The sequence below is a fragment of the Elaeis guineensis genome, chromosome 6 (genome assembly GCF_000442705.2).
Source record: "Elaeis guineensis isolate ETL-2024a chromosome 6, EG11, whole genome shotgun sequence".
NCBI classification, from domain to species: Eukaryota; Viridiplantae; Streptophyta; class Magnoliopsida; order Arecales; family Arecaceae; genus Elaeis; species Elaeis guineensis.
In genome coordinates this window covers 3,488,736-3,620,126 of record NC_025998.2, presented here as the reverse complement: position 1 = coordinate 3,620,126, position 131,391 = coordinate 3,488,736, and the positions used below count along the sequence as shown (strand labels likewise).

At 39.9% G+C, this 131,391-nt stretch overlaps 7 protein-coding genes and 1 pseudogene across 7 annotated transcripts; 3 read left to right on the top strand and 5 right to left on the bottom strand.

The window, feature by feature from the left end:
- Window positions 1-1,514: 1,514 nt before the first annotated feature.
- LOC105047609 (uncharacterized protein At4g00950) lies at window positions 1,515-3,406 on the bottom strand. The gene is made up of 2 exons (XM_010926606.4): window positions 2,636-3,406; window positions 1,515-1,856 (listed from the first exon to the last, which is right to left on the bottom strand). Exons 1-2 carry the CDS (start codon window positions 3,299-3,301, stop codon window positions 1,797-1,799), a joined length of 726 nt encoding a protein of 241 aa, XP_010924908.1. The 5' UTR covers window positions 3,302-3,406; the 3' UTR covers window positions 1,515-1,796.
- A 2,655-nt stretch (window positions 3,407-6,061) lies between these two features.
- Window positions 6,062-9,501, bottom strand: LOC105047610 (uncharacterized). Its single transcript, XM_010926607.4, has 3 exons — window positions 8,164-9,501; window positions 6,702-7,867; window positions 6,062-6,601 (listed from the first exon to the last, which is right to left on the bottom strand). The coding sequence occupies exons 1-3, from the start codon at window positions 9,353-9,355 to the stop codon at window positions 6,266-6,268; spliced, it is 2,694 nt and encodes an 897-aa protein (XP_010924909.2). The 5' UTR covers window positions 9,356-9,501; the 3' UTR covers window positions 6,062-6,265.
- A 21,661-nt stretch (window positions 9,502-31,162) lies between these two features.
- LOC105047611 (small ribosomal subunit protein bS6c) lies at window positions 31,163-34,609 on the bottom strand. The gene is made up of 2 exons (XM_010926608.4): window positions 34,180-34,609; window positions 31,163-31,654 (listed from the first exon to the last, which is right to left on the bottom strand). The coding sequence occupies exons 1-2, from the start codon at window positions 34,552-34,554 to the stop codon at window positions 31,415-31,417; spliced, it is 615 nt and encodes a 204-aa protein (XP_010924910.1). The 5' UTR covers window positions 34,555-34,609; the 3' UTR covers window positions 31,163-31,414.
- A 6,754-nt stretch (window positions 34,610-41,363) lies between these two features.
- LOC105047612 (PP2A regulatory subunit TAP46) lies at window positions 41,364-54,979 on the top strand. The gene is made up of 9 exons (XM_010926610.4): window positions 41,364-41,609; window positions 41,788-41,910; window positions 44,588-44,674; window positions 45,407-45,511; window positions 48,160-48,321; window positions 50,230-50,265; window positions 50,385-50,456; window positions 51,726-52,006; window positions 54,562-54,979. The coding sequence occupies exons 1-9, from the start codon at window positions 41,514-41,516 to the stop codon at window positions 54,797-54,799; spliced, it is 1,200 nt and encodes a 399-aa protein (XP_010924912.2). The 5' UTR covers window positions 41,364-41,513; the 3' UTR covers window positions 54,800-54,979.
- Window positions 54,980-55,963: 984 nt separating this feature from the next.
- On the bottom strand, window positions 55,964-60,346 carry LOC105047613 (auxin response factor 11-like; annotated as a pseudogene).
- An 18,742-nt stretch (window positions 60,347-79,088) lies between these two features.
- LOC105047614 (DCD domain-containing protein NRP-B) lies at window positions 79,089-82,458 on the top strand. Its single transcript, XM_010926612.4, is given in 6 exon segments — window positions 79,089-79,351; window positions 79,354-79,932; window positions 80,170-80,270; window positions 80,368-80,451; window positions 81,815-81,925; window positions 82,009-82,458. Coding segments are annotated over 6 exon segments (957 nt in total). The 5' UTR covers window positions 79,089-79,311; the 3' UTR covers window positions 82,051-82,458.
- Window positions 82,459-94,813: 12,355 nt separating this feature from the next.
- LOC105047615 (transcription factor MTB1-like) lies at window positions 94,814-97,410 on the top strand. The gene has a single exon (XM_010926613.4). It carries the CDS (start codon window positions 95,193-95,195, stop codon window positions 97,056-97,058), a length of 1,866 nt encoding a protein of 621 aa, XP_010924915.1. The 5' UTR covers window positions 94,814-95,192; the 3' UTR covers window positions 97,059-97,410.
- A 15,462-nt stretch (window positions 97,411-112,872) lies between these two features.
- LOC105047617 (RNA polymerase II transcriptional coactivator KELP) lies at window positions 112,873-119,092 on the bottom strand. The gene is made up of 3 exons (XM_010926614.3): window positions 118,688-119,092; window positions 118,480-118,585; window positions 112,873-113,287 (listed from the first exon to the last, which is right to left on the bottom strand). Exons 1-3 carry the CDS (start codon window positions 119,003-119,005, stop codon window positions 113,196-113,198), a joined length of 516 nt encoding a protein of 171 aa, XP_010924916.1. The 5' UTR covers window positions 119,006-119,092; the 3' UTR covers window positions 112,873-113,195.
- Window positions 119,093-131,391: the final 12,299 nt, after the last annotated feature.

The window sequence follows — 131,391 nt, the reverse complement described above, 5'->3', positions numbered from 1 at the left end:
GATACGTCCTATTCCATGAAAAAATTGAAATAGCTTCATCCTACCAGATTTAAAGTCTTAACTAACACCATATCAGCATGACTAAAATATATGCATAAAATATAAAGTGTAGATCCTTTAGCATGCACTATTCAATACGGTTTGCAGCACATACCATCCATCGTACGATAAATGGTTGCGTGCAATCGTAGATTGTACAATGCACACCGCATACGGTTGTATATAGCCATCCATCGTGTGATGGATGGTGTATATTATACCATATCATATAGTATATTATGTGTACAGCACAGGATCCATATTCTAAAATATAGATGGACAGTGTGTGTGATGTATTGTATCGTATGATGAATCATGTATATAGCAAAATATCCGCATTTGGAGATACAGCAATCATCTCTGCACGTTTGTGTTCATCATGACCATAGAATTATTATTATTTTTTTATTTAGAAAGTGACAAGCTCAATAATGTTACTGTAAGAAAAAAAATTAATGATGCAACGATAGTTTTAAATATCTGGAGTGATTATGAATGATCAACAAACAAGTAGGCCATATTGTATTACAATAATGATAAGCGATTCGTTTATTGGTTTGCATATTGAGGGGACTTGAATCATCGGATGAATCTTTCCGTTGCATGTAATTCCAAGGAGCTGAAGCTTATAAATTGATTGCACGAACTCGGGGAAGATAAAGGATCTGTGATTTACTGACAGCCAGATTCTGGTTCCTTTCTTGGTCCAGAGGCTCACCTGTGTTGCATGTTGTCTAATGGCTTTGCCTCAGCATTTTCAACATCCAAAGCTGGCTGAGTTGAGAGAGAGAGAGAGAGAGCGCGCCCTCTAAATCTACGGATTAATATATTCATTGTAACGGCTATACTACATCATATTCGTTATAAATATAAATTTATTTTTTTGACGGTAAATAATAAGCACTAACATCAGCATATTTTATATGACACCAATATTAATTGTTAACGGCGTTAACTGATATTGGTGATTAAATATGCTGATATTAATATCTATTTTTGTTGACGAAAAAAAAAAATTATTAATTTATGATAAATATGTTGTGGTATAACTGTTACAAAGAATATTTATTCTAAATCTACATGTCATAAGTTACAATTCAATTTATTTTTATTTTTATTTTTTTGGGTTATGAGTTTATTTTTATCTCAATGCACTGGCTACCAAATAGAAAGGGGATGAGTTGCAAGATTATTTCATTATGACTTGAAAATCACGAGGTCAGAATATGGTAGAGCCTTTTCATATACAAAATATTGAAATAAATAGATATAAAAATTAAAATAATCATATTTTTCAATATATTTAGTACATAACAAGAATCGAAATATATTTTGAATATTAAAAAAATATATAGATAAAATTTTAAAAAATTAAAATATTTTTTATTTTTTAAAATAAAAATAAAATTAAAATTTTTTCTAACTAAATAGTTAGAACGAGTGTTGTTCATTCTCATTTTCAAGCCAAAGTTCAATTCTCTCCAACAGAATATGCTTCTGATTCTCTTAAAATTTCATAATTGGGGGAGTCTATGTAAATCATCTTTTTACACTAACAGCAGAAACACTCAAACTTTTTGGTGGGATTTTACAAGCTCCCGTTTCTCCTCTGCATAAAACTAACCAAGGTTACATAAGATGGTCCAACCACACATGGGATAAAACATTTTGCCCAAACCAACGTAGGGTCAGAAATCACCGTCCACCAACAGATCGTACGAGCGTCACATCATGCAGGTACCCCACAGTTCATGACCTTAGAGCGCTCGTTCCTTCCTCCACGGTACAAATTGCTTCAGGCTCCCATAAATGCCGGCCTGCATTACCAAAACAAAATCATAACCATCAAATGAGCAACGCCCTCACCTAAAAGACACGAAAGGACATACGTTAGCTACGTGTCAGACAGCTAGTAGTCACCACCAAGCACCGAGTCCCCCGACGATTAGTGATGAATGCCGAGTGCCCGGTGCGCTAGGTTAGAGGGCATACATGTACCGCCCAATGGAGAAGTCAAAGAACTTCTTTGACGAAGGGAACGGGCCGTATGTGAAGTTTTAAGCGGTTCGATCGAGAATGAACGGCTATTTGACCGGGTCCGCGGACTTCCTGTGGTTATATTTTGTTGTCGTCACATCTTGTCGAATGTCACGTCAGAGGTCAATTATTGTTTGGTATGTAGCTGAGCGAGATGAGAAATTTCCGGCCTCTGCCGTTCAAGAGTGACGAAGGGGATGTGTGGAATTACAGAACGCGTTGTGGATAAATTTCCAAGCCGTGCCGTGTCCCGAACAATACTTCAAACGAAGGTGCCAAAAAAAAACAAACAAACAAACAAACAAACAAAGCGTAGGAATCGGAATGACATGTTTTCGCTTAAAAACTCATGTAAGAAATTCACAAATTTATCAACCAAATGTGTGCAAATTATTCGGAAAGCAAAAAAACCAGAGTAGATTCCAAGTAGATAGCTACAAAAAAATGAACGGAACATGGAAATAATAACTAACCAATCATGTTTTGTGCCAATATTACTGGAGATAATAATTATTAGAAGGAAAGGGAAAGATATGAGAGTCAGGGATGGAAGACATACCCACAGGTGAGAGGTAGCATGAGAGGAGACACTTGCCAGGCTCTTGGTCCTCCTAAACCTTGTAATTCTGACCTTCCTGTCATGTTTAGCTTCCTCCTCCTCCTCCTCCTCCTCCTCTTCCTCATTGCCAACCCCATCTCCAACGCTGGAGCCAGCAGAAGACTGAGATGAAGACGAAAGAGAAGGGGAAATGATAAAACCCTTCAAACCCCTAAAACTCATCTCCCAATTCCTATCCCTTCTCACCTTCCTCCCTCTTCCCCTCCTCCAAAACCACACCCCTCTCTCCTTACTCTTAACCGGATTCTCTCCGAAGGAGAAAGAGGAGCAGGTGGCGGCCCGGCCCAAACTATATGGCCCGTCGTGGACGGCGGCGATGGAGGACAAGTTGTTGCTCCTCATCTCCTCCACCACCATCCTCGGCGGGAGGTCCAAGCCCCGGTGCCATCCGTGGCTTGGACTCGGCCTGGAATCGCGAAGGCCGGGCTCTTTCCTGGGCTTCCCGGGGGCCTCCTCCCATGAAAAAGGGACGGAGACGGGGACACGAAGGGGCGGAGTTGCCATCCCGGCCGGCCTTCGCCGTTGGCTTGGAAGAGAGTAGAGGGAGAGCTTTGGGGGCGTGGAGCTGGGGTCCGTGTCGACGAACTTGGGTCTCACCATCGCCATGAGTGCCTCTATGGAAGCAAGTCTTGGAGTCACGGTGGGGGCGTTAGGTGTCTAAATACGGGGGGGAGGGTTAAAAAAAAGGAAGGGGGGGAGTACGTCTTGGGTTGCGCATGGACGCTCCACTTCTGTTATGAGTGATCTCATTATATTGGGGTGAATTAAATTTTTGTCACGAGAAAGAGCCGGGCCACGTACCTTTCAGTTTTTTTTTTTTGCTTCGTAAATTACCAAAATGCCCTGGGTCGCTTGAAGTATTGAACTGCCCTTTTGGTCTCCATCCTTATCTTGTTGTGTGACTATGTCATGGTCATTGAGTCGTTCATCCATAAAGCATGCTCTCCAGTCCTCTCCTGTCACAACAGTCCTTGGCATTGCTATCATGTAGTTGATGGTTGCAGGGGAAGGGAAATCATTACAGAAATTTTTATTGTTTGCAATGCCATTAGCTTAATTAAGTTATTCAAAAAAATAAAAAATGTTGGTCTAATTGATATTTGACTTGTTCTTCAGGAATCAGGATCCATAAACATTCTATGTTTTCCATTTGCATCAATCGCATTCTTCACGCATATTTATGCAGCACAAGTCAATATGATGCAGGTTGTTCAGATGATTTTATACGCTTCCTTTGCTTGTGACAACCAATACACTCTTATTTTTAACTAAGACGATATCAAATTAAATATGCTAGCCTTGTCTGAAAGAAAATAAAAATCCAGATGCTTTCATTTTAAATAAAAGCAGGCTCATTTGTGGCCTTGATTCCTCTCTGCTAGCTAGCTTCCATGGGCAAACCGCATTTTGCATGGTTGTCTTTTCAAGGGATCCAATTAATTCTGCGTAAATATCAATACTTGGCGAAGTCTCTTTATATTCCTTGGTTGAAGCAGTATTGTTGATCAAAAAAAAATTATGGCCGTGAAGTAATATGAGACATATGCCTCACATTTAATTTGAGTATCTAGTTTAGATGGCATGTAAAGGATTTCCTGCTACACTTGTATATAGGGTCACAACGGCATTCTTTTCTTCTATAGTAACGGTTCACATATATGTTGAATACTTGAATTTAAGAATCCGATTCCATCTGACATTATCTCTTTGGCAATTGGCGCACCAAATGGCATGAAGGGATCGGTGCTTTAAACTATTGCCACACTCTGTTTCACACCAATCACATCTATCATGCCAATATTCTCATCCTATGTAGCATGACAACTGTGAGGAGAAAAAATTTGGCATCAGAGTTAGGGCCCGTAAAATTATTCTTTAATTTTTAAAATAGTTTTCCTTCCATGCTAGATGAGCACTTGCACGAACAGGATTTACATGTGCATAGTTGGCATCCATCATTCGCTTGCGCATCGAAATTCATATGCATCGATCTTGATTCGTAAGTCCAGAACTCAACACGCAAGAATCCTATATGTGAGTCTACAAGGCCGAACATTTTTCTCACTGTTCTCTATTTTAGCTGCTAGCTTTGATCCGGAAGGAGGAGGTTAGCTTATCCATTCACAATGACAACGCCCATTCCCCAACCCATTCCATTGAGAGAATGCAGTCAAAGTCCGACTTCTTATAGTTGTCGTCAAATGCAATTCGAGCATATATACTGTATAAAGGACTCCTCTTCTTCCTATCATACAACAAAAAAAATTTGTCGCCACTGTCACATGATAAATTGATCCCACCAACCAACACAGTAACCCCCCACTTCTTTGCCTTGGCCTTGATATCCAGTGTCGTACAAACCCACTATGGAATCTGAGAAAATAGAGCAAAAGGAACAAGCTGATAGATATTGTACAAATGTAAATGATTTGAGAGAAAAAAGTGTGGCTTGAATGAATGGTGACAGAGTAAAATTCAGTCATTTGTTATCATTAAGGAACGACAGATGGGCAGAACAGGGAAAGAACTGAGGCATCTACTTCCTATGAATCACTTATCAACTAAATTTCATTCATTAGAACAGAAAAAATGAGAAGCTGGATGCAGCTTTAGTATCACATGCAGTCCATTCAGTTTGCCAACACTTTTCATAACATCAAACGGAAAAGTGACAAGATTCCTAAGCACTGTGAGAGTGAGAGCAATGCAGGCAGAAGTCTTAAAGCATTTGGAGAGCAGTGATTTGCATGATTAAGTATCAAAGCGAATGGAGATGACTAAAGAATGGTTTAGAAAGTAGATAATCAGATGAACTCTTTTGACAGGGTTGCAAATGGTCTGGAGCACTCTGCTGCTGCTTTAGAAAACATGGTGTGCAGGATACGTCATAACGACATAACCGGCGTCCTATTCTCTACTTTCAAAGTTCTGTCACTTTTAGTGTTGCTATCAGGGGTACAATTTAAACTGGATATACCATCCAGCAGGAACAAGATTGTCGATCATTATTGGACAAGTTAACATCAGCTTATCACTTTGTTGCTCAGAATTATGCATGTTCAATAACTCTCAGTTGTAAATCCGGGCCTACACAAATCAGCTGCGAAGGATATTTGCAACTCGAGAACCTGCAATCGAATAAAATTCAGCTATCCAACAAAAAGCCCTTCAGATGCCACTAAACAAAGAGCCTCTATAAGATGATGGTTTCTGTTGACTTCCCCAATTTCCATGGAGATATGTTGAGAGATGATGAAACCTTGCTATGAAAACTTCTTGATATTATCTAGTTTCTGCTGCCCATGTATATTATGGAAATATCTATTAGAGTATCAGAATATGGACTTGTGCACAGGAGAACCAGAATAATGAGAAAGGAAACACTTTATTCACAGGAGTAACTTTCATTACAAGCTCTGGTAGTGAAAACGAAACAAAGCATTCCCAAATCTATTCCAAAAAATAAAGGAAAAGAAAAGAAAAACACTTTCAGTTTATCTATATTTCCTATGATTCACATTGTGAAGACCGCCTTGTTTACAAGGAAAACAATTAAATCTTATTTCATTTTCACCTGTGAAGAATGCCATCAGAAGCTAGCGTCCCCTCAATATCTCCAATAATTCGAGCTAGTCGAACCTCCAGACCTCTCTGTATTTCCCTAAAGAGAGTTCTTACATTATCTGCAAACAGCCTTTTATTGAACCCTACAGACTCACCAAGTTCGCAATCACCAGCAAAGCCAGAAGCAACCCTGGATTGTATCTCCAGCAACTTCTGGCCTGTGGCCACCATATACCTTTGCAGCTGAAAGGTTTCTTCCAGAAAGCGCTTGAGTGCTTCAGTTTGTTCCTTTGTCCTGCCAGTTTGGGAATCCCGGCTGCTTCCAGATCGGTAGTTCTCGTGCTGAGGTAATAGGAGAAAAGAGAAGAAAAGGTCGGTCGCATCTTAAGTTATCAGCAAAAACCAAAAGATAAATAGACATTAACCGGAAGTGGATTCTTACCATTCTCTGGCACAGGTCGTCTGTCTTCTCTTCAAGAGACTGATACCGTTTCACTTGTTTATGTAGCGAAGACATCATTATCATGAATCCCTTATCTTGCTGCCTGTTCTCATCAGCTCTGTCATTCGAAGCATCATCCTTAGTCGTCAGCTGTTTCATTGATTGAGATTCAGCCAGCTTTTCGATCACGAGCAGTTGCTGCTTCATCCTTTTGATCTTGTAAGAAACTCCAAGAGCATGAACGTCCATTCTCCAAGAAGAATCCTTCTTTACAATTGATGACCCAATTGATGACAACTTATCATCAACGTTAGCACCTTCTTGGATGCTATTCATTGAGTGAACATTACCTGGGTCCATGCTAACTTCTTTCTCTTCTTCGATCTCTTCTTCGGGAGAGTGGGATGTCAGGATGATGCTCTCTGCTTTGTCCCTCGATATATTCGCCTCTCCTTCAGGTTCTTCTGAAGGTGTTTCACTAATACAGACAATCGTATTTCCCTCAAAATTTTTATCGGCTGGTGGTGCCACATTAGTTGGACTAATTGCTGTGGTATCAATAGCTGCATTCTCTTTGTATATAAATGGTCCGTTTTTGTGTGATTCCAGCTGCATCAGTTTTGTTTCTTCATTGACATTCCGACCATCCATCTCTCGAGCGATGTTCTCTGCCTTCTGGGTGTCTCTAACTATGCTGGACTTTGACTCTTGTTCTTTCTTCTTTTGTTTCCTCTTTGTGATCTTCACTTCTGACCAAGGAACCTGGGAATCACAAGCCTCGGAACTGGAAGAACTCTTTTTCATGTAGTCAGAACTGGGAGAAAAAATTGAGTTGTTCTTTTGGCAGTGTTGGACATGGTATCTGATTTGCTCTTTCAACAACTTCAGCTCCTTTTCCTTGTCCAACAACAGGGCTTCCAATTTTAAGTTCTCTTCTTTGAAGTGGGATAGGTTCCCATCGAGTCCTTCTATGTGAGACTGAAGCCGCTTCGACTCGAGCTCCATGCTTAGAAGCTGCCATCGAAAAGCTTCTAGTTTCTCATCTTTGACTCTCAATTGCTCTGTGAATGCCTCTATCTCTGCATGATGCCTTTGCTCCAGGATGGTTGCATACTTCTCGGTCTCCAAGCGAACCCAATCTTGCAGTCGTTCAAAGTCATCGCTGACTGTTTCATAGCAGGAAAAGATAAGCAGCTTAGAAAAGGCTGTTAGTTGTTCAGAGATACTCCTTCTGATGGAAATTGTTCAGAAATACTCAAAAGAGATGCAGATCTTTCTTCAGTGCTTTCCTATTATCAACATTAAAACAAGAAATGGGGGAACTTACACCTGCCTTGTGGAAATTTCAGATTGTGGTGGTCATTGATTTTGATTCACAATATACCCATGATGCATCTATAAAGAGCTTCAAAGCATTTATATATAAGAAATGAAAAAGCACCAGGGGACCAAAAAAAATTACCAGGCTCATCGCTCCCATCGGTCGAGTCCCGGTCCAAACATTCAATTGTTGTGATGATGCTTTCTCCCTTAGCGGAGGAAGATTCATGCTCTTTCCTATTCTCAGCTTCCAAGAACTCTGAAAGCTGAGTCCTGGAGCAGTATCCACTGCTCTCTATCTGCAATTCTGCTCTTCGGCTCTGAGAACAGCCTATGTCCAAAGAGTGTGCCGCCCTCGATCCCTTCCTATGCCGCGACTCCCACATGTTCTTCCACCTCTCCATCTCCAACTCGGCCTGTTTCTTCTTTGCCTTCGATATCTTTACCTCCTTCAGCATCATCTGTTTCGCCGCCGTGTCGAGCTTGGATTTCCTCAACATGGCCGACAGGATCTTATCCTTCTGCTCGGCATCCTTCTGAAGCTTCACAATCTCTCCAGAAAGATTCTCGACCATCGCAACCGCTTCCTCCTTCCGGTCGAAGACTTCCTCCAGCTCCTGCTTCGCCGCCTCGGCTTGCCGGAGGGCACGAGCCATCTCCGCTTCGAGTTGGCGCTGGTTGGAGACGAGCTCCACGAACGCCGTCTTATGCGTCCAAAGCTCCGCCGAGCGCTCCTGTGCCTCCTTCTTCGTCCTCTCTTCCAATTCCTGCATCGCTTCCTCAGCCAATCGCAGCTTCTCCTCCAACTCTCTCCTCTTCCTCGCTCCTTCCTCCAAGGCTTCATCCTTCGTTCGCATCGCAGACTCGTCCTCCTCGACTCTCCTCCTCAAGTCCAGTATGACCTCTTCATTCCTCGCCTTCAGGATCCGCATCTCGTTGACGAGGGCTTGGATCTGACGCATGAGGCTCTTCCTTCCTACGATCCAGCTCTGTTCGTGGGCGGCGAAGATGCTCGCAACCTTCTCATTGGCCTTGGCATCCTCAGTTCTCCTCTGTTTCAGCTCATCAACCTCCAGTTCAGCCTTCTTCAGCTTCTCCTCCAGTGCTTCTTCCCTTGTTTGAACTCTCTCTACGAGCAACCCCAGGAGCTGCGCGCTCCCTCGAAGCATCAATTCGCCCAGGCGGCACCGTTGGGCGTGCTCCACATCGAGCCTCCTCCTCGTCCTCGACATGAGATGGAGAGCGACGAAAGCGCACGAAACGCCGAAATACGTTGGATAGGCGCCATCATGCATCATTTGTTGGAGCGAAGCAGAAGCCTCTCTCTCGCCCATTATTCCTCTCGATTACGGGGTAGATCACAAAGGGAAGCAGCAGGACTTATGAGACTGTGGAATGGGAGGTGATCATGCTGCTTGCTGCCAACCAGAACAACCAAATGGCTATTGGTGGGCGGCAATCCAACTTTCCCATTATGAGAGAACGGGGGGGGGGGGGGGGGGGGATGGATATCTGCTACCCCTAAGAGGTGGATGCCAATGGCATGAGATTGGCACGTGCGGATGGGTGAGGAATCGGTTGGAATAGAGATACCATGTGTCAGAAAAGCAGCAGAAAAAAATTTATGGAACAGATGCCCTGGTTTTCAGAGAAAATGCTGAAAGAGCGCCTACTTTTCTACTTCTACCCATCCGTTTCCGGTCATGGTAACGGAAAGGAGCAGCTTTCACCAGCGATGAAGGACACAGACCAGGACCAGAGTTTAGTTTGTCTTCTTCCAAAGTTCGACAGATTAGTCGCATAAGATCCTACTCTTTATTGGGGACTAAAAGAAAAGGGCAAAATTAAAGAGCCAGGATATTAAATAGTTTCCACCAATTCTTGGTTTTGAGGCTGGTGTGCATCCCAGTCTTGTGCTCATGTGATGAGCAGCGAGCTTTTTTACCTTATGGTTCTAAAGTTTGAAGAAAAGGAAATCTTCTGTGTTTGTTATCCTGGTGGTTTGCGACGGTTTCCGTTCTAATTTGAGCTTTTTCAGTTGACCCAGGGCGCATTTGTCATGACCCATATCGCAGGATTACTTTTTCTAAATAAAAATCATTCTTTGGGTGTCTCGTATGTTAAAAGTATCATTAATATGTTAAAAAGGGAGAAGGAAACCCTTTTTGTGGATTATGTGTTTTGTCAAGAATCTCTTGATGCTTCTTTCTCCCCCAAGGAACCATGCTCGAAAATTTTTATTATAAAGTAAAATTTGTACATATCTAACAATCAAGTTTTGACTTTGATCTTATGAATGTGTTTGCATTGCGCATTGATTTAATCAAAATTATTCTTGTAATAATATTAAAATGCCATGGAATTCGTTTAAGCATACTTGGTGACATCATAGAATGCTAAGATACAGCTTGCATTAAATTACACACTTGACAAATTAATCCAATGACATCACAGGATGATTCACTTTCAAATGAGGAGGATAAAAGGGACCTTTACGAAGAAATCAGATAGATGTAGTTGAACCAATCAAGCATATGAGAGGAAAAGCAAGTCTAGAAGCCATAAAAAATAGACACCTCATGGAGGATGGCGACATCTAAGACAATAATTGTTGCCAAGTCCTAAAGGCTACATCAGCATCATCTTTTAAATGAATAATTGTCACTTTTGCTATTGTTATATTTACTGTTCAAGCTTCCTCAGCTTGTTCAAAAGTCTAATCATGAAGCAATATCCTAATGGATGAATGACTACTATATCTTCCTCTAGATAACTCATCTCTACGTGCTCTTCAAAAATAGTTAAAGTCGTCTAGGCCCCATCTCTCCTCATCATCACAACAACCAATCCAAGGAAAAGGAGGCTTTCTCCATCCTCCTCTCTCAATCACTCAACCCTTCTTTGGAGACCTGTAAAGTGGGGAGTTGCCTAAGAAAAGCACAACATCCAGACCATTATACAGCTTTCAATACAATGAGGATGGAGCCCCATGCCCCAAGCCCTTATAATTTACCACTCCCCAACTCTTGAAGTATGTGAACAGAGCAATCTGAGGTTCCAAGGAAAAAGAGAGAGAGGCCACATGGAAAGCTCTCTCTTCCTAACTTTTTGACACTCATTGTCCCTTTAGGTGATCACGCAACTATAATCATGAACCTTAGTGATCACTCTTGCTAGGACTAGCCTAAAGGATGTGATTTGGTCATTAAATTAGTTTATCATTGCTGTGGTCTCTCAATTTTGTGTTATCCTATGGGTAAGTGGTGGCTTCGATCTTCTTAGGACCATGGGCAACAGTGGTGATTTGGATATAATCTAGTTTAATTAACATTAAGAAGTCCTTCAACTTTTCCTTCTTGCTGTCTTCCCGAGGAACTTGTTTGCCCCTAACCCAACCAAATAGATTGGCCCATGAGAACAAGGATCGAAGAGGTTTCTCATCATTTGATTATTTCCAACCCAGTGGCGTGGAGATCGCATTGTTTCCATGGAATCATAGCATTCTAAGTTGAGTTAGTTTGCTTCTCGAAGGGAGGCCACCCTACCTTGAAAACTAGTTCTTACAGCTCCTTATGTTTCATCGATCTTCCATTTTTGAAGAATAATAATGAAAGCACCACATCAAATAGAGCGTTGCATAGATTTAACACTTGGACACACAATATCATCCAGATTTGAACCTTGATCTAACTTGGCTAGCTGCAGCCGAGTCTGCCATGTTTATCGTTAAGCAAGAAGAAATAACCCAACTTACCAATTTTTTGCAAACCTCGAAGATAATAAAATAACTTTGCTTCGAAAACCTAGAAGATAATAACATAACTTGAAGACTTCATATGCATGCATGGACAAGAGGTGAGAGAGCTTCAATGTATAACTAGAACCACTTAGATGCTTGCCACCTAGCATCATCTTGACCGGTGGTGTACTTTATGTTGTACACACAGAGGGTAAGAGGACAAGATGTTTCAGGGTCAACCCTTCGGCTTCTAGATGAAGTTCAAATTATAAAAGCAAGGTATAATGCACGTTAACTGGTGCACAGGAGAAGCACATCAAGAGAAGCACAGGAAGTGTGGAATAGACTAAGGAAGAAGGAGAATGATTGGAAAACAATACATTCCCAACTAATTCATAAGAAGGCGAGCATCATATCAACATCAGGATGGGTGGTTCTATGGAGTCAAGCCAGAAAGGGAGTGAGAGTTCTACCAGGAGAGGAAAGGAGTGTTCTTGGAATCATAGGGAGGATGACACGGATCGTGACCATTAGCATAAGCACCTCAGGATTGTTCTTGATGACCTGCGACTCACGCTGGAATACAGAGCAAAAGGGAGACATGGTCAATTTGGTACATAAAGCTAGATATTGAACGATTGTAGACAGTTTCCAACCGTAATGAAGGCATTAAATACGTGTTTCAGGCTACCATGCTTGGAAGGCCAAATCCTAATAATTTTAGGATGAGGAGCTCAAGGTTTTAAAAGAGGAAAGAGTGCCCAATGCCTGGTGTCCTACATGAGACGTGACTGGAAGTCTGCAAGTAGTGAGAAGTGGATCGATACTTTTACTCTGCTTCGAGGGTTGGGAGAGCACAAGTCATGTATGTTGAAAGAATGTGCTCAAAAATGTAGGACAAGGACATTACTAGAGACAGGCTTGTGGAGAGCACAACTTATGGTCTCCACCCTTAAAAGGATGTAGCGCCTCGCTAGATGGACTAGATCGGCTCAAGTAGATCTACACTCGATTTGGAGTCATCATTGAAAAAATAAAGATCCAACATCAATAATCTGAACTAGTAGATGCAATCCGCTATCTCTAAATTACTTGTATATTAAAAATTATATGAATTGAAGTTTTCTCGCATGTGCATCAAATGGTTCAGATAATATATTTTGTTTTCATATATTTAAATTGTCTAAATTCTGACCACTCAATATATAGATTAGAGATCTCTAAATCACATAAATTTTTTATATATAAATAGTTTAAAAATAATAAATTACATCCAATGGCTCAGATCAACAATATAGAATCCTCATCATCTAATCATGATCTAACCAGATCAAAATGAAAATCTTCTTAACTGGATCCTAATATACTTTTTTTTTTTTTTTTAATGTGTGTATGCATATATACATATATGCACACACATATATACATAAATGCAAATGTATAGCCTCGAATTTAAACTAGAATCAGCCAGGATGGGTCACACCCCTACTCAAATGCAACCCCAAAATTTTTTGGTCTTTAGGCCTAAGTTTTTTTCAAATCCTTACCTAAGCTCAATCCTAACTTGAATAGGCTTGTTTGGACTGAATTGGCTTGATTAATCAAAAATTCATTATCTGGTAGGTTCAAAATGCTCGTCATGACCTGAGAAACTCCTACCAAAAAGAGGATCCTAATAACAAACTTAGGTCGTGTTCAAGTTTTTGCATCAACTTCACTTTAGATTGGGCCAAAGCCAAGCCATACACCGGAGCCCTATCTAAAATTTATTTGGATCTTAGTTTTAGATCCAAGCTTAATTTGAATGGTCTCGAACTTGGTCGAAGGCAAGAGTCCATTTCCAACCCTGCCTAGAACAAATGTAGATAACTTATAGCTAGATCGGATGGAATTATTGGTTTTTATCCAATTTAGCTACGTTGGTGAATGTGCAAGAGAAAATTGGTACAACTCTGCTAATTATGCGAAGGAAGACTGCTAATTTAGCTACAAGGAAGACTTCACCCGGACTCCTACGAGAGCCGGGTTCCGCCTACAAAGAAGACTTCGTCCGGACTCCTACGAGAGCCGGGTTTCGCCTACAAGGAAGATTTCGCCCGGACTCCTACGGGAGCCGAGTTCCGCCTACAAGGAAGACCTCACCCGGACTCCTACGGGAGCCGGGTTCCGCCTACAAGGAAACCTCACCCGGACTCCTACGGGAGCCGGGTTCCGCCTACAAGGAAGACCTCACCCGGACTCCTACGGGAGCCGGGTTCCGCCTACAAGGAAGACTCCACCCGGACTCCTACGGGAGCCGGGTTCCGCCTACAAGGAAGACCCCCCCCCCCCCCCCCCCCCCGGACTCCTACGGGAGTCGGGTTCCGCCTACAAGGAAGACTCCACCCGGACTCCTACGGGAGCCGGGTTCCGCCTACAAGGAAGACTCCACCCGGACTCCTACGGGAACTGGGTTCCGCCTACAAGGAAGACCTCACCCGGACTCCTACGGGAGCCGGGTTCCGCCTACAAGAAAGACTTCACCCGGACTCCTACGGGAGCCGGGTTCCGCCTACAAGGAAGACTCCACCCGGACTCCTACGGGAACCGGGTTCCGCCTACAAGGAAGACTTCACCTGGACTCCTACGGGAGCCGGGCTCCATCCACGACTTCTACAGCGGGGGTTAATGGTGGCGAAATCCGGCCGCCTAACAAGATCGGATGAAGGAAAAAAGCCCCCCCCCCGACGTCTACATCAAACAAGTCAAACGACAAGAAAGGTTCAGCAGACAACAATATCAGTGCAACGCATGGACGAGGTAACACAAAATACTCCTTTTTCTCATTTCCGATATACACAATACAAGGCCAGGACGGCCGAGGAAAGAAGGACAAAACGACAAAAAGGAAGTAACTATATGATAAGACAGAAAGACAAAAGAGCTCTAAGGAGGCCCTGCTCCCTCCGACCTAGAGTTATCTACTCCATCCCTCAACCAGGACTGCCTCAAATTCTCTATTTCTCCTTCTAGCTCTTCCCTCTTCTGCAGCGCGTCCTGGACCGTCCGACGGAGTCGCTGGCTCTCAGCCTCCGCCTCTCGACGCCTCTTCCTCAAAACTTCGGACTCCGCCTCCGCGACGGCCCGCCGCTCAAGTGCCAGTTGGATCTTCACTTGCTGCAGCTCGGCTGTCTTCTCCCCGAGGGAGACAGAGATCCCCTCAACAGTGCCCCTCAGGGCTTGAAGCTCTTCAGAATCTTGGGCGGAAGTAAGCTGCGCCCTATTAGCCAGCTGCCTCTGGAGACGAACGACTTCGTCAGCCGCCGTCCGGAATCTTCCTTTATACTCTTCCACTTGCCGGCGCCAGCTGGCCCGCTGCACGTCGTGGCTCATCTCGGCGTCTTGAAGTTGCTTTTGAAGGTCGGAGACCTTCTGCGACCACTTCTATCCATCATCAACCCGGGCCAAGAGCCGGGATGAGTTTCCTTCCAGCTGGCCTATCTTCCTCTTCGCAGCTGACAGTTCCACCTTAAGGGCACTGATCCTGGCTTCTTGAGCCCAAATTCGGTCGCTGGTGCTCTTCTTGCATTCCTCGAGCTCCTTTGTGAAGTTCGCCTTCCTCCGGCTGTAATCCATGATCGCCTTCACATAGAGACTCCGAAAGTGGGCGGCCTCAGCGGCGGCTTCAGAATGGCCTTCTCTTGATTTGCGGAGCTCGCCTTCCGTCTTCTTTAACCTCTTCGTCAGGTGAAGGACCTCCTTTTTCAACCGCTGGATTGTCGATTTCAGCGGGACCCCCAGGGGCAAGGGGAGTGCTTCAGCAGGGCACTGCCATCGGAAGGTGAAAGCATCAAAGAACGGCTCATTGCAAGGAGAAAAGCAGAAAGAAGGAGGAGGGGGAAGGAGAAGCCATCCACAACAAGAAATTTGACTTTATTGATTGAATAATTTTGAAGACAAACAGAAAGGAAATATGGCAATAAAATAAGGGCACAAGATCAGAGGTCTCAGACCTCAGGGGTGGGAGGTGGAGAACTCGGCGCGAGGGGTGCGACCGCGGTGGCGGCGGACGAGGGGCCGGCCTCGTCTTCAGACTCCTCGAGAAAGCCGAGGTCGAGTTTGGAGAATTTGCTGGCCACCTTCTCTTGACAGAGCTCGAACCCCTTGGTGAACGCCTCCTGGCCGAACTGGACATTCAGGTCCCTCATCTCCGCGGAGGCCTTGAATTCCTCCACCGCAAGGGCCCTGGCCTCCGAGACCAGAACCGGAGTTTGCTCGACCAAATGGGCGACCTCGGCCTCCGCCTTCCTCGCCGACTCCTCCAAGATCCGTCTCTCCTCTTCCCGGGCTTGCCTCTCTCTTTCCAGGGCCTCCTGGAGGGCGACTACTTCGGCCGTCTTCGCTTGGAGGCGGGCAACCTCGGCTTGACAGCGTTCCTCCGCTTGAAGGAGGTCCCTTCTCATGCGGCTCGTCGCCTCGACATAGGCGAAGAGCTGGTGCCCAATCTGCAAGGACGGATAGAGAATTACGACAAAGGCCGAGTGACCGTGTAAATAAATATCCGCTGACCTCGAGGAAGGACCCCAAAGAGTCCCAAGCCCGCTGCTCAGAATCGACGCGGTCGATCCTCTCCACGACGTCGGACAGGATGCAGCCGTCGAGCAGCCGCCTGATCAGGTGCCTATCATTGAAGGGATTCTCCGATCCCTCCTCGGAACAGACGAACTCGTCTACAGCAGCTCGGTGGCTACTCGTCCTGCGAGCCACCGATTTCCTCCTCTTCCCCGCGGCGGGCGCCTCCGTGGGGCGAACCCCCAGAGCGGGGGCCCCAGTCGGCGAGCTCCTCGAGGAGGCCCGGGGAGTCACTGGCTCGGCATCTGAAGGAATGTCGATGGCCGGGGCCGTCTGGACGGGCGCAGCCAAGCTCGTCTCCTCCGTCCTGGCCCTCTTCGCCGATCCGGAGGCCGCCGCGCCCTTTCTCTTCTGAGCTCTCATGCCCCTGGCGAGCATCCGCGCTGCTTCGACGTCCATTGCTAAAAAAAAAAAAATGATGAGAGAAGAAAAAGGGAGAAGGAAGGAGAAAAAAGGGAAAAAAAAGCAACACCGATCAATCAAGAGTCAAAAAAAAAAAAAGAAAAAGAAAGAAAGAAAAAGAAGAGAGTGGGAAGGAAAAAGAGGTAAAGAGAAGAAGAAGAGGAAGGCAAGAAAAGAAAAGATAAGATGAATACTCGCTGGATCCTGAGGGTTCAGGCCGATGTTGAAAAGAAGCTGCTCCCTCAGAAGATTAGGAAGGGAAGGAGTGGGATAAGTTAGAAGCTTCTGGGCGGCCTGGAGGTCGTCCTCCCCTAGGCTGGGAGCCCGGTGGACGGAATCCCTCAGAGAACCCCAAGGGGGCAGGCCCAGTTCCAGGGTCAGGCAGTGGACGAAGAGGTATTTCTCCTTCCAATTGTGAATCGAAGAAGGGGCGCCCTTCAGCAACCCCTTCTTACCAAACTGGGGGGAGAAGTACCACCAGTCCTTCGCCGAAGGATGGCGTTTGAAGGTATAAAAATACCTAAACAAGGAGAGGGACGGCTGAACCTCGACTATGTGGCAGAGGGAGAGAAACCCTATCAAAAACCTAAAGGAATTCGGGGCCACAGAAGCGAGAGAAATGTCCAAGAAGCGGAAGAAGGCAGCGACAAAGGCAGGAAGCGGAAGCCGGAGTCCGACACGGAATGCGTCCTGATACAAACAGAAGCGACCGGGAGGAGGAGTGCTGGCCCGGTCAGAGGGGCCAGGTAGCTCCAGGTCGTACTCCGGAGGAACCCCATACTGAACCCTTATCAGAAGGAGTTCCTCCGAAGTCGACGAGCATGGAATAACGCCCGGTGCAAAAATCGGACGAGGCCCAGCCCCGGACGCGGGTTCGTCCGCAGAGACAGGGACCTGGGGGTTAAAGCAGAAGAACTCTCGGAACTGCCGGGAGCAGAAGAGCCAGAGGATATTTTGAGTAGTTTCGAAGGGAGGATCTAAAGGACCCTAAAAAGACGGACCGAAAGGGGAACGAGAGGCCGAAGGCTAACTCGGAGGGACACACAAAAGTAACGATGAGAGGAGAAGCCCCTAGGCGGTGAGAGGAAGGTTGGCACTAACCTATATTACTCTGAGGGACCTGGGGGACGAGAAACGGGAAGCGCCTACGGCTCGAGAAGACGATCACTAAAGCAGGGCTCTCGAAGAAAAGACAGACACCAGCGAAAACTCAGGAATGAAGCAGGACGCCTAAAGGAGGGAGGACGGGTTTAAATAGACCCTGGGATCCGGTGCCATAATGATCGTGAATCCCCCAGGCCAGTCCGCATCCGACACGTGTCCCACTCCCCCTGGCAGACGGCTAAAAGCGGCTGACGGTTGGCAGGATCATAATTGCGCCGTACCTAGGCCAGAGTACCTGCGGGATTTTCGAAGCGTCCCCTCGTACCGCTCCAATTCGAAAAGACTCCGGCACGCGCACACTTAATGCCAAAATATTCGGAGGTGGCAGTGCGCAGGATTCGAAGGGACGGTTTCGGCTGTGCCCATCTCTCTCTCTGTACTTCCTTTGTTTGAAAGTCAAACTCGGAAGTAGGGGGACTGGTGTTGGGTATAAAATATCCACAGCCAAAATCCTCAACGGAATCGACTACGAACAGGACAGCTCCGCCCGGACTCCTACGGGAGCCGGGCTCCGCCGCCGACATCGACTACAGGACAGCTCCGCCCGGACTCCTACGGGAGCCGGGCTCCACCGCCAACATCGACTACAGGACAGCTCCGTCCGGACTCCAACGGGAGCCGGGCTCCGCCACCGACATCGACTACAGGACAGCTCCGCCCGGACTCCTACGGGAGCCAGGCTCCGTCCTCAGCGTCGACCGCTGGTAAGTCTCGTCCGGACTCCTACGGGAGCCAGACTTCGCCTTTGACTTTAATTGCAGGAAGGCTCCGTCCGGACTCCTACGGGAGTCGGGCTTTGTCCTCAGCCTCCGTTCGGACTCCTACAGGAGCCGGACTCTGCCAACAACGTCAACTGCAAGCGGACTCCTACGGGAGTCGGACCTCTCCTTCGACTCAAATCACAGGAGGACTTCGTCCGGGCTCCTATGAGAGCCGGACTCCGTCCTCAACTTCGACGGCTACAGACAGACTATGTCCGGACTCCGTCCGGACCCCCACGGGAGCCGGGCTCCACCCACGACCCCAATCGCAAGGAGGACTCCGCCCGGATCCATACGAGGGCCGAACTCCAACCGCTGCCGAGCTTCAGCCAGCAGATCTGCACTCCCAGGCCACAATCACGGCCACGATCCTGCTCCACTCTCTGCGGCGGATCCCGCGCCCACGTGGCTCCATTACTGCCTGACAGGCCACGATAAACGGCCGCGATCCTGCTCCACCTCCTGCAGCAGATATCGCACGATTCTCCCATCCGCTGACAAGACGCCGCAGCATCTGCATCCCACTTCCCACGACAGATTCCACGTGGCACGCCCCAGTGATGGCCACGGCTCCGCTCCACTACTCTTCGTAGTAGATTCCTCCTGACTAAGGGCGGCCCACTACCTGGCGGTTACAAACGTCGCCATCAATCCGTTACCTCCCCTGCCTATAAAAGGGGGACCCAGATACGTTATTCTATAAGCTCATTTTTTTATCTCAAAACTCTGCTAAATTCTCCGTTCGAGCACTCCATTCTTGTTGAGGCAGAGAACTGACTTGAGCGTCGGAGGGTCTTGTCGGAGCAACCCCACCTCCGGTTTAGATTTCCTTTGCAGGTCCCGGCGGCGACCGCGACTTTTCCGACTCCAGCTTCTCCGGCGCAAGCAGATTTTTGTACCAACAGGATTGGCGCTAGAGGAAGGGGCTGAACCTTCGCAGCACCCTTGTTCTTAAAGGAGTGTTCAACGGAGCCGTCTCCGACCGTCTCTCCGTCACCCACTCCTCATCTTCCCCCGCGAGATCGACACTCGATGCCTCCGCGCAAGGCGTCCACCCGGCGGTCCACGGCCTCCGCGGCCAGATCTCAGGCTCCGGCCTCCCCTCCAATTTCTCAGCCTCCTCCTCCTCCCCCCCCGACAGCGGCGGTCGGCGCGGAGCAATTTGACTTACTGGCACAGCAGGTCAGAGGCCTCGTCGAAGCCGTACAAGCAATGCAGCAGCAGCAACCGCAGGCGTCGGTGCATCCGGAAGGGGCATCTCCGGAATGCCAGAACCCGACGGCGGGGCGGGCCACCTGGGCCAGCCGCCCCATCCTTCCCGGAAAAATAAATCCGAGGGTAGAGAGCCCTCAATCGGATCACGACTCCACCCCTGGAAGATCTCTGCCCCCGTTCTACCAAAGGACCCTCGAGACTCGAAGTCGAGAGGATTTCCTGGACCGGAGGCTCCAGGAGATGAACCGGCGGATTGAAGAACTCCGCCACGCGCCCCTCGCTTATGGTGAGGATATTTGCACTGACCCTCCCTTCTCCCAAATGATCATGCAGGAACCGATCCCGCCAAACTTCAAGCTTCCCCAGTTCGAAAGCTACGACGGGACTTCGGACCCGGTTGATCATCTGGAGATCTTCCGGATGATGATGCTGCTTCACGGCGCTTCTGACACCATCTTATGCCGGGCTTTTCCATCTACTTTGAAGGGAGCAGCGAGGAACTGGTGCTCGGCTTTGAAGCCGGGTACCATCTTTTCCTTCGATCAAATGAGCCACCAATTTGTGGCCCATTTTGTCAGCAGCCGGCGTCCCCGGAAGGGTTCGGAGTCCCTCATCAACATCAAGCAGAGGGAAGGGGAGTCCATACGGGCCTACGTCAACCGCTTTAACATCGCGGCGTTGGAGGTCCGGAACTTGGACCAGTCAGTTGCCATGGCCGCCCTGAAAAGTGGCCTTCAGAAGAATGATCTTTTGTACTCCCTGGAGAAGAAGTACCCCAGAGATTTTGCCGATTTACTGGCTCGGGCTGAAGGATACGCCCGAGCGGAAGAAGCCTTCAAAATGAAGGACGAAGAGACTGCAAGGGAGCGTCAAGCGGGAGATTCGAGTAAGCCCGTAGTTGAGAAAAAGGCCAAAGGAAGCCCGGCCGCATTCCCGATCCCCTCCTGGACGTAAGCGCGCCCATACTCCACCCCGGGCACGCAGGCAGAGAAGCCCGGACCGCGGGGTTCGGCGGGGCTCCCCACCAGGGAGATTTTGCAGCTACGCCCCCCTCAACGCCTCGAAGGCCCAGGTATTAATGGAGGTCAGGGAGCAGCTCCCTAGGCCGGAGAGGATGCGCACACATCCCGGGAAGCGCAACCCCAACAAGTTCTGCCTCTACCGCCGTGACCACGGCCACGACACCGAAGAATGCATCCAGCTCCAGGACGAGATCGAGGAGCTCATCCGGCGAAGTCGACTCGATAGATTCATCCGCCGCAGGCCTGAGGGTAGAGGAGACCGGCCAAGAGCCCTCCCACAGCCTGAACCGCAGAAAAGGGAGGAGCAACCCGAGGACCGGCCTCCCATCGGGACCATCGATTCCATCACCGGAGGGCCTCAAGGAGGAGCGAAAAAACTGTAAATGTATCACTTACGATTTCACCTTGAATCTACTTTTCTTTCTACCTAACGTGCCCTTCCCACCTGGTGTGGATGTATTATGACTGGATATGATCCCTCCAAAAACACAGCCATGTCAGGAACAGGAGGAGAACCTCGTCCTGACATGAGCAAAGTCAAAGGCCCGGTTCTTTTAGACCGGATGGGGGGAGAGGCCTTACAACGCCCTAATGTGCCCCCACAGCCATGTCAGGAACAGGAGGAGAACCTCGTCCTGACATGAGCAATGTCGAAGGCCCGGTTCTTTTAGACCGGATGGGGGGAGAGGCCTTACAACGCCCTAATGCGCCTCCACAGCCCTGTCAGGAACAGGAGGAGAACCTCGCCCTGACATAAGCAAAGTCAAAGGCCCGGTTCTTTTAGACCGGATGGGGGGAGAGGCCTTACAACGCCCTAATGTGCCCCCACAGCCATGTCAGGAACAGGAGGAGAACCTCGTCCTGACATGAGCAAAGTCGAAGGCCCGGTTCTTTTAGATCGGATGGGGGGAGAGGCCTTACAACGTCCTAATGTGCCCCCACAGCCATGTCAGGAACAGGAGGAGAACCTCGTCCTGACATGAGCAAAGTCGAAGGCCCGGTTCTTATAGACCGGATGGGGGGAGAGGCCTGGCAGCGCCCTAACGCGCCCCCGCAATCAGGTTGGTAACGAGAGGAGAACCTCACACCGACTCGAGCAAAATGGAAGGCCCGGACTCCTACGGGAGCCGGGTTCCGCCTACAAGGAAGACTTCACCCGGACTCCTACGGGAGCTGGGTTCCGCCTACAAGGAAGACTTCGCCCGGACTCCTACAGGAGCCGGGTTCCGCCTACAAGGAAGACTTCGCCCGGACTCCTACGGGAGCCGGATTCCGCCTACAAGGAAGACTTCGCCCGGACTCCTACGGGAGCCGGGTTCCGCCTGCAAGGAAGACCTCACCCGGACTCCTACGGGAGCCGGGTTCCGCCTGCAAGGAAGACCTCACCCGGACTCCTACGGGAGCCGGGTTCCGCCTGCAAGGAAGACCTCACCCGGACTCCTACGGGAGCCGGGTTCCGCCTGCAAGGAAGACCTCACCCGGACTCCTACGGAAACCGGGTTCCGCCTGCAAGGAAAGACCTCAGGCCCCACCCGGACTCCTACGGGAGCCGGGTTCCGCCTACAAGGAAGACTCCACCCGGACTCCTACGGGAGCCGGGTTCCGCCTACAAGGAAGACTCCACTCGGACTCCTACGGGAGCCGGGTTCCGCCTACAAGGAAGATTTCACCCGGACTCCTACGGGAGCCGGGTTCCGCCTACAAGGAAGACTTCACCCGGACTCCTACGGGAGCCGGGTTTCGCCTACAAGGAAGACCTCACCCGGACTCCTACGGGAGCCGGGTTTCGCCTACAAGGAAGACCTCACCCGGACTCCTACGGGAGCCGGGTTCCGCCTACAAGGAAGACCTCACCCGGACTCTTACGGGAGCCGGATTCCGCCTACAAGGAAGACTCCACCCGGACTCCTACGGGAACCGGGTTCCGCCTACAAGGAAGACCTCACCCGGACTCCTACGGGAACCGGGTTCTGCCTACAAGGAAGACCTCACCCGGACTCCTACGGGAGCCGGGTTCCGCCTACAAGGAAGACTTCACCTGGACTCCTACGGGAGCCGGATTCCGCCTACAAGGAAGACTCCACCCGGACTCCTACAGAAACCGGGTTCCGCCTACAAGGAAGACTTCACCTGGACTCCTACGGGAGCCGGGCTCCATCCACGACTTCTGCAGCGGGGGTTAATGGTGGCGAAATCCGGCCGCCTAACAAGATCAGACGAAGGAAAAAAGCCCCCCCCCGACGTCTACATCAAACAAGTCAAACGATAAGAAAGGTTCAGCAGACAACAATATCAGTGCAAGGCATGGATAAGGTAACACAAAACACTCCTTTTTCTCATTTCCGATATACACAATACAAGGTCAGGACGGCCGAGGAAAGAAGGACAAAACAACAAAAAGGAAGTAACTACATGATAAGACAGAAAGACAAAAGAGCTCTAAGGAGGCCCTGCTCCCTCCGACCTAGAGTTATCTACTCCATCCCTCAATCAGGACTGCCTCAAATTCTCTATTTCTCCTTCTAGCTCTTCCCTCTTCTGCAGCGCGTCCTGGACCGTCCGACGGAGTCGTTGGCTCTCAGCCTCCGCCTCTCGACGCCTCTTCCTCAAAATTTCGGACTCCACCTCCGCGTCCGCGACGGCCCGCCGCTCAAGTACCAGTTGGATCTTCACTTGCTGCAGCTCGGCTATCTTCTCTCCGAGGGAGACAGAGATCCCCTCAACAGTGCCCCTCAGGGCTTGAAGCTCTTCAGAATCTTGGGCGGAAGTAAGCTGCGCCCTATTAGCCAGCTGCCTCTGGAGACGAACGACTTCGTCAGCCGCCGTCCGGAATCTCCCTTTATACTCTTCCACTTGCCGACGCCAGCTGGCCCGCTGCACGTCGTGGCTCATCTCGACGTCTTGAAGCTGCTTTTGAAGGTCGGAGACCTTCTGCGACCACTTCTGTCCATCATCAACCCGGGCCAAGAGCCGGAATGAGTTTCCTTCCAGCTGGCCGATCTTCCTCTTCGCAGCTGACAGTTCCACCTTAAGGGCGCTGATAATGGCTTCTTGAGCCCAAATTCGATCGCTGGTGCTCTTCTTGCATTCCTCGAGCTCCTTTGTGAAGTTCGCCTTCCTCCGGCTGTAATCCATGATCGCCTTCACATGGAGACTCCGAAAGTGGGCGGCCTCAGCGGCGGCTTCAGAATGGCCTTCTCTTGATTTGCGGAGCTCGCCTTCCATCTTCTTTAACCTCTTCGTCAGGTGAAGGACCTCCTTTTTCAACCGCTGGATTATCGATTTCAGTGAGACCCCCAAGGGCAAGGGGAGTGCTTCAGCAGGGCACTGCCATCGGAAGGTGATAGCATCAAAGAACGGCTCATTGCAAGGAGAAAAGCAGAAAGAAGGAGGAGGGGGAAGGAGAAGCCATCCACAACAAGAAATTTGACTTTATTGATTGAATAATTTTGAAGACAAACAGAAAGGAAATATGGCGACAAAATAAGGGCACAAGGTCAGAGGTCTCAGACCTCAGGGGCGGGAGGTGGAGAACTCGGCGCGAGGGGTGCGACCGCGGTGGCGGCGGACGAGGGGCCGGCCTCGTCTTCAGACTCCTCGAGAAAGCCGAGGTCGAGTTCGGGGAATTTGCTGGCCACCTTCTCTTGGCAGAGCTCGAACCCCTTGGTGAACGTCTCCTGGCCGAACTGGACATTCAGGTCCCTCATCTCCGCGGAGGCCTTGAATTCCTCCACCGCAAGGGCCCTGGCCTTCGAGACCAGAACCGGAGTTTGCTCGACCAAATGGGCGACCTCGGCCTCCGCCTTCCTCGCCGACTCCTCCAAGATCCGTCTCTCCTCTTCCCGGGCTTGCCTCTCTCTTTCCAGGGCCTCCTGGTGGGCGACTACTTCGGCCGTCTTCGCTTGGAGGCGGGCAACCTCGGCTTGGCAGCGTTCCTCCGCTTGAAGGAGGTCCCTTCTCATGCGGCTCGTCGCCTCGACATAGACGAAGAGCTGGTGCCCAATCTGCAAGGACGGATAGAGAATTACGACAAAGGTCGAGTGACCGTGTAAATAAATATCCGCTTACCTCGAGGAAGGACCCCAAAGAGTCTCAAGCCCGCTGCTCAGGATCGATGCGGTCGATCCTCTCCACGACGTCGGACAGGATGCAGCCGTCGAGCAGCCGCCTGATCAGGTCCCTATCGTTGAAGGGATTCTCCGATCCCTCCTCGGAACAGACGGACTCGTCTACAGCAGCTCGGTGGCTACTCGCCCTGCGAGCCACCGATTTTCTCCTCTTCCCCACGGCGGGCGCCTCCGTGAGGCGAACCCCCGGAGCGGGGGCCCCAGTCGGCGAGCTCCTCGAGGAGGCCCGGGGAGCCACTGGCTCGGCATCTGAAGGAATGTCGATGGCCGGGGCCGCCTGGACGGGCGCAGCCAAGCTCGTCTCCTCCGTCCTGGCCCTCTTCGTCGATCCGGAGGCCGCCGCGCCCTTTCTCTTCTGAGCTCTCATGCCCCTGGCGAGCATCCGCGCTGCTTCGACGTCCATTGCTAAAAAAAAAAAAATGATGAGAGAAGAAAAGAGAGAAGGAAGGAGAAAAAAGGAAAAAAGAAGCAACACCGATCAATCAAGAGTCAAAAAAAAAAAAAGAAAAAGAAAGAAAGAAAAAGAAGAGAGTGGGAAGGAAAAAGAGGTAAAGAGAAGAAGAAGAGGAATGCAAGAAAAGAAAAGATAAGATGAATACTCGCTGGATCCTGAGGGATCAGGCCGATGTTGAAAAGAAGCTGCTCCCTCAGAAGATTAGGAAGGGAAGGAGCGGGATAAGTTAGAAGCTTCTGGGCGGCCTGGGGGTCGTCCTCCCCCAGGCTGGGAGCCCGGCGGATGGAATCCCTCAGAGAACCCCAAGGGGGCAGGCCCAGTTCCAGGGTCAGGCAGTGGACGAAGAGGTATTTCTCCTTCCAATTGTGAATCGAAGAAGGGACGCCCTTCAGCAACCCCTTCTTACCAAACTGGGGGGAGAAGTACCACCAGTCCTTCGTCGAAGGATGGCGTTTGAAGGTATAAAAATGCCTAAACAAGGAGAGGGACGGCTGAACCTCGACTATGTGGCAGAGGGAGAGAAACCCTATCAAAAACCTAAAAGAATTCGGGGCCACGGAAGCGAGAGAAATGTCCAAGAAGCGGAAGAAGGCAGCGACAAAGGCAGGAAGCGGAAGCCGGAGTCCGGCACGGAACGCTTCCTGATACAAACAGAAGCGACCGGGAGGAGGAGTGCTGGCCCGGTCAGAGGGGTCAGGTAGCTCCAGGTCGTACTCCGGAGGAACCCCATACTGAACCCTTATCAGAAGGAGTTCCTCCGAAGTCGACGAGCATGGAATAACGCCCGGTGCGAAAATCGGGCGAGGCCCAGCCCCGGACGCGGGTTCGTCCGCAGAGACAGGGACCTGGGGGTTAAAGCAGAAGAACTCTCGGAACTGCCGGGAGCAGAAGAGCCAGAGGACATTTTGAGTAGTTTCGAAGGGAGGATCTAAAGGACCCTAAAAAGACGGACCGAAAGGGGAACCAGAGGCCGAAGGCTAACTCAGAGGGACACACAAAAGTAACGATGAGAGGAGAAGCCCCTAGGCAGTGAGAAGAAGGTTGGCACTAACCTATATTACTCTGAGGGACCTGGGGGACGAGAAACGGGAAGCGCCTACGGCTCGAGAAGACGATCACTAAAGCAGGGCTCTCGAAGAAAAGACAGACACCAGCGAAAACTCAGGAATGAAGCAGGACGCCTAAAGGAGGGAGGACGGGTTTAAATAGACCCTGGGATCCGGCGCCATAATGATCGTGAATCCCCCAGGCCAGTCCGCATTCGACACGTGTCCCACTCCCCCTGGCAGACGGCTAAAAGCGGCTGACGGTTGGCAGGATCATAATTGCACCATACCTAGGCCAGAGTACCTGCGGGATTTTCGAAGCGTCCCCTCGTACCGCTCCAATTCGAAAAGACTCCGACACGCGCACACTTAATGCCAAAATATCCGGAGGCGGCAGTGCGCAGGATTCGAAGGGACGGTTTCGGCTGTGCCCATCTCTCTCTCTGTACTTCCTTTGTTTGAAAGTTAAACTCGAAAGTAGGGGGACTGGTGTTGGGTATAAAATACCCACAGCCGAAATCCTCAACGGAATCAACTACGAACAGGACAGCTCCGTCCGGACTCCTACGGGAGCCGGGCTCCGCCGCCGATATCGACTACAGGACAGCTCCGCCCGGACTTCTACGGGAGCCGGGCTCCACCGCCGACATCGACTACAGGACAGCTCCGCCCGGACTCCTACGGGAGCCAGGCTCCGTCCTCAGCGTCGACCGCTAGTAAGTCTCGTCCGGACTCCTACGGGAGCCAGACTTCGCCTTTGACTTTAAATGCAAGAAGGCTCCGCCCGGACTCCTACGGGAGTCGGGCTTTGTCCTCAGCCTCCGTCCGGACTCCTACAGGAGCCGGACTCTGCCAACAACGTCAACTGCAAGCGGACTCCTACGGGAGCCGGACCTCTCCTTCGACTCAAATCACAGGAGGACTTCGTCCGGGCTCCTATGAGAGCCGGACTCCGTCCTCAACTTCGACGGCTACAGACAGACTATGTCCGGACTCCGTCCGGACCCCCACGGGAGCCGGGCTCCACCCACGACCCCAATCGCAAGGAGGACTCCGCCCGGATCCATACGAGGGCCGAACTCCAACCGCTGCCAAGCTTCAGCCGGCAGATCTGCACTCCCAGGCCACAATCACGGCCACGATCCTGCTCCACTCTCTGCGGCGGATCCCGCGCCCACGCGGCTCCATTACTGTCTGACAGGCCACGATAAACGGCCGCGATCCTGCTCCACCTCCTGCAGCAGATATCGCACGATTCTCCCATCCGCTGACAAGACGCCGTAGCATCTGCATCCCACTTTCCACGGCAGATTCCACGTGGCACGCCCCAGTGATGGCCACGGCTCCGCTCCACTACTCTTCGCAGTAGATTCCTCCTGACTAAGGGCGGCCCACTACCTGGCGGTTACAAACGTCACCATCAATCCGTTACCTCCCCCGCCTATAAAAGGGGGACCCAGATACGTTATTCTATAAGCTCATTTTCTTATCTCAAAACTCTGCTAAATTCTCCGTTCGAGCACTCCATTCTTGTTGAGGCAGAGAACTGACTTGAGCGTCGGAGGGTCTTGCCGGAGCAACCCCACCTCCGGTTTAGACTTCCTTTGCAGGTCCCGGCGGCGATCGCGACTTCCCCGACTCCAGCTTCTCCGGCGCAAGCAGATTTTTGTACCAACAGAATTATTGATACTGTTCATTTTTGTTCCAACTTGATATATATGTTCGGACCTTCAAAATATATGAATTCTCATTGATTGGGTGTTCAATTTGGATAGCTTGTGATTTTTTTAATATAAAAATGTAAAGTCCGATTTCTTTTTCTTTGTTAAAGAGAAGGACTCTCGGTGTACCATATTTGATGCGAAGTTTGAGTCAAGCCGTCGAAGATGTGGGCAATTAGACCACCTTAGTTTTGGTGAGAACCAGTCTTCGTTTAAAGAAAGAAAAAGGCTAAATTGCTGCCCACCCATGCATTACGCCCAGTTATCTATTCCGAGGGCCATTGCTTTGATGAGGCCTCGAGAATGACACCGACCAGCTATGTTCGCGGGTCTCCCATCGACATGAGTGCAAGGGCACATTATCTAAAAGAGGATTGTGTATTGTCGCTGAAAGAAACTCTACTCTCCTGTTCAGGATGGAAACTTGAAAGAGGACACCAGACAGTGCTCGGATGCTCCACTGTTTAAAAGGTTGACGTCCATCTTAATAATGTTTTCCCAACCAGGGTAGAAAAAAAAGAAGAAGAAAAACGATCAGCGACAATAAAACCATACATTTTATTATGGAATGCAACAACACCAAGTGCTCATTTTGGAATTGGATAATCAAGGGGCCCACAGAGCATCTCAGCATGCTGCACAAAGCCCTTGGACTGCCGTGCCCTACGTGTTCGCTCAAATAGTTTGAGCCCATACACATAGCATGCAGCTTTGGGTACGTGCCCTGATGATTAGACTTAAACGACATGCATGCAGCCATGCACATGAAGCAGAATAAGTGTATCATGCATGTTCAATCTGCAGGGGACCAATAATCGGACCATCCAATTTGAGATCCAAATGAATCGGAGGACTTCCACTGGCTAGCAGATCAAATGATGCAACATGCTTGGCATGCACCTACTACCCTTCGCTTGGGGACCACAAGAAGCATCTCTTCTTGAGAACTCTCTTTCTGAACCTTCAGTTGCCTGCAACCATGCAAAAGAGATGGGAATCTAAACCGAGTTATGGAAGAAACAAATGGCAACAATGCTCTCCAAATCTAAACCAACCCGCATTAATTAATGCAGCAGACAAAGGCTCATGTGGGTGAATAGGGAAGGACGATCGCTGACCCTACCCCACCGCACCCGACCAAACCCAATGGAGGTCTAGGCCATGGCTTATCAGAGCTACGGGTCCAAAAAAGAAATGGTCCAAATGTTATGATGCAACCGCCAGAACAGGCAGACACACGTATTCTGGACCACCCAGCACTACCACCCTGTTCACCTCGATGGTTGGTCATTGTTGGTCCTGTTTGTTTGCTTTTCAGTAGGTTTGAAGCCCCACTTAACATCTTGCATGCGGGAGCCCTGTGGAATGATCCATACATTTATGCATAGTTTGTACCTGACCATGTGCACTGTTGCACAGACCATGTTAACCTATTGTCCGAGACAACTCCAAGCAAGAATAATTAAGTTGTGATAAAACCATATCAAAGTTTTTAAAGGAAAAAAAAAAAAAAAAGAAGAGGACCATGCCCCACGAATCATTATGATGATTCTACTTCTGCAGCTTGTACAAAGTCAGAAAACCAAGGGAAGCTGCTGCAATTAAATAAGCGCCAAGTTGCCTCATGGAGCTCAGCCTAGCTGACAGGGACCTCTGCTACAGGAAGTTTCAGGAGTTGAAATTGAAGAAGAGTATGAGATGCTGGTAAAGACAGGTATAACTATTGCTCGAGGTGAAGCCTATAAATGGTGGCCAGCTTATTCTAACCTGATACTGATGACAAGCACGTCGGACCTAATGACCAAAAATTGCAAGGCGAGAGTCATAAATGTCCTACATGCTGCCCGGCTCACCAAAGCAGTCATATTTCCAGCTTTCAGATGCTCAAATAAAAAGATCATTTGGGTATTCATAAAAAAGCAACCGAGCTTTTTTAACATAACTGACACCAATATTTTAGTTTCGTTGCTTTAATGATGCCTAACGTTGATAGAGGCATTTTAAATTATTCTCTAATATGCAAATGGGTCAGGCCCAGGCTGAAAAGTTAGTAGATTGAGGAACAGAAAATGGGGACGCGGGCCGGGCCATTTGCCTCGCTAATTCTAGGCTCCACCTCCAGCTGAACATCTCCGATTTGAAATATAATTTGGCAACTAAAAGAAAGTAATCGAGAAGGGGAGCGGAGAGAGAAGGGAGTGAAGTGGTGGCAACAGGCTTTGCTGCAAAGGAAATAGAAGCTTAGATAAGAGAACAAGATAGCAGCCACTCAATAATTTTCCACCTGAACGCTGCTTCAGCCAACGCGCACGGATTTCCTGGATAATTAGTACCAATAATAAATACTGATGGTTGGATTACAACAAACTGAAAAAAGCAACCGAAAAATAACACTTCTCACAAGGCCTTCTAGAAACTATTGCACCATCTTGAAATTCAAAAAACGACGCTCTCCTATCTATAGCAACATTGCACCGCAAGAAAATTAGAAGTACTACTCGTACTTTGTTTCTTCTCACAGCTAAACTTTATGCAAAATTTCAAAATTGGAAACCGATCAGGGATTCACAAAGAAAACCAAAGACTTTTTTAAAAAAACTAAAAACCACCTTATCATGTTTCCTCTCACAGCATCACAAAAGAAGTGATGTTTACTATTTGCCTGGCGCATGAACATTTTTCCAGCACAACCGCTTAAAAAAAAAAAAAGAAAAGAAAAATTCTAAATTTAAGATTTGCTCCAATTGGCAGCTACCAAACTTGTCCTGCAACCGCACTATTACTTGTTAAGCACAAGGCAAGCAGCAACTTTCCAAATGACGGCAATATGAAGGAACAGAACCGACGCCATTAACACCAATCCACAACAATAGCACGGCTGCCTGAGCATGACAGTTCGGCATACTCATTGAAGAAATCATATAGTCCTAATAAACTCTAAATTGTTTGACCCAGCCGACAAATATGTACAAATATCACTACAGCCGAAGGATGCACATAAAAGGTTGGTGCATTAGCTCCAGACTTCATTGGCATTAGTCAAAATTTTGAAAAGAAACATGGCTTACATCGGTACAACATATTAACCCTTTTTCTTTTTCTTTCCATTTTCCCTCATGTGAAAATAGATTCTAATTTTTCCGTTTGCGTATCTTGAAGGTTGATGACCGGATGACATCATCATCAGCCTTGAGCCGGGACTCCAGCACAGCCATGGATTCTGGTTTGGTGAAATAAGTGAAGAGGAGGTATATGCCATCTAAGTATGTGTTGCTCTCTCCCGCCTTGTTCTTTTTCTTTATGCTGTACGCAAGTGGGATCACTCCGCGATTAAATACCTCCACATACATGCCACCCCCTGCAACAAGCAACTGCAACATATACCATGGAAAAAGCAAATTGACATGACTGAACCACTTACAAAATTGATTCATATCACATTTCAAGAATGGTGAGGTGAAGGCAGAATAAATTCTTGCAAAAAACAAATTTAATAGTGTTATACTGCCATCACAAAGTTAGCAGGCTTTATAGGAACAAGCATTAGGAAATGCCAAGACTATTTAGTTTCAACTATAAAATCTCATAATCATCTGATGGCAAGGTTTGGAGAATGCTTTCTTTGGGCTCGACGACCGCAATGGCAAAGACATGTATGATTGAACATTTGAGATTTATTCATAACTACATCAGCGGTCAAATGAAGTCAGGCAAACAACACAGCTATTGATATTCCAAAAGCAACCAGCAAAACATGGAGAATGATAATTTGAAACCACTCAAACTCGCTGGAACCTTCATTTTGAACTACATCCAAAAAACTAGTGTTGCTGCCAAGGTTTTAAGTGCCAGTTTTGGTACCAGTACTAGCATCCAAATCAGTGCTCTGTAGGTATCGTGCAGGTTTTGGTATCGACACTCAGTAGAATGGGCTTACTGGATATTGGTCCGCTTCCGGTACGGACTGGTATGGTTTGTACTCAAAACCATGGTTGTTAGCTTCTGTTCAGTATACAGGGACCTTTTCTTTGGTTAAAAGTCATTGCAAAGTTCACTCCTTCAGATTTCATCCTGACAACAAGCTACCTTGTTTATGAAGCTAACCAAAAGAAGCACTGCATTTTTGAGGTCAGCCATGCCATCACAAATGAAGTCTTTATACATCAATAAACTACTCCCTCAAACATGATAACAGAAAGGATTTGTTGTAAATGCTGCTTACCAAATGTACAGTCGACCATCATGTAAATGCATGATGGTTTTTATGTAATACCTGCTGTCATCATGTAATGTCCTTACAAATCTTTCATTTTCTACATCAAAAAGTGATTTGCCCTCCATTTGCACAAAATTGCTTGTCATGCAAGGCTTGCAAATTGGTAAGCCGTAGTTGCTAAAGAGAAAATTATTTGGATTGATCCGAGGATTGAAGTGGCACACCCAGGCACGTGATGCTGAGGTTTTACTGAATATTTTGATTGATAGGTACAATGGATCTCCTTGAACAACATAGGCAAAATTCCTTGGATATGCACTTGAGGGAGAAACTAAACACCTCACCATAACATGTTGAATAAATCCTTGCTTAAATCTAGCACCAGAGAAATAGTAACACATGATGATCGTTGGTAGGAGAAAGGATGTGTTCAGAAAACTTAATGTCTTGTCTCTAGTATTCTTTTATATAAAAGAAAGGGCTTGGAACCAAACTCGAGGAGCAAAACAGGTTAGACTTCGGAAGGATGTTCGATTAATAAAATGGAAAATTAGAAAGATAACTTGATGGTGAGTGGATGGACTCTGTTCAATATGTTAAGTGGAAAAGCTCCCAGGGTGGATGTATCTGTAATTAATCCATCTCTTTCCACAATTCCAAAAATGTTTGGCGACAAGTTAATGATTGTGCATGTATACTCACAGTAATGCAAGCAACATTATGGTCTTGCATACGGTTTCTTGACTGTGAACATTTCAATCCAATGCTCTCCTAATTTCTTGTTCAATAAATCTTGGATATGTGTGCTTTCTAATTCCTTAATGTCCCTTCTTTTCACCAAAATGAATTACCTTGCTTTTGATACATGTGATCCATACTCTCATTGACTCACTCTATGATCTAAGTTCTAAGTACCCTTGCAAACTTATCCTTGCATAATTGCTTGATTCCTTAATCTTCCTACCTTTCAATGAGACTGAATTACTATTTCAACTCTTCCAAATTCCTAGGTTCTAACGTAGCAAGCTTGGATCTGATCCAAAAAGACTATCCAAAAAGGTATTATTTGGATTCCTTGGCTCTCTGTAAGGATCCAAGATCTGCCTAGTGCCTAGGCAATGTGGGACCGAACACACACCCACAGTCCTCACATATAGATATACTTTCATGTTTTCTGTAAATTTAGTAGGATTACACACACCCCTCTCCAAGCCTTGTAACTTGTTAATATTGAGTCACACTCAAAATTCAAGAAGAATTTGTCGATCATCTTCAGGGTCCCAGAACCTAAGTACACACACACACAAACACAAACAAAATTCAAGAAGTATTCGTCAATCATCTTCAGGGTCCCAGAACCTAAATAGTGCAATGTCACTTCGAAAACCCTGATCAAGATCAAATTAACAAATAGTTTGACTGCATGCTGTAGTTCTATCACTAGCCCACGTCCTCCATTAACGCCTTCAAAAAGCAAATACAGGAGCACATTTAGCAACGCAAAATTAACTGGAAATATCGTGACATTGCTTCGAAAATAAAAAGCAAAAACATTCACATATAGCAATACTAGAATGAGTTTGCAGAAGAAGCCAGAGGAAATTTTTTTTTTTCCAAAAAAAGATTGATCTTATTCTGAATTGGTTATAAAGTCGATAGACAAGATACATGAGTGATTACCTCCTCGTATCTCTGGATGAGGGCGAGGCGCTCGTCCTCGGTCATATCTGGCCGGAGCACGGCCATGGTCTCATACTGGCGAAGGCCCGGCGGGCACTGTGGCTCTTCCTTGTCCTCCAGCGCCATGGCAGCGGCGGCAGCCGAGGGGCCGGAGGGCCCATCCCCCTCCTCATCTCCCCCTTCCTCGAAGAAAGAGCCCGAGAAATCTAGGGTTTGTGCTCGGATGAAGAGCGGCCGCGGGGGGTTCCGGCCAGCCGAACGGAACCGGAGGGATCGAAGGCCGGAGGTCAAAGAAAGGGAATGGAACCCTAGGGACGAAGGGCGGAGGGCAGGGGGAGAGGCGGCGAGGGCGAGAGTGGAAGTTAAAGAAGCCATGGACAATTCGTGAGAGAGAGATGGGGAAGTGACAGATAGGAGCAGATAAGGGTGGGAGAAGGCGAAGCTTGTTACGCTGCTCCGCGGGATTTTAATTTCACCTGCCGCGTTTGTGATCCGCCCATGGCACAAGGCCCAGTAGGGCTGGAAACGGGCTTGGCCTTGGGCTGGCCCGAAGCTCATTAGGCCGGACGGACTTCAGATCAGACTACAAGCTAGGACCCAAAGATTTCGGATTGGATTCGGACTTAAAAATAAAATCTATTTATTTTAAAATTTATTTTTATTTTTTGAACTGAATTTGAATTTGAAAATTTTTTATGCATCATGCACAGTGGACGAACATACACACAGCACATGGACAAAAAAATTTTTTTTTGCACTTCTGTCCGACCCTATACGTGGTGCGTATGTTCCGCATGTGATGCACAAAGAATTTCTCTTTGAATATATCATTCTTCTAACCCATGCCCAAGAAAAGACCAACACTTAAAACTTCGGCCCGAATCCAACCCACAAAATTTTTGTTCATGTACTTTTTTTTTTTTTTTTTCCCTTAATCTTCCTGCATAACTTAGTAAGCCGCTTGCTTATATACTAAGATTGGGGAAAATATCCTTTCCTCTTAAATATGTTAATATATTTTTGTTTATTAAAATCATTCGTCTATGTGATCATTTGCTATTTATCTTTAATCGGGTTCAAGCCGACTCATTTTTTAGTCCAAATGGATCATTTGCTATATATCTTTAATCGGGTACAAATCAGCTCATTTTTTAATCCAAATGGGCCAATCCAGTTCGGCCCAGGCTCGTACGTGAGTTTTTCAAAAATTTTCAAGCCGGAATCTAAAAATATCTCGGTCCAAACACGAATAGGATGTAGTCCTGCCCAATCGGGTCCATTTCTAGCCCTACACAAGAGTAAACTCTTTTTTCTTTCCTAAGTATAACACTAAACCTTTATCTAACAAGCAGCATTAGAGTACATTGATTTTGCATTGGATTGGCAGCTCTCATTGTTCCACTAATCAATATTGCCTGTAACAAAAATAATAAATAAAATTTTATTTAATTTATATTTGTAATTGTTGTTAGAGAACACGTGCCAAAAATGGATGTACAATGAAATTTACATGGTCCAATCAATACCTAAGTTATGTTTGATAGAAAATTCTTGTGACCAGACCAACTTGACCTTCGCTGTCGATGCAAGACCTAAATCTAATCCTGCCCTGCTCCCTCTACACATCTCATCCTATTAATAAAATTTAAAATATAACTTTTATGTTTTAGAAGGTTAATTAGAGGTTTCATTTTTTCGGGTTTGCCTATAGTATACCTGATCAAAGTATTCATCACATATAGTGGAAATATAGAAATAAAGATAAACAATTTTTTCTTTGGCTCGAATTTTTTTTTAAAAAAATTGATGTTATAACTTCAGTTGAAAACCTAAATTCCTTTCTAAATGGGATGCCCATTGGTTGTGATGGCTAATCGGCAATAGAGGGTTGATATTGTAGTTCTGTGGTTCTGGCATGGTAAGGGGTGCTAATATTAGAACTACAAAACTGAAATATCAAGTCATATTCTAATTGATTTTAAAATAAATTGTCACCTTTTATCAAGAGAAACAACTGCATTCACAGATCATACAATTCAAGCAAAAAATGATCATATAATAAAATTAAAAATAATTAAAAAACACTGTCCTGGTTAAATAATAATAAATAATGTTGCAAACCCATGGATCTTGGAAACCATATCACTGGGTGCGTGATGCTAGATTTTATCGGTGTATCAATAAATGAAGCAGTTTTCATATACTGGGTTGGGTGGCCCCTCTTAAAATGACTGTGTGAGGTCATCTTCGTCACCGGTCTTTCGCATTCTTTCGTGGGAGAATTTTTTGGCGACTTCTCTCTTTTAGTGCTCGAATGGATTTCTTATCCATAATTGATTACTAAAGATTATAATTAGAATCAAGTTAAAAAATTCCAAAAAATTGAACTGTAGTTTTGCTGCGTTACTATAGGTTGAATTAGATCCGAGCACAAAAGAAATTCTCACTGGCGTATCACTCAACCTGAGCGTAGAAAGGGATTACATGATAATAAGGAATTCCAATGTCGAGATTTAGGTAGCTGATATCAATAGAAAATTTCAGCAATGAATCTTGCTTGTGATTTTTTACATCAAAGAAAGCTTCTGGAGAATTTAAAATCACAAATATATACTACGATTATGTTTTTTTTTTTTTTTTTTTCCCCGGTAAAGACCGCAATTATGTATGTTGAGTGAATGGAGTCGGCGCAATGGCAATATCAAAAACAAAATGGCATATTTCAATATGCTACTGTTTCTTTATCCTCTCCTTCCAAAACGTGTTTCCACAAGCTATTTGTACCATTGATCCATTTGGCCCAACCAATGGTCCAGTAGAAGTGATAACGAGATCTGATCCAATCAAATATGGACCGGACCAGATACAAGATACATCAGAAAGTCTATCGATCTGAATTTATTCTATTTATGTCTGAGTCCAAATCCCATGAAATTCGTTAATTGGACCAAGACAAGCAAAGTCAAACTATTTTAGGCTCATATTTGTAAGAATCCAGAAAGCTACTAGAGTGGACCAACCTAAATTTTCTCCTTATGTGATTTTGGTTGGTCTACTCTAAAGATTTTTTGGATATTTATAAAAAGCGATCTAGTTCATCTTGATTTAGTTGATTGTTTTGACCCAACCTATCAATTGCATAGAATTTTGAGATGAGCGGTCTTAACAAACCCTAAATAAATAATCTAACCTGGCATATAAATTATGATGGATTAAATCAAGCCTTACAAATTAACTATTAGTATATAAGTCTAGAATCAACCGAGTCTCTATTCTAAGAAAAAATTATTAGATGGCATGGGTCATCATGGACTCGTTTGGTTGGCGAGAAGTGGATGGGAAAAAAACACCTCTTAAAAAGTGGACAGCCTCTTATTTGGTTAGAGTTTTAAAAAAAGAAAGAATAAAAAAATTCTTCCTATGAGAAGTCATCTCTTACATTTTATAGGAACTGAAAATCCACGGAGGAGATGGATTTTAGCACTTTCTATGTAAGGGAAGTTGTGCTATTTTATTCTTTCCCAAAATATTCCTTTAGATCAATGATTAAAATTTTATAAAATATCAATGGTTGATTAGATAAAATACTGAATAGTGATATAATATTATATTAATATTATCCTAATATTTATATGAATATAATATTAATATTATAATATTTATTATATTTTATATTCATACTAATATAATATTTTTATTAATATTAATATAATATTTCTATTAATATTAGTATAATATTTATATTAATATAATATTATATATATATATCTATATTAATAAATTTATTATATTAAAATATTAATATTATATTAATATATATTAGTATTATATTAATACAATAAATTAGTATAGTTTTAATTATATTATATTGATATTAATATTTATATAAAGTTTAGGAGTGAAAAAATATGATCTTATATTTATTAAGAATATAATAAATATTTTACATAATTTTTTCAGAAAAATGGATATTCGACTAAACATAAGCTATTTTACAATAAGTCATTTTCTTACGGCCAATCAAACTTGACAAAATTCTATTCTAAAAAAATAAATTTTTTAATTTTTTTTAAATAATTTTTTTTTTATAAATCAAATAAGTCCTATGAAACTAACATAAAATTATCCTAACATATATTGCTATTATATATAAAAAATAATTAAATTCATTTAAGATCCACGGTGGATCTGATGGTCCTGATCCATCTGATTATTTCTAGCGCTTTCCGTTCTTTCCTGGTCTCATTGTGGGGCTTATTATTTGTCACGCCCCCGACCCGAAATTTTGAATCGAGGGTCATGGCAACTGCCGCATATTCATAGAAAACTCTTCCCATAAGCATGCAAGGCATCTTATCATACTATCCTAAAATAACAGCGGAATAATTAGTCAACAATTTAAATCTAAAATATAACGACCTAAATTTTTTTCTTTAATATCTCAATAAATTCAACAACGATTCAAAGGCTTTGCATCAAATTCAATAAGCCTTTCAACCTAAAATAAAAGTATGAAGATTCTGCTTTTGATCACTCTTCCATTCATATCTTGTATCATCTTAATTCTTCAACATCTGTAAAAACAGTAAAATAGGAAGTAATGAGCTAGACAGCCCAGTAAGCAATGATCACTTCTCAAAAGATTTCATCAGGTATTTAAGTAAATAATCATTTATAGAAAAATAAGCATATAGAGTTCATCAATTCGAAATCAATTTTTAATTATGTAATATATTTTATGCCAAATTTATTTTTTTTTTTCAAAAATTCAAGTTTCTTTCCAGATTTCAATTTCTTTTGTTCTTCAATTTTTTTCGTCAACCATGAGTTATGACCACATTTTTCCTGTGGCAGGGTCATAATACCGCATATCTGCTTATGGTAGGCTGCGAATCATCTGGCAGCCATGTCCTTTGGAATCGCTGGTCTCGCTGGCGGTTTGTCACTGGTCTCTCTGACGACATATCGCTGGTCTCGCTGGCGACATAAACCCTTAGGACAATCAATTGCCAACATATATGCCCCCATTGGCAGGGTCCTTTACATAGTCAGGTTGTCAATTCATCATGTTTCTTATATCATATTTCTTCATAAATCATATTTCATATTCTAATTTCGACAATAAAATATATAATCATGTAGTATTGAAATCAATCAATGTAATGCATCATGAAATCAATATGTTCAATCATGCTTCATCATAACATTTCAAAATAAGATATTTTCGTAACAAAATACCATTCATCCAATTCATGCATCGTTTTACAAATCATATAAGAAAAATACATTATAATTTATCGATAAATCTAAAAAAATAAAATATTACTTACCTCGAACGCATTCCAATAAATCCACATAATTCTATAAATTTTCTTCCAAAAATTATGTTCGTAGATCATATCGCGATATGCCATGATCAAACATCCACAATCCTATACAGAATCAATTTCAATAATTAGAAAGAATACGAACATCATATTTCAACGGTTTAGATTGGATCCGATCATCTAATTTCATCTAATCAAAATCTAATTAGGACCAAAACGATCCAAAATTTGACTATCAGATCAAATCGGATTCGAAGTGATAGGACCGAGGTTCCTTCATCGATTTCATAAAATCAAGTAGAGAGAGAAAATCAGAGGAGATAGAATTCATGAGGTACAATTCGAATTGATCAGGTGACACAAATCCAACATTACGATTGGTCCAATATCTCGAGTGGTGAAATCAACATGATCAAATCAAGTCATGACTAGATCGGGATCATGGATGATCAAATCTAAAGATTCATGGTCTGATCAAGATGGGTGCCAGTACGCTGTCTGACAATTATGGATCAGAGTTCTTCATTAAAATCAGATCAGGACTATTAAAAAAAATTCTTTATTTACTAACCTTTTTAGAAAGAGAATCAATCAAGAGAGAGAATATTTTAGAGAGAAAAAATTTTAGAGAGAGAAAATTTTAGAGAGAGAAAATTCATCTTGGACTCCTCAGACGATATGATTCAACAAATTCGATCGATCAGATCAAATCATGCTAAGATTATCATGTAGATAATTTAATAAAATCATGAGAAATAAAATCTAAAAATATCTGATCTGATCAAAGTGGATGTCGGTGTACCGTCCGACGATCACAGATCAAAAATCCATCATGAAGATCATTTAAATTCATCATCATTCTTCTCAAAATTTTAGAAATCTTAGGAGAGAGAAATAATCTTGAAAGAGAATTCTAGAGAGAGAAAGTAGAGAGAGAAATCCAATTCTAGAGAGAGAAAATACTAATTCAAGCTGAAGAGAGAGAGGGAAGAGAGAGAAACTCTCTTTCTCATATTTTATTATTTATCTCATTATTTATTAATTAATTTTATTTTTCTCTTTCTTCTTTTCTTTCTTTCTCTCTTTTTTCTTTTTCTTTTTCTTCACGGAAGAGAGAGGAGAGAAAATCCTATTTATTATATTATTATTATTTTATTATTATTTTTTCTTTTTTTTTTTTCTTCTTTTTCTTTTCTTTTTCTTCTTCTTCTTTTCTTTTTTTTTTCTTTTCCTCCTCCTCCTTTTCTTCTTTCTCGTGGGTTTCTTTTGGGCTGAAACAGGAGACCTTGAGGTCCCCTCGTTGGCTGGCCGACCGACGGCGCAGTCGGCGTGGGGCGGCCGTTGGCAGGAGGGGGGTGACTCGCCGAAAAGAAGAGGGCCAAACCGGTGGTCGGCGGTGACCACTGGCGCCGGTAATCCAAGAAAAACGGTAAAAAATGAAGGTTACTTCCGCAACAAAATCCGGGACTCCGATCGCCGGCGAGCGTGCACATCGGTACAGGAAGGAAGAGGGAGAAGAGAGGAAGGGGAGGAGGCTTACCTCCGTCGCCGGCGAAGCTTTTCCGGTGAGAAATTGGACGGCACAGGGACGGTCTTCCACGGGATTTTTCCAACGATTACCGCCGTTTGAGCTTAGGATTTTCGGTGAAAAGGAGAGAGAAGGGATCTCCTCCTTAAATAGGACCGGAGGGAACTTATCTTCGACTCCGATTGAGAGCCGGCGAGAGGAGGGAGAAGACTCCCTTTCCCTATTTTCTTTCTATTTTTTTTTTTTTTGGGCTTTGTTACATGGGCTGGGATTTTTACATGGGTTGGGCCATCACATTATTGTTATGGGCTTCTATTTCCCTTCGTCCTTGTGTTTTTCGTCCCCAGTCCCGCACTCTCGTCGTCCCTAGGTCCGCGCCTTTGTCTCGCATCATTATCGTTATCGCTCGGCTCCAAATCCTCTTCGAGATTGATTTCTAGGGTTTCCTTCGATCGGATTCACGTTCTTGGTTCGATCCTATGGGGGAATGGAAGGTGGAAGAGATGCCCCTCCCCGCGCTCTTCGACCAGGCAAGAAAGATCCACTCCATGGCATCCGAATCCTCCATCAATCAGGTACTCTCTTCTTCTTCTTCTTCTTCTTCTTCTTCTTTTTTGCTTCCCCAATCTCGCGGTAAAGCGACTATCTTTCTCGGATTTTCTTTGATTTCTTCGTACCATGATTATGATTATTCGCCTGAGATGTAGTAGTTGTTGTTCTTTTCTCTCTTTTTTGTCAATTTTTATTTTATAGGAGATATTGATGAAGGGAATCGAGGCCCTGCGCCGCTGTGATGAGATGGTAAGCAAGCTGGGATTGTTTTCCTCGAATGAGACGAAGGACGATGTCAGCACTGCTAATCTGAAATATCTCTTGGTCAGTTTTATGTCTGCGATAATTGATTAAATGTTTTCTTTTCTTTTTTTAATTAATTGATCGTGGGTTGTATATTTCTTTGGAATCTTGCAAAGAGTTCCGAGTAAAGAAATGCCCTTAATTTGCTTACATGATTCGGTTAATATGAGAAAATGCTGAAAAGAAAATAATTAGCTATAGTTTATAGTACCTAATTTTAGTTGGATATGCATATGTGCTGCGGTATGAAGTAGCGATGGTTTGCGACCTGTGGAGAATATATTATCTTTCTATGCTTAGAAAAAAGAAGAAGAAAAAAGAATAGAAGAACGAGATAGTGGCTTGTATGGGGATTTACTATTGCTTCAGTGAAAGGAAGTTGAGGCTGGGCATTTTTACCGCTCAGGACCATTGGCTGGAGTTGTGGCCTAATCATGAAGGCAAGGATGAGAAAGGTGGTATTTGGAAAAAGTTTATTTTAGGCTGCACTTTTTTATGTACATATGTGCAGTTGCTCTGAAGATGAATAGAAGCCTTTTAAGTCAATGATTTGAAGCTTTACGGAGCATCACAGGCTTAAGGGAAGCAACGTTAAGGCAGCACATGTCTTGGTGCAATCATTCTGGAGTTCAGAGCATGCAAACTATTTTGATTTTTTGATATTGTGCATGTATTTCAAGACTGCACTAACAAACTTCATGTATCAGAGCCCTATACATTTTTTAGTTTTTCGGTCATATCACTTGTCAAAGACTTCTCCTCCATATCGAGACTTGATATCTATCTTTTTGAGAGTAGAAATTTCTTATTTTGGGAGGAAGGATCATCCTTGTCAAGGCTTCAATCTAACCATGTAGTTGAAGTCTTACTTTTTATTCGAGTTTTTGAAAGCCTTGAAAGTTAAAGGTTTGCAAATTTTTTCATTTGGGAGGTCCGAAATGGAGGCTTGAGTTGCTCCTTGGTGAAGGTGGAGGCATCTTGCAACTGTCTAGGCGAGAAGGGGTTTGGTTTTGATAACCTGATGACTTGCAATTGGATCCTAGCCTTAGAAGGCTGGGATTCTTATGGTTTTGGCAGAAGCTTGATAAGGACCAGTGCTAGTAGAACAAGGATAGCTAGGCTAACATAGATAGATTATCCATTGCAAGAAGAATGCATTCGAGTGATAGAATTGATTTTCCCTTTGGCTTGCATGGTTAAGGGGAAGTAGTTTTTTTTTTTTTTTGAACTTTTTGCAGGTGTTTCTAGATGAATTTCACCTTTTTGGAGGCTTGAGGGTGTCTAAGCTTGTGACATCAGTATCTATACAAGTACAAGGAGAGTGGCTTGGGACATTTAGACGGGACTTCATAGATGATGGGCTTGCTAGTTACATTACTGTTTGTTTACCATTAGTTCACTTTACTGAATGGAGGTTAGGAAGCTTGGCAAAACTCTTATTTAGAATCATGCATGAGCCTTATTCAATGCTAAGTGTTTTTTTTCCTCGAAAAAAAAAAAAAGAACTTGCTTGGAGTAGATTTGCACCCATGAAGTCATTGTGTCTTTACTTGCTAGCTGTAGTAATTTGGATCCTTTTGGGAGGTTTATCAAGATTTGTAAGTATGTGCAACCCAGATTTATACATATGCATGCATGTATGCATGTATTTATGAACAAGATTACATTTTGAAATTTTACAAGATGTCAATGATGAACTCGCTTATATATATATAAAAAAAAAAAATTAACTTTAGCAGACTTCAGAAGCTACATTGCATTGGAGAAAAATATGATATGTGGCATGGATACAGAAAAGGAGTATCTAACCAAGGCATGCAGTTTATAGCAAACATTTTTGATGTATTTGGAGTTCATGGAAATGATGAATGGATTTTGCCTACACCTTTGTATGTTCTGATTGAATTACATTTTAAACCTGGTATGATTGATGCAGTTATGCAGAAGAGCAATATCTTTCCTAGGCTACAATCTTCATTAAGGACTGCAGGTTGCTTAATGTTAAAGGTGGTGCGGTCATGAGATGTTATCGATGATAGATATATGCCACTACAAATCCTATTAAGAGAGATGCCCTTATTCTGTTGGAAGGTCCAGGACCAAAAGATTAATTGGAGTACATATTCTTGTATTCTTTTGTCCAAGTGGTTAAATGTCGAATTAAGTGCATGTTGATTTATGGACTCATGTTAATGAATACATGCATTGTCTTATTATGGGAGGTGATTTTTGAAATATAATTCAATGAATGCTCAGAGGTAATCCATCCTAGCAATACTTGCAGTTATGAATATATGTTTCCTAAGTTAATGGCATACCTTTTGCTCAAGTTGCTGTTATGCTGTTGAAGTGGATCTTAAATCTGCTTGTTAAGTACAGGGCTAGAAGTATTTTTTGTGGAATCCGATTTTGATTTTCACTTGATTCCTTTGGAAGAGTTTCCTGTCTTGTAGCTTGCTTTATTTAAATTTCCTTTTATCCTTAAAAGTCTGAACTTTGAGAAGTTATAATCACAAGAGTCAAGTTCTTGGACATCAAGGGTGTGCTAATTGAAGCTAATGACATCATCAAGCTACGACTTAATATTTATAACATAGGGAATGAGCTTAATTATATACTCATCTTCCTTAATGGTTTATATTTATACAAGTTTGTGCAGCAACAATTAATGAATTTATTTATTTATTTGTATCTTCAGGTTCCATTTTATCTTGGAGAATTGACAGAAAAAGTTGTACAAGATGACAGGATACAAGTTCTCAAGATATCACAGGACCAGTTGAAGGTTACTTTTCATTCCATGTATGAACTTTACATGTAGTCTTTGTTAGCAAACAATAGTTGCCAGCATCTATTGCTTTTTCATCATTTTCTAGTCTATTTTGTTTAGTTGTATCTGTTATGGGTTGGGATTGTTAGCCTTTCGTGTTGAGCCAGGCCTCAATTTTCCAAGCCCAACAAAAAGCAGGCCCAGCTTGGGCTTAACATTTTTTAACTCTCAACCAACTTGATTTCCCCTTCTCCCTTCCCTCTCTTCTGCTCACACCAAGGCTATCCCTATCTCCCGCTGTCCATTCTCTTTCTCCTTTTCCTTCCCTCACTTTGCTCACACCACCTTGTACCCCCTTCTCCCATTGACTACCCCTCTCTCTCTCATGCACCCATGCATGCATTTGCTCAGTCACCCCACAAACCCCTAGCCATCTTTCAGGACCGGCTTCCTCCCTCTCTCCCTCTCTGTCTCTCCTCGATCAGGTTAATTAGGGCCTATTTGAGCTTGTTGGTTTGCTTGGTCTTGGCCCAATAATATCGGATCAGTCCGGTTGGGTCCGGGCCTCCATCATATATAGCAGGCCAGTCTGAGGCTTTGGCATTTAGGCCCATTGTTGAGCCAGGTGTAGGCCAAAAACTGTCTTGATTGTAGATTTTGGCTGTCTGGACCCACCTGGCCTAGAAGATGCTCAGGTCTATATCAATGCTTTCTTGTTTTCTTCATCATTACGTGTGTATATTTCAGGAGTTCATTTCAATTTGTGAGGCATTAGAGCTTGTACCTAATGATGAGTTAGAGACATTTGGGCAAGAAGGGGCAGATACTTTTGCAGCTCGACGGGCAAAAAAGGTTTTTCTTCTATCACCATAGTGTTGTAGAAATTTACATATGTTATTATTGCAACTTAGAAGGTTATCTATCTCCTAGTCTATCATTTTCTAACTTCTTCTAAGGTTTATACAGATAGATATGTTATGACAAAAGACTAACAAGTTTACTGTGTCCTTAATTCTGTCACCTTAGTTGTCAACATTCACATTTTATTAGTTAAGTGTTTAATCTAAGCACGTGTTATTTATAATGACCTACTTTTTTTTTTTTGATTGTTTCATGTTTGTTTGGCTATTTGGGCATTGCCTTTCTAGTTAAAAGTTTAAGCTTTGTGTGGTAGGAGATCTCACCTCTGTGAATCATAAAAATATGTGATTTCGTTGTAGTCTTATCTCTCTCTAAAGCTACTCTCTGCTATGTAGTTGGCTTTGCCTCAGCAAAATCCATTATCTTGGAACTTGGGACTATATGATGGACTATGTTGTGACTGTGAGAATAGCTTAAGCAAGACTCAAACAATTGCTCTGTATAGGCTAAGGATTGTCACTGTTTACCATAAGCATCCTAACATAGGAAACTCCATAATAACAACTTAGAAGTTAAGGATCCACTGCTGTGAAGTTGGTTTAGATAAAATGAGAAATATGCAGTTTCACTCCAAATTCATGTCCAGCATAACACAGATATTTGCGGGGAAGATTTCTTTATGTTGTTGCTGTTGTTGTCATTTTGATTGCCTGGGGGGCCAATTGCCACTAATAAAATCATCACCAAAACTTCCAGCTCTTGCAAACTCCAATGGCTGACAAAGTAACAAGTACCCTCAAATCTGCAGTCTGTTATCTGCCTGAAACCCTGCAAGCCAGTCAGTTGGTCGATTACTTTCCTTTTAAGAATAAGTAGCTTGGAAAGATAGGAAGCTGTGTACCAGGAACAATTGTATAACTGTGTCAAACTGGGTGTGTCTCTATGTTTTGATCCAAGTGATGGCTGTCATTGAATCACCCTCTAGCCAAACTCATTTGGTCTGGAACTTCTCTTTAGCAACCACAAACCTTCCTACATGAAACAAAAAATTGGCGTAGGGCACAAAGCAAGGTTGGAGTTTTCCCTGATTCCACATAAGATCTAGGGTATTTAACGGCCTTAGATATTTGGTTGTTGCTATGCTGGTGACACTTCAACATCCTTAAATGTTTGGCTGTTGCTATGCTGGTGACCATCTAAGGTTTATAGCAGCCTTAAATGTTTGGCTGTTGTTATGCTGGTGTAGATCATCATGTGGCATGCTTACAGTGTGTGAGGTCTACTTTTCTGGTTGGTTAGTGTAGTGACCCGAATCAGGGAGCTATTTGTATGCTGCTGTTCGGTATATGATCAGGTAAATGTTGCAAGACTTATCAGAAAAGCACTTTTGGACTCCTTTGGTTCGTGGAAGAACTTTTCTTCCTAACTTCCTGGGAAGCTGGGAAATTACTTCCTGGGAATAGGATTTTGATATGTTTGGTTGACCATGGGAAGGTGACTTATTATAAAGTAGCTTATGTTTGGATGAACACCTATTTTTCTGAAAAAAATTGTGTAAAATACCTATTATATCCTTAGTAGATATAAAAACATACATATTTACTCATAAACTTTATATAAATATTAATGTTATATTTATTTAATATAAATATAATATTAATATATTATAATATAACATTAGACTATAATAATTTATTATGTTAATATAATACTAATATATTAATATAATATGAATATTTTAATATAATAAATTTATTAATATAGATATAAATATTATATTATATTAATATAAATATTATATTAATATTAATAAAAATATTATATTAATATAAATATTAAAATAATATTAAAATATAATAAATATTAATATTATATTTATATAAATATTAAAATAATATTTATATAATATTATATTACTATTCAGTATTTTATTCTAACCATCTATTGATATTTTACTAAATTTTAGCTATAGATCTTAAAAAGGTATTTTAGGAAAGAAAAAAGTATCACCATTTCCCATGTCACGAGAAGTACCAAAATCCATCTTCCCCATGGATTTTCACTTCCCATGAAATGTTGGAAGTGACTTCCCATGAGAAGTACTTTTTTCACTCTCTCTCCTTTAAAAAATCCAACCAAATAAGAGGCATTTTCTCCACTTCCCAGGAAGTATCTCTTCCTCTCTCCACTTTCCGTCAACCAAACGAGTCCTTTATGCAGTTATCTTAGAAAGTCTGAGTTGAATAGACCTTTTGCCTCTTTTATACACTTGTAAACTTATACAGAACACTTTTGCTTCTTTTATACGTCTTAATCCATGAATATGGTGGATTATCTTTTAAATTTTTAATGCATTTTTTAAACATTATAGAACCTGCTTGTTCATTTTCTCCAAAAATTAAAAAAAAAAAAAAAAACTTGGTTGTTTTTTTGATCACTTGATGATCAGGTAACTTTTAGCCTCTATAAACAAATGAGACTCATGATGCAGAAATGGAAATAGTTGATGGTTATTCTAGAACAGAAGTTTACATGCAGCTTGTAGTAGTGTCACTTTGGGATATATGTTAGTGTGAATATAACTATTACTCTATCCTGATTATGCACAATTTCATTCATTTTGATTCAACCGAGGCTAGATTGCTCGGTTCAAATGGCAGAAAGCTGCAGAAGCAAAGCTGCAAGAAATTAAAGAAAGAAAGGAGAGACGTGGACGGTCATTGAGGGCAGCAGCTCTGTCCACACCTGTTGAAGCTGGGGAGGAGGATGAACAAGATGATGATGGAGAAGAAGAAAGAGAGGTTAGCTTCCACTTTTTGAGAAGAGAAGCTCCAATTGTACATAAACTTATCAGATCAGATACAAACTACTACTGAGGTGTCATTTGTTATTTGAAGAGTCAGATCTGAGCTTTAAATCAACATGCTTGTCTGGAATATTTTGCTTTGTGTATTGTTATCTACCTTTTCCCATTTTTAGTTATTACACTTGATCTGCCTCCAGTTGTCCCATAGGTAAAGTACTTTTAATCATTTAGATCCCCTAATTCTCTTTTTCCTTTTTCCCAGGTTGTTTCATAATTTTGATGCCATGTGCTGTTATTGCTATGTTAAGTTTGTTTGATAACCTTGATGATTTCTGCTTACTGTTAGCCCTTTATCTCTTACAAAGCATGCAGATGTTCACTTGTTTTAATTATAATTGATTTTGGCTTGCTAGAAAACACATTATATAATGAGATTAATTTCATTTCATTTGTCTCCTTGTACACAATCAGCTCTGGCTATCTGCATATTTGGCTCATGATTGAATAGGTTAGGATGTAGTGCTTTGTAAAATAGTCACACTGATAACTGGCTAGACTATTTGGTGTCAGATATATTTAAATTTGTATCTTTCCAAGGATCAGTGAAAAATTTCTATTGTTGTATGATTGTATCCATAAAAGATACAAGTACTGCATATTTTTTAGGTGGGATCTCTTCTTTGCCTTAAGGAATCTTCACTTGTGTAATTGACCGTGTGAGTGCCAAAGTTGCTCCAATGCTCCATAACTCTGATATAGATGTGGCTTAGAAAATAATCATCTCGAGACCTAGATGCTAAAATCTGTATTCAGTGAATTCGTCTTCCAGCTTGAGTGATAGCTATTTTCAGAGGCAACCTTCTTCTTTTCAGTCAAGTGAGCTGATTTAGCTTTCAACTTGTTATTGGTATGAAGTTCCTTAAGGTTTAATGGGGAGCCTTTATTTCCTGATGTACTATCATACATTGACTCTAGCTGTAGTCAGAATCACTTGTCTACCATGCTACGCCCAATTCAGATCTTTATAGACACAATGGGAATCTTTCTAGACACTATGGTCCTCCCAAGCACCTGCTTCCTAATGGAGTAATGTTCCTTTATTTCAACAAATTTTCTTGGTTACTTATTCTTTTTTCTGCTTTTTTTATTAATCTTGTATCAGTTCGTAAAACAAGTGAAGTATGTTATCTGAGCTCTCGCACCTAGATCGAAGAATCCTTGGTGGCATGTATTAGCCACTCAGACATGCATCAAACACTTCACATGCTTTTTAAATTTTTTGATTGTAGACTTTAGAGGTTGGTGGAATTGAATCAATTGAATATTTTTGACACTTTAATTTCCAAGGAAGCATCACCAATTTTGTTGCATGCATATACTTTTCACTGTACACATCAAAGAGGTCATGATCATTGGAATCTTTGGAATCGAACGTCAGACGATGAATTACCTTGTACGTTAGCTAACACTTAATAACTAAGCACTTTATCAATTTAAGATAGAAGATAAAACATCTAATTGCATATTAGTTCTACAATATTGAAAAATTAATAGAAGATATGAATAAGATTAACTTATTCATTTCTTATGTCACCCAAGATTTCTTTTCCCTCCCTTCTATCACCTAATAGGGCATGCAGATACATGTTGATATTTGATTATTGTGTCTGTGATGGCTAGATTTTGAGCATTAAAGAATCTGACTATCACTTCTATTGTTTTGTTTTGATTTGAGCATTTTCTAAGTTGTACATGCAGATGCTATTTTGCAACAATTACATGCATAGTGTATGTCAAAATATTGAATGTTCTAAACTTTTTTGACTGTTGCATAACTTTTTTTTTTAATCCATTGCATAAAAATTATCCATCCTTCTAAATATTCATTTTGTGTATGTTGCAGGCATGGCTAATTACAATCTCCTTAGCTCTTTGTAAGGTTGGTTTGGTCAGATTGTTTATTAAAGTTGTTGGTTTGTAAAATATGTTCCATCCTTTTTTTCTTTTTCTTTTTCCTCTGGGAATAATACATGCTTACATCTGTTTCTTTGCTTACAGGCTTTTGATCTTCTGGACATGCTAAAAAAAGAGGAAGAGATGCTTCTTGCTGTGAAAGAAAAACAATCAAAGGTATTACTACACAATTTTATTTATTTATTTATTTATTGTGGCAGTCGGGGGGAGGCAAGCAGTGCTGCTGAGTGTTGTTTAGACTTTAGAGATATTTTAATGCTGATTGTAGGGATCGTAACTTCTCAGTTTGAGTCATTTTGATATCCTTAGTAAATGGTTCAAGCTTGACTTGGACCACACCTGACCTGTCACATGTCTATGCCAGCCATTTTTGACCCATACACTTCGGCATCTCAACCACTTTGACTAACCCTATTTGATAAGTTTGATGTTTGTTCAACTTGTATGATCTCTAGAGTTGACTTGACTCAATCCAATTGACTGAATTCATTGACCTTTCCTCGCTTGCATGCCACAGCAATTTAAAAACGGAAAGGGAAGAAAAACATGGCATGACTTCTGATTCATAGCATTTACTTTGAACACAAAACAATGATAATTTTGAATTGAAAAACCAATAGAAGTAATAAAAGGAAATAAAAGAAAAAAAATTAAAGTCTTCTCATGTCTGTAGATATTGGAAAGCTAATTCAAATGCTATTCTGATGATTTAAGCCTCACTTATACCTTTTCCATCTACTATGCCACTCCTTTTTGTTTGCTACTCTAGGAGCTTAGTTTCTGGTCTGAGTCGTGCTTCACGCCAGTCACTGATTCACTCAATGACCCTTAGACTTGTCATATGTTCTTCATATTCCTTGCATCTGGCACTTACCAGCCTAGTCTTCATATCGTCTCTTGTAAAATCATCATTTTTATTTGAACCTTTATTGATAAATTCTTCCATCCTTATTTAAAATTGGCTACCATATTATAAATGTCCATATCAAACACCAAGCTTGGTGGTTAATTTAAATGTGCGCAGCCATAATTGGATTGCCAATTATATAGATAAAATTATTATTGGTAAGGGCAGGATTCGCTGTCTCAGTACCGCACCCCGTACCAATGAAATCCCACTATAGTATCTATACGCAGTATGGTATGATGCGGCTGTGTCAGTATAGGACAATTCGGAGTACCTGTACGGTATCGGTATAGTACGGTATGCTCCATAGCATCTAGTACGAACGGTACGACAAAATGTTGGGTAAGAGAGTGCTTCGTTGTTAGAGAGTAATACAGCAGTGGTAACATACGCAACTTGGAAAACCAAGTGATTGATTTTGAATGATCAGATTTTTTATGATAATGGTGTTCTACAAACCAGTGGTTCATCCTTTTTCTTCCTTTTGCTATTGTAATTCTAACCAAACTATATGGCAGGAGGGGGACAAAGAATTTATTCGTGAGATTCTTGACGAGCGTACAAAAAGAGTTGAAACTTGGCATCGCAATGCTGCAAGTCAAGCACCATTTCTAAAACCTGCAGACCCCATCACTTGTGCAACTTTTGCTCAGGATGTTATAGAAGGGAGAGCAAACATTTCACAAGCACATGAACACAAACACCAGCCTCTGATATTTGGACCCGCAAGTCTAGTGGGTGGGAGATTAACAGGTGAGAGGGAAAGAATGGCAGCACAAGTCTTCCAACTAGGGTACAGGTATGCTTCAAAGTTCTTATGGGGCTTAAATATTAAGTATTTTAGTTTAAATATTTTCAATTTTGGGATGAAGCCATCTTAATTTGGAGTGTGAATTTTTTCAAGTTTGGATGATAGATAGCCCCTCATAAAAGGATTATCATGCAATACCACAGAACATAAAGATCTTTACCTGAATTTGTGCGTACAACTTTAAGCACTAAATATGCACATTATTTTGTTGGAAAGAAATTCTTACCTCCACAAAGCTGCCATACCTGAGGGTTAACTAGAATTATGAGATGAATGTGTCATCTAAGTTGGTGACTGAATAAGCGTGGCCGAATGCACGAGCCTTCCACCGTTTTGAGGTTTAGGGAGGGTCAAATATGCGCTGCCTTACCCTTGCATGCGGGGATATTGTTACTATGTTTCGAACCCGTGTCATCCAGCTCACAATGGAGCAGCATTACCATTGTGCCAAGACTCATTCTCTATCTCAAGTTGGGGGCTATTGACCTAATTTGTCTAACGGACAGTTCTAAAATTTGCACTCGCTGACAACAGAGCCAAATGTTACTAAATGAAGTACCAACTATGTAGGGTTGGGTGGCGAGTGTTGTTTACTTATGATGCCTTGAGCGCATATCCATGAGGTCTTCTATTAAAATAAAGACTACATTGCTATAGTTACATCTAGTTATTTTTGTCCTTGTATAGATTTCAACTTAACTGAACCAAAACTGACCCTTAGTTTCGGGCTCCAGTCAGTTTTCACTGAAACTGGCCACTTGTATTTCAGTTTCGAGGGTTTCATCCAGTTCTGGCTGGAACCAGACGTAGATGCTGTAAGTCTTATTTTGGTATTTAAAATCATATTGGAGTCATTTTTTCCTTTAACTGCATAGACCATATAATATAAACTTTCAATGTTTTTCCTTTTTCTTGAGTTTAAGGAGGAGATGGATAAACATAACTCTTGACAGGCTGAGGCCATACTACACTTTATAAAGACGAATATGAATAACTGAATTTAAATCATTTCACAGAAGTATATATTTTTATATAAAATAAGTATATCATTTTACAACTATACGCATTTGAGAAAGATCCAGTTAACCTCGAAATTCTGAGCTTTATAATTGTTAAATCAGTAAAAACAACTAAAGTTCAGAAAGTAAATTATATATGTATGTATGCATGTGTACGTGCACGTGTATGCACGTGCCCTCATGTGTTTTCACTATACAGAATTACCAACATACTCAAATTAACTTATTTGACTTCAGTCAAAAAACTGTCAAAGCCACATAAAAAGAACATATATAACACATAACTCTCAAGCATCGTGTGATAACTTTTCTTGGCTTATTTTATTTTTGTTGTTTTCTTGATTTTATTTGACTGAAATTTTTAAATTTTGGAGCATTACTTTCAAAATAAGGCTGTCACTAATTCCTTTAGAACTAGACATAATTTGAACCTGTGGTCTATGAATGTATGATTTGAACCCATGAAATTTCTCAGGCAGGTAATCAGTCTACTAAAACTTTACCCACCCAGGCCAATTATATGTTATTTTAGGTATGAATTGTGACTTTTATAAACCCAATTTGACCCAAACCCTGAATGATGGTTTACCTGGTATATAATGTACTTATATTCCTCATGTTTGAACATATCAATTATAGCCTGACTCTTTCTGCTCAGCGAACAGCTTTTGCGGGCATGAATGAAATTGATCTAACAAATAATATAGCAGCTGCTTGAGACCTGAACTCCTGTCTGATCCATACCCAATCCAACCAAACCCAACCTACTTGACCCAAACTCCGCTTGGTATGCTTGATGGTGATCAGCCCAAATTCTTGGATGTATAGAGTTTACGTTAAATAAGACCTGAATGCCCAATGTGTTTGGGTTGGAGTTAGGACTGTGCAGACTTTGACTCTAAAGTGATGGCACCCTTATTCTAAAGTTTGTGTCAAAGCTTCTGAAACAAGGAAAACTTCATGGACTTGGCTGAAATTGAAACTGGAAGCGAGTTTCCAGGCCTTATTCTACTGAGTAATTGGTTTTAATATTCCCATGCATGCATCAAATGCATTTTATATTGCACATATTTTCTTTATTCTACAGGATATTTTGAGATATTTTGGTACAGAACTTTGTTTTTTGGAGGAATAAGATGGGAATGCCACTAGTTTTCAGTCCCTGAACCTCTTTCTTTGAGCAAGCTCTTCTGGTAAGTTTGCCAGCCAATGGGCCCAACTGGTGTTATTGCAGTACAAATCCAGACATGATTTCAACGAGGTTTGCGTTCTATGATTGTGTACCAATTTATTGAAGAAAAGTGGCACAAATGTTAATCCTAGTAGTGGGTTTACAGACCTTTTACAATTCCTGCATCTGATTTGATTCTCTGCTTTTTCAATGACACAGCCAATGGTCTCTAATGTCGTGATTCAAATATTTCTTGCACTGCTTGTTCTTTGTTTCCTTGAAATGCAAACGAAGTGCAAGATGTGGATGACTCTAGTGTAGGGTGTGCTCACTCTGGGTTTTGGGATTGATAGGTTTCCCACCATGAGCATAGAAGAAGCCGGCTTGCGTGAAATGGAGATGATGAAGAAATGGCAAGAAAGGAATGCGAAGCTCATGGAAGAAGCAAACTCTTCATGGTACAGGGATGATACTAGGTCAGGCACCGAGGAGGATGAGGATGCTGCGGTCGAGAAAGCAAGAGCATGGGATGATTGGAAAGATGACCACCCTCGTGGAGCAGGCAATAAGAAACTCACCCCATGTGGGTAAAAGGTTGGTAGATACACATCCTTCGTATCATAAACTTCACCATGAACCCATAGTTGTGTAGAATTTGATCTATGGATACTTTTTTCCTCGTTTTATTCCATCATGTCGATAAAGAACATTCATTATGTATTACATGTATTACGCGGAGCAGCAGTATATGCCATATGTGATCTGGTGAAAGATTGGATTCTATTGTTGCAAAAATTTTTCTGCTTTGAAATTTTGACCACGAACCATCAAGTGGTTTAAAAATCCTTTGGGTTTAGCTTATCCTGTTGCTTTGGTATTTACATTAAAGCAGAACGGAGTTTGTTTGCACCCACGAGGAAACTATAACCAAAGATGGTCTAAACTTTATTCGTTTTTACCGGAGAAATTTGCCAACATGCTATCCATGGGGGATCTTGGAACCATATATTATGTAACAGCTTGGAGGACTCTGACTGGGGACCAGCTTTTGCCTACAATTTGTATAAGGGTTAATGTAAACGTATTTAATTCCACGTCAATTATTTACAAAAAAAATTTAAAATATTTATATCATATAAAAAAATTAAATAATATCTTTAAATTAATCTTTTTGAATGAGAATTTCAAAATATTATAAATAGTATCGAGAAAGAGTCAGATCTTTTTAGATGAGACTTTAAATTATTATAAATAATATTAAAATTAATTCAATCTATAATCCATATAAACTAAAATATTTAATGACATGAATTTATTAAACTACAATAATGTTTATAAATAGATGTATGAGTTCGAATCTTTAAACCGACTGACGAAGAGGCCAAAACCCAGGAGGAGAAAATATATACAGGTCTATCAAAAAATTTCAAATAATATTTTTCCACTAATTTTTTTTTAATGAAATTCTGAACCATAAGTCTCCATAAGATGTATGACAATTAGAAGCCAAATTATAGGGGAAAAAACTAGTGGCAGGCGAAATATGAATCGTTAAGGCCAGATGATCCGTTAACCAACGAATAACCCCCGCCTTAATCAATACAAATGCATTATATATACCAGATATCAACTGGGCAACAAATGCAATACCGTCCCAGGATCAGCTACACGAGCACAAAGTAGCACAGATTGACGGTAATATTGGCAGCCAGAGGCAAGGTCAGGCTACCACCAGGCACCAAACGAGGGACAAGATTCTATGAACGGTCAAAACACTAGTAAAAGCCACCGCACCAAACTAGTATTCATATATTTACATAGCTTAGACTTCAAAGAGGAATCCAGAAAAAAAAAAAAAAAAGAAAAAAGAAAGAAAGAAAGAAAGACAACATGCCCATAAATTAATCCCAGGCACAGTACCAGAAGATCATAATATTTCACAAGCAAATCATTCCTTCAACTTTTCTTTCCCACCTCTCTTTTGTCCCCCCACCTAAAGCCTAAATGCTTCTGAAAGTATCCAATCATCAACATCTTCATTTATTTAATCCTTCACCTTTTCCCGAATTTTTTAGGCTCTGAAAAAAAAAAAAGAAAAGAAAACAAGCTGCAAATTAGAATGACTACTGTTGATATTTGCCAGGCATGATAAAGTCCATTCTGATCTTTTGTCAGTAAACTCCCACCCAATAGAATGACAAGGATAATCAAAAGACCAAAGTTGAAACCCCACTACCGTTCAGTTTTGGAAGCTTTCTATTTTGGACACCTGGAGAACAGCAGCACTAGTAACCCCACCAGCTCCTTCACCCTCTGATGCTGGAGCTACAGGAAATTTGCCCCTGGGCCTCATCTTCTTTACCTCTTCACTTGTATAGATGGATATCTTCTTCACCATCTTACAGAATTCTCTGCCAGCATTCAAATTTATAAGCCACTTTAGCATCATAGTTTTAAGTAACAATAAGAATCCAATCAACCAGCAAAAACACAAGGTGCGGAAACGCATACGGCCAGGGATCATCACCAACTAGCATCATGTCACCCTCATCATCAGTATATACCACCTCCCATTTGTTCCGATGATGTAGCTCTCCTTTGATATCAAACATCTGCTCCAGCTCCAGTATCAAGTCATCATACCCTTCCAAGTTCGTCAGATCAACGGCCCGGCCAACCGCAATTCCCTGCATGTGAACCTTTGATCACCCATAGATCAGTATCATCATTCCAACACAATTCAACAGAGGCATAGCCATCATGAGGGGTTTTATTTTTACCTTGGTGCGGCTTCTGGTAGGACAGTTCTGATTACCTTGGATCTCCTTTGGAAATGCTTGCAAACCATGTATTGGCTCTTTGGGAGCTTTTGAAAGCCCTGAATGCTGGTCCGAGTCTTCAAGAGATGCAGTGACCTGAAGAGGATCCTCACCGGCGGCACCCGTTAAGCTGATCAGGCCAACAGCTGCCTTCTCAAAGCTACTGGAGGGACTGAACAAATCAATCCCAAATAACCTACAAGTGCTGCTACTCTCCGGTTTCTTCCATGTTTCTATGTTGTTACACAACCTCAACGAAGGCTTCTCATTCAGGGAGCTAGATAAATGCGGCGGCCACGGAGGGTCGGTGGCCTTTGTCTCTCCTTTTACACCCTCAAACAGCTTCAGAGAAACATCTGTCATTGAAGATGATGAACTCTTAAGTGGAGATTGGAGGTCCTTCAACCAGCAATCTGCTAACCTTGAGTCGTGCGGGCTATGGCTTTTCAGGAAATTAGAGTCATTGCTTTCCTTTGGTCTTTGTGGCAAGAGAACCTGTGTCTCAGATGTCTGGGCATCAGGGGCACCTACTTCCTGTGATTGCGTTCTTCCTGTGTACCAGAATCCTGAGGAAGCTTCTGCACTCCAAAAGAACAAGTGGAGAGGAAAGAAGAGATTAGCTTTTATATTACATAAAGAGAATAAGGGGTAAAAAAGGGAGCTTCACCCACATACCAAAGCCTGAGAGATCCCAGGGCGAGCGAGATCTTTTATTCTTCATAAATACTGGTTGAGTTACATGTAAGGCAGTCATGGGACCAGCAAAAGGCTCTATATCCCATGGTGAAACCCTTTCTGATCTCTGGATGTTGGGCTTCATCCCATTGTACCTAAAGCATGCAGCCATTAGCAGCATGACAAGCAGAGAAAAAAATTAATGACAAAGGGAAAGAAAGAAGACTACCTTCAATGATCTCCACTTAGAACTTGCCCATTGAGAAGAAATATCTCCAACTCCAGTTATGGTCCCAGTAAACCTAAAAAATGACAACGGTAAAACAGACTTAATAATATATCTATATTATTAGATCAGTGTGAGCAGCATCTCCCTTCATATTCTTATCAATCACTTGGGCATTGTATCTTAAGAAAATTTCTAGGAGCCCACCTGCATGTACCATGCGGGGCATGGATACATCAGTAAATGAAAGGTAAAAAAAAAAAAAATTATTTCATGGATCACCTTTTCTCTGGAACATCTTCGCCCTCAAATCCCATCTTAAATCTCATCCCGACTGCAAATCCATGTTTAACTGCCTCCAAATACTTGTTAACACGAACAATAAATTGACTAGTCCTGAATTATGTCCACCCAAAAGTAGATTCCTCAGCATGCAAAACGAAGCCAAAAAGAGAGAGAGAGAGAGAGATAAACCCATTCCCAATTGATCATATACTAAGCAACAGTTCTAACCTGGGCTTGTAGAATACTGTGAAAAGAGAGTGAGTTGAGACAGCATGGGATGCAGTGGCAAGCACTCCAAGGTGCATGCTCTGACTCGAGATCACAGAAGATGGAATTGTATTCTGCTGTCGAACGAGGCGTCTAACTCCAACACGCAATTCTTCATTTTCCCCTCTGTAAATAAATTGTAAACAGATGAAGCCATATCCTGTTACAACTTAGAATTCAGGTGGATAAGAAAGCAAAAACATCATAACCTCTCATCCAGGAAATGATACCTCATAAAAATGAATGCATCACCAGCGACTAATCTCTTAGAAGTAACGAACGTACTCCAGCCAGTAGTCAGCAAATGCCTCCGTGGTTGACCTATCCTTTCAGAGTTGCATCAGTATTATTGAACAGAAACCGATGACAAAACCTTACATTTACCCGACACAACTAAACAGGACAGGACGAAAGAATTCAGACATTTTAGATTCATTTAACAAGAGAGGACGTGAGCAATACCTCTAAAGATGTGCTTGAATCGCCATTCAAAACCATGGAGATCCTTGGCAGCGAGCTCCTGAGTTGGGGTTGGCTGCGACATATCCTGTTCCAAGGAGAAGAGCACCCAAAACATATTTGAGAGAACATCTGAACACCAAAAACGGGTTACAAAAACAAACGGGGAGAAAAGATAGAGCTGACAAGAGGAGGGAGGCAGTCGGTGGCATGTCGGCGAAGAACAGAGAACCCCCCATGTGTGCTCGTGTCCGATGCTGTCAAAATCTTGCAGAATGAGTGGACCGTCGGTCTCAGCGGCTCTGGGAGACTGGGGTCAGGACTTGCAGGCTCGCTTTGCTGATAGAATGAAACCAAGTTTCGATTTTTACATCAAGAACTCGACTAGATTCACATCATGTTATGGAAAAATTCTTCTTTTGGAAATCCAGGTGAAACCTACAAAAAAAAGATCATGTAGGTTCTTACATCCGCTTCCGGGAGTAAAGTGATTTGCGCATAGACTTCATCCGTTTCGGGCTCGGCCTGATAAATATCGAAATTTTATGAGCTTCTATATGTATGACATAAATGAAACAACAGTGTCGAATTAAACGTTTCGGGCTCCACATAAACATCAAAGTTCATAATAATCTAACAGAAGATGAGAAAAACAGAGACTGACCCTCAGTTCGATGTTAACAACGCGACAGAGGATCTTCGAAGGAAGATTGAACAGGGGAATCTGCTGGTCCAACTCCTGATCCGTGGACGGCACCAACTATAAACGACCACAGAACCACCACTACTAAGGCCGTAAAAAAAAAACGCAGGACAAAGCTCGATCCAGGAAGAGAAGAAAAGCAGCGGGTCTCCTTAGTCCTCACCTGCTCCATATGACCCTGTGGGAAGTAGAACACCCTCTCGTTCTGCCGCGGGACCTCCACCAGCGGCCCTGCGCACGCCCTCCATAGCTCCTCGGACAGTCCTTCCTCTTCCCACGCTAAAACCCAGCAAAATCCATCAGAAAAAGACCGAAGCAAAAGAACAAAAAGGCGACACCTTTAGAACAACTAGCCACCGCTCACCTCCGTCCGGCCTCTCGGTCGGTCGGCTCGCGGGAGACGCCGATCCAAACGCCATGAGAGACCTCGATTCCCAGAACCACGCGCTTGTCTCTCCAACCCTTCTCTGTCACCAAGCTCGCGCTCTTTTGCGATTGCGAACGCCTAAAAATACCTCCTTTGTCGCTCCCTCGCCTTCCAATTTCCTTAATTCACTCCATTAATGGAGCGGCCGAGCCACTCCCAGGCAAAGAACGACAGAGCCTTGAAAGCGTCCGCCCCACCCTCTCCCCCCGCGTAACCGCCGAATGTCGCTTCCCCTCCCCTGGGAACCGTTTCCCCGACTCCCGTCCGCCCCGGCAACTGCTCGGAGCTCAGAGAGAGAGAGAGAGAGAGGAAAAACGCCGAGTCTCTCTCGCTTTTTTACTCAGGCTTCCTTGTCCTGTTGTGGAGCCAATTGGCTTCCTCCCCCGAGTCCCTCTCCATGGGGTGAGGACAGGTGGGATTACCTGGGGTTAGAGTAACTCGCCCCGGAGGTTATCTGTACCGCGAGGCCAACTGACATCCCCTCTGGTAACGACGGCGCCAAGGATGTTCGATTGATTGACGGGACCCCGCGGGGGCGAGGGTTGACGGAGAACATGACGGGGCGTTGACGGCGTCGGGGCCCCGTTGTCCGCCCGTAGGTAGGCAGCGGTGGTGTCTCGCTCCAGTAACCCCCGGCAGATATTTGGTCAGCACTGCGACCGAAAACTAGACTAAGGAAAGGATTGGCCCTCCCTTCACCCTTTGGTGGGCCCATGGGTCCACGTGCGGAATAGCGCGATCAAGACCGTCCACCTAACCCGTGCCGTTCATCAGGGCCCTGCGTTGTGTACGATATAATTTCTCCCTTCCCAAGTCTTCCATCCACCAACGTGGCCCCAGCTGCGCGTATCTGAAAGCGCCGGTCCGGGAAAGAGCCAATCGCGCCCGTTGGATTTACATATCTCTGGGGCGCACTATTGTTTGGTGGGCCCCGGTACTTTTGATGGTGGGTCTGGTTTTGCTATTCGCCAGGGCCCAGGTTTGGGGGTGGGATGGAGGGGAGATCAGACGGCTCTGGAGCGAGATGGGCGGGGACGGGGCCCACTGGGCTGGATGGAGGGCAGGCGGGGGTACAATGACCGGACTCCGTACGTTAGCACAAGAGCTTGATGAGGGGGTTTATCTTCTTTCCTCATTAGTCTTTGGGAAAATAATTATTTACTAGAAAAATAGTTTCTTTGCCATATGCCGACAGTTTGATTAGTTGATATAGGTGGGCGGCTCTTGCGAGGAAACTCCAATTAGGTGATTGTTTTATCAATTGATTAATTAATTATCTAAAAGATTATGTAAAGGAGCAAAAAAATAGTCATAAACAAGTAAAATTTGGAGTTTATAGTTTTAGAGTTTGGAGTAAGGGAGGCCGGCACTCGGCTGCGTTCGCTTGTCCGAGGCTAAGGCAAAAGTTTTCGAGTTTCTCCTCCCCTGGGAGACACATCAGCGCGTACCTTTTGATGCGAGTCTGTCTCGCTTGCAACAGCAAGTATCTACTGTACTTTCTTTCGAGGTTGAAATATCGACCGTAATTTTGAAAACGTGTTCATATGTTCAATAGTAATCGAGCTTTCTAACGGTCGAAAAAAGAATAGAACCAACCCACGTGATCTTAAGACCCAGCACCTCCTTTGCAGCATTCCCATTGTCGGTTGATGTCAGCTCCATCGCACGTCACACGCATCACGTTTCTCTAGTGTCTTGGATTGTCACAAAAATTTGGAAATCTTTTAGTGTTGCAAATAAATCATGCAAATTTCGATGAGGTTACAGTCACTTGTGGTTGCAAATGTTGCTATGCATGCATCCATGTGAAATAAATCAACATCTCCTTGTACATCTAGCAATTAGGATATCTTTTTGCGTGGTAATTTTGGGATGTCTGATAAGCTAAAAGATTCAAAAAAATTTTTGTGCACCGTAGGTAACGTAGAAAAATCGATGTGGAGTACATCGATTTGTTCAATTGATTCACATAGTCATCATTTTCCAACACATATTTAATATCCATAGTTTTTTTTTTATTTAAAAATTTTGAATGATGAAAATATTTTATTCTTTAAAAAAATTATAACATTCTGCTCATATTATGACATTTCGTATAAAAAAATTATGACATCCTATAACATATTGTGACATCTTTGACATATTATATCTTCGTAAAGTCATAATTTGTCCAAAATATCATAATATGGAAGAGATATTTTTGTTCGATCATTTTTCAACGCACATTTAATATTTGTAGTTTTAATTTTTTTAAAATTTTAAATAACAAAAATATTCATGTTCTTTGAAAAAAATTATAACATTCTATGCATATTATGATATCCTGAGTTATATTATGATATCTTGTGGACAAAAATTATGATTTTCTAATGTATGATGTCATAATATAGATATAAGATGTCATAATTTTTTTAAAAATAAAAATATTTTTATTATTCAAAATTTTAAACGAAAAAATAAAGCTGTAGATATTAAATACACGTTGAAATGTGATGGCTACGTAGATCAATGAGATAAGACAGTATGCTCCACATGGGATTTTCTACACCAGTGCACAAAGAATTTCTCAAAAGATCTAATGACCCACTAATATCCAATATTTCGTGCTGCATGTTATATATATATATTTTTTGCATCATTTCTTTGTGTGAGGCCATTACATGCCTTGATGCACACATAACGTATGCACTGTGCTTATTTGGGACCATACGCACCTATGAGCTAGACAGTGTCCCCAAAATGTAAGACATCCTCTTGACTAAAGTATGGTGCCTATAGCTAGTGGTAATATATACTTAGAAGTCATCATAATGGCATTATGCATTGTTATGTGTTTACGTTTAATGTGCTATTATTAGCATATAACAATAGAATGGTGAAGCATTAAAATATTTTAATATATTGATTAAAAATGCTGCAACTAGAGTTAATATAACTTTTTTAATATATAATTGTTCTGCAAATAAAAATTGTTCCATCAAAGAGGAGAAACTTTAGTTGCACTCGCTTTAAGAAAAGAAGAAAGAATAAAAAGACACAAGAATCTCAAAGATCAACATGTGTCCCTCCTCCTTGGGTATATTTATGCATGCATATATTACTATAAAAATAGCGAGAGTAGATAATGTATGATTACTTTCTTGGTAGAAAATTATCTGCATTGATGCATGAGCTCAAGAATTTTTTTCTTTACAACCAATTGCAATTTAGAATTGGAGATGTTTCTTCTTCCAAATAAGACCTTCATTTAATGCGGACAAGAAGTAATGATCCAATATTATATGTCTAAACTTTCAAAAAACCTAGAAGATTAATCTAATACCACATTATTATACCCCCTAGAGTAGTTAAAACAACATGTCACAAGGTCGGTTAGCTCCACAGCATATATCCAAACAACGAAAAATTATGTACATTGCCTGCTATGTATCAAGGATCAAAGATCAACAACATGTGAGTTCGTTAACATGGGGCCACGTATGCATGTGTTTTTGTATCTTTTTCGATTATTTTATTATCTCCTATCTATTGGAAAAATATGTATTATGAGCTAACATGAAATATTTGAATGCTATTATTTTGATCAAAATAATCATATAAATGCTGTCAAACATAATCATATAAAAGGGTACGTGGCAGCTCTTTATTTGCTGTCAAACATAATCATATAATTGATGTAAGCTGATTTCATGGAATTCCATGTCACATGCAAACTCATAAGATTTTTTGGACATGATGCCCTTTTCTGAACCAAGTAGAGCAAAGGGCAAGCTTCATCTCTTAAAATTTATAAACTTCGTATCTAGAACTTGATTACAAAGAACATTTCTTAATGATATTAAAATCCAATTCAAGATTCTAGCAGAGATCTTATTCTTCATCAGAGGCCACGTGTTTGATGCCAGCACCAATGTGGAAAACTACTAGCTTTCATCTCTTATCAAACTTTAAAAATGCCGGTGTTATCTTCCACAGGTTTTATATCAAATGGGAGCCAAAACCATGTAAACGATTGGACCAAGTTACATTAACAAGTTTATACCATAGATGATATAAATAATATAACCCAAAGATTTGAAATCAGATTCAAAGAAAGAATGAAAGACCGAATGAATTGATGCGAGCATCTAACTACATGGATTAGGAGGACCTTGTTCCTTTTTTCCTCCATCAAACAACAAATAAAGTTATAGCAAGCTGAGCTCTCTTAGTTTAATCACAAATCCCCAAAGTAAGGAATAATTTGCATCTTTGAAGATAATAGAACAACTCATTGCATCCATCTCCACTTTACCTATTGCTCATGCTTTAATAGGCGGCTAGCGATTAATTATTCCGCTCTATAGTGTACCCCCACCCCAAAAAAAACATGTGCTCCAATCAAATCAATCAATCAAATCCTCTGCAATCTCCATCAAATCTATTTATTAGAGTAACACGTCTGAAGTTGTTGAGCTGCTGCCACAACAATGGGTGCGCACGTTTGCTTGGTAATATATTTTAGTTGGGTGGGTAGCGAGACCCAACCATATACATTGGACAAGAGCCCAAGTGAAGTCATCCCGTCCACTTGTATACTCTCCCTTCTCCTTGCCCTTTTGCTTGTTTGGATCCTTCGTGTGGTGACTGGTTTGTTGGTAATTGCCCTGCTGCTTTAGTTAAAGAGCAAGGTGGTGGATGGCATTCTATGACTAGCATTAGTGTGGCAAATCTCGGACGTTGCCTCTTGGGGTGGATGTAGAGTTGTAGATGACAAAATATATCCCTCCATCCATTGGCCCAAAGGCATGATTCAGGTGTTTCAGACTCACACATCACACACCAAATGCATGGAGACGTGGGTGCAACGTTGGCAAAAGTCATCATGCACCAAGGAACGGTTTGGACAGTGCCTTCTTGCTTGTAAATGCTTTAATAATAGGATTAATGAAGATTTACGTTTAGATTTGTCCAATGGTATGCATCCAATTAACTCCTTAAGTGAGTGTCGATTTATCTTTTGGCCATCACCGTCTGGACTTATATAGGACGGCATTATGGGAGTTGCGGAATGCAAAGGGAGAGTGCAGAATGAGTTATGCCTCCATGATATCGTATTGCATATGGTCCTCTTTAGGGAAGAGGCTATATGATGTTGATCTGAAGGATATATCCTTGTCGCGACGCATTTTATTGGAAGAAAAATAGTGCAAAAAACCGATGTTTTATGCATGCATGGATTGGCAAATACTTTAAAAAGATATTACTGATGGAGAGTTTTTAAGGAAGCAATGGGCACCAAAAAAAAATTTACTTTTGATAGCCAGAAGTGCAAAGCCTTTTTTTTTTTTTTTTTTTCAGGTCGAGTGAAGCATTTTGGAAAAATATATCAATGAGCACAGCACAAATGCGATTGGTTTAGTAACAAACAAGTTATTCTAGGTTGCTCCTATTATGCAAATTTAAAAAAAAAAAATGAAGTATGGAATAGTTACTCTATTTGTTTTGGAAAAAAATTATCTTTAAAGAGAGTTGAAATTATTAGAATTTACCTGATGAAACCAACTAGATGTGGACGATGATACTAATATTAGAATTTATTTTATATATTTTTATTTGATCTAGATTTTGATTTAGAATAAATCTGGATAAGATGATAAGATATATCTACAGTTATCCGATAAAGTTGAACTTTATGTAACTATTGTAGATAGCATCTATTTTAATTTTGGAAACTGATTTGGATATTGTCTATGGATGAGGATGCTGAAAAAAAAATTTCAAATTGATCCTGAATTCATCCGACATACTTGTGAGATATTTCTTTCACTTGGAATACTCCACGAGCATACATACAAATCTTTTCTTTGTGATTACATCTGATTTTAGTGATCACGATGGCAAAATAACTATTTTTTTATATATAATTTTTATTACTTCATAAAATTTAATAAAAATTTCATTCTCAAAATATAATTTTATATAACGGATCAAATTTATTATATTAAAGATAAAATAATTTTATCAAAATAAAAAAAATATTTTAAAATAATTTTTTTTTATTTTTTTAAAATATTTTAAACAAAATCTAGAATGTTTCCGGTAGAAAGCAGGCTATCATCTAGAGTGGTGGCTTGTACCATCCAGCATTGTACTGTGGACCACTCTTTTAAATGCTTTACGGGACTCTTCCCAAACTGGATGCCTGCTTGCTAGTGGGCGCATTTGTGTGAATGTGTTGTAAATCTAAACGGTTTCCAGCACACAACATCCATCCATGTGATTCCACCAGCTACCTTACCATTGTGGACATGCTAAGTAGGCGCGTGACATGGCTGCAACCCATATGTCTTGTGGCGAATGGGAGCAAGTCTTCCCCCTTGGAACTAATGTTGATGCCTTGGGCTGGACAGGGCCATGCAAATTGTGACAAGGCCACCTCCGGATAGAGAATACAACAGGGTCCCACCTCGTCTCATCAGTGCAACATGATTTGGACCACGTTGATGTAATCACATAACTTAAAAAAAAAAAAAAAAAAATCTTCTGTCCTGCCGTTTTATTTCAATTTTTATAATAAAATGGAGTTTTTCTCGACCAATCGTCTAGATAATATGGGATTCGAATCTAGATTTTTTTTTTTTTTTTGGATAAAGAATCTAGATCATACAATGCCATCTACAATGACTAGATCAACTCAGGGGTTGGTATCTATAATTTTATCATCTTTTCGGGATCTGCAGTGTTATGAAATAAACAACGAACCCAAGCCATGTTGCTTCAAAATCTCTCATTTCATCTTTAAAAATATAGGATAAAAATTCCACCTCTAAAGTTTGAATCTAATACCTTAATTTTCTACGTATATAATATGAATGACAGCAAATTTGACATGAAATTGACAACATTAGACTCACCTTCTATCTAAATTGATAGTTCAACCTTCTAAACTTCTAGGAACAATTAAAGCTTTAGGCTATTACCGCATGGTGCATGCATAACACCAATATATTTTCAAGTATAAAAGAATATTAATACTTGATCGAAGGAACCGAATCGAGGGAACTATGAGTAGGACTAAGAACCAATCAATGGTTGGATAAATATGTAGTAATAAACCATCTCATGCTTCAATGTAGCACTTATAGAATGATTCAAGTCGTCGTGCAGTACCCCACATGTATAGCAAGCATTCTTTCTTAACCTATTTAATAAATCACTGAAAAGAATAATATATAGCAAGAAATTCTTATGATTTAGATACGTCAAAATCTTTTTTAATTTTTAAAAATTAATTGAAGAAGAATTTTTTACCTAAAACCTGTTCCAATCATAGCATCTTTTGAAATGCTAAGAAATCCCTATCATTTCTCTAGTGATTTTGACTTGAAAAAGTAGGAGTCGAGCCAGTGATAAAGTTACCAACCCAAATCAAGGAAGAAAAGATATGGATTAGCACCTACATGTCCCACCATACACAAATAAAGAGCATAGTGTTTGTGGTTGCGAGCTCGCCTCCCTCCCACTAATTTTTATAAACATCTGACACATGAGATGGTTGGTAGTGGTATCTAATCTTGTTACTGTGGAGAGTACGCTCCATGTGGAGACCGAACATTAGCCCTAACAAAGGGTGAGACAACCCACACGCCGAGCCCTCCAACCACGCCACCTTTTCCCTGGCCCATGCCTCCATCCAACGGGGATGAGATACCAAAACATGCACCCCATCTTATGGAAGGCATCATGCTAAGTGCGGAGACTTAGCTAAATTATAGCTAAACAATGGATCTGATCTGAAACTATTATATATTATCGTTTATGTTATGTTTGTGTATATTTATGTATAAATGTATGTAAACAAGGATGGTAATGCTTAATCGATTTAATTTATTTCAGTTTGCTATAGATTAAATTAGATTATCTGTTTAATAAAATGATCAAATCTGGACGTGGATTGTTGATCTTTCATGCAAACAAGTCAGGCTTAAATTTAGAGATTTTTAATCTATCATGTAATAAATTCGATCTATATCTTGTCCGATCTGTTCCGACTGACGTCTCTATATTTAAAATGATAATTATAGCAATATTAGAAACTTTCAGTGGAGTCCCTTTCAATCGTTATTAAGTGTGGACAAATTTACGGAGCACTGTATTGAGTCGGGAGAGGAAAAAAAAGAAGGCAGGAGACAAAACGCAACGGCCTTTAGTCGGTAGTGGGATATTGGCCCGCCCTACCCTAGGGGTCAGTCATATCTCACCATCTTTTGACTTGATTTATTGCTCACCTGCTTTCAAAACCTAACATCCTTAGGTTCTGACTTGTTGCTGTCGGTGGTCTACTTAGGACCTGGATCCTAGAAATTGTTCATTTTTCTTGGTCTTCAACCTTAATTTCTCCCTGTCCAAAAACTAACCTGATGCATGTCACACTCTCATAAATTGAGAAGAAATGGACGGGGAGTCCTACGTGGAAGTTACCAATGGGAGGCTGGTTGGGCCCTGACCACCTAAACCCAATATCTTGTGCTTGTTGCAAAGTTGGTCCGGTACAAAAAACTTTGCTAAGCACTTGATTGAAACCATTAACATTAAGAGTGGAGCAGTACTGGTAGGGTACAGAACTTTGTGAGGATGTATGAGAATTTTTATTTTTTTGGGGTAGAACAAATATATGGATTTCAGGAGTGCTTTCTTGGCTCATATCATCCTTTGTAGTCCAAGCCTTGTAACCACATCTACATGACCAGAAAGAGAATTGTGTTGGGCCCTACCTTGTAAGTCCTGGCTCCTATCTTCTTCTATAGTCGCCTCCTGTTTGACTGCCCTACCAGTTGACCCCCTCACAGCCTCTTGATGTGGCTACGGAAAAGGTGGGATCCTCTTCAATTCCGGCTCGTTCCTTGTCACTGCTTGATAGTTTGCAAGAAAGTTTTGATGAACATCGATGCACCACACCTTCTGCATGCAGTCCCGGTAGGGACATAGGTGGTGGGGTGGGTTGGGAGAAGAGGAATATAATTCGTATGAAATACTCTAACCATGCAAGATTCCTGTGAGATTAACTTATGTTAATGGAAGACAAGTTGGTGAGATGGGGGGATGTAATGAGTCATGTGGTGAGGAGATGATTAATTAGTCAAATGAGTAGATTAGTAGCTAACCTCAGGACAACATCGATGTTAACATCATTTGGTTGGGCACTAAAAGATATGTAAAGATATGCCGGGGCAATTTGCGGTATCCGACAACTTGGCTTGTTGGTTATTATACTTAATCAATAGGTAATTGTTATATAATTAATGTACACGTAGCTTGTCAAAATCGCATGTTGTGAGTCATTATATGGCAAAATTTACTTTGAACATAGAATAATATTGCATCTTAAGTACTGATGTTAATTTGGATAGTATAAAACTAAATTCGATCTTACGTTACAATTCTTACTCTGTAAGGTTGCTTATTATTACAAATAAACGTTGATAGGAGCAACATTTTTTAAAAAGAAGAAAAATTATTATGTATTCTCTCAAAATGGAACTAGGTTAACAAGTTAAATTTAAAGATGGACAATGATGTTCAAGGAAAAGGTTGATAATATATAGACTCTACCATAGATAAAATCTAACTTTATTTACTGTATATACTGAATGACTTTAAATGACGTGCCAATATGATGCCCATAGGTGGTCTGTGCAGCAAAGAAAGCATGGTACTGGGTGCTCAAATCAAGTGTGGCAGGCACACTTATTAGAAGTATTGAGCCTGTCATGTTGCATCATAATTTAATTGATTAGGTAGGAGGACATGATTCTTAGGCAATTTAAACTTCCAAAAACATATAGAAATTTGCAATTTCACATTTCTTATTTTCTCAATGAAAAATGCAAATGTGCATGCTTTCATACAAGGATCGAGTCGCGATAAAAAATAAAATTGTACACACACAATAAACTTATCCAAAATATACAGAACGTATACCATGCATATGGTGCATTAGATGTCAAAAATTTGCAAATATAGCTTAGGCTGGTGGCACATTCTCACGTGGCATCATGCGATGCCCACCAAACTGGTAATATGAAGTTCTCTATGGATCTCTAATTAATGATCGAGTGCCATCACCCAACACTACCTGCATGACCTTAGCCACTTGTAGGTGTGATATGCTATGAATTTAGTGATTGCATTTTGGTGATCCAACTAGAATCACTAGACATGGTTCCTACTGCATTCATGCCTGTAGCATGAAGTTAAGGAAGAACGATCGTTTTAAAGTGGAGAAAAGTAAATGATTTATCACTATAGTAAAAATAATTGTTATTATTGAGCATACATATTTTCATGCAAATTATTTTTTAATTAATATATTATGATAAAATATTTATGGAAGAAGAGAAAAAAAATAAGAGGGAAAAGAAAGAGAGAAGAAATTTTATTATTTTTGTTTTGATTTCATTGAATACATCTCAGAGGTTATTTATATTAGTGTGCAGATTTCACAAATAGAAAATAATAACCTCCAGTATAGAATCAGGCTAATAAAGAAAAATGATACAGAATAATATTAACAAAAAAGAAATGTTATGGGATCACACCAATAAAAAAAAATATTATGAGTTGTCATGTGATCACCTAAAATCATTCTAACACTCCTCCTCAAACTCAAGATAACATTACGGATGTCAACTTGAGTTTGAAAATTAGATCATGAATGCACTCAAAAGTCAGTATGATAAACTAATATGTCTGTTGGTGTGGCTAATTGAAATGACATGATTGTAAGAAGATCCAGAAGATGGCGATCACCATAAAATCGATGCTAAAAAAAAAAGCAACCAAAGGTCGATAATTTTTGCTGACAAAAATGCTACAAGAGAGATGGCCGATACTCAAAGAGAAGGTAGTTAAAGATTGATGATCCTCATAGTCAAAAATGTCGCAAAAGAGAAGGCAATCGAAGGTTGATAATCTTCGTAGACAAAAATATCACAAAAGAGAAGAACGATGCTCAAAGAGAAGATAACCGAAGTCGATGATTTTCGGAGATAAAAACATCACAAAAAAAAGGCCAGCACTGAAAGAGAAGATAGTTGAAGGTCGATGATCCTTGCAGACAAAAATATCGTAGAAGAGAAAGCCGGCATTCAAAAAGTTAGCAGTCAAGACCGGTGATGGAGAAAAATTCACCATGTGATGATAAGAAGAGACAACCAAAGATCTAAAGCTAAAAAAAAAATAAAAAAGAGTTGCATATTCATCAGAAAATAAAAGATCCCCAAATATTAATCTATCAAAAAATAAATGATCTACAGATTCATTAAAAAAAGAGGATCTGTAGGACAACAGAGATCAATAGTTTTGATAGCATGATAAAATATTTGCAGAAGAAGAGAAAAAATAAGAGAGAAAGGAAAGATAGCAGGAACTTTATTATCTCTATTTCAAGTTTATTTAATATATCTTAGAGATTATTTATATTAATGTATAAATTTTATAAATAAAAAATAATAACTTCTAATATAGAAGTAGACTAAAAAAAATATGAAATAATATTAATAAAAAAAAATATTATGAGATCATATCGATAAAAAAAATATTATGAATTATCATGTAATTTTTAAAATCATGTGATTATCTAGAATCATGTGATTATTTAAAATCATTCTAACACATTGTATCAGTTGAAAAAAATTTTTGATTCAATAAATCATGATTTAGACACATAATATTATCATTTTTTATGATTGACTATTATTTTAACATAACAAATTTAATCTTGGCGTAGACAAATTTAACCCAACGATGATTGCCGATGACATTATAACAATAAATAAAGGTTTTATAGAAAGGCTATTATATGATGGGTATGGCTTTTATTGAATGATTACACCCCTTTGTTTTGTAGCATGTTTTGCATTTGAATATTGGTGGTTTAATTCTCCAAATATTTGATCTGGATAATTCTAATTAAGTAATGCTCTCTGATCGTTTCTGGCTTGCTTTGGCTCTAAAATGGACAACAATTTTCTGTTAGATATAATATGTTGCCCTTCTCCCAGCCTTCCTCCTTGTTGTCTCACCCTTTCCTTTATCCCAGTGGGCCTGATTAATAATACCAGGTTAATCTATAAAAGTCCTCATGAGAAATTTCTTGGTTAGTGCGAGATAGACCGACCAGAGGAACATGAGCCATGAGCTCTATTACTTAGAATAAACCATGATCAAAAGCAGTTGCTCTACGCCTACTCCCAATAATTTACTAGCACAGCCAAAAGTCATGGGCCTAGTTGTTAGAAATTCTCAAGATGGATTTCTATTGATTATAAATCGATTTCTTATTTTGATTTGTTATAAAAATATGGACTAAGTTATCATCTGAATGAAAGAAGCCGATGATTATCTATGATCATATTATTATTTTGGATCTTATTGTGAAATTTTTTGATTAGTGCGAGACAGACCAACCAGAGGAGGATGAGCCATGGGCTCTGTTATTTAGAATAAATCACGATCAAAAGCTGTTGCTCTACGCCTACTCCCAATAATTTACTAAGCACAGCCAAAGGTGATGGGCCTAGTAGCCTGATACAGCCTCTGGAATTTTTCTCATTGGTTCGAGCCCACGAATTCTATCTTACGGCCGAATGCGGCAAATACTTTTTCAAGAAGACGGACCCAGGCATCATCTTCTGCTTCCATGGTCGGTTGAAAAGGTGGAGCAAATCACAATTACGCAACCTTCAATGGGATGGATATGAGATGTCATAAGATTCAACACTTACTTTTCCTAATAAAAAACAAACAAACAAAAAAAAAAAAAATTTGTTTTCCATGAGAATGATGGTTATTATTATTTGTTTTTGCACACAAAAAAAAACAGATAGTTCAATAGAGTGTTGGCTATGCGTCCTGCCTTTGGTGTGCACCGGATGCACAGATACGAGGATGGCATGCATATGTAGTTTTGATTGACCCTACATTTTATATAAAAAGTCACCCAATCCGACCCAATAAACATCGATTTCGGTCAGTTGAAAGATATAAATCGGATAGAATCGGATTGAGATTTGTAAAAATCAATTATTTAGGATCGGATTGGGTTCTTACATTTTTAAACCGTATGAAATCAAACCAAACTGAAGTAATATTTCATAAATTCACTTTCATTTTGGGATGGCGTCATTTAGACTTCAATATTTCATTCTAAAAAATATCTTATCACCTATTTGGATTCATAAGAATATAATGTTGAATTGTTGATGAAAGTCCAAAATTTATAACTTATAAATTCAAATTTTATTTTGATTTCTATTCCATTTTAGATGACGAACTAAATATATCAGAGATATGGCTATTCCGATTTTCATTCAAATCTATTCTAATTCTGATTACGGTCTTGAATCAAACACGCCCTAATTATCTTGAACTTTGATAGACCAACGTGAGGCAGTTCGCTCCTCATCGAACTATTCCTAAGATAGGCAGGAATCATAATCCAATAAAAACTGTTGCTCATCATGTTCAAGCACACACCACCCTGTCATAAAGTGGCCCGAATACTATCCCACTGCAAAACTAGCCCAAACTGCATCTTGGAACCAGGCCATGAGAATTAGCCCATGTCCAAATGGGGTATACCCAAAATACAAAAAAGGGGTTAAACTATTTATTGAATGATAGGGACATGTTTTGAATGCAAAGCTAGAAATAGAGTCCTATAAAGGCAAACTAAGTTACAGGTCTTAGTGGGCATCCTTTTCCAAGTAGAGCTTAAAGGAGGCTTTGATTCTCTTTCTATTTCTTATCACAAGATGTTTCCATGAGTATTTTCATTCCTTTGATGATGCTGCAGTAATTTTTTGACAATTATTCTCCTGAAAAAAAAAAGAGAAGTTATCGTATAAACTACACAATTAGACTAATATCTAAGGTTAATTCTCTTGATAAAATGAGTTGATTTTATGGCACTTTCCCCAATCTTTTACTTCAGAAGGGAGGGAGACCCCTAATTTGACAGCGTAACTGGACATTTACTCCTAGGTAACTTAGCATCCAAGGATGTTAGGTGAAATGTATCTAGTGTTGTCACTAGTATCAACTCATTTGCATGTATTTACTGAAAGCTAGGCATGCGATATATAACTAGGTGATTTGCAACTATAATCATTGATATGCAAGGAGAACATGTAGAACGGGCTGGGCCAAAGGTCATCAATGGTTCCAATTTAGAAGATCTCTCTCTCCAAACTATGGTGGGATTGAATTCCATTGACTTTGATTTGATTGAATCCTTCATCATGAAAGCACAAGAACTTAAGAGTACTGCATTCCGTTGATCAAGCACTATAGATTTATGATTAGAGACATCTAGATTAGGCCTCCAAATCTTCTGGGTCGATTAGATCATGTGAAACCCCATCCGACATCCCAGCAGCCAGGGCCCAGACCAAACCAACAGGTTAGTATGAGCCTGCGTGTGACTTGAGGTGTCCCAACTTTCAGATTTAGGTTTGGCTCAATTTGATCGATCTTAATTAATCTTATCAATCAGATAGATTTGTAGGAATAACCATCCCAAGCTCATCAAATTAAAGTTCTCAATCAGCTTAGTCCGAAACCTAACCCATAACATTAATTAGACCAACCAACTGGCTATACATTTAACTAAGTATGATCCTTTTGTTATGATAATTAATTATCATGAATTTGATACTAATATAAAAAAATGTAGTTGTTATATCATGTTAAAATATATATTGAGAATATTCCTTATGTGTCGTTCTATTAAGATGATGCTTATGAATGCATATTTTAAATTTCCTTCGAAATTTCTATTTAATGACCCTAGTAATATTCCTCGAAAATTCTCTGGATCTAAACATAAAGATTCGGAATACCATCAAAGCTTCCAAGAAAATTTTGCTTGTACAAAAAGCAAAAAAATAAGCAAAATTTTCTTAGTGGAGAGGCCCGACAATGGAATTGATATGAATTTGATTTAATTTTCTGTCGAGTTCCTTCCTGACTTAATTTTCAGAAAATAAAATTTAATAAAATATAAATTATATATATTTATTATTTACAAAATTATATTTACTTAAAGGATTACAAACTAAAAATTGTAGTTTTGATTTACAATGGCCTTTTGCGTGCTCATTTTAAAACCTATGAATTCATAATAATGTGAACAAAGTCCATGTAGTGGTTGCCCCCAAAAAAAAGGCAGCCGAGTGATGAAGAAAAACTAGCCCTCCATCACCTAAAAGCTCTAAAAACTACTCATGTTTCAGAATCAGTCAAATAAACTGAAATCCATTTCCATCTACTCCGGTTAGTTTACTTGTCTCTCACCTAAGCAATCCAGGTTCTTCAAACCTGGTAACAATATATTTTTTTAAAAAATAGGCTACGGTCTAGCTGTCACAACTTTCCCGCAAGTGGAGAGGTGCCTTGTGTCTGAAGTATTCTTAACAAGAAGAAGAATCACTTAAAAGTCAAAGCTGAATCCAATCAATGATGAATCATGCTGCGTCACGGATCTCGAGAGCCATGTCTTAATAGAGACTGATACCACAAGCGACAGCCAATTAGACTACAAATATGTACGTAAGGGAGAAAAAAGATTAGTTTTTCCAGGTTTCACGCATCCACATTCCATAGACTTTCCATTCTCTCTCTCCCTCTCGATGTGTAGCCTCCCCATTCTCGCAGTCATCATTCTTCCTCACTAAAGCTCAAATTCCTGATACCATTTTCGAATAAAATCTGCTTCATGATGCATGGATACATTTGAAGCCAACCCACAACTGAACATAAATATTATACTTCTCTTAGATAGTGTTTGACAGTGATCTTAATATTTTTAAATAAAATTTTAATTTTTTAAATATTTAATTATCATCTTTATTTCAATTTTATTTTGATTAAAAATTTATGAAACTCACCGAAATTATATATTGTTATTCTTTAAACTAGAATAAAACGAAATTATTACTCATCATTTCTCTAGAATAAGCTTAAATTGAGAATAAATGCAATTAATGCATCTTGAATTGTAAAACCCAACGATCCCACTATCATTTCATAATACGTTTGGAGAAATAAGATAGAATAAACCCTTATTTCACTTTATTTCCAGCAACCAAAACTAGCTTATTGTTTACCACTTCGGCATCTCAATGTTCCAATTTGTGGATTCTATAGGTTATGCGGATCTAGCTACTTTCAATATATACTTAAGAACTGGACATGAGACCTCATTAGACGCAACTTCATAGTTTGGCACCACATCGGTTGCACCCTGGCAGATGGACGGTCCGTTCAAGAGACGTTCACCAACATTCATCCGAGATATTGTTGCAGGGTCCTTGTCGATCTGAGATTCTAAGCACACATACATCCATCCACGGCCGGTTGTTTTGCCACTGCGGTTTTGTTGGGCAAAATAATTATTAGGTTGATGACAGACTTTTGAGCAGCAAAATTGGATTATTTGATTGTCTTGGTGCAGCCATGAATATTCCTCTTACTCATGTCTGCATGTTCTTGATATTAATGATGTGATTTATGTGTTAAACAACCACATTTCCATCGAATATCCTCCATTTTAGTGATTGGTATGAGCTTTCTCTTTTCATTTTTCAAACCATATGGACAGTCAAAGCTAGCTGGATTCCAAAATATGCTATTTAATTTACATATGATGATTCAGCCCTTACAATGAACCAACTAATCTTCTATTGGTGAAATTGACAACGGCTTTAGGCAAAAAGGACCGAGTAGTGCACGCTTGGCAAACATTTTCGATATCCTCTAAATGAGATCGTCTGCTGTAGGTCTCAAAAAGTCATATTTGGCATCTAGGAGTAGAGGAGCAATTTGCAATAAGCGAAGCTTATCTAGCCAAAGATCACAATAACATCAAATGCGATCATATTAGCACTAGTGCACTGACCCCCATCAGAAAAATCATAATAATATCACCGTCAAATCCATAAATCATGATGCATGCGGGCTACTTAATCTTTCTGATATCACATAAATCTTGTGAACTAGGTTCATCTTCTTTCTTGGTGTTGAAAGCATTGTTCTCATGATAAAAATCCATACATAAAAGCCAAAGAAAATTCATGATTATTTAATTTTTCTCAATTAAATATTCCAAGACCAATAGGTCACATACATGGGGACACCAAGTACAAGACAATGCAACATTTAAACATGCAATGTAACACCATGATCACTTTTGTGGTATATTTATTTTTTTCTTGAAGTTTCAATATCAATTTTCCTAATTTTCAAAAGTTAATTAATTCAGTTCCTAAACTCCCGGGACAAATTTTGGCTTTCTCATGGCACAAGTAGACTGATAACACTAGCCCAAGCATATGGCAGAATCGGAGTGACAAAGGACATGGGTTTTTGCTTCATCAACCTTACACGCAAAAGACAAATGCTGTGCTTTTTTCCAAGCATCACTAATATGATTCAAAATATTTCTTATGTGATTCCATCAGAATTATTTGCCTGGCAATTATTATAACTGCTCAAGGAATAATAAATGGGGCCAATTCTCAATTTTGAAAGATCCTGTCAAGATAACTTAGTTTGGCGAGAAAGAATTGATTCAAAAGTAGTGCTTGGTTTTGGTATCATTTCATTCAATAGTGCATGTCATAAATGTTGTACATGCGCGAGGCTGATCACCATGCTAAGCTCAAAAGTCTCGTCCTACTCGTAATTTGGACTTTCCCATCCTTATGATGGTCTCGTTAGGTCAGCTCTTTTTTTTTTTTTTTGTTGGTAAACCAGATATTTTAAATTAGTTAAGCACAAGTACATCCATGAGGAGCAGAAATAAAATATTAAAAAATTAAATAAAATATCAAATAAATTTATAAAATATATATATATCTAGTGATTCACCGTGTAAGATGCCACTTAATCGTTTACACTATTAGCTTTTCTATAAATATAGATATGTGAACCTTCAATTAATAGCAATCTTGTAACATAACGATGGATGCTAAAGATGGATCAAAAAGTCATTGGGCATCTTTTATAGGATCTCCCTCTAAACAAATCTGAGAATTTTTATTAAATAAATAAATAAATAAATTTGAGAATCTTATACCTTCTTCTTATCTAGAAAACTGGGCCCTGGCCTAAATAGAGATGCATGTGTCCAAAGTTGATAGGGCCTTGGGAATAGTCTCATCCTGTTCTTAAAACAATGTAAAATTTTTTATGCATCGTAGATGGTATAGAATTACGTGTATTATTCATGATGATTAATTTATATATAAAATCAAAAAAATAATATTTTTTTATATATTATATTTTGATTGGATATGTGAATCAATCATCGATGCATGCATCCCACGTCCCCCGCGGTGCACAAAGAATTCACAAACAATAGGAGTGGCCTGGGCCTAGTGCAACAAGCCATGAGCCACAGATTCATAGCCTCGCCTGATAGACACCCGAAACTGGACTCCACCAACTCACGTTGCCCACTTCGACTCGATACACGTTAACCGGGACCCACCTACCCGCACATCCCCGAGCCATGCCGAAGAACCAAGAATTATTAGGTGCATCACTCCACCGCGGATTTAGGATAAAACTATTTTAGATAAGTTTGTTTCATACTTGAATGAACCGGTTCAATGGATTAATTATTTGTCCCATCAACGACCCCACACAAAAGACGGCCCAGATCGCGTTCCCTCGCCATCCATCAACACACTTCATTGGAGGTGTGGTACCCCACATCCCCCCATCATTAGTACGACTGTTAGATCACCACGTGTCACACTAGTTTTAGCCACCAAGCCTTTGTTAGGCCACCAAACAACCTTCTAGAATATCGTATCCCAAAAAAAAAAAAAAAAAAAAAATGCGACGCAAGCGACGCGGCCCGCCGCCTGTCCCTATTCGTTACCCCCTCCCACCAGAATCTTCCCTGCGAAGTAATCCCTCTAAATCCCTGTTAACCCACCCACCACCCAAACTAATTCATCCCCAAGGCCGCCATCCTCTGCCCCTGTGTTGACTTCCGGAAACGCGTATTCACCCCCCGGCTCGACACCTTCGCACGCTTCCTCCCCCAATCTATCCTTCCGATAAATTCCCCCCACTCCCAAATTTATAATCCCTTATTCTCTCATCTCCCCACTCCAATTATCCACACCTCGTTCCACCTCCTATTCCTCAGTTCATCGCGACTCATACGCTGAGTTGAATCGGTCACAGAAGATGGAGGCCAACAACAAGGAGTTCTGGCAGTTCAGTGATCAATCCGGCTCCAGACGATCAACTTAGCCAACCTTTCAATCGGGGATAGCATCTGGAGCGACTCGTATTTGAAGAGGACCGACGAGCGCCGAAACTTGGAGAATCCCACCGGGCCGTCCGATCTCGGCTGGAAGATGGGATTCGGGAATCAGAAGCTGGCGTTCGGGAATAGCAGCAGTCAAAGGATCAACAATACCAATTCCAACAACAATAGCGGTGGGAATAACGGTGGAATGAAGAATGGGAATTTTGTGAGTAATGGTTACAACAATAATAATGGTGCCGACGGGGTGATCAAGAATTATTTTAGCAAGGGGACTGGGAAGTCCGTGAATCACGGACATGGTGGGAATAGTGGGAAGAAGAATAATGGTCATGATGGCAACGGTTGGAGTGGGAAGAAGAAGAATAACAATAACGGGAATAACAGCAATAACAACAACAATAACAACGGAGCGGCGGATAAGCGATTCAAGACGCTGCCGCCGTCGGAGTCGCTGCCGAGGAATGAAGCGGTGGGCGGTTACATCTTCGTCTGCAACAACGACACCATGGAGGAGAATCTCAGGAGGCAGCTCTTTGGTATGGATCATTTATTTGCTTAACCATCATTCTTTTATTATTTTTATCTAAAAAAATTGGAAATTTTTGGAATTAATTTTTTCGTAAGAAGAAAATTGATTTGTTTTCACAATTTTTGGAATATATTGTATTCTTTTATTAGTATATTTGATTGACGATTTCCTCCAATATGGATTTAATTCAGATAGAAATCTTTTATCGTCTTGCCTAATTCTTTTGGTCTTTGGTTGGTATCAGGTCTGCCATCAAGGTACAGAGACTCGGTCCGAGCGATAACACCAGGGCTGCCTCTTTTCCTCTACAATTACTCCACCCATCAGCTCCATGGGATTTTTGAGGTGCTGCATCGATCTAATCCCATTATATAATTTTGTATGCTCGATTGAATTGGATTCTGTTTTATTATAGAAATTGGTCTTTGAATTTGGTCTGCAGGCGGCTAGCTTTGGAGGAACCAACATCGATCCGACGGCTTGGGGGGACAAGAAATGCCCTGGGGAATCCCGCTTCCCGGCCCAGGTGTGTGTTCCTTCGTAGAAATGAAACCATACTTGCTCTTGGAATTGTTGCCTAACTCCATCATGCTTTGGGTTTGGCTAGATTTGATCCTGTTAGTGTAAGTTTTTAGGACTTCAATTAATTTTTCGCTGACGGGTGTGTCGTTCATGGAGTTTTAACGACCACTCTAATCTTTCTGAGGATGTGTTCTGTTAGTTGCTGCACTCTTTTATAAACCTGATCAACTGAACTGATAATTAGATTGGTGAGATCCCAGTCAGATTGGTGGTCGAGATTGGAGAATATGTCCGGATCTCGGTCTAGATCATAACTTGGGCTATGAGTGTCTTGCATCGTTAATTTGGAGATTAGCTCAATTAAGTTTTTTTTTTTTAACATCATTTCAGTGGGGGCATTAGGAAAAGTTTAGGTTTCCTAATTAGGGGGTAGCTTCATTGTATTCATCAAGTAACCATTTTTCTGGTTCCATGGCACCCAACTTATCAACTTAGTAGATTAGGGTTTCAAATGGTAGTGAAAAAAACTAGCATGGAAAGAAGGGTCTGTCCTCCTAGACAAAGGTTATGAATATGGTGATATGATTTATTGCCTTGAATTTTGCTCATTTGGGTCTTCTCACTTAAAAAAAAAAAAAAAACAGGAAATTGAGATAAAAAATGTTAGAGGGTTAAGGAGATAAGATATGTGTGTGTGTGTAGCCAAAGAGTGAGACATTTATTCTTCTTCTCAAGAAAATAGTATCTGAATGAGTTGTTGGGTACATTCATGTAGATGTATTTTGTCTTCCTTGTTGGTGACCTACATGTTGTCGGACATAACTAGAATATTGAATTGCATCAAACTTATTCAATACATTTATGCTTTTATTGGAGGCCTTTCATGGATTTGGATGGATGTGAGTTTTAGATTAGGAAGATAGTTTACCTTATACCCATCTGACCTGGCCCCCTTCCCTGTCGCCCTTTTTTATTCTGAATAATGAGAGGGGAAGTGATAGTATATTCGTAGTGGTTTGAGCATGCGGTTTGTTTCATCTTTTGGTGTTCTATGTTCACATAAATATTGACTATTTTATCTGAGTAGGTGCATGACTCCACTTTCTCTCATAATTATTTGCCAATCTTCCAACACTAGTTGGGGTGGTTTGCTTTGTTTACATCAACATGCAAAACCCTCCAACCAAATCCATTGAACGCTGGATTCCATCCTATTTTTTCTATTTCTTTGATGGAGACCTGCAACAACCAGGATATTAATTACCCCTTATTTTTTCGCCACCGAAGATATTTCTTAATGACTTGTCTGAGGTTTAGGTGTTTAGTTGCTTGTTTAAGCTGTTCTCATTGTTCTCTTCTTTGATTAGGTGAGAGTAGTGACAAGGAAGGTCTGTGATCCACTGGAGGAGGATGCCTTCCGCCCTATCCTTCATCACTATGATGGCCCCAAGTTTCGGCTGGAGCTCAGTGTACCTGAGGTATATGCCTAAAGTTTTATTAGCTATCTCTACATTTTATCAGCTTGGTTGCGACATTGTGATGACATACTCTAGTTTTTCAGGCTCTGGCTCTCCTTGATATATTTGCGGTAAACAATGCTTGAGATGGAGTTAGCCTCTTCTTGCGCCACAACCACCACTAGTATTCAGAACAATCGACCTGGATAGTGAAACAGGCATATATATATATATATATATATATATATATATATATATATATATATATATATATATATATATAAAGTGTCTGTTCTTCATACTGCCTTGGAATAAGTTTGTGTTTTTTGGGGATAAATTTTAGTGGACTATGTGATCAGAAGATAGGGTGGAGTGATGAACCCTGTTCTTGGTACTTCTAATTTGCCAGGTGTTGTGAGTAAGTTCTGAGACAGACTCTGTCATCTGAGTCATGTAGGAGAGCATCTTTTATCTTTTTTCACACAAATAATAGTGTTTGTTGGTGTCCAAGGGCGTATGAATAAAGCGGCTTAAGGAGCACAGAATTCGTGTTAGCATTATCTTTCCATTTTATTGGATATCATTGGTTATGTACTAATAATCCTTGTATCCAGTGGTTGTGTCCAGCATGCTCCGAAAATTTTAGAAAAAATTATCTGTCTTCAATGTTTCAATCGACTTCCTTTTATAGCTTGGAAGCCTCGCATATGACGTTTAAGTCCATTAAAATTGTCTCGCTAGAGCCATTTTTATTGTTTCTGCATTATGGCGACCCTTAAATTCGTGGATATTTTGAATTAAATCACAAGCATCATATTGCGACAAACAGGGAAAATAATTAAAAGAAAAGAAATTTAAAGAAGAATGAGCACATAATATTTGCATAGCTCAGTTTATGTCAATGGGGAAAAAAATGACGCAAAAGAGAGAGTATGAAGTATAAGATTTTCCCATAAATCTCAGTCTCTAATGCACTACATCTTTAGGATGCTCAATTGCTCGAACCACCACACACACACACACACACACACACACACACACACACATATATATATATATATATATATATATATAATTAGTTGATTTAAATTTGATTCAATATTTTTATAATAATTAAGTTAGTTAATACATGTGCGGTGGCCTGGAGGACTTTTTTTAAAATCTTTTCTCCATTCAAAACAAAAAATTCTTTTGTTTTTTTGAGACTTTTTTTTGATAAAAAAAGGATAGATGTTATATTAATGCATGTATAAATAAATGTTTACATGCATGTTGTAAGCATAGCACAACAGTGGAACTACAGTCTACAAAAGAAAACTAACAGACCAAAAAATCCACCGCAAAGAACCCAGTGAAGCCCACCAGTAAATGTGTGAAATGATCTTTGGCTGAAGTATATTGGCTGAAGAAAAAGTTTTTGTGCACCACGCATGCTGTACGTGGTGATTGGCTTACACATGGGGCTTAACAGTGCATGGAAAAAAATTTTTTTTGCCGGTCCTATATGCATGAGCCAATCACCGCATGCGGTGCATAAAGAATTTTTCATTGGCTGAAACCAAAAGCAAGGATATAGAATCCTATTTGTTGTACAGATAAACCTGAGACTAGTTTAAATATTTGAGCAGCAGAATCCTAAATATCTATGATAATGTCTTGCAGAATCTCATATCGGACCGAAATCTCAGTGATAACAGTCTTTTGTACATATAAAAAAGCGAGTTGCTTAACTTTGCAAGAAAATCCAGTATTTGTAGACTGTAGTAGGAATACCATCCTGAATAAAGTAGTCTGTATTGAAAACTAATACACAGCAACAACAGCTGAATCTGACTCCCACACATGAACTAAAGTGTCAAATATATAATATATGTAAAATATATGCCTATTCCCATCAATATCAGCTTTCAATTGATAAATCATTTGGAAGATAATAATCAAGGCAAAAACCCATTTAAGTAACACAAGCTATAACAGATACACCCCATTTGCAATACATGCCAAATAGTAACTGGGACTGTATGTGGAGTATAACAATAATAATGGCTATTTGTATGGTTCATGATGAACATGTAGAATAATGGCCAGCTCCCATCAATGAATAGGACATGACAAACATCATTTGGGAGATAAGTGAATTGCCAGTTGAAATCCCATTTCATATAAGAAAAATAAATTAAGACGCAAATCCTATCAGTTAGGACATCTACAGGCACCCTGATATTTAATCAATAACAGTTGAATAGCCAATTGAAGAAATCTGAAAATCATACGAAAAATAGGATAGCAGTAAGTTGACATAGATGAAGATAAGATGCAGCACAAGTGATTGATACCCAAAGAGCATAATCTATAAATACAAATCCCATCAATTTGGACATCATCTGGTTGGACTCTGAATGGCATCCATTGTGAATGCCGAGTCAATGCTTAGTTTTTCTTCCCCGGGGAAGGCAGAGCACTAGGGGTGGTTGGAGGTCTTAAATGTTGACGTGTTATGCACGGGGATGGCCAGCGACCGGACCAAAATAATGGAGAGTGACGATGAAATCCGTGACCAAAGTGTGGAGGTATATGAATGCCAGCTGCGAGCGATCCAGTCTAGTCGAGGAGACGAAGCATTTGACGTATCCTATAAACGACACCATCTATTCAAACTTCGTGGTGGGTGAGCATTTTTCCGAAGAAATAAAAGTTTTTTTTTTTTTTTTTTAGCAGAACTACTTTGATGATGTTGGAAATGTAACTTGAAGATGCCATATAGGGGTGGTAAAATATGATCCACAGTTAGTGGATTCAGATTGGACTTTTTTTGTAGCAGGTTCGTTTCCGGGTTGACTTGGATTCAAATCGATTATAAATGAGTGGATTTAGGTTTAATCCTAGCCCTGATGAATCACAAGGGGCGATCTTGAACAAGGCTACACTAGACTTAGCATAGTTAATAGTTATCTAATATATATATATATATGGTTCAGTTCATTGTTTAAAAAGAGAGAAGATTTATAGAAAGTGAAAGGAACCGGTGGGCTACAGGATTTTAGAATGTAAGATTTCATTTTAATTACTTATTTCTTGATAGTTTATGACTGCCATATATTTCAATCTTAATTTTATTCCGATAGTGATGATATATTTCGAGTTAAACTTGATTTCATTTTTCGTGATCTCTTGAACACCGTCTTTGCTTTATTTTTCAGTTTATATGCAAATGAAAATTTAAGTTAGCGGATATGTTTGGATTGGCATAAAATAAATGAACTACGTATATGTCTACATTTTTCAATCCTATTACAAATAGGTTGGTATTGGTTGAAAGTTATTTTTGACTCGAATCCAATTTGACCCAAACTGAACCACATCAGATCTAATCAATTGCCAACCTCTTGTCATTGAACAGCTATAGAGGTTGGTACCTATTGATCCCTAGGTTTGAATCCTGCTTACATTTAGATATTTGGATAAATAAGTAGGGAATAGGATAAGGTTAAAAAAGGCCTTTTTTTTTTTTTTTTTTTTTTGTGCATGTGAGAGAGAGAGAGAGTAGGTTTCCTTAAATTTTTACTTTTGTAACTTTGTTCGTAGCCTATGTTTCCTAATGCATCACAAATTTTCCTCAAAAAAAAAAATATATATATAATCCATAATTACCGTAGCAATTATACAAATCTAATGTGAATCCAATCAAAAGAGCCAAAAAAAAAAAAAGATATCATAAAAAGGCACAAGAACGACTGCCACATCTGCTACATCTGCTCACAAAATAGTTTGCAGCACTATTCGTCTTGCAATGCTACAATTTTGTTCCAAAAAGTTTTAAGTTTTGGACTAAGCGTCATTGGGCCTCAGATTAACAATACCAAATACAAGATGTTAGCTTAACCCCTTCACTCAAAAGCTAGATTTGCCCCGGACGCAACCCTTTCCAATGGGGTAGCTTTTATGGACCTCACACCCAAGTTCATGCCTCACCCCTCGATTTAACGATAGGATATAACCAAGAAGGGCGCTCTTTAGGCCTAGCACAAAGTGGAAGCTGAGTTCCCCTTCAGGTTCCACAACATTATATCAAATGCACTGCACATGATTAGTACCGTTATTCTTAACGGAAATGACGATGACTATTAAATGACAAAAGCTACAATGAGCTATGAAGCGGAATTTTTTGTGCATCATGGATGATATAGAAAAAATTATGACATCTTCTATCCATATTATGATATCTTGTATATAGCAAATCGTAATTTTGATGAAAAATATCATAATATACTATAGGATGTCATAACTTTTTTCAAAGAGTAGATATATTTTCGTCATTCAAAATTTTCAAATGAAAAAGTGAAATTGCAGCATTAAATACGTGTTGAAAAATAATTGGATAAAAATACTCCCTTATATTATGACATCCTACATGTAAGAACTCATAATTTGACACAGGATGTCATAATATGTTACATGATGTCATAATTTCTAAATCATATTATGACATCCTGTGTGTAGAAAGTCATAATATGCCACAGTATGTCACAATTTTTTTCAAAAAGCAGAAATATTTTCGTCATGTAAATTTTTTAAATAAAAAAATAGAACTGCAGCATTAAATGTGCGTTGGAAATTATGGCTACATGGATTAATCATATAAAGTGGTGTGCTCCATGTCGATTTTCTACACCATCCTGGTGCACAAAAAATTTCTCGAGCTATGATTTAGGTTTTAATTAACTTCCACATAGCCCACCTTGCTACTTGGGCTAGCTAACATGGACTTTCACCTGGTTCAAAATGATGTTCGATGAGAAATAGCTAAGTTAGCTTTCGGAAAAAAGATGGCAATAAGAAATAGCTTTAACCATTGTTAGACGGTAGGGTTTAGTTTTCGCCCCCTAGACTGGTATTAGTTTTACATATTGGTCTTGAAAATGTTGGGAATAAAAGAATGGAGAAACTCAAGCCTTAATCATTGAATATATTGGTATGATACTCGATATACTTTAGATCTCATCCTTGCCGATCAAATTGGCGACTAATGGAAGTTCGCCACATGGCCTCTGCTAAATGCACCATAAAGTCGGTTAAAATTCTTCTACCAAGTGGCGGTTACTCCTTTACTCAAATGCATGTTCTATACAATTAAGTTATATGACGTGCAAAACATATGAATAGTTACAAAGATTTTTTTTGCATATATACATGTATATATCAATTTTGAAAGAATATTCATACAAATTAAAATATTTAGGAGGTATATAGATAAAAATTTTAATTACAATTGTTGAGCAGTTAAGACGTACATCTATCCTTTTCGATAGTTGACATAAATCTTCATTCTAATAAATCGGATTCGAGGGACCTCCAGATAAGCTTATTTTAACATTTTCCTCCTCTTTTTATAACTTGAATCTCTATCGTTATTTCAAAACTGGCCTAAGTTAAGCATCGAAGGATTTTTTACCAGATAAAATTTGGCAACCTCTATTTTTCTTCTTTTTCTTCTCTTTACAAGTTCAATATATTACTTGAGGCTCAATCCAGACCAATCAATTCTGATCCGTAATCAACTGACCGCATCAATTATAAAGCATACTAAGTCGGGTCGAATTTTGACAGTAATAGCATCAGCTCATATTTCAGGGCATATCTAGATAATTATATCATCGGATCATTTTGATTGAGATTTTTTTTCCTAATAATCGATAAATCTTGATATAGATATAATTAATAATTTTATTCTAAATTTTGACCGAGATGTGAACATCTTGAATTCTTGATCCATCGCAAGCATGTTGTTCCTTCTCTCGCTCCATGAAGGGGGCCGAAAATGAGGAGAAATAAAGTTGCAGGCGGCGTTGCGTCAAAGGTCCAACTTGGGTACCCGTCGCTGTTTTGTAACCCACCTTTGGCACTTTTTCTTCTGTGCCACGTTTATTGCACTCCACTCTTTTTTTTTTTTTTTTTGTCTTAAGACCGCATGATAGAGTGTCGCCAAGAAGCAAATGGAGGCAATTATTGACGAGAAACATTATGAGTGTAGTCTAGCATGCTGCAGTAGTAGATCATTTGGGGTACAGGACTACAAGTTAGTGACCCAACTCCAAAGTAAGAATGGTTGGGCTACATTTGACCAATCAAGTTAAATTAAAAGGCATAAAAAATTGGGCATAACGCATCGATCATGATATCTGATGCATAATGAGTACTGCTCAAACTGTAATAGCTTTCCTTTCATCAGCGTGTAGCATTTGAATGAATTTGTGCAAGGCTGTCGAGGTTTCTAGAATCAATTCTGATACAGAATTCTCATGCAGCGAAACATCCATGCTTGATGACTCCCCAGCATTCGTAAAATAGATAAAACTACCAGGCCTTCGAGTCATACTATGATCCATGGAATTGGCATGGACGCAAAATATTTGGAATTGACATTGAATGATCGGCGATGGAGCTCGAAACTCCAAGAAAGCAAGAAATGGATATCAAATACCTTTCATCCACCGAAGATTGAGGGCTGAAATAGATCCGATGATCATCGATCAGACTATTTAATGGCACAGCTCTTCACATACATCTTAATGTGCCATGTATGGCAGATGCTGCATCAGACCATAAGATGGCCAGGTAAGCTAGAGTATAGGGACCAAACCCCGTCCTTGGTCTCGACTCGATGGTTGTATCCCAATTGCTGGATGCCTGCTTTGCTAGCACGTCATTGCTGTCGCACTTCTGTTTCACCTTCTCCACGCCTAAAGCATGGCACGGTGTTCACGGTCCAGATTCTGAGATCAAGGAGGAAGTAGCGTGTGCAGAGATGGGTAGGTTTGAAACGGCTTTAGCTGAACACAAGATTCGACAAATGGCCCGTTCTACGGATCCACTGTCCACCGTTGGTGGTCCACAGAGGATGTACTTCACTTAATAGAACAGCATCAACACTAGTCTTCAATTAGCCGTGATAGGGACCAGCAATGGACACACCTGTTATTTGGAAGCATCAAGGACTGAAGTTTGGTACCAACTCCGTTGATTGAGTTGTTGAGTGGCCTGGGACCATGAACTTTTGGGCTACGGCATGCATTTTTCTGGTGGATCCACGGCATGCGTTTCATTTGGTGGATTGACCGGTCACATATGATTTGTTGAAATGATGACCGGTTTTGATATCTCCCTTGTTTTCTCCAAGTTTGGCTCCATTACATTGCATCATATGATGAACTGTTTCGGCTGGTCCTCACAAATCGCAGCTTTTTGTATGGCAGGTTTGGTTGGAGAGGAGTTGGAATCTAGAATGGAACGAGAGCAAGCTATTCTTATTCCAATTGTTTAGTCGGAGGGAGTCACATTTCTATTTTAATTCTAGAAGAGAATTTACTCTAATTCTCGAAATTGCAATCTTTGCTCTCTCCTAATGTTTCAGTTCTATTTCGATTTCGATTCTAATTTCGGTCTTAGACCAAATGCATCCTAGTTGCGGAGAGAAACATCATATTTTAATAAGCGGAGCAGATAAATTTGCTGAATTAATAACAGCTGAAGGCAAAATTCTGATCATCCAGCGAGAACAGTCAAAGCATACTCATTCTACTTCTATGTTTTGTATTGGCACAGAAAGGAACAAGCATCGTGATACTCGCTTAGGTGTCACGAGAAAAAGGAAAGGGAGGCGCTCGTAAATCTATCTTACCAAGTTAGGACTTGATTAGTTGTGTAGAATTTTTCCTATATTATTGTGAGCCTATTTTCATTGCATCTGGAAAAGCTATTGTTACATGAAAAAAGGATATAGTTTTGGTAATAAATGACTTCTATTATAACTTTTTTTCTATCAGACAGGCACACGTAGAAATCATTTAGACCACGGTAATTTTGTCTGGAGGATCTATTGTGTTCACTGGTAGCTCTAAAAAGCCTTGGACTGTGGATATATAATATATGTAACACGCCTTTTGAGTCACAGGTAATGCCAGGTAATTTAGTTTTTATACGTAAAAGGTAATATACCAATATGCTGCCCTCCTAAGCAATCCCGAAGAATCAAAGATAGCTTCTAAACACTCATGATCAGGGGTAGATATGGCTTACTTAAGCGACCGACCCCCAGAATCCAGGAGGTTGATCATATTTTTAAAATTTATTAAACAAAAATAGATGTTATTATAAAAATGAGTAGTGGATTTTTTTTGAATTTTGAAAATAAATTTATGTAAAAACATTGTAAACACACTCGTAAGCAGCACATTGTAAACTATTTTTTTCTAGTTATTTGAAAAATAAATTTCTTGCACAGGACTGTAGACATACCCATGAGGCTCTGTTTGGATGATTAGACTACAAATCCTATAAGATTTGTGGGTTGCACTTATACAACCAATAAAATCATAGATTTACAGACTGGGTTAGTTCTATATTCATAAGTATCCAAGAGTGACTTTCGAGTGGGCAATTTGATTCCTATAGGCAAAAAAAAATATGTTGAATTCAATATATTTAAAGCTAAGTCGGGTAGTCGTAGGTTCGAGCTTGAATTGATTCAAAATACTTAGGTTTGAAGCTCAACTCGATATTGATTGAACCTTAATATCTATATTTGAATTGATAAAAAAATAATATTTGAAATCGATTCGACCCGACTCGAATCTCAATCGAGTCATACTTGAGCTCGCTTGAGATAGCACTTGAATTCAAATCTTAGTCATAATAAAAATATAGTTAAAAAAAATATAATATGATATTATATTTTAAGAATAGATTATAAAAATATCCTCTCAACTTTAGCCTAATTTTATTTACACCTTATTTTTAAAAAATATCAAACTAACTCTTTAAATTTTTGAGATGTTCGAAAATGGTTCTAATATTTATCTCAATTAATGAAATGATACCACTGACAATTACATGATACTGTTATTTTATAAAATGACTAAACTATTCTTATCTCAACTTCTCTCTCCTCTCTCTTCTCCGATTGCTCTCTTCCTCTTTCCACACTGATGTTTCTTCTTCTCTCTCTTTTTTCTCGTCCTCCTCTTATAAGTCTGCTCATGAGCTCTCTCCCTCCAAGACGGCTTCTTACACTTCTGCTCATTCATCATTGACATCTATCTTTCCTTTCCTCCTCACCCACTTCTCTTTCCGATCTTTTTTCTTCTTCAAGTCCATGAGCCCACCCCCCATAGCAGCTCCCTTCACCTCCTCCTCTTCTTCATCAATGATTTCTCGTTTCTCTTCTCTCATTCCTCCCCTTTCTCTTCTTGATCTACTTCTTCTCTTCATTCTCCTCCAAGTTCGCTCACAAGCCCTCTCTCTTCACAGCGGCTTCCTCCATCTCTGTTCCTTCCTCCTCATCTACTTCTTTTTCCTCCTCACTTACTTCTTATCCTCTTCTAAATTCATCTGTGAACCTTCCCCTTCTACAACAGCTCTCTCTGTCTCCACTCTTTCCTCTCTGATGACCCCTTTTTCCCTATCCTCTCCTTTCTTTTCATTCACTTCTCCTTTTCGTTCTTCTCATCTTCCAAGCCCATTTATAAGCCCTCTCTTCACCACAGCTCGCTCCATGTCCACTCTTTTTTTATCAATAACCTCTTCGTTCTTCTCCTTTAATCCTGTCCACCCAGTCCATGCCGACCTTCATGATCTTTCCCTCCCCCTCCACCGCATCTCCTTCCACCTCTACTCTTTTTTTGCTGATGATCCCTCCTATGTAAACGAGGGATATTTTCATCTATTTTGTTGGTAAGTGAATAGTAAGATTATTTAAAAATATTGTAAAAATTTAAAAGTTATTCTGATATTTTTTTTTTTAAATTGAGGAGGTATAATGAGATTGGACTAGAAATCGAAGAAAAATTTATGTACTTTATTTTATTTTTAAATATTAAATTAAAAAATATATTATAAATAAAATATAATATTATTTAAAAAATAATTTATCAAATTCATAGATTTATAAGCCGAATGTTTTACTATTCATGTTCGATTGTTACAACCAAGCCCGGTTAAATTTGGATCCAAATAGCGTTGGAGTAGCTCACGGGCTGCTAAGTTCGTTTGCACCAAAACTCCTAATCTGCCTGATCCGCAGAATTTTGGTCACGTGCCCGGGGAAAGGGGAGGAAGAATACGTGACTTTGTCAGGCCACAGAACTCCAAATCACGTCATCTTACGGCGGAATTCAAGTGGCACCATTAAATGCGGTTCACGTTAAGCCCTCTTCTATTCCGTGCTGCCGTGACGTTGCACCTCACGTGGTTTCGCTGACCGTTACGTTCAAGACGGAGGACTCCAGTCCTCCCGCCACATGTCCTTCCCGCTTCCAAAAGTCGACACGTGTCCCACCTGTCTGACCCGCTCGCACCTGTAAAGCGTGACGTTTCCTGGCACGGTATGCTGCCTCGAGGATGATACTTGACATTATGAATCCCCCACCGTCTGAGCTAATCCTAACCGTCTCGTTTGACAGAACCGTGTGATTGCGCCAACGTACAGCGAGCGAACGGTGCAGATTTCAGGATTTACAGATTAAAATTCTTTCAGGGGTGTAACAGAATTGATGGCTCGGCTCGGCGTGAAGCCGGGGAGCAAAAGCCAACGAAAGTACGTTGACAGTTACTCACAAAAAAAAAAAAAAGAAAAAGAAAAGAAAAGTACGCTCACGTACAGCGATTTCACGTGAAAGAATAGGGTTTCGCGTGAGCCAACTCCGAGACGTCTCTCGTGATTCGTGCCCGATTTAATCGGGAAATCGACCGAACGTGAAGGAAAAGATAAGGACGAATTTAGAGGACCGTGGTTCTGGGACCCAGGATGGGGACTCTGAGGAGATCCCTCGTGGGGTCCATCAACCAACTGTAATGAGCGTGACATGGTAGGAGATGAGGGTCTTGCTGGGTTTGCGTATGCGAGGAAGCGCTTGGGTCCGGTTTGCCTACATCGTGGTCGGAAGGAAACAGAGAGGCGAACCCTTCACGTGCGAAAAGTGAATAAGTTTTGAGTCTCCGGTTCGCTGCTGCTGCTCCCCGCCCATTCGCGGATGAAAAGGAAACAGTGGGGTTTGAAGCTGAAGAGGGAGAAGTTGATTTGAACTCGCTCGTGGGTGGTTTAGAATGGATACCAATATGGTATCTAAGAACCAAGTATTAATCTTTGCGTGGGTCATTGGGGAAGTTGCATTTAATATTTTTTATCTTGCTGTAATGATAATTTATTATGCACCGTCATGCCTAGTGGCATCTGGCGGTCGAGTTATAACTACATGCACATGTTGGTGCAACCCAAATGACTATGAATATGACATGTATAATTTGATGCATGTATATATAACTAGAAAATTGTATGCCGTGTAGTATGTGTGGATTTATGATGACAAACATGAGCTGCATTTCACCATGTATCCTTGAAGGTGATTTATTAGTGATTAAGAGTTAGGTACAAGTTGCATTGTTGCAAGCATGTACAAAAATAATTGGCTCGTGAAGAAACATTGATGTGGAATATGTTCATTAATTTTATGTTAAGTTAGATGAATAAAACCAAGGGTATTAATTGTAGTAGTTACATTGCAGCGTATCTATGTAATATTTAGCAAGTATGGAATGGCAAAATCTTAGACTAAGTTAAATGACTCTCAGTAGAAGGAAAGTTGTATTTTTGCACAAAGTGGTTAACCTTAATAGAATATTGATATAAAATGTAATTTATTTTATGTTGCTAATGGAATTCTTAAATGATAAATTTGTTGATATACCTCATCCTTGAATATATGCATTTTTTAGGTAAAGTTAATAAAAATTTGCCTTTGCGAACCGCAGCTTAGAGAAAAGTTTTGGAAATCCGTAAACTCCACCCAAAGAGTCATTAAAAGGTGCATCAACTCATGATATTGAAAGTATGTTGGGCATTCTACACGAGAGCCTTTTCACCTAACTGGATATTAAAAATATTATCCGTTCAACCTACCGTTCTATTTGACTTGCTATAAAAAATGTAAGGGCCATGTAGGTCTACACGAAAGTGGGACTGTTTGTATAATTTTTATAAAAATAAAAGAAAAAGAAAAATCTCTTCTAAACTTTTAATATATGGTTTGGTCCGGTTTTTGCTCCCTACCTCATCCTCGTATCCTCCGACCATCCCAATGGAATACAAATTCATTGCAAACTCAGAGATCTCTGGATTCGTCCTCTCATAACTCAAACAATCAATAATTGCGGCAATTTCTCTTCTTTGGTCATCAACCTGGTCAAACATTCAATATAAAATTCCATGGCTAAGTAGTATGTGACATATTTATAGAAAATTTAGATTCTGTTCAGCCTAGGGTACAAGTCCGGTCTTACTAAATGGCAAAAGCAACCCATAATCTTCGTTTATTCACACGAGAGTATCGAACCAAAAGTTCATACACACCAGCACGCCATCTAAAATTCAAATTAAAATGAACAATTAAATTAGACCAAATCCAGCGACTGTCTTACATCACCTCAAATTTAATGAACAATCCGTATTAACCCCAAAAAATAAAAAAAATCCAAATCTCGTCGCAGCCCCACCCTTCCCACATAACTTCGCACGTGCACGGTGAAAACAGTGGTAAATGGCAAGTCAGGCCGCATTTATTTGCAGCCGACTGCCTGCCCGCAAAACCGGTAGCTAAACCAGGCCCAAACCCACCGAAATCGGAACCAACAAGAACGTACCGACCGTATCCAACAGACTCCGGCCCACCAGCACGTGCTTTATCTTCCACCATACGTACCTAACAATGCACATGTGGCTGCGACCCACCGGACCTATCTTCACTAAACCCAAACTTTAAATATAAATTTTTATTTTCAGCCGTCTCGAATCGGCTCGATGGCGGACCGGCTCGCCCGTTCCACGTTTATATAACCAACGCCTACGGTTTACAAATCGCCAACTGAGGCGCCAGGTGTTCACACGAGAGTACTTAAAACCAACATCCTCGCCGACTTACGCTTCTCCTCCTCCGTCGTCTTCTTTCTTCCCTCAAACTCCCTCTCGCCTCATACCTAGATCTCGTCAGGATTTCATCTCAAAAGCTTTTTGTTCTCAGATTTATATCTGTATAGAAGGAAGGAATCGAAAATTTTCTCTCTAATTTAGTTTGATTTGGTCTGGTTTGGTTTCATTTTGTTTTGCCTTCTTTTTTTTTTTTTTCCCTCTCCTCTTGATCGAAGAATGAGATCTGGAAAATCGGGGAGGAGACCTTCGGAGATCGTTGAACTGTTTTAAGAAATTTTTGGGGTTATTCTTGGTCTAAATTTCCCTTGGATGAAGACGGAAATGGGGACGGGAGTGGGTTCGTCAGTGTGGTCCGACGACGAACGGGCCATGGCGGTGGCGGTCCTCGGCCACCAGGCAGTCGACTACCTCTCCTCCAGCCACATGTCATCCGACGGCCTCTTCGCGGCCGTCGGCGGCCACGCCGACCTCCAGACCAAGCTCCAGGACCTCGTCGACCGCCCTGTCGCACCTTGGGCCTCCGCGATCTTCTGGCAGATCTCCCGATCCAAGTCCGGCGAGCTCGTCCTCGGCTGGGGCGACGGCCACTGCCGCGAGCTCCGCGACGGCGAGGAGGACCCCCGCCGCTCCGCGGCCACCCTCGACGACGGCCACCAGAAGATGCGGAAGCGGGTGCTCCAGAAGCTCCACGTCCTCTCCGGTGGTGCCGACGACGAGAACTACGCGCTCGGGCTGGACCGGGTCACCGATGTCGAGATGTACTTCCTGGCCTCCATGTACTTCTCCTTCCCCCGGGGCGCCGGCGGGCCCGGCAGGGCCCTGTCGTCCGGGGAGGACATCTGGGTCGCCGATCCCAGCCTTCGATTGCCGGCGTCCGCAGTCGACTACTGCGTCCGTGCGTTCCTCGCAAGATCCGCCGGTTTCCGGACCATCGTGCTCGTGCCGTTCGACACCGGTGTTCTCGAATTGGGCTCGGTAAAGACCGTGCCGGAGAGCTTCGAGGCCTTGCAGATGATAAGGGCCCTGTTCTCTTCCGGCGGGAGCAAGCCCGGCGACAAGAAAGATGAGAATGGCTCGGTTTTCCGTCTTGGGGGCCGGGCGGCGGGGGAGGAGGAGGAGTGCCCGAGGATTTTTGGGAAGGACTTGAACATTGGGGGGCGATCTCCGTTCCGTGACAGGCTCTCGATGGCAGCCAAGGTAGAAGAGAGGCCTCTGGAGATCCAACCAAATGGCAGAAATCATCATCATCGGATGCTGCCAGTGCCGGCGCCGGCGCCGGCGCCGGTCTCCAGTGGTATGGTTAATGGGCTGAATTGGAGTCGTACTCGTAATCTCACTACGAATTGTCACCAGCAGAAGTTTGGTAATGGCGTCGTGGTGATGGGCGGTGGCGAAGTGGATCCCTCGGCGAGGGCATTCCTTCCTCACAGCAACGGGGCGAGGGAGGACCCTCGGACGAACCAGTTCCCGACTCCGAAGCAGCAGCAACCACAGGCGCAGTCACAGCCGCGGCAGATCGATTTCAGTGGCGGCAAGACTTCGAGGGCATCCGGGGCATTGGTTGCTCGATTGGGTGCGTTGGAGACGGAGCATTCGGATGCGGTGGAGGCTTCGTGCAAGGAAGAGCGGCCGGGGCCAATAATAGACGACCGGAGGCCAAGAAAGAGAGGCCGGAAGCCGGCAAATGGTAGGGAGGAGCCCCTCAATCACGTGGAAGCGGAGCGCCAGAGGAGGGAGAAGCTCAACCAGAGGTTCTATGCTCTCAGAGCCGTGGTGCCCAACATCTCCAAGATGGACAAGGCCTCTCTTCTCGGCGATGCCATATCCTACATTACTGAACTCCAGAAGAAGCTCAAGGAAATGGAGGCCGAGAGGGAGCGGTGGCCGGATTCCCCATTCATGGGTCCCAAGAGTGGGGTGCAGTGCCCCGATATCGATGTCCAGGCGGTGCACGATGAGGTGATCGTCCGAGTGAGCTGCCCTTTGGACACCCACCCTGTTTCCAAAGTAATCCAAGTTTTCAAGGAGTCGCAGATCAATGTGGTGGATTCGAAGGTCTCGGCGAGCAACGAAGCAGTCTTGCATACATTTGTGGTGAAGTCGCCCGGGTCCGAGCAGCTGACGAGGGATAAGCTGGTGGCAGCGATATCTCGGGAGGCGACGAGTTCGTCCTAACCATCCATGGTGAGATGTAGTTGAAGTAGCTGGGTTGGTAGGGAAGGACTCTGGACTCAAAGTAGGTTGCTTGAATATTTTCATGTCGGTAGTAATATAGTTTCATGCGATTCGTGCTATAATTTTGCGAGCAGCAAAATTTATGTGTAAGCCCGCCCACCATTTTCCCTGTCTTCTTCTGTAAGTCGATACTCTAATAATTCTATCACCTTAGTTAAATTTTGTCATTGGTTACGTCTGTCCTCTGTTATTGTTTCCTTTGAATGTTACTGCTACTTGATTCCAGCTCTCTGCAGTTCCAGTGTATTGGACTCAAGCTGGGCATGGAATACTAGATTTCGGGATTCAACTATTATTAGCTGCCTAGCAATTATTATGTTCTTCAGGCAATTCCTCTTTTTGTTTGGCCATAAACTTCGGATGGATTTTTTTTTTTTTTTCTGGCTCTGTCCGAGCGGTCTCAATAGATTGTACATAACTTATTAAGAATTTTAGTAAGCTTCATGTGAGTTATAAGAATCCTTTTATCTTTGTTCACAATGTCTCAGTTATAACAATTGTAGTGGCTTCAGCATTGTTCTCATGCTAGCAGTCCTAATAGAATATATTTAACTTTTTCACATCATCACCTGCTTATTCGTTCTTTGTATTGTAAAAATTCTCTACGACTATTTACGTTGTCGTCTCCGATTTCCTCCTTTGTGGCAGCACTTTGGTGTGGTAACATGAAAGTGAGCATTTTTGGATTCTGAACTTATGGACCTCATCTCAGTTTTATTCTTTACAGTGAAAGGAATGCGGCTCACAGTGTCACCACCCTACCCATGCTGGTCCAATTTATGAACACCGAAGTGAAATTTTTTTTCCTTTCTTTTCACTCTTCCCGGAGGCACGAGGAATCTGAAAGCCTGATGGAGAGACGATCCTTGGGAAGCAAGGAACGGCTCGCGTGAGGAAGCTACTTGGTAATTTCGCCCATGCGGAAAATGTTTTGGGATTCTCCATTGGGTCTCTCTGCCCGAAGACTCTGCAAACATGTGCGGATGCTTCCTGTAAGAGTCCGACTGTGGAAAGCCGGAAACAGTACAAGTGAGCCCATACTAACAACTGGTCTTTAGCTTTGCAAGGAGTGTAGATTTGAACACTTGGAAGCAGAACCAGTCCAAGGGACGGGAGCCCATAAGAGACCGAAAGAGGAGGCCACATGGTACTAGTTTTTAATTCCCCATCACAATTCTGCAGCATGGTCTTGAACTGGAAGCACTGCGTATCCACTGAAACAACCCTCTAGTGGGCAAAAAACGTCATCTTTAATAAAAATTTATTGGATTCTATCCACAATGGACGCAATGCCAGACTTGTCGCGTGCATCATTCCATTCCACGCGGCAGGAAAAAGTCACCACGCGGAATATAAGCATGTCAGAGCATCCAATAGCAAGTAGCTAACACAAAAGAAATGAGCATAACATCAAACCTTAGCAATCTCCAATATAGTAATTGTAACCAATGCTTTTAACGTGAAGATTCTCTCCAAGAGGAGGAGATTAGAATATATGCGCTTTGGTTCTGGAGGTTTTGCTATTCCAATCTGTCACCAGTTTAGAACAAATAAAACAAATGAAAGACTGATCTACAACCAAAGGCAATTAGTTTATTAGCATTAATTAGAGTTCCTCATCTCACCATCAGCTAGTTCAGGTGTACCTTCGTTGAAAAGAATGTTCCATCCAAATGGACACTCTGCTCCAAGATTTTTTTTTTTCCCCCCCTCCCCTCTCTCTCTCTATCCAGCTGAGCTTGACATCGATAAAAGCCCTGTCAAAGATCATTGTTTGTGTTGGAGGCTTTAAAAAGATCACTGTTTAGGATCCCTGGTGATTGCTTCATGCAAACATCTGGCTTGTTCCTTGTTGTCATTGTTGTTAGGACAATGATGTTGCGACTTGGTGGCCGCCCATGTTTTATTTGTGTTACCCAATTGGTATTAGGCCTTGCCAGGGCAATAGGTTGGGCCCGACCAGGCGTGGGCGGTGTCGTGTCAGGTCTATTCGCACCTTAAAATTCTCTAAACAGCCAAAAGATTTTGCAATTATTCGTATCTTGCCGCCGGACAGATGATTCTTCCGGTTATCCATCAATAATTGAATACTCACTCCACCGTGTTTAATTTTCTAGGTGCATCGCACGATATTTAGCTGGATATTTAGATGAAGTATTGAATTATTTATGTTGTTTATTGTTGCTGGAATATTGATTCCTTGCTTGTTTTACAATATTATACGTATATGGAGGAATTATTAGAATAACCAAGTCCGATGGACCAATCTAATTGTCCCTCACCATATTATCACTTTTTGTGTGTATACTCTTTAAGATTAAAACAAGGATGACAATTCATCCTGTTATCCACCATATATTTGTTCCAGGCTTTGAATCGGTCCACTGGGGATATCCATCTAATAATTTCTACGTGTTATGAATTATTTTTTCATTTTTTGAGGTGTCAGTTCTCCATCTTTTTTTGTGGGTTTTAAAAGTTCCCAATGTGGACTTTGTTACAGCTGACTAGATGTTGTCCATAGGAAATGATTTCCAGCTTAGATTTAATCTCAAATGATTTTCCCAAAGTCTTTCCCCAAGGCCTTTAACCTCAAGTAGAAAGGCCTTCTTTTTGGGCAAAAAGAAAATAACTTTCTTCATGCTTTATGGTGTCTCCTGTACGTTGACAGTATAAAATATTCGGTTTCATATGTTTGATTGATCATCATAAATATTTTGGGATAGGAAAACAAATAAGAAATATTCTACCATTATAATTTGAAGGTAATAATAACTCACAATTTGGAATTTAAAGAAGCCAACTTGTTTGGTGAATATGCATGTTAGATGTCACAGCTATTTTTCCATTACAATCGTTTCCTTGCTGATTTCTGACCTCGTTATTTTTCCAGTAATCTTTGCAACACGACGACACTATTGAAGGAATTCCTTAATCTAGTCCTTTTTTTAATCTCTATCCTCTATTCACATAAATAGGTTCACGGAATCGTGTGTTCGTAATTCATAGAACTAATCCAAACTCATGAAAGGACTGTCATTATAAATCCTTCCAGGCCCTACATTATTTATGCTCTGATGCACGATACGATATGGCTCTAGCAACTCCCTATAATCATATAAGTTGACCGTAGACCCTTTCTTTAAGAAACCCGTGAGCTTATTGGATTCCTTTCAGCACGAGACATAAATAGTTACCATAATGAGCCATGTTTTGACCAAGAACAAGCATGGTCGGTCCCCCACTAGATTCTTGGTGCTTCTATTCCAGATCAAGAAATCACAAAACAGTTTTAGATCAGGACAATAACGTTATTACCTGCAACATAAAGCAGTGCCAATCTAAAGAAGTTGGGTACCTTTTGACTTGTGAAAAGTGGAAATAAATGGTCGTTGGCAAAAAAAAAAATCACATGCAACATCCAATCTATATACCTCACAATGGGTAGCCATCGTAATCTGCAGTGGGATGTTGCAACATAGAGTAACTTAAAGTGGAAGGCACCTCCACATGCAAAATTGCAACGAGTCTGCAGCACGCCATGTTCAGAACTCGGATGATTTGTAGCAAGAGAGATTCCAAATCGTTTGATTACTAACGCATGCCCAAGTACTTTGTTGTTGTTCTATTCTTTTGTTCCTCGTTCAATTCTAGTGCTTAATTTTAGAGAATTTTCCATGTTTAAGCATTCATGTACTGCAAACTTCATTCAATAATAAACGAAAAGAGAATCATGCAAGGAAACGGATGGATCAAAAAATGGACAGTGAAATGGGGTGTTTAGGGGCTCGTAGCATCATTTTGAGAGGCAAGAGAGCAATCTTGTTGGCTATCTGGAGAAGTTTCGGAGGGTTTATTAGTTCTACAAAACTGAAGGTCTGGAGCGCAAGCTCTTTTTCTGGTAAATCAAATTTATTAAATCGATCTAGTCTAGAATAAATACATCCGTAGGAATCAGAAAATAAAATTATCTGAAAAATGTTTGAGAAATATGTGCCAAAGTCGTCCATGAAGTGGCTTTGTGGCCACGTAGCCATTCTGTCAGCTAACAGTCAAAAGTCAACATCTTTTCTGTATCCTACTACGGAGCTTTGTTGCTTCTCGGACAGGGTATATCTATTCTGCCAGATTTTAATTTGACATTTAACTGAAACTCCCCCCACCAAAATGGAATCTTGGAAAGAGTCAAATATACATATACATAAATATATAGCCTTGTCAATGTTTCTAGGGCAGTAACATCTGGACCACAATGAAGCAACTTTACCATGGTTACCAGAAAATCAAAAAACAAATCTACCATGCATGATGTCAAGGTTTATTCTCAGTCGTTTTGATATCTAGCAGCACAATAAATTATGAAGCTAGACGGAGAATTATACTGTGCAACAGAATATGATCCACTGCTTTAGAATCGGTTGTATCGAAACCAAGGAGAAACTTACAATGAAATTAATAATTATTAAAAAAAAAATTTGAGGAGATTGGTTCAAGCCAATGGTTGAAACATACCCACTAAGCTGCCTAAGGTTGGGGGTTCAGTTCAGGAAGAGGAAGGGGACAAGCAGCTCAGAATTTGGCAAGCTGCATCTGGAACAGTTGACATCAAGATTCAAGACAAGTTATTCCAATCTTTGAAGAACGGGTATTGGATGATTGAACTTACTGGAATAATCTGAAGCAGAAGGAGCAGATGGTAGAAATGAATTAGCATAGAGAGTCAGACAAGGACAAGGTTTGCGACGTGATTTATACTACAAACATATCTTTGACAGAAGGCAGGAACTAAATAGATCGACCGCAAATTACACATCAAACTTCACAATCACAAAAAATCTGAAAAAAAGATAGTTTTCGTTGCATAGATTTGTAATGGAAGGAGAGAGCTTGTCACGCCCCCGATCCGAGATTGTGAATCGAGGGTCATTGTAACCGCTGCATACTCATAAAAAACTCAATCCATAAGTATGCAAGGCATCTTATCATGTTATCTTAAAACAACAGCAGAATAATTAGTCAATAATTCAAATCCAAAACATAACGATCTAAATTTCTTCTTTAATATCTCAATAAATTCAACAATGATTCATAAACCTTACATCAAATTCAATAATACTTTCAATTTAAAATAAAAGTATGGAGATTCTACTTCTGATCACTTTTCCATTCATATCTTGTATCATCTTAATTCCTCAATATCTGTAAAAATAGTAAAATAGGAGGTAATGAGCTAGACAGCCCAGTAAGCAATGATCACTTTTCAACAGATTTCATCAGACATTTAAGTAAATAATCATTTATACAAAATAAGCATATCGAGTTCATTAATTCGAAATCAATTTCCAATTATGCAATATAGTTCATGCCAAATTTATTTTTTTTTCAAAATTTAAGTTTCTTTCGAGATTTCAATTTTTTTCGTTCTTCAATTCTTTTCGTCAACCATGAGCTATGACCACATTTTCCCTGTAGCAGGGTCATAACACCATGTATGTTCTTGCGGTGAGCTGTGAATCATCTGGCAGCAAAGTCTTTCAAAACCACTAGTCTCTCTGACGGTTTGTCGCTGGTCTCTCTGACGATGTAAACCCTCAGGATAAATCAATTGCCAACGTATATGCCCCCATTGGTGGGGTCCTTTATATAATCAGGTTGTCAATTCATATTGTTCTTATATCAGAATTCTTCATAAATCATGTTTCATATTCTAATTTCGATAATAAAATATATAATCATGTAGTATCGAAATCAATCAATATAATGCATCATGAAATCAATATGTTGAATCATGCTTCATCATAACATTTCAAATAAGATATTTTCATAACAAAATACCATTCATCCAATTCATGCATCGTTTCACAAATTATGTCAGAAAAATACATTATAATTTGCCGATAAATCTAGAAAAAGTAAAACATTACTTACCTCAAACGTATTCCAATAAATCCACATAATTCTATAAATTTTCTTCCAAAAATTCTGTTCATAGATCATATCGCGATATCCCATGATCAAACATCCACAATCCTATACAGAATCAATTTCAATAATTAGAAAGAATATGAATACCATATTTCAACGGTTTAGATTAGGTCCGATCATCTAATTTCATCTAATCAAAATCTAATTAGGACCTAAACGATCCAAAGTTTGACTATCAGATCAAATCGGATTCGAAGTGATAGGACCGAGATTTTTTCATCGATTTTCATAAAATCAAGTAGAGAGAGAAACAATTAGAGGAGAGAGAATTTATGAGATATAATTCGAATTAATCAGGTGACACAATCCAACATTACGATTGGTCCAATATCTCGATTGGTGAAATCAACATGATCAAATCAAGTCATGACTAGATCGGAATCATGGATGATCAAATCTAAAGATTCATGGTCTAATCAAGGTGGATGCCAATACACTACCCAACAATTATGAATCAAGATTCTTCATCAAATTAGAAATATTAAAAAAAAAAATTCATTGATAAATCGATCAAGAGAGAGAAATCGATCGAGAGAGAAATGGCTTTAGAGAAAGAAAATTTTAGAGAGAAAAAATTCATCTTGGACTCCTTGGACGATATGATTCAACAAATCCGATCGATCAGATCAAATAATGCTGAAATTATCATGTGGATAATTTAATAAAATTATAAAAATTAAAATCTAAAAATATCTAATTTGATCAAAATGGGTGCCGGTGTACCGTCCGGCGATCGCAGATAAAAAAAAATCCATCACTAAGATCATTTAAATTCATCATCATTCTTCTCAAAATTCTAAAAAATCTTAGGAGAGAAAAATAACTTAGAGAAAGAAAGTAGAGAGAGAAAGTTCAATTCTAGAGAGAGAAAATACTAGTTCAGGCTGAAGAGAGAGAGGGAAGAGAGAGAAACTCTCTTTCTCATATTTTATTATTTATATCATTATTTATTAATTAATTTATTTTATTTTTTCTTTCTTCTTTTCTTTCTTTCTTCTTTTTTTTCCTTTTTCTTCACGGAAGATAGAGGAGAAAAAATCCTATTTATTATTAGTATTTTATTATTATTTTATTTTTCTTCTTCTTCTTCTTTCTTTTTTTCTTTTTTTCTTTTCTTTTTCGTTTTCCGTTTTCTTTTCTTTTTTTTCTTTTTCTTTTCTTTTTCTTTTCTTTTCCTTCTTCTTCTCTTTCTTTTCTTCTTCCCAGGCTTCCTTTGGGCTGAAACAGGGGATCTCACAATCTCCTGTTGGCTGGCCGGCCGGCGGTGCAACCGGCATGGGGCGACCATCGACAGGAGGAGGGGCGACCCAGCGGCAAGAGGAGGGCAAAGCTGGTGGCCGGCAGTGACCACCGGCACCCAAACATTCAAAAGGGACCGAATCCCTTTCTCAAAGAAATCCGATGACTCCAGTCGTCGGTGATCGTGCACACGGGCATGGGGAGAAAGGAGGAGAAGAGAGGAAGAGGAGAAGGCTCACTTTCGACGCCGGCGAGGCTTTTTCGATGAGCAAAATGGACGACACAAGGATGGGGCTCTGCGGTGGTTTTTCGGTGATTGCCACCGACTGGGACTCGAATCTTCGGTGAGAGAGAGAGGAGGATTCTCCTCCTTAAATAGAGCCGGAGGGGGGGCTTTTTTCAACTCCGATTGGGAGCCCCTGCTTTTTTTTTTTTTGGACTTTGGTGGGCTGAGATTGTTACATGGGCTGGGCATCACATTTTTTCCCTCTAAAAGAAATTTCGTCCTCGAAATTTTTCTTGCTTGAGTCTTCGTATTTTCTTACTTGAATCTCATCCACAAATATTTCAATATTCTAATTCTTGATATAAAATTCATTCTTAAATTATTTCATAAGAAAAAAATCAATACATCAAATATTGATCTGAAATGGAACCATTCATTTTCTTATTTATCAAGATCAACATCTCAAAGATTTTCAATATTTCAAGATTTTGAAATTATGATCTCATTTCCTATAAAAATTAATGTTCAATATCTCATGACTAGATCAAAATCAAATCTATCTCTTGTAAATAGAAAAAAATTAATATCTTAATTTTTAAATAAAAAATTTATTTATCATCATCATTTATTTATTTATTTATTTATTTTAAAATATTAACCACTCTTAATTTCAACCCATCATAAGATAGGAAAACATACTTTCGTAAATTATACCATGACATCCTAATCAATCAAAATTCAAAAATATTTTTTCTTATTCGTACTTTCAAAAGTTAAAAATTTATCATTTCAATCTCATTCTTGAACTTTTGATATTTTAATTCTCAATGTAACTTCATCATTTAATCATTTCATAAAGAAAAGATCAATATCATCGGTGTTGATTAGAATCAAAACTAGTATTTCTAGTCATCAAAATTTTCTTACTCAAACCCTCAAACTCTTAAATATTCTAATTTTTGAAGCAAATTTTATCATTAAGTCATTCCATAATAAAAATCAATAACTCAAAAATTGATCTAAATCAAAACTATATATATATTTTTTTTTTATAATCAAAATCAATGTCTCTATTCTAAGTAAGAATATCAATTTACTTTATTTAAATATTAACTATTCTTAATTAATCGATTCATTATCCAATCCATCTTTTATAGAACAATCGTCAATATCAATAGATAACCTCAATCTTTTTTATTTAGTCAGAGAAATAATAATAATCAAAAGAGTTCAAACTTCAAATTTTATTATATCCTGGAGCTAAATATTTGAGTATAATAATTTGAGATCAAAATCATCATTCGATAAATGATCTCAAATTTTTTCTAATAAATAGAGAATTATAAAATTTAATTTTAAGATAGAGAAAATTTATCTCTAAATATTCTAAATCTAAAATCAAAAATCAAAGGTCCACTAATCCTAGAATTAAGATGCTAATTATTTTTGTAGCATAGTAGGTGGAAGCATTACTTTTAAAAATCACATTAGGATATCTAAAATAATTCAAAATTTTTTAAAATATTATTTTTTCTAATATCAATAAATTTTTTGTATCAAACTATATCATCTATCATAATTCTTTGACTCAAAGAATCAACATTCCTGACTTACTCAAAGTAATCCAGATTACCATGCTTCCGCTGCGCACTCTGTTCTAACAATCAAAATTAATTAGGTTCACCAAAAAAAAAAATTTTGATCAAATTATTTCTTTATCTTATCAATAGAAAAGATCTAAAATTTTAAATTTCAATTGAAGTCAAAGATTAACTTTCGATTCTCATTCATATCTTTACTGATGTACAATAATCTTGATTAACTCTTGAGTCCAATATCATATTTAAAACCATATAGATTTACTATAATCAATGTGAATCAAATTTTAATTCTCATATTAATTCAATTCGATAATTTTTAAATCAAAATCTTTATAAGTCAAATCAACGAGAAAATCCTTCGATCCTCCACCAAATTTGGACATAATCTGAATATATAAGAACTTTAAATCATTATTTTTTTCTAAAATTTCTATAATCAAGATCTTTAATATCTATTACATATATTTTCACAACAATCATACAAGCCTCAAAAATTAAATCTCTATTTAATAGTAGATTCAATTAGGGATCTCGTTAACAAAAGCAAAGGAACTCCATATCAATTCCTAAATCCAAAATTTCTAAATTATAAATTCATATGATTTCGATAATTTTAAATAAATATAAATCAGATCTTTTATCTTAATATAAAGATATCAATTTTTTATTAACAACCTCAACAATAATATCAGAAAATCTCTTGATCAACTTAGATACGAAATCTTTAAATTAAAATTTCATACACATCATGTAGTCTCCAAGAGACATAATAAGATCCATTATTTAGATCTAAAGATGATGATTAAAGCTTCCAATACGATGAATATCCTATAATCTCAAAATCAATTTCATCAATAAGAAATAGGCTTCTTTGCAATATCTCCAAATATGCATTTATCCTAATATGCCACTTTATATATGATCCACATACCAAGTTCACTTTTGATAAATATTTCAATCAAGCATCATAAAAAAAAACTTTCTTAGCCCATTCTGGAATAATATTTTATTATCAAATCTTTATCTTGCCAATAATAGTCAACTTCTCAACTAGAAGTAATATCATAGTATTATTCTTACATCGAATTTGAACTTACGATTCACTTGAATAACCAATGATCAAATTAATAACCACAATGCACAATAAAATTTTATGTCAATCCTTTTGTAATTACTTTCAATCAAAATCTAACTAATCATGATCAATAGATTATCCATCATATTTCAAATTCTATATGTCATAATCTCTTGTGATCCTTTTATACATAATCTCAATATTTAACCAAAAGTTCATAAAGATTTCTCCCACTACAATCATCAAAGATCTACACCATAATGTCCTTAGTATCTGTCCACTAACACTCCTTCTATACACATCTTAGTTCATCTACTAACGCTCTGATACCATATTAATTGTCATGCCCCCGACCCGAGATTGTGAATCGAGGGTCATGGCAACTGCCGCATACTCATAAAAAATTCTTTCCATAAGCATGCAAGGCATCTTATCATGTTATCTTAAAACAACAGCGGAATAATTAGTCAATAATTCAAATTCAAAATATAACGATCTAAATTTTTTCTTTAATATCTCAATAAATTCAACAATGATTCATAGATCTTACATCAAATTCAATAAGACTTTCAATTTAAAATAAAAGTATGGAGATTCTGCTTCTGATCACTTTTTCATTCATATCTTGTATCATCTTAATTCCTCAATATCTGTAAAAACAGTAAAATAGAAGGTAATGAGCTAGACAGCCCAGTAAGCAATGATCACTTTTTAACAGATTTTATCAGACATTTAAGTACATAATCATTTATAGAAAATAAGCATATCGAGTTCATTAATTCGAAATCAATTTCCAATTATGCAATATAGTTCATGCCAAATTTATTTCTTTTTCAAAATTTAAGTTTCTTTCGAAATTTTAATTTCTTTCGTTCTTCAATTCTTTTCGTCAACCATAAGCTATGACCACATTTTTCCTGTGGCAGAGTCATAACACCGCGTATTTTCTTGCGGTGAGCTGCAAATCATCTGGCAGCAAAATCCTTCGGAATCATTGGTCTCTCTGACGGTTTATCGCTGGTCTCTCTGACGACGTAAACCCTCAGGATAAATCAATTGCCAACGTATATGCCTCCATTGGCGGGGTCCTTTACATAGTCAGGTTGTCAATTCATATTGTTCTTATTTCAGAATTCTTCATAAATCATGTTTCATATTCTAATTTTGATAATAAAATATATAATCATGTAGTATCGAAATCAATCAATATAATGCATCATGGAATCAATATGTTCAATCATGCTTCATCATAACATTTCAAATAAGATATTTTCATAACAAAATACCATTCATCCAATTCATATATCGTTTCACAAATCATGTCAGAAAAATATATTATAATTTATCGATAAATCTAAAAAAAGTAAAATATTACTTACCTCAAACGCATTCCAATAAATCCACATAATTCTATAAATTTTTTTTCAAAAATTCTGTTCGTAGATCATATCGCGATATCCCATGATCAAACATCCACAATCCTATACAGAATCAATTTCAATAATTAGAAAGAATACGAATACTATATTTCAACGGTTTAGATTGGGTCCGATCATCTAATTTCATCTAATCAAAATCTAATTAGGACCTAAACGATTCAAAGTTTGACTATCAGATCAAATCGGATTCGAAGTGATAGGACCGAGGTTTCTTCATCGATTTCATAAAATCAAGTAGAGAGAGACAATTAGAGGAAAGAGAATTCATGAGGTACAATTTGAATTGATCAGGTGACACAATCCAATATTACGATTGGTCCAACATCTCGATTGGTGAAATCAACATTATCAAATCAAGTCATGACTAGATCGGGATCATGGATGATCAAATCTAAAGATTCATGGTCTGATCAAGGTGGGTGCCAATACACTATCCAACAATCATGAATCAAGATTCTTCATCAAATCAGAAATACTAAAAAAAATTTTTCATTGATAAATCGATCAAGAGAGAAAAATCAATCGAGAGAGAAATGACTTTAGAGAGAGAAAATTCTAGAGAGAAAAAATTTTAGAGAGAAAAAATTCATCTTGGACTCCTTGGACAATATGATTCAACAAATCCGATCGATCAGATAAAATCATGCTAAAATTATCATGTGGATAATTTAATAAAATTATAGAAATTAAAATCTAAAAATATCTAATTTGATCAAAGTGGGTGCCGGTGTACCGTCCGGCGATCGCAGATCAAAAAAAACCCATCACTAAGATCATTTAAATTCATCATCATTCTTCTCAAAATTTTAGAAAATCTTAGGAGAGAGAAATAACTTAGAGAAAAAAAATAGAGAGAGAAAGTTCAATTCTAGAGAGAGAAAATACTAGTTCAGGCTGAAAGGAGAGAGGGAAGAGAGAGAAACTCTCTTTCTCATATTTTATTATTTATATCATTATTTATTAATTAATTTATTTTATTTTTTCTTTCTTCTTTTCTTTCTTTCTTTTTTTTTTCTTTTTCTTCATGGAAGATAGAGGAGAAAAAATCCTATTTATTATTATTATTTTATTATTATTTTTTTTTCTTTTTTTTTTCTTTTTTTTCTTTTCCTTCTTCTTCTTCTCTTTCTTTTCTTCTTCCCAAGCTTCCTTTGGGCCGAAACAGGGGATGTCACAATCCCCTGTTGGCTGGCCGGCCGGCGGTGCAACCGGCATGAGGCGGCCATCGGCAGGAGGAGGGGCGACCCAGCGACAAGAGGAGGACTAAGCTGGTGGCCGGCGGTGACCACCGGCACCCAAACATTCAAAAGGGACCGAATCCCTTTCTCAAAGAAATCCGGCGACTCCAGTCGCCGGCGATCGTGCACACGGGCACGGGGAGAAAGGAGGAGAAGAGAGGAAGAGGAGGAGGCTCACCTTCGACGCCGGCGAGGTTTTTCCGGTGAGCAAAATGGACGACACAAGGATGGGGCTCCGCAGTGGTTTTCCGGCAATTGCTGCCGACTGGGTCTCGAATCTTCGGTGAGAGGGAGAGAGGAGGATTCTCCTCCTTAAATAGAGCTGGAGGGGGGCTCTTTCCGACTCCGATTGGGAGCCGGCGAGAGAAGGAAGAAGACTCTCTTCAGGAGTCTTTTCTTTTTTTTTTTTTTTTTTTTTTTTTTTTTTTGAGCTTTGATGGGCTGAAATTGTTACATGGGCTGGGCATCACATAGCTACTATTAATAACAGTGGAAACCATTCAAAGTCTGATTCCTGGTGGATAGTGTTATATTCAGAGGATTTAATGGACGTTACCACCAAACATTATTTAACAAAGAGCAAATGATGAAAGAACACATTAAAAGACAAAACAACTACACCGAAGACAGAGATGAAGAAGGGACCTCACCTTTTTCTTCCTAGCTTCTCTTCTAAGAGCCTTGGTTGGGAAATGACCATTACCCCGGTTTAAGAGCTCGCTTTTTTTGCTGGCAATGGACGAAGGTACTCTATCATCAAATCTAGAGACTCGAATGAGATAGTCCCTTGGTGGAAAATTTTGAACGGCACGAGTTCAAGCACGACAAAAGAATTATTACATTTCTCCCTGTATAGCGGACTAAGATATTATATTTCAACCAATATCGGCATGTCCGTTGCCGAGACCAGTTCGTGCTTTCTCTACGACTCTTCCTCTTTTACTTCCGACTGGCACGTGGTTCACGCCTCACGAAAACTTTCTCGCGCGGCAAACTTCCAACCAGCTCAGGCGAACCCGTTCTCCCTGCGACGGGTATCAACTAAACTTATTCCACGGGTAAACTCGTTCCAGGATATCGCCTGACGGGTTCTTCTTTGGTGGTAACGTTCGACCAGTTTCGTAAGCCTCACGCCAGGACAAGTTTCAAACTGTGTGCAGGAATTAATACATATAGCTCTCCGTTGAAACATAAACATCACAGAAACATAATTGCTTTAATAATTTTGCACATACCTATTGCCTCTTTCCCATTCAAAGGATTCCTTTAATTTTCTTTAATTTTGCTCCAAACAAAAATTCAATAGTTTCTTTCTCTTTTCACACATCTCCATAAAGAACTAATATTTGGTCCAACACTACCTTTTTAGATTATGCTTTTCCGGTGCTGAGGGTTTAGGGGGAGCGGTGCGGGTGGGTTGCTTCGGCAGCACGTACGTACAATGGAGAAGACAAGAAGTCAAAAGGGTGCCATTGCTTCCATGAGTCCTACAAGGTTTATGAAAGGCACCGACCTTTCACAAAATGTCACGGTCGCAGCACGACTTGGGTGTCACCATAAGTGGAATCACCCAATGTGAATGGAAATCAAGAACGCATCGTGCTAAACAAAAGGCACGACTTGACTTGACCAAGATACAGATAGGTTCAGAGAATTTGGGAACCCAGATTTAGATTTCATCACGCAGATCCTTTACACACTCTGGATTCAAAATCCTGGACCTGCAAACCGAATCTCTGTCTCCATATGGAATACCAATCAATTGAATCCCCAACCTTCTTCCCCTCATAAAGGCTGATTCACGTGTGTAAAGCAGTACTTTTGGTCGAGATAGTATACCACTGTCAAAATGCTGCATCAGGGAGCAGGCAAACTGAAACCAACAGCGACGTCCTGCCAAGATTTTACCATAAAAAATGACAGATGACCAAGGTTTTGTTTTCTTTTTTTTTTTTCTTTCTTTGATGAAAAGGAAAGGAAGACCCACCCCAATATATTAAACTAAAGAAAGGTATAAAATGAAAAATATAAAAAAAACTGAAAAATCCTCCTACCCATATCCAGCATATACTACAAAGTTTTTTCAAAAAAAAAATCCAAAATTTAAAACTCCTACAAATATCAAACATCATTTATATTTATAAAATTAGACAGACTGGCCCAATCATAAGTAGCTTGTAACATCATGCAGTATATGAGATTTATTTTTTTAAAATAATATTTAATTTTATTTATTTTGTAAAAATCTGATCTAAGAGAGATTGAAAGAGGAAGTCTAATATTAATGACAATGGAAAAGAAGATGACGACAGAGACAACAGCAGATAGCAGCTACGAGAGCAAAGGGACGGAGATGGGCATCCACGATGGCTCAAAAAAATTGAGACACTTTATCAACAGAATCAAAAAAATCTCTAATCTTTCTCATAGATTTATGAAAAAAATAATAAAATAAAAAAAATGATCATCTATATGAAAAAAAATCTTATCTTTAAATTTTTTTCATCTTTACTCTATTAATTTTTTTTAAATTTTTTTATTTTTATTTTATTTTATTTTTTTGGAAGTTTTGAGGAGCCGAATAAAAAAGCTTAGACAATGACAAGATTTTGTATTGAGTATTTTTTTATGCCAGCAACCATGAAGATGAAGGCGACGATGCAGACGACGAGAAGAGATAGTGAGGTGGCGGACACCTAAGAGGGCTCAGAAAGGTTTAAGAGCGCCTAACACCTCACCAAGGATTCTCCTGCCGCCGCCAACAAACCTAGCTCCACCTACAGCATCCCCCGCCACCACCTCACCAACCACTCCCATTTCATCCCAGACATGATCCTCTCCTCTGATGGATGGTTCGCCTTCTCCAGCCCCTGAGATCGATGATGGGAAACAGACAAAAAACGAAGAGCTAGAAGAATTAGCAGTGAAAGGACTATAGTGGGAAATTAGGATTGATTTTAAATTGCTTAACCAACTAATGATATCAGATGAACACACTTTCAAGCAAGAGTTGCGACATCACAGATGAAAGCCTCTACATTGTTGCAATGTCAGCAAACAAAAACCTCTGCCAAAAGAGAGACCTCCAGTTTAACATATATATATATATATATATATATATTAGATTCTCCAAAAACAACTCGTTAGTTGGTCATGACTCCAAGCTGACCTACTCTTCCATAGCCAACAAAACCTCTGGTTGGCGAACAGTAAGCACACAAGGTTTTGAAACATGTGCAAACAACATTCAGCCTGACTCTTTTCTCAAAAACATTCAGTCCGACTCTTGCATCTTCGTAATGGCTTCCTCTATAGCAGGCACCGCTTTCCGAAAGGCTTCCCATTGATCAGCAGTCAAACTTATCCCTGAGCATACAGTAACAGCAGGATCAAGTTCATAAAAATATAAACATGCAAAAATCTCAAGTAACATATTGAAGTCGCATTGTGATAAGAATGCACAGTAAGCATTAATTAGTAACATCTTCTGGGCAAGCTTAGCCGAAAAAAATCTAGTAGCCATACAACAAAAAAGAACACAATCAGGAGTTCAAAGATGATATGATCTGGAATATTCATCATCAGTAATGTGCACGGCCAAACCAGAATACAAAGAGTCCAAGCAGCAAAATCTGAATCAGTTGTCAAACAGTTCTGCCAGTTTAAGCAAGCTTCTTTGCCCCCCAAATAAAAGCAATTATTATGGAACGCAACCATATAGAAGACATGATGCAAGTAACATAGTTACAAATTAACAAGTTCAACCAACTGTCCCAGATTTTTACTGCAGAAACCACTGGATGCATCTCAGCAGCAGTCTTAAAAATAGAACTATTGGAATTTAAAACATATAACTACTCTGATATAAAAGAAAAGGTGATAGGGTGAGATACTGGAGTGTGCTGATAAAATTTCTTACATTGTGTTGAGGACTGACTGGAAAAATTAGAAATATTTTGAGCTTTCACTTGATAGAAGTTCTGAGAAAGCTAAAATTACATGCCTATAAACAATCTACCATAACGAATACAGGCATAAAGCCATAAGAAAGCCAAAAAGACTAAATTAATCTTGCTGGCTGTATTAGGAAGAAAGAAGATAGGTCATGTGTTCTTGTAAAAGCTTAGAATGAAAATGCTGGACTAATCAGCACCTACTAGTTATGAACAAAGAAAAATTAAAGTTGGCTGACAAGTTGGCAGAACTTGAGGTTCAAATTCTTGTATCAGGATGTCCGACTGGTATATCTACTGGTGATGTCTATGTATTCACGAAATTTGTACTAACTAAAGATCTACTTCCAACAGCCCTAAACCAAGAGGGCAACAAAGAAGACAACACAAATAAAGAGCTACCAAAGCATTGAATGGACCCTATGTCCCCTTAAGCGAGGGAGCCTAGGTTAGATTTACTAGCAGATGACAAACCAATTTGAACATTTTCATATGGTTTCTCATCAATTGCAAACATTGAGGTCCCTACATGATGATCTTTCATCCCAGCAGAAGTATGGCCACCAGCCAACAGAAGTATGACTATCAAACTAAGAAAATAAATTGTAACAGGAACTTGCATGAGTAGAGGATTCATGCCTATATACGTATATAGATTAATCAATGTGCACATATACAAATGCCTATATATGTACATGGACATCCATGTTGATGCTCAATACTTGCCATAAATATAAATATATAAAAAAGACATGATCATTTAGTTTAAGTAAAATTTTCCTTTGTCAACCTATTGCATGTGATATATTCTATTAAGGCAACTTAAGCATAACACTTTTATTTTAATGATGCACAATATCCATAGCAATAGCCTAATAGCCCTATCTGATCTATTTGGGGGTTGCAACCATCAATATTTCTATCTACCACAACTCTTATCACAAGCTAAATCTATCAAATAGAAGCTTTTTAAAATCCTCACCTGCAATTTCCAAGAGTCTCCGGTTTCTTTTTCATGACCCATCAACATTGTCAAAACATCAATTTCCACTAAAACCTCCTCTAATTTCAGCTGTATCACTGTCTCTCTCTTTTACATTTGGTATTTCATTTCTAATGCTTGGCAAAAAGGGACACAAGAAGAGCAAAAAGTTAAGGGGCTAATCCAAACAAGATATGCGTCACACGACTCTTCTGACAGAAAAGTGAAGCTCTTGACTTTGTCGATCATTTTCTTCATCAGAACTACTATTTTATGTTTCTTAGCATGCTTAAAAAATTTTTTAATATGTGCAATTTCAGTGATTAAAATTAAATAGTTTTTTACATGGTGAACTACTATTTGGCCAATTGAATGGGATGTTGTGACTTCACTGATGCAGAGTGAATTAAGGGCACAACTTGTCTCGTTCTGGAGGGAAGTAAGAATCCAAGTAACAATCATTCGTGCACTCCCATTAATATCCAACATTTTAATATTACCAGTTCCCTACAAGTTCCCTTGCCAAGCCATAGTCACTCAATCGCAGAAGCACTTCTAAGTTCTCACTTTATCCACCCAGCTCTACTTCTAGTAATATCATGTTTGTTTATTTCTTAATTCTTTTTTCACATTTTATAAGAAAACAAATGAGTAATTATATGTGGAGTACCTATGATTATGATCCTCAATAAGCCTTCACAATTTCTCACCCATACCATTTCTAGTATTATAATGGAAAAGGCTCTGCAGATGGAAAATATTATAGTATGACACAGTCGCAGCATGTAATCTGCATGATTTCTTTTCTTTTTTTTTTTTTTTCCTTCTTTTCCTTTCCAGAATTCCAAAAGGATGAGGAAAGGATAAAGGATTCTTCAGTCCTTGGATAACTCAAAACCAGAGCTGACTCCAATTTATCTGTCTCCCTACATTTTCTTTTCTTGATGCTTAGATCTCCACTTAATTCATATCACACTTGTCCTTTCATAAAGAATTGAAAAAAAAAAAAGAAGAAAAACTATTATTTTACATAATTTTAGAATATCTTTAGTCGAACTGGATCGCACAAGCATGATGCAGGCCAAATAAATAAAATTCAATGTATCTTATCAAATTACAAAAAGAAACAGCCAGTGAAAGAAGATGGGGGTATCAAAATCTTTAAAAAGAGCATTACCATTACTATCAATGTTAATGACAAAGTAATAGGAGTTGCTTCAGCAAAAGAGCCAGTTGGCTGGGTAATAGCACAAACAAATTTTTCATTCATATGATGTCACATATTATAAATGATTCAATAACAAAATTCCATCCTTATTCTAACCATATGATCATGATTATTCACTATTAGAATGGAAAGAATAATAAAAGAATTTTTTTTGCTTAATGAACTCCCTGTTCAAAATAAGCGTACTCGGACCATGATTCTTTCTTCTATGTAGCATTTAAGGAAAAAAAATATGCAGGTATAGGAATCTATTCATGAATCATCTAATAAACTTCGTAAAAACACCAAAGAATATCGAGCTATCATGAACCCCTTAAAGTTTATGTTATTAAATAAATAAAATCCTAACATACTGTTCATTATTGCAGGTGCTAATTGCCCTTTGTTCTAGGTTTACGTTACTAGATTTGATCAATTTACTATCACTCAAGTTTAAACGGGGTCTTTTTTTCTTTTGCCAATTATACTGATTTGTCTATATTCAATTTCTATCACTTCAACATCAATTATAAGAAATTTTATTGTCATAATTATCACCAATGGTGACATAGAGAGCTGAGTAAAAGATTAAAACAATTTGTCCAATATCCATTAAAAGAATTTCATGGTGCGGTGCAAGACTAGCACAACTTCAATAATATGATCATATATGTGAATTCATCAACATTAATTTGTATCTTAGAAAAGCCTTGTTGCATTATATGTAGGCATGTATGTCTATACATATATTGAGATAAATAAATATGAATGAATCATTTATCAACATTCTAATTTCACAACTACAGAAAGCCCTAAGTGTTCCATCCAGACAATCCATCTACCTATGGAGGGCACTTTTTGTAGATGTCTCTCTCCTCAGGATCAACCTTAGAATTCCATGCATGCATGAAAAAAAAGAGAAATTGTGCAGACAAGTATTGGAGAATTAACAGTGGTATAGGTATGAGACAGATTACAAATAACATCAAAACATTTCATTAAAGCTGCATTATTTATTTGAGAATTATATAAAATAATGATTTGAAGAGCATCTTAGTAAGTAAAACCCACTCTAGCTTCATGAAATAGAATAGAAAATCTAAGCCATAAACCATAATGGCAACACAATGCCTGGATTGAGTCAATTGAATCAACAATTCTAAATGTTTAAATAGGACTGATTTTGTAAGTAGAAGCTCCAGCTTACAATGAAAAGCCCTATCACCACATCAATTACTGAAGACAGCTGATATCAACAATTAGTGCTACCTGTATACTTCAAAATTTGGATTTTTGCTGTTTCCAAACACTTGGGTAACAGGACAATTCATGGCACTTATTGACATTTCAATTCAGCATGACCATGATACAATCACAGTTATATAACCACTGTTGGCACTTATATCTAGCAATTTATAAGTCTAAAATTTAATAAAGATTTTATCAATTCTATTAAATTATAAAGCAATTGGTCCAACAAATTTAAACATTATATACATCTCTGCATATTTTCAAATGTATCTACAAAAACATGGAGGTGCCTCCATATCCAATTTTTTGAAAGATACAATGTCCAGCACCTATGGCCACTTGGACACTTGACACCTGTTTCACATGTCTAGGTACCGTTATCAAAAATTCCAGGTCATGCCCGAAGTAAGAACTCAAGCAAGCTTGATGCCATAAAATGTGTTAATGCCTAACTAAAAATGATTTAAAAGCTCCTTATAAAAATAATCAATCTAGAACCATTTGAAATAAATAAATAAATATGTACGTAAAAAAAGAACCTGACCACATGAACAATATTAAGGATTCAACAAAAACAATTCCTTAAAGTAGGTAACTGTTACTTGTACTTCAATAGTTGCCAAAAAAAATAAATAATTTCCCAGTGAACACAAGATTCCCCAAACCAGTCTGCAGCTATCCTTTATAGAATCCACGCCATTCAGGAAAGCATAATTACTCTCATTCAAGAAAAATAAAAGGCAAATTTAACAAACTTTAATATGGATGGACAAGCCAGAGTGCAGGCGAGACCTCAGACACCTCATCCCCCGGTGTATCACGCAGATCCCTGTTTGCCTATGGGTACGGTAGTGCCAATCTAAACCCTTTCCCCTCAAGATACAATAATCCTTCTCCAGTCTGGTAGCTACTCAGAAGAAACACCAGAACAAGAATGGGATGAATTACCAACTGGTTCTTGGGGGAATGCAGGACAGAAAATTCACTTGTTTCATTTGATATATAAATATTTACCTAAGTATAGTTTGGATTCCACAATCAAAGCGATAATAAATTTTTTTTTAAAACAAAAAGCTGATTAAAAATGAAGAAACAAAGCGAAGTTCATCCAAAAAATTCCTACAGACGCATAAAAACAGCTTATAAGATTGAAAGAGATGAATACCTTTGGATGAAGGCAACTCCTTCCCGTCTTTCATGTAGTACTCCCGGATCGACACCAGCGTCTTCCCTCTGAACTCCTGAAGCGTCACCCTCCTCTTAGTCGACAGCTGCAACAAAAACACAAAGCAAAACCCTAGATAACCAATCCAGAAAAAGAAGATCTAAAAAACAAGAAACTAAGGTCTAGATGTTCGATTAAGACAGCTTACACGGCACAGGATGAGATCGCCCTCGTCGTCATACTCTTTCTCTCTGCGGTTCCCCTTCTTCGCATCCTCCTCCTCCTCCTCCTCCTCTTCTTGTGGTTCTTGCTCTTGTTGTTGTTGAGGGGATTCGTCCTTCTTGGAGACGAGGAAGGACTCGACGATCCCGCGGACGAAGCGCTTGCGGTCGGGGAAGGAGAGGTCGAGGCCGAGCCTCTCCGCCGCCGCCTTCCGGACTTTGTACTCCGTCATCGTCGTCATGTCCGAGCTTTCCAGGACCTCCACCACCACCTCCTCGATCCGCCGCTGCGTCTCCGCGTCCATCGTCTCCTTCTTCTCCCTTTCCCTCTTCCTTTCCTTTCCCTCCTCTCTGGTCCCCGTTACCCTGGAGGCCTGGTCTCTTTGTTCTCATCCGGCTTTTAAGCGTTAGCCGGTGGCGTAACGGCGGAAAAGGAAACATGATACGGAAGAGAGAACCACAGGATATCTCGACCGTTAGATCTGCATCGGACGTTAGAAAAAAGAGAAGGGGTATTTCCGGAAGGGACCAGATCGGGTAAGATGTTCCGGGGGACAAAGGTTGTGCACGTTTGTAAGCGCGAATGACGGCGCAAAACACAAAGATAGAAACCCCAGAGCAGTGACAGATTGGGCGACGGATAAACTGGTGACCGTAATGGGAAAAAACATTTTGCTTCTGTGACATTATTTATTTGTAAGAAACTATATTTCCACTCCAATATTTAAAAGTAAAAAAAATTAAGTCATTATTCTAAAAATATTTTGCTCCTGTCACACCACAAGTAAAGGAACAACTTGACATTATTGATAAATCTAGAATGACAATAGGAGATGATACGTTCGTTGACTACCAAGACCGCCGGCGTCCGATGAGGCAGCATTTTTTTTTTTTTTGGGTGATTGTCCCCAGAGGCAATTGGAGAAGCAATTAAGTCTCCAGAGTCCACTGATTTAGAAAATATATCATTCATAGGCAGGGTTATGTAAGAGCACTGGAGGAAAGAAAAAACACAATAATAACAACAGCAACGAAATAAAAGCTACTCATAATAAGATGGCGGCAATTAAGTCACTAGAATTCATAGATTATGAAATATATTACTAGAAGCAATTGGAGAAAGAAGAGAATAAAGGCAGAAAGTATTCGGAGCTATGCGAGAGAGTTTGTTTGAAGAAAAATAACTAGTGAAGGCGAGCTTAAGGAAAAAATCTTTCAAAAGAAAGTATAAACTATTTTAATTAATATTAAAATAAGTCAAGCGACCCCCGACTCAGAACAACCGACTCCGATTCAACAACAGCCAACCGATTGGACATACAATTCTGACTCTACATCGACTGAATATGCAGTTCCGATTCTTCATCGACCAACTAAGCGAACCGAACCGATCTATTGCCGGCTGACCGACTAATGATTCGACAATTACCGATCGACAGCAGACGACTTAGAGCATCGGTATTACAGAACTACTAGCCAATGATCGTTCATAGATTCTATCGATATATGATCGGTCAGTCAACTCAGATATATCATAACCGTCATGAACGATTACCGACCGCATATCACGATACAATCAATGAGAATTAACGATCTACTACGTGATTATGACCCGATGATTTAGTGCCATAAAATATGGGACCACGTCCGACGGTTATGAAAATCTCATCTATAAAAGGAGATAAGAAAAACGGGACTAGTAAGCCAACTCTGGGCCAAAACTCTACTACTGCTTACATTCAACACCTGTTCACCAACTTTTCTCTCTAACTTAGGCATCGGAAGGTCCCCACCAGACACAAATCCGATCTGCATGGATGCTGTTTTGCAAGTGTTCTTTCCCGACGATAGGCGACGGAGAGTTGGCTGCAACAGATTAGCGCGCCAAGTGAGAGGAAAACAACTTGCAATGACGAAAACTAGAGCTCAATGGTCAACAGCAATCGAATCGGTGAGGCACTCTTCCCGCCGAAAAGAGGCTCTTCTCCTGCCTCCGGTAGCAAAGCCCAGTTCTCCGCGATCCGTGGTCACCACGGACGCCCAGATTGCTGCAATCATGCAACAAATGAACGTTCTTACGGAGACGGTCAGAAGCCTCCAGCAGCAGTAGACCCAGCCACAACAGCCACCGATAGAGCAACCGATGGCGCATTCGGTGCCATCCAGGCACAGCCATCGTCATCCATGGCAGTCTCCTTCACCAAAACGGCCATCTCAGCTCTCTCATCGGGACGAGCAGTGGCGCCCTCGATGCGCCACCCACCATTCACGATGTTCCTCTCCTTCTCAGTTGGATCGAGCAAGAAAAGGAAAGCGACCGCGAACACTGTCTGCTTCCCCCTCTAACTCGTCGGGTGGTTCAACCCCCAGAATTTTCCAACAGTGATTCGATGATTATGAACGTAAATTCTAAAAGATCAATCGCTAACTCGCTCAGCTTCAAGTGGAAGATCGGAAGTCCTCCAACGACTACGACTTCCACACCGTCCAACCGCTTTCTCGGCACGTCTTGGACCAACTGATCCCATCTTGGTTCAAGATGCCTCAGGTGGAGTGTCACGCTTCCGATCCGAGATTGTGAGTCGAAGGTCATGGCAATCACCGCATACTCATAGAAAACTTTTCTTATAAGCATACAAGGCTTCTCATCATGACATCATACTTATAAAGTTAAATAAATTTCAGTCTTAATGATCAAACCTTAGTTCAAATAACAAATCAAAACTCAGTGTCCAAAAAAGAAAATAATTGTCTGACAAGTCAACACTTAAAATAAAAGTCTTACATCAATTCTGAGAAAATTCTAAATCAAATGAGCTAATCTCCATCTCTGATCGCTCTCCCAATCGAAATCCCGCATCATGCTAATTTTCTGAATCTATAAAGAAAAATATAAACTCGTCAAGAGCTAAATAGTCCAGTAAACAGTGTATACCTTTAACTGAATAAATCAGACAATAATACTATACATATCGGTTTACTGATAATAACATAAACAATATGTAAATTCATGAATTCATAATTTAATTCATCACACTATCAATCATGTATAAAATTTCAATTCATCATAATTTCAAATTATACTTATCATCTTGAATTCATCAAATTCTTAAGTTTCTTCTTATCAACTATGAACTATGACCATATTTTCCCAGTGGCAGGGTTATAATACCGCGTATCTTCTTGCGGTAGGCTGCGAATCATCTGACAGCAAGTCCTTCGAAATCGCTGGTCTCGCTGGCGATTTATCGCTGGTCTCTCTGGCGACATGTCGCTGGTCTCGTTGGCGACATAAACTCTCAAGACAAATCAAATTGCCAACGTATATACCCCCATTGGCGGGGTCCTTTACATAGTCAGATTGTCAATTCATATCATCTTTCAATTCATATAATATTTTAAAAATAATATAAATAAATAATATTCGAGTAAATCAATCATATCATTCTTTATGATCATACATCATCATAATAATTTGCAACAAATATCTTCAATCATAAATAATTTTCAATAATTATTTTCAATCACAATTAGATTCAACAAATAATTTCAATCACAAGCATGCCATGAATTTATATAATTCAAATTTATAATTTATCAGATAAATTTAAATAAAAATAAAATACTATTTATCTTAAAAAAAAATTTAAATTAGAGATTCTAGAAATCTGAAAAATCCTTCTCCGAACCTGGTACGTTAAATATCATATTTTTGATCAAAATTTTATCAAATAAAAATAATAAAAATTCTTAAAATTTAATATCCTGACACGGATCGACTAGATGACAGCATCTAAAATTATTATTATTATTATTATTATTATTATTATTATTTATTTATATATATATATTTTATAAATCCTAAAAAATTCAAGAGAGAGAGAGCAGAGAGAGAGAAAGTCTCCCTCTCTTTCTCTTCCTCTCTCTTTTTTTTTTTCTTTTCCTTTTCTTTTTCTCTTTTTCTTCTTTTCTTTTCTTTTTCTTTTTCTCTTTTTCTTCTTTTTGTTTCTTTTCTTTTTCTTCTTTCCTCTCGGCTCTTTCCTGGCCGAAACAGGCGACCGAAGTCCCCTCCCTTTGATCGACCGTTCGGGCCATGGCCATCACGGTGAAGGTCGGTGGCAAGGGGGGCAACTCTCATGAATTCAGAGAGGTCAAAACCGACAGTCGGCAGTGATCGCCAGCATCGAAAAATCAAAGAAGAAGAAGAGATCGAACAAGGGTCCCTTCTTCGACGAAATCCAGCGACATCCGTCGTCGGCAATCGTGCACAGAGGCATGGAAAGAAGGAGAGGGAAGAGAGGAAGAGGAGGAAGGCTTACCTCAGCCTTTGGTGGTCCCGTCGGTGAGAAATCACGGCGAGCACGAATCAAAGGTCGCATCTTCAATCGGAGGAATCAAGGAAAAAGAGGGGAGGAAAATCGGTGGGGGGGTTCTTAGGAAGGAAAGAGCCTTTTTATAGAGAGCCCTAGGACTCCTGGTGGTCCTAGGACTCCCAATCACTGTGGCTTCATCGGGGAAGAAGACTCCTATCGGGAGTCTTCTTCCCAGTTCTCCTATTTTTTTTTGGCTTGGGTCATCACATTCTTCACCCCTAAAAGAAATTTCGTCCGTAAAATTTTTCATACCTGTGGTCTCGAAGAACTGAGGATATTTTTGCTTCATTTCTTTCTCTAGTTCTCAAGTAGCTTCTCTTTTTGAATGTCGACTCCACTGTACCTTGACATAAGGAATATTGCGACGTCTCAGCACTTGTTCTTTACGGTCCACGATCCATACCGGATATTCTTCATATGATAGATCTTTTTTAGCTTGCAAGGGTTCAAGCTCCACGATGTGACTTGGATCTGATAAATATTTCTTCAACATAGAAACATGAAAAATATGATATACTCCTGCAAGTGAAGGTGGTAAGGCAAGTCTATACACCACATCACCAATTCTTTCTAAAATCTCATATGGACCCACATATCTAGGATTCAATTTACCATGAATGCCAAATCTTGAGATTCCTTTTGAAGGAGACACTTTGAGAAATACATAGTCACCAATTTAAAATTTTAATTTTCGTCTCCTGTTATCTGCATAACTTTTCTGTCTGCTTTATGCTATCCGAAGTCATTTTTTAATTAATTGAATCTTTTCGACTGCTTGTTGAATAAGTTTGGGGCCCAATATTCTTCTCTCACCAACATCATCCCAGTGAATCGATGATCGACATCTTCTACCATATAAAGCTTCATAAGGTGCCATACCAATGCTAGCCTGATAACTGTTATTATAAGCGAACTCAATCAAAGGTAGATGCTCGTCCCAAGAACTTTTCATATCTAAAATACAAGTTCTCAACATATCTTCTAAGATCTGAATAGTTCTCTCTGACTGGCCATCAGTTTGTGGATGAAAGGCTGTACTAAAATTTAATTTTGTTCCTAATGCCTTGAGTAAGCTCTTCCAAAACTGTGATACAAATTTGATGTCTCGATCTGATACAATGATCACTGAAATTTTATGTAACCTTACAATTTCTTTCATATATAATTTTGCTAGTCTTTCCAAAGTGAATCCAACTCTAATTGGTAAGAAGTGTGCAGACTTTGTCAATCGATCCACAATCACTCAGGCTGTATCATTTTTACTTGGAGTCTTAGGTAGTCCAGTTACAAAATCCATAGTGATATGTTTCCACTTCTATACTGAAATATCAAGAGGTTGAAGTAATCTTACAGGTCTCTGATGTTCAGCTTTAACTTGTTGACACACCAAACATTGAGCCACAAATTGAGCGATCTCTCTTTTCATATTATTCCACCAGTACATTTCCTTTAAGTCCCTATACATCTTAGTACCTTCCGGATGAACTGTATAACCGATCTGATGTGCTTCCTGAAATATTTTTTGTTTGAGTACCGAATCATTGGGTATGCAAATTTTATTTTCGAATCTCAACGAGCCATCATCATGTATCTTGAATTCAGATTGAACACCTACTTCCATTGAATCCCTTATTTTTGTTAATTGTGGATCACCATTCTGGGCAACTATAATCCTTTCAATGAGCGTTGGCTGAACCCTCAAGTTGGCTAATCATACTGTTGAGTCATATACTCGAATATCTAATTTCAGTTTTCTTATATCCTTCAATAATTGACTTTGATGTGTAATTAAAATAGCCAAATTCTCCATTGATTTTCTACTAAGGGCATCAGCGACAACGTTAGCTTTTCCAGGATGATAATGAATTGTTAAATCATAATCTTTCAACAGTTCTAACCACCTTCTCTGTCTCATGTTTAATTCTTTCTATGTAAAAATATACATCAAATTCTTATAATTGGTAAACACTTCACACTGCGCACTGTATAAATGATGTCTCCAAATTTTCAGGACAAAAATCACTGCAGCTAACTCCAAATCATGTGTCAGATAATTCTATTCATATGGTTTCGATTGTCTTGAGACATAAGCCACTACCTTACCATGTTGCATCAATACACAGTCAAGTCCCTTTTTAGATGCATCACTATATATTGTGAAACCTTCATCTCCTGTTGGTATAGTAATAATAGGGGCTGAAACTAATCATTATTTTAACTCTTGAAAACTCTATTCACAATCCTTGGTCCACTCGAATTTAATCCCTTTCTGAGTAAGACGAGTCAAAGATGTAGCTATATGGAAGAATCCTTCTACAAATCGTCTGTAATAATCTGTCATTCCTAGAAAGCTCCGAATCTCAGAAATATTTGTAGGTCTGTTCCACTGCATCACAGCTTCTATTTTTGTTGGATCCACAGAAATTTCATCTTTAGATACGATATATCCTAAAAGGACTATTTTGTCCAACCAAAATTCACACTTCTTTAATTTGGCATAAAGCTTTTCTTTTCTCAATATTTGTAGTACACACCGTAAATGTTCTTCATGCTCCAATTTACTTTTTGAATAAATCAAGATATCATCAATAAATACGACAACAAACTTATCAAGATAGGATTTGAATATTCTGTTCATTAAATCCATGGAGGCTGCTGGAGCATTGGTTAACCCAAATGGCATCACTAGAAATTCATAATGTCCATAACGAGTTCTAAATGCAGTCTTTAGTATGTTCTCTGCTTTGATTTTTAACTGATGATATCCTGAACGAAGATCAATTTTTGAAAAAACTTGTGCACCTTACAGCTAATCAAATAAATCATCGATTCAAGATAAAGGATACTTATTTCTGATAGTGTTCTTATTCAACTCTCTATAGTCGATACAAAGCCTCATACTATCATTTTTCTTTTTCACAAATAAGACTGGAGCTCTCCAAGGAGACACACTAGGTCTTATAAAATTTTTATCCAATAAATCCTATAATTGATCTTTTAACTCCTTCAACTCCATGGGGGCCATTCGATAAATAGTTTTAGAAATCGGACCGGTATTGGATGCCAATTCAATGGTAAATTTAATTTTTCTATCTGATGATAGTCTGAATAAATCATCAATGAATACATCTGAAAATTCATTTACGATAGAAATATCCTGTAACCTCAATTCATCATGCTCTGTATTTTTTATTGATACTAGATAACCTCTACATCCCTTTCTTAGCATCTGTCTAGCTTGCACAAATAAAATAATACGTGGAGGGGTGGTTCTGTACTTCCATCAAAATTGAATATTAATTCTTCCGATATTTGAAAGTTCACTCTCTTTCCATGACAATCCACAGAGGTATGATAAGTAGCAAGCCAATCCATTTCTAGAATGACATCAAAATCATGCATATCTAGGACCACCAAATTTATCGGTAATTCTCTTTCTCCTATTCTGATACTACATGACTTGCACACACTTTCAGTACTCAAAATACCACCTACTGGTGTCTCAACATATAATTTAGTTTTCATAGATTCACATACTATATCATGTTATCTAATAAAAGTAGTGGATATAAAGAAGTGCGTAGCACTAGAATCAAACAAAACTGAAGTATAAATATCAGATACAGGAATGATACCTGTCACCACAGCATTAGAGGTCTGAGCATCCTGTTGTGTGAGTGCATAGATCCTTCCTTGAGTTTTCGATCTTTGACCTTCATCCTTTGTTCGTGTGGATCTATTCTCATTCCTTTAGGGGCAATCTGCAATTTTGTGTCCCTTCTGTCCACAGCTAAAACAAGAACCAATATTTCATGGGCAATTGGAAGAATCATGCTCTCTTCGGCCACATCTCGAACATCTAGCCGTCTCATTCTCACGATTCTTATCATTTGCTAACTTCTTCACTGTACCCTTATTATTCTGATTTCATCCTTGAGTTCCACCAAACCTATTTTTCTTTTTCTGATTTCATTCTCTCTCCACATGTGCTTCATTAACTTTTCTCTCAATTATTAGAGCTTTATTTACAACTGAGGCATAAGTAATTAACTCATAGGGTACAACTTATTTTCTAATTTTCGTCTTCAGTCCCATTTCAAATTTATGTACTCTATCTTGCTCAACCTTAACTAATCTTGGAACAAACTTGGCTAACTCCGTGAATTTAGCTTTATACTCTGCAACAAATCTGTTCCCCTGTTTCAGATGAATGAACTCCTGCTCTTTCTGCATTCTGACACTTCGAGGAAAGTACTTGTCAAAAAATTCATATTGAAATCTCTCCCAAATGAGTGGTATCCCATCGTGTTCATATTTTTGTTCAAGTATACACCACCAGTTATATGCCTCACCTTGTAATAGATATGCTGTGTAGCGAATCTTCTCATCATCATGGCATTCTTGTATGGCAAATGCCTTTTTCATCTCCATAATCCAGTTGTCAGCTTTCAGTGGCTCAATGGTCCCTTTGAAGGCTGGAGGAGCTAGCTTTTTAAACTCGACGATGTTGTTTCACTGCATCGGATGTTCTCCATGGTCAGGTGTCGGTGGAGGATGCTGACGTGGTTGCGCATGTTGTTGTTGAAATAACTGTTGCTGTGTTTGAACTACTTCGATCAGAGTTTGCATTAGTTGAGTCATGTTCGGCTCTTCTTGTACTGTCGGAGTATTTTCAGTAGGATCAATGATTTCCTCCTGCTGAGATGTGCCGCTATTCAAATGGAGAGTATTATCACCAAGTGGATTTGATGTCCCTCCTACCGCTCCTTGAGTATTCCTCATTCGTCGTGGAGGCATATTGACCTATGACAAATTTGAGATGATAACTTATCCTTAATAAAGTTATAAACTTACTTAAGACAGCTCAGGTTATAATCATTATAACTAACCTTACAAATTTTCTAATATCTACCCATCACTCGCTCATTCTATTCTACATGTCTTTATCTATCTACTTATGCTCTGATACCATATTAATTGTCACGCTCCCGACCTGAGATTGTGAGTCGAAGGTTATGGCAATCACCGCATACTCATAGAAAATTTTTTTTATAAGCATGCAAGGCTTCTCATCATAACATCATACTCATAAAGTTAAATAAATTTCAGTCTTAATGATCAAACCTTACTTCAAATAATAAATCAAAACTCAGTGTCCAAAAAAGAAAATAATTGTCTGACAAGTCAACACTTAAAATAAAAGTCTTGCATCAATTCTGAAAAAAATCCTAAATCAAATGAGCTAATCTCCATCTCTAATCGCTCTCCCAATCGAAATCCCGCATCATGCTTATTTTCTGCATCTGTAAAGAAAAATATAAACTCATGATGAGCTAAATAGCCCAGTAAGTAGTATATACCTTTAACTGGATAAATCAGACAATAATACTGTACATATCGGTTTACTGATAATAATATAAACGATATGTAAATTCATGAATTCATAATTTAATTCATCACACTATCAATCATGTATAAAATTTTAATTCATCATAATTTCAAATTATACTTATCATCTTGAATTCATCAAATTTTTAAGTTTCTTCTTATCAACCATGAACTATGACCATATTTTTCCTGTGGCAGGATCATAATATCGCGTATCTTCTTACGGTAGGCTACGAATCATCTGGCAGCAAGTCTTTCAGAATCGCTGGTCTCGCTGGCAGTTTGTCGCTGGTCTCTCTGGCGACATGTCGCTGGTCTCGCTGGCAACATAAACCGTCAGAACAAATCAAATTGCCAACGTATATGCCCCTATTGGTGGAGTCTTTTACATAGTCAGGTTGTCAATTCATATCATCTTTCAATTCATATATTATTTCAAAAATAATATAAATAAGTGATATTCGAGTAAATCAATCATATCATTCTTTATGATATACATCATCATAGTAATTTGCAACAAATATCTTCAATCATAAATAATTTTTAACAATTATTTTCAATCATAATTAAATTCAACAAATAATTTCAATCACAAGCATGTCATGAATTTATATAATTCAAATTTATAATTTATCAGATAAATTCAAATAAAAATAAAATACTACTTACCTTAAAAAAAATTTAAATTAGAGATTCTAGAAATCTAAAAAATCCTTCTTCGAAACTGGTACGTCAAATATCATATTTTTGATCAAAATTTTATCAAATAAAAATAATAAAAATTTTTAAAATCTAATATCCTGACACGGATCGACTAGATGACAGCGTCCAAGATTTTATTATTATTTATTTATATATATATTTTTTATAAATCCTAAAAGATTTAAGAGAGAGAGAGCAGAGAGAGAAAGTCTCCCTCTCTTTCTCTTCCTCTCTCTTTTTTTTTCTTTTCCTTTTCTTTTTCTTTTTCTCTTTTTCTTCTTTTCTTTTCTTTTCTTTTCTTTTTCTTTTTCTCTTTTTCTTCTTTTTTTTTTTCTTTTCTTTTTCTTCTTTCTTCTCGGCTCTTTCATGGCCGAAACAGGGGACCGGAGTCCCCTCCCTTTGATCGGCCATTCAGGCCACGGCCGTCACGGTGAAGGCCGACGGCAAGGGGGGCAACTCTCATGAGTTCAGAGAGGCCAAAACCGGCAGTCGGTAGTGATCACCGACGTCAGAAAATCAAAGAAGAAGAAGAGACCGAACAGGGTCCCTTCTTCAATGAAATCCGGTAACACCCATCACCGACAGTCGTGCATAGAGGCACGAAAAGAAGGAGAGGGAAGAGAGGAAGAGGAGGAAGGCTTACCTCAGCCTTCAGTGATCCCACCGGTGAGAAATCACGGCGAGCACGAATCAAAGGTCGCGGCTTCAATCGGAGGAATCAAGGAGAAAGAGGGGAGAAAAATCGGTGGGGGAGGTTCTTAGGAAGGGAAGAGCCTTTTTATAGAGAGCCCTAGGACTCCTGGTGGTCCTAGGACTCCCAATCACCGCGGCTTCATCGGGGAAGAAGACTCCTATCGGGAGTCTTCTTCCCGATTCTCCTATTTTTTTTTTTGGCTTGGGTCATCACATGGAGCCATACGACTGATCCACCGACCAGATCGATCATTTTGAGAGCTACAAGGCTCTCATGACGATTCAGGAGGCGATCGATGCCCTCTTATGCATCGGCTTCTCGGCAACTCTTCGGAAAGCTGCTCGAACCTGGTACTCCGAGCTTCAGTTGGAAAGCATATATTCTTTCGAACAGCTAGAATATTCTTTCATGACTCACTTCAGCACCAGTCGAAGGCCGCTACGAACTTTTGATAGTCTCTTCTCAATTAAGCAAGGAGAGATTGAATCACTTCGGGATTTCATGGCTCGTTTTAATGCGGTCACGTTTGAGGTCAAAGACCTCAATGAAAATATGGCTATCTCAGCCATGAAAAGAGGTCTGAAGAGATCTCGATTCACACATTCTTTAGATAAAACTCTCCTTCGAACTTATGCTGAACTTCTAGAGCGTGCATACAAATATATGCGTGCAGACGAAAGAGCTTCTGACCGACGCCAGATAGAAAGCAAAAGTCAGAAGAAGGAAGGAGCTTCGATCGAATTAAGTCGGCCACCGTCCAATAAGCAAGCTTCGCCTCGATGATGGAGTCCAAAGTCGAGTTACAGCAGGTATGACTCCTATACTCCTCTTTCCGCTCCTCGTGCGCAGATCCTTATGGAGATCAAAGGAGCGAAATATCTACGACAACCCCCATCAATGAAAGCGTTACCGAGGAACCACGACCGAAAGAAGTATTGTCAGTTCCATCGTGATCACAGTCATGATACCGAACAATGCATCCAGCTCAGAGATGAGATCGAAGTCCTGATTCGACGAGACTATCTCGAAAAATATCGAAGAGATCCACCGACTCAATCTCCTGCTGATCGACGACCTCAACTGCAAACCGAAGAAGCTGTAAATAATCAACCGACTGCAGGGATGATTAACATAATCTCCGAACGACTGGACAGGGGGGCAACTTCCAAAGATGAGTCGGCAAAGCGACGATGACTCGACAATATAATAATTTTTTTGAAAGATGATATTCGGAGAATTCAGACTCCTCATGATAATACTATTGTTGTTTTGGCAACAATAGCGAACTATGATGTAAAAAGCATTCTAGTAGATAATGAAAGTTCAACTGATATTTTGTTTTATTCGACTTTCTTCCGAATGCGACTGCCGACTGACTGACTCAAAAGAGTCTCGACGTCACTGGTCGACTTCACAGGAGATGCTGTCACAGTGGAGGGAGAAATTTCTCTCCCCTTAACCACTGGGGACCGAACCACAACAGAGCATTATTTTCATAATGTTCATGGTGGTTCGAGTACCTTCGACTTACAAT

Bases quoted from the DNA above. Each gene is read 5' to 3' on its own strand.
- LOC105047609 (XM_010926606.4), bottom strand. From the start codon at position 3,301: ATGGCGATGGTGAGACCCAAGTTCGTCGACACGGACCCCAGCTCCACG. The intron at 1,857-2,635 runs GTATGTCTTCCA...TTGGTAATGCAG, and splicing joins ATGCTACCTCTCACCTGTGG to GCCGGCATTTATGGGAGCCT.
- LOC105047610 (XM_010926607.4), bottom strand. From the start codon at position 9,355: ATGGGCGAGAGAGAGGCTTCTGCTTCGCTCCAACAAATGATGCATGAT. The intron at 7,868-8,163 runs GTAATTTTTTTT...GCTATGAAACAG, and splicing joins CGATGGGAGCGATGAGCCTG to TCAGCGATGACTTTGAACGA. The intron at 6,602-6,701 runs GTAAGAATCCAC...CTATTACCTCAG, and splicing joins ACGACCTGTGCCAGAGAATG to CACGAGAACTACCGATCTGG.
- LOC105047611 (XM_010926608.4), bottom strand. From the start codon at position 34,554: ATGGCTTCTTTAACTTCCACTCTCGCCCTCGCCGCCTCTCCCCCTGCC. The intron at 31,655-34,179 runs GTAATCACTCAT...TATATGTTGCAG, and splicing joins TCATCCAGAGATACGAGGAG to TTGCTTGTTGCAGGGGGTGG.
- LOC105047612 (XM_010926610.4), top strand. From the start codon at position 41,514: ATGGGGGAATGGAAGGTGGAAGAGATGCCCCTCCCCGCGCTCTTCGAC. The intron at 45,512-48,159 runs GTTTTTCTTCTA...AACCGAGGCTAG, and splicing joins CAGCTCGACGGGCAAAAAAG to ATTGCTCGGTTCAAATGGCA. The intron at 50,266-50,384 runs GTTGGTTTGGTC...CTTTGCTTACAG, and splicing joins TCTCCTTAGCTCTTTGTAAG to GCTTTTGATCTTCTGGACAT.
- LOC105047615 (XM_010926613.4), top strand. From the start codon at position 95,193: ATGAAGACGGAAATGGGGACGGGAGTGGGTTCGTCAGTGTGGTCCGAC.
- LOC105047617 (XM_010926614.3), bottom strand. From the start codon at position 119,005: ATGGACGCGGAGACGCAGCGGCGGATCGAGGAGGTGGTGGTGGAGGTC. The intron at 118,586-118,687 runs GTAAGCTGTCTT...TTTTTGTTGCAG, and splicing joins GCGATCTCATCCTGTGCCGT to CTGTCGACTAAGAGGAGGGT. The intron at 113,288-118,479 runs GTATTCATCTCT...CTGTATGCTCAG, and splicing joins GGAGTTGCCTTCATCCAAAG to GGATAAGTTTGACTGCTGAT.